This window comes from Maylandia zebra, linkage group LG7 (assembly GCF_041146795.1).
Source record: "Maylandia zebra isolate NMK-2024a linkage group LG7, Mzebra_GT3a, whole genome shotgun sequence".
Lineage (NCBI taxonomy): Eukaryota > Metazoa > Chordata > Actinopteri > Cichliformes > Cichlidae > Maylandia > Maylandia zebra.
Genome location: NC_135173.1, coordinates 50220409 through 50342930, shown reverse-complemented (window position 1 = coordinate 50342930; position 122522 = coordinate 50220409). Strand labels below are relative to the sequence as shown.

At 40.0% G+C, this 122522-nt stretch overlaps 4 protein-coding genes and 1 long non-coding RNA gene across 15 annotated transcripts; all 5 read left to right on the top strand.

Annotated features, from left to right (window-relative positions):
* The first annotated feature begins 17368 nt into the window (after positions 1 to 17368).
* LOC143419524 (uncharacterized) lies at positions 17369 to 27593 on the top strand. The gene is made up of 3 exons (XR_013099521.1): positions 17369 to 17436; positions 17537 to 17602; positions 27419 to 27593. It is a non-coding gene; the product is annotated as an uncharacterized LOC143419524 (long non-coding RNA).
* A 7801-nt stretch (positions 27594 to 35394) lies between these two features.
* ccbe1 (collagen and calcium binding EGF domains 1) lies at positions 35395 to 82847 on the top strand. Of its 5 annotated transcripts, XM_076886594.1 has the most exons (13): positions 35395 to 35465; positions 35557 to 35637; positions 35789 to 35916; positions 36018 to 36098; positions 62317 to 62369; positions 62545 to 62679; positions 62924 to 63061; positions 68990 to 69099; positions 70124 to 70229; positions 70803 to 70942; positions 79920 to 79955; positions 82033 to 82068; positions 82323 to 82847. In XM_076886594.1, the coding sequence occupies exons 3-13, from the start codon at positions 35813 to 35815 to the stop codon at positions 82581 to 82583; spliced, it is 1200 nt and encodes a 399-aa protein (XP_076742709.1). In that variant the 5' UTR covers positions 35395 to 35465; positions 35557 to 35637; positions 35789 to 35812; the 3' UTR covers positions 82584 to 82847. The 5 variants fall into 5 exon arrangements, with proteins under 5 accessions (XP_076742709.1, XP_004549720.2, XP_004549719.2 ...); XM_004549663.2 differs by having other exon boundaries at positions 35398 to 35637; positions 68993 to 69099; XM_004549662.2 differs by having other exon boundaries at positions 35399 to 35637.
* A 7654-nt stretch (positions 82848 to 90501) lies between these two features.
* lman1 (lectin, mannose-binding, 1) lies at positions 90502 to 104546 on the top strand. 2 transcript variants are annotated; one of them, XM_004549660.4, is made up of 13 exons: positions 90509 to 90778; positions 91808 to 91962; positions 94110 to 94217; positions 94544 to 94605; positions 94912 to 95011; positions 95144 to 95267; positions 96430 to 96488; positions 96672 to 96804; positions 97062 to 97249; positions 97540 to 97616; positions 103241 to 103403; positions 103491 to 103615; positions 103709 to 104546. In XM_004549660.4, exons 1-13 carry the CDS (start codon positions 90559 to 90561, stop codon positions 103743 to 103745), a joined length of 1551 nt encoding a protein of 516 aa, XP_004549717.1. In that variant the 5' UTR covers positions 90509 to 90558; the 3' UTR covers positions 103746 to 104546. The 2 variants fall into 2 exon arrangements, with proteins under 2 accessions (XP_076742712.1, XP_004549717.1); XM_076886597.1 differs by lacking the exons at positions 103241 to 103403; positions 103491 to 103615; positions 103709 to 104546 and adding an exon at positions 100222 to 100606 and having other exon boundaries at positions 90502 to 90778.
* A 2144-nt stretch (positions 104547 to 106690) lies between these two features.
* On the top strand, positions 106691 to 112135 carry cplx4a (complexin 4a). The gene is made up of 3 exons (XM_004549659.3): positions 106691 to 107041; positions 108931 to 109018; positions 111037 to 112135. The coding sequence occupies exons 1-3, from the start codon at positions 106878 to 106880 to the stop codon at positions 111262 to 111264; spliced, it is 480 nt and encodes a 159-aa protein (XP_004549716.1). The 5' UTR covers positions 106691 to 106877; the 3' UTR covers positions 111265 to 112135.
* A 99-nt stretch (positions 112136 to 112234) lies between these two features.
* Positions 112235 to 119587, top strand: LOC106674467 (uncharacterized). Of its 6 annotated transcripts, XM_076886590.1 has the most exons (11): positions 112235 to 113463; positions 114653 to 114754; positions 114850 to 114877; positions 115037 to 115177; positions 115284 to 115456; positions 115697 to 115833; positions 116378 to 116471; positions 116918 to 117246; positions 117340 to 117508; positions 117963 to 118087; positions 118423 to 119587. In XM_076886590.1, exons 2-8 carry the CDS (start codon positions 114722 to 114724, stop codon positions 117104 to 117106), a joined length of 795 nt encoding a protein of 264 aa, XP_076742705.1. In that variant the 5' UTR covers positions 112235 to 113463; positions 114653 to 114721; the 3' UTR covers positions 117107 to 117246; positions 117340 to 117508; positions 117963 to 118087; positions 118423 to 119587. The 6 variants fall into 6 exon arrangements, with proteins under 6 accessions (XP_076742705.1, XP_076742704.1, XP_076742706.1 ...); XM_076886589.1 differs by lacking the exon at positions 114850 to 114877; XM_076886591.1 differs by lacking the exons at positions 114653 to 114754; positions 114850 to 114877.
* The last annotated feature ends 2935 nt before the right edge of the window (positions 119588 to 122522 follow it).

Genomic DNA, 122522 nt, shown 5'->3' with positions numbered 1-122522 from the left:
AAGATACAATTCTAATTGAGCAGAATTGAGTTTAGCTTGTTTGGCTGCCGTCTACAACAGTCCCACACACAAGTTTAATTGAGCTGATTTGTTTAGTTCCAAATCACGACAGCTCCCTGAAGGCGCTTCTCATGTAATCTCCCAGACCACCACTGCTGCTGAAGTCAGTCATTGTCAGTATGCATGTTTAAATAGCTCGTGCTGTCACTGTGGACAAATGTGTAAACAGAACAATACCTGGGGCACTATCCAAGAACAGGTGGTATAAACTTATGATTATGGGAGCCGAGTTGTTGTCACTGTCAAACACAAAGAGACAAACAAGTGCGCACTCTCCGAACCACACCGTGGGCCAAATAACATGACATGACTTTTCAATTAAGAAATAAGAAGACTACACCCATGACGACAACACGTGTCCTATTTACATCAGACTCAATATGAGGACCAAATTCCATAACAATTTTCTTATTTATTTATTTGCCTTATAGGTTAGCTGCAGCACAAAGCAGGAAGATTAACATGAAGGGTGCAAATAAGTCAGGCATCAAACCAGGGACTGACTAGTTGATGGTATGGCGTGCCCCTCATCACTTACTCACAGGTCATGCTCTGAATCTCCTATCTGCAAACACTAGTCTCAGCATTGTTGTGTTTTGAAAGCGGCATGGGATTTGAGGAGTTGCTCAGAAGGATTCATGAATGACACGAGCTGCTTAATCCCACCCCTGAGGAGGAGAAGGGGGAAGAGAAGGAAACACAACAGGGCGAGTGACATCCATATAAATGACAGATGCCCGTAGTTTCAGCATTACACGGGGAGAACATGTGCCTTAACCTTGGTATGACCGTGACTTGATTGAATTTATTTACAGGGGAATTAAATATCAAAGTCTTTGGTTTAACCAATAGCAAGCGAGTCCACGGCCATGTCAGTTAAACTACATTATTAAACTCTACCAAGGGCACAACAGCATGAAGCACAGAGTGCTGTAGCGAACAGCCTGACTGAGTCCCCGACAGATATTAAGCTCAACCAGTGCTGTCCTGTTTTCATACAGAATATAATGCAAAGGAGCTGCATAATGCTTGGGGTCATTTAGAGATGCTTTTTAGATTACTTTGTATGCTGTCTGCATCACATCTATCGGAGTAGACGCTCACAACAGCTACAATGATGATGGTTTGGAGTTTGGAGCAGTTTGGAGTACGCTGCTGGAAATTTTAAAAACAATGACAATGACCCCATCATTTTCCACAATTCACTGCAAAATGACCCTCTGATTCCCGAAGTACACATGACTAAAAAAAAACAAAGTGACCCAATATTTATGGGAACGAAGTTAAGAAATGTCAGCTTTGACTCTGTATGATGTCGCTAGTCTCAACTTACGTACCTGTCAAGTACAAACTGTGGAGCTAGTCAGCATCTCAGTACATGTTTGTTTAAGTATGGCCATGCTGTGTCTTCTTATGTTGACATTCTGATTGCTATGTTTGCGCATGCCGCCATGCAAAGGTCAAATATGTGTTTTTGCCATCCAGGCGAATGCTGAGCATGCCTTCACAGAAGTCAGAATAAACAAACAAAAAAGAGGGGACAGCGCCGGTGAAGAGCGGTTCAAAGTCACCGCAGAACGGTCATCGCTGTCCTGTGGTCTACCCTTTCTTTCACATCTGATATTTCTCCTGTGTTCTGAGCGGGGCTCATTTCGCTCAGTCAGCCCGTGTATGTCTGTGTGTATGTTTGTGTTTACTCAGTATTTGTGCAAGCACTGATTAGATGCACAGTGTTCTGGACTGCTGGATGAAAGCTTCCTGGGAGCCAAAACAGTGGACACGATTGGAATGCAAGTGCTGCCCTGCTGCTGTTTTGTCTCTGTTTGCATCTGCTATTTAGCTACAGATTACACACACACACACACCAGATGGTCGCTTTATTTTAATTGTAATTGCTTTTATTTTTTTTCTTCTTATTATTTATAACCATGAATTTAAAGTAGTTGTGCAGCAAAACTACATGACCTGCATAATATTACGGGACCAATTTGGTGCCATATTCTCCAGCAAAACTGAGGAACTGGACTCACCACTCTGCTGTCCCGGTGTCCAGGTTTGACCTCAAATTCTGATTCTAGGTTATTACACAGAAACAATCATACATTTCCAGCTAATTATCACTCTTCTTAAAGATTGTTTTAGTAGCTTGTTTACATGGACCTAGATAGAAACAGCTATTTTATTATTTTATTCTATTTTGCATTTTTCAGCCCTGATTCAAGGTTATTACACAAAGACTACCACGTATGGCTCTAGGTAATAAGCCAAAACATTAGCCATGGTATTTGTTTCAATTGCTAGCCTGTTGTTAACTAGTTGCATATGTTTCATGTTACTCAGTTTTAACCACTTTTGATGCAAGTAATTACTTGGATTACTTTGTTAACTAAGTGGTAATAACTTTCCATATCATCACATTCTTGTTTCCATCCATTATTACCAAGCTGTAATAGAAATTACTACTGCTTTTGTTTTGGCCTCATAGAAAGAATCCACACAAACACACACACACTAATTTTCATATCTTAGTGATGGCATCTGATTGACATGAAGCTTACCCTAGTGGCTTACCCTGGGCCCTAACCATCAAAAATGAATGTATAGTCCTAACCCTCAGCCTAAACCTAACCATAACCTAATAGTAACTCTGACACTAAAGCCACATTTTAAGCCTTCAGACTCATGGGAACAGGCATTTTGTCCCCATGAGTGATGATGGTCAACACAAGTACAGGGAGTGCAGAATTATTAGGCAAATGAGTATTTTGTCCACATCATCCTCTTCATGCATGTTGTCTTACTCCAAGCTTTATAGGCTCGAAAGCCTACTACCAATTAAGCATATTAGGTGATGTGCATCTCTGTAATGAGAAGGGGTGTGGTCTAATGACATCAACACCCTATATCAGGTGTGCATAATTATTAGGCAACGTCCTTTCCTTTGGCAAAATGGGTCAAAAGAAGGACTTGACAGGCTCAGAAAAGTCAAAAATAGTGAGCTATCTTGCAGAGGGATGCAGCAGTCTCAAAATTGCAAAGCTTCTGAAGCGTGATCATCGAACAATCAAGCGTTTCATTCAAAATAGTCAACAGGGTCGCAAGAAGCGTGTGGAAAAACCAAGGCGCAAAATAACTGCCCATGAACTGAGAAAAGTCAAGCGTGCAGCTGCTAAGATGCCACTTGCCACCAGTTTGACCATATTTCAGAGCTGCAACATCACTGGAGTGCCCAAAAGCACAAGGTGTGCAATACTCAGAGACATGGCCAAGGTAAGAAAGGCTGAAAGACGACCACCACTGAACAAGACACACAAGCTGAAACGTCAAGACTGGGCCAAGAAATATCTCAAGACTGGTTTTTCTAAGGTTTTATGGACTGATGAAATGAGAGTGAGTCTTGATGGGCCAGATGGATGGGCCCGTGGCTGGATTGGTAAAGGGCAGAGAGCTCCAGTCCGACTCAGACGCCAGCAAGGTGGAGGTGGAGTACTGGTTTGGGCTGGTATCATCAAAGATGAGCTTGTGGGGCCTTTTCGGGTTGAGGATGGAGTCAAGTTCAACTCCCAGTCCTACTGCCAGTTTCTGGAAGACACCTTCTTCAAGCAGTGGTACAGGAAGAAGTCTGCATCCTTCAAGAAAAACATGATTTCCATGCAGGACAATGCTCCGTCACACGCGTCCAAGTACTCCACAGCGTGGCTGGCAAGAAAGGGTATAAAAGAAGAAAAACTAATGACATGGCCACCTTGTTCACCTGATCTGAACCCCATTGAGAACCTGTGGTCCATCATCAAATGTGAGATTTACAAGGAGGGAAAACAGTACACCTCTCTGAACAGTGTCTGGGAGGCTGTGGTTGCTGCTGCACGCAATGTTGATGGTGAACAGATCAAAACACTGACAGAATCCATGGATGGCAGGCTTTTGAGTGTCCTTGCAAAGAAAGGTGGCTATATTGGTCGCTGATTTGTTTTTGTTTTGTTTTTGAATGTCAGAAATGTATATTTGTGAATGTGGAGATGTTATATTGGTTTCACTGGTAAAAATAAATAATTGAAATGGGTATATATTTGTTTTTTGTTAAGTTGCCTAATAATTATGCACAGTAATAGTCACCTGCACACACAGATATCCCCCTAAAATAGCTAAAACTAAAAACAAACTAAAAACTACTTCCAAAAACATTCAGCTTTGATATTAATGAGTTTTTTGGGTTCATTGAGAACATGGTTGTTGTTCAATAATAAAATTATTCCTCAAAAACACAACTTGCCTAATAATTCTGCACTCCCTGTATAGTGGGATGCCGATTTTCTGTCCTCACAAAGATGTCTAAACATGTACACACACATTGCATTTTTCAGTTTTCTACCATCAAGCAAGAAAATGAATGCAAACGTTGAGATGTGCATGCGAAATTTATAGCGTGACAGTCGGCACAGTAAAAACTTAACAATATACCCTGAACAGCACTGCAGTCCCATTCCAACCTAATAAATAAATTTAAAAATAAAATTTCACCAAAGTACTGGGCGATGAATGATGCAGTTTACTTTGTTCATTTTTTGGATTTTTGCCTGAGCCTTTTAACTAAAAGAAAAATTATCCCAACTTTTTACATGTAATGTTATTAAAACAAGATTTGCAAGCCCTATTTGCTAGCACTGTGGCAAGCATGAGATTTTCAAGTGCTGAGTTCAACAAAAGCTAATATTTCAGAGGCTTGCTTTAAGTTTAAAGCCCGATCATTAACACTTCCATCCTTGTTTTATGTTCCATTGCTGATGCAAACGTCAGTATAAGGAAAAGGAGATAAAACATGAACGTTTTGCACAATTACAAAAAAGGGCACTGTTGCCTTACAGTAAAAAGGTTACTGTTCTGCCCCTGTCTCATTTTGTTCTTTGCTCTTTTCTGCTACATCACATCCAGAGTCAGTGTCAGAAACACCAGTTAATGTGCTGTGGACTGTGGGAGGAAATCAAAGTCACAGAGGGAGAACATGCAACCTCTAAAAGGGAAAGCAGGCAAGTTTCAAACCCCAAACCTGCTGTGAAGCACAGTGCTAACCACTGCACCACTGTGCTGTGATGATGCTCCACGTCTGTAGGCAAATAAATAAAATATGGAGATATGAAACTGGCTCAAAAAGGTTCAGATGAAGTTTAAAAGAAAAGAGCACTTGTCTAAATTTAGGGAAAAACATTTTGTTTCCTCTTATATAATCCAATATAGAGAAAATAAAAGTCGGTGGCTGTTGTTCACTAAAGTGGGAATTGAGTCATTATATTACGAATGTTTTTCAAAGACAATGCAGTGATTTGAAATCAACAATAAAGGATGTAGCAAAAGAAAAGCCAAACGGCCACAGTGTGGAGTCTGTCTGTGTTTCAAATGGGACAAAAAAGTCTTGGTGTGAGTTTGTGTAAAATGCTGAAATTGCAGACATATAATTAATGTTATACTAGACACCGTCTACTACAAGACAACATCATTGCCCTTCTGCAACTTAATGTGACAGCAGTAATCAGTGGTAAAACCACAATGTTAACCTCTGTTTATTTCCCCTCTCAGTTTATTTTATTCTGAGACCAGTGAGACTATAAGCACTTGTAATCTTACCTTGTTCCCAAAATCAGCTTTTATTCAGGGAAGGCTTTCCTAAGCTTGGCTTTTAGCTCTACCACTTGTTCAGGCTCCCTGCTTGACAGAAAAGCACACAATGGAACACTATCAGTCATGGATTGGCCTCCCCAGAGCTCAAACATCAACATTACTGAAACTGTGTAGGATCATCTTGTAAAGCAACAAGAAGTCTTGCCTAAGAGAGTTAAGGCTGTGCAGCTGTGAAGAATAAAGGGGCTTATACCCAATTTTGACTTTCAAGCTCATTAGATTTAACAAATACTGTACTTCCATGTATGTTTGCACGTTTCAATAAATCACTGCACTTATTTTCTAAGCAAAATATAAATGGGTGGCTCAAGACCTTTGTACAGTATTGTATAAACCGCTCTGTTTTACTTCTCTCTGGTACCCAGATGTGCTGTGAGTCACTTCAGCCTTTCACAAGAACCTTTGCTTCACATGCATTTAACCTCAAATCTGACTGCTGGACATTTGTGCTGACCTTAAGGTAGAGGTTAGAGGTTTCTTGTAAGTCACCCATGCACTCTTACACACGCACACACACACACACACACACACACACACACAAGCAGAAACAAACACACATATCCCGTTTCTCCCTGGATGGATCCCTTAATACGCAGCATTAGCGATTGAATGATGAATGACAGATAAAGCCTTTTGAATGCTCTCTTACCCACAAACTGATTCCTTAACAAAGACAGAAGAGAGAAATAAGAACGCAGGGGGAAGCCCTGTGGTAAAATTACCTCGGATTTATTTTTATGAAAGCTTTCTACGTTGCTGATGTTGCCTAGAATGTAGCACTCAAAGGCCTATTGATGAACTGTAAGCAGATGGTGTTTGCCATCTCCTTCACGCAACACATCTCTCCATCAGTTACACATGGAGAATTTTTTTCCTAAGCCAATTTCAGTGCAGCCTTGTTTTCCATTCTTGTCCTTGTAACACAGAGGAAAACTGAGGAAATATGCAAGCTTATGCAAAGTTAAGAAGTTGAGAAGTTTTACAGTCAGTGGGACTGAGTTATTCATTTATTTATGTGTTTGTTTATTTATTTTTCATTATGGAATTTACAGAAAAAAGTGGTAAAATTACAGTGGAGGTAGAAAAAAAGGACTTTTCCAGCCATTTTTATTATGCAACACCTACAGCAACATTCGAATTTCTAATACCAGCACAAATTGAACCATCAACATGTTCAATTGAAAAGACAAATACTTTGAAAGCTACTGAGCACATAGGCTTTTATAGTCTAACTGTGCTTCGCAAACTACACATATTAGTCTGCTGACTAATTGCATGGAAAATTGCTCCAAAAAATTAAAAGAACACTGCAATCATGCATCGAATCTTGATGAGCCAATTATTGCAGATGGATATCTTTACAGATATACTGTGTGATTTGTCAAGAAAAAAAAAGCTATAACAGCAATCAGTAAAAACAAAATTATCCAAAACTTTGAGGGCTGAAAATCACAAAGCGAAACTAAAAATTGAAATCATACATGGATTAAATTTTGTCTTATAATGATGCTCAGTAGTGTGTATGCCCCCATGTGACCATAAGCACCTCTGAAACAGGGGCATGCTTCCGATGAGATGGTGAATGAATGGCGTCCTGATGGATCTCCTCTCAGTCTGTGGCACCACTAGGGTGACGTGCATCAATAGTCACATATTACTGCTGGCTACCATTCAAACCTGCTCTGACCTATGAAAAGGACAGTGGATCTGCTGGTTCTGGTGTTCTCTGGAGAATACCATTCAACCTGTGAGCTGTGAGCACAGCACTCATGAAGCCTGGCAATGATGGTTTGGTCACTAACATGCGCATTACTATCCTACTTTTGTGAGGTTCTGTTACTCCTTGTGCGCATCGGCTGGCTTTTCCTCCACACTCTCAAGATTGTTGATTGCAAGACCCAACAAACCTATGAACGTGCCATCCTAAGCTGGGCTAACCCTGCAACCTAAATGCACTGCAGGTACCGTCTCGTGCTACCAGCGGTGATGAGGACGTTGACAAAAAGCAAAGGCAGAATCACATAGTAGGATAAAGAGAGAGCAATTGTCTGTGGCCAACATCTGCCAAACTGCTGCCTTTAGGGAGCTGTATCTTCTTATGGTCTGTCCGTGCACCTGTTGTCACTTTTGTTTGCTTTAAGTGTTGCCCTAATTTTTGAGTAATGTTGTGGCACCCTGAGTATTTTGAGCATTAAGAACAAGTCTCAGATGTGTCCCTTATGTGTTCGTGCCCACCCCCCCATCATCTTTTTTTGCTATTTGTTGTGACAATAGTTTGCATCATAACACAGAGCGAAAAGCTCATTTGCTCCCACCTGATGTGATGTTAGGGCGATATTTAGTTTCGCCAGTAGGTGGCAGTGGCGGCTCAGCCAAACGGGTAACTGGCAAAATAATCCTTCACAAAAGTAACGCAGGCCAGTTATTACAATGGAAGCCGCCAGTAACACTGAATTGTTTTGCTGTGTTTCAGGTGAGAGCAATATACGAGAACTACATACATTTATGTAAAGTCGATGCTTATTTAACATGTTTGGAGTGTAATTCTTGTTTATATGGTGTTTAATGTGAGCGAATAAGGGAGTTGTTTCACGTTATCTGTGGGTAATGCTAGTAACATTTGTGCGCTAGCTAAGTCGTGTTAGCCTCCTGCATTAATCTCTGTAACCGTGTTGTTCCATCAGTAAGGTGAAAGGAAACTGTTAGCTGGTTTTAGTTAAAGTTATAGGAAATAGACCAGCCAGTACATGTTATGTTGTCTATTGTTTACTGGTCATTTTCTCTGTGTGTTAAGGGCTGATTAATACATGGCCATTACACGTAATGCTACAAAAGTAACGCAGGCCAGTTATTACAATGGAAGCTGCCAGTAACACTGAATTGTTTTGCTGTGTTTCAGCGCAATAAATCTTCATGTGCACCTGAATGAACCCTGTCGTCCTTCAGTGTGTAACAATGTGTATCTGAGAAGTGACTTCCTTCCTGTGATCTTGCATCTTTTGTAGTAATCAATGTCTGACATTTTAATGAGAACTAACCATAGATCTTTATCCCAACACTGTCTTTTGGTTTAATTTATGATGCCAAATGCCTGTCATATTCTTTAGTCATCTCTCTGTAGTCACCTTTTGAGTCTTCTCTTAAGCACTCTCAATCAGATCATTATCTTACAATTGCTTCAAGGACAACATTCAATATCCCTTCACCAGACAGTAGGGCTGCCACGATTTGTCGACTAGTCACGATTACGTCGACTATCAAAATCGTCGACGACTGATTTAATAGTCGACGCGTCGTTTGAAGCTTTGTAAGATCCCAAAAGACGCAGGAATAAGTAGCAGGATTTAAGAGTGTAATAACGGACTGAAACAGAAGATGGCAGCACTGCATGTACAAGGATGCCAGCTACCGTTAAACCCCGAAGAAGAAGAAGAAGAAGAAGAAGCAGCTGTGTCCCAGAATTCATAGCGCGGCCCAGCGCAGTTTCCAACAATGGCGGCAGCTAGTTAGTTTTAATGTTACTCTTATTATTCTTTCTGGGTCACAAAATAAACGTTTAACATATTTTCAGGCGAGAATGTAGCTGTGTAAACCTCAAATATCTGCTCAGTTTATCAGGACACCACATATTTTCAAAAGCGCTCCGACGTTTTCGGAGACGTCTGTTACCCACTAGCTCGTTAGCGAGCCGGGGGCTAGGCTCACTAGCACCGTGAGAACACCGGACTCCCCGCAAATCGTTGTCAAACCCACCGCTGTCTTTCGCTACTCAGGTTAAATATATATGAGTCACTTAGATAACTTAAAATGTTATTGTTTGGCTTTTTTTTTTTAGTATTTTATTTGTTCCTGAGTAAATCAGTTTGTCTGAGATTAAAGTTATAGTTTTTGCACAGCTGAATAAACGTCAAGCAGACAGCTGATTATCAGAAGTGTGAGATGCTCCAGAATATACTCCAGTGTCCTGTTATATTTTAGATGGCAAGGAGTTTATTAAACTTCACCGAAACAATTGCAAATTTCATTAAAATTTAATAAACTATCATCTTGTCTTTATTTTTAGTTAGCACAGACCTTAAACACTTAAAGCTGTAAGCTAATGATAGTTATATAAGAGCAGATGCTGCTGGTGCAATAAGCTGTAGTTTTACGTCTAATGGATGATGATCTGATTAGTCGACTAATCACAAAAATAATCGGTGACTAGTCGACTATCAAAATAATCGTTTGTGGCAGCCCTACCAGACAGCAATAACCTGCAAAATGTATAAGCAAATGCAGACTCCCAGGCAGACAAACGTAAACAAAGAAACAAACCTTTAAAATGACGGGGTTCAGATTTACGAAGTCCATGAAATGAAACAGAAAAGTAAAACCACAAGAATCCATGAACAGCAGACAAGCACGCAAGGATGAACACTGAACACAGGAATGACAGAAATATACTCACACACTGAGAGCTAATGGTGATTACAAATGAGACACAGATCCACACAATTAAGACAATCACAGGTGAGGAAGTACAGCTGAATACAAGACATGGACGACAACTATGTAAAACTAAGTAAGCAACAATAACTAAACAGAAAATTGCATACACAAAGCTGACAAGAAAACTTATAATTACATGACAGTTTGGGCAATCAGAACCTTTAGACATTTATTTCTTACAGTTTAAAAAATATTGAGTTGTGCCATCAAATTTCATCTACTACAACATCATTTCTTTATTTTAGACAAATTGTACAGTTAAAATTCTTGACACAGACAGAAAGGAGAGTTTCACCAGTCAGGAATCTTGATGTCATCTGTAATTTTGAGGTATAATAAAGTCCCATTTAACTCTAGAGAGAATAAGTGTAGTGATTAATTTCGGTTGTTCGCATTAGAGTGAGTGAGTGGAGTACCACACACACACATTGAATTACTGACAATTTCAAAAGATGAACGGTTCTTATTGAATTGCAAAAGTGGTAATCAACTTTGGAAACCTAACATACTGCGTTTCTGGACTGTTTTACATTATACAGTTATTGAGCAGGCTTAGCTAATTAGAAAATAAGATCATGTGTGAAGACAGTCACACACACACAAACACACATACTTGCATGCAGTGATTTGGCCCTTCTTGCAATGAAAAGACCCATAGCATGACTTTTAGTAACACAGCAGACCAAGGTGAGCTTGAGTTTGAAAGCATGAAAATTGGGTTCATTTGTGAAATTAATTAAGTTTAAAACATGATGTCTGTCTGCAAAGCAGTTTCCTTGACTCTTGTTTTTTAATCCAGTGTCCACTAAAAACATGCTTCTTCAAAGCAGGTGGAACTGCTAAGTCATTTGTTGGAGGAGGCATGGAGTGTATCAGCAACAGCACACAGCTGATTCAGGCTGCCAAGATATAACTGAAATGAGTAAGAGTCCAGATGTGAGTGTGTCACTACAGTAAACAGAACTAATACTTGGCGGCTCAGCACTTACTATATACTCCAAAGGAATCTTCACTTTTTCTTGCTTTGCTGTCACTGCGGTAATAAAGGGGCTGTACTGTAAAGGATAGTCACAGTTAATGGCAGCTGTCCAAAACAACTTCGCAGTAGGGGTATAATAAGTTTGGGTTCAGTCTGGGTTTAATATGAAATGAAGTCAGCGAATGTGCTACTGAATACACATTCACATAAATGGGCATTCTTAAAGTCAGCAAAGAGGCACAGAAAAGAAGACCAGACACCAGCGAGGGAGGATAAGAAGGACAGACGCAACAACATTGCCATCCCCTATGTAGCCGGTGTATCAGAAAAACTCAGGAGAGTTTTCTCCAAGCATGACATCCCGGTGCATTTCAGACCCAGCAACACACTCAGACAAAAACTGGCTCACCCGAAAGACAAAACTCCAAAACACAGACTTAACAATGTGGTGTATGCTGTACAGTGCAGCGAGGAATGCCCAGACCTCTACATTGGAGAGACCAAACAGCCACTTCACAAGCGCATGGCACAACATAGAAGAGCCACCTCCACAGGACAAGACTCAGCAGTCCATCTGCATCTTAAGGATAAAGGACACTCTTTCGAGGATGCCAATGTTCACATTTTGGACAGAGAGGACAGATGGTTTGAAAGAGGAGTGAAAGAAGCCATCTATGTCCACTGTGAGCGACCATCTTTGAACAAAGGCGGTGGTTTACGACACCAACTCTCTGCCATCTATAATCCAGCTTTGAGTTCCCTCCCCAGACGCCTTAACGCCCACTCACATCCTTGGCCATCTGATCTCAGGAATTCGCATGATAAGGTGGGGCCAGGTTTCACAATGAGCTCACCCGAAACCCTGGCTGATTGGGACCCACACCCAGTTTCACACCTTGGCTCAGGCGATTAGAGGATCATCAGGGGGTCCTTTTGTCCCTCTGTGGGGGGTCCTCCCACTAGGTTTAAATCTGGGACTCCCCAGCATTTGACCTTAGAACTGAAGAAGCTTCTCGGATGAGAGGTGAAACGTCTTCAAGCAACTTAAAGAAGTCCAGACGCTTTTCTTTGCAAGCTCCTTTGAACACATTCACATACAGACACACACACACATATGGAAAGGCTCAGTTCACAGCACACTGAACATGCCAGAGGGATATTTTCTACAAAGATGCCATCGCACATCATCCATTAGCCGTTTAAGAAGGAGGGCCCTGTGGTCACTGAGGGTCACCATTGTGGTCACTGAGGGTCACCAAAATTTAAGATACTGCTGCTAGTGTAACTGCTGTATTGACTGTTTGCAAATTTAGTTCCTATCAGCTTCAAAATCATGCCTGCACTTCCTCTGGTTGCCAGCAATCCACAGCCTGAATTTGCAGACTGTATGAAAAGCTTTCTTTGGATAATTGGATACTTCATTGCTCAAAATGCAAACAGTCTGAAAGGTCTCAGGTCGCCTAAAGATTCAGATACTGTATAACTGCTTTAAAGGCCCTGCCTTACTCACATCTTTCCAAAATGGCGACTTTGAAACTAAACTGGTCCTTTGAGAAGAGTTTATATGACAATAGCAGTAAAAACTGCACTAAGCAGAAAATCAACCCCTTTGTTATTTTGTCACACCTGCTTGCACTCAATTATGTGTCAGTGACACATAATTGAGTGCGAGTTATTGTTGAATTTGTGATCGACACTAACACACAATCATTTAAGGATGTGGCATCAGTCACTGACTGATCAAACAAATCTAGTAACTGTTACATAATTACTGGATTTGTTTGCATCACACCCAGCAAATTAAACCGAACTGAATGTCCCTGATTAAACATTGAGTGTTTTTCAGAAGCAGTGATGCAAAACTGTTGTAGTGTGCTGTCATTTGAACAGGGCAGCATTGACAAGAGAAAAATCACTGCACTTCATCTGTCTTTTTCCTCCTTACATTTAAGTGCACTCTTCTGTGGCTTAACATGGCCAAACATAAGCGTCAGCACTAAAAGCTCCAGCTACTGATCCAGGCCGAGGTGATTGATCACCCTTTCTCTGTACTCACAGCAATACTGAACATTTTTTCTTGTCTTTAGGCCAACTATTAATCCAAACTGATGGAAATAAAGTTTTGTGAGGCTGAAGAATAAGAGAGAAAAGACTGTTGCTTATATTGTTATTGTTATTGTGCACTGGATGTTTCTTTAAGTGGCATGCATTTTTATGCATTTTCAAAGGCATGTGGAAGTAATATGTAAAAAAGACCCTCAGCTCAAAGTCTGTTAGAGAGTAGTAGATGTGGCTATATTGAAACAAAGTCTAAGCAGCCCACAGTTGTACTTGAATAAATGTAAGCCATAGACTCAGAATAGCAGCAGATCTCACACTTCATAAGATGGAAGCAAAGAAAGCTGGCAAAAGTTCTTAGTTTATAGAAATACCTATTGTGGTACTGTAGTATAGTACTCAAAATCTCTATTTGCTTGCCTATGAACAAACAATCAAGAGTCGAGGTACTGTAAATAAATACCATAAAGTGGCGTTAGTACTTTGAAAACATAGTACAGTACTTGGTCATTCTTTCATAAGAATACCAACCAACATAAATAAATAAATAAAGGTTTATCCATATGGTGTTTACCCAGGCAGTGTGTCATGTGATTATATTACATATGACTGCGTAACTACACCACGCACCATGACATTATGTGTTATATCACCAGTTTACATATGAACACAGCAGCCAGTAGGCAGTAGGCCTTTTTTTCAGAGAACTACTCATAACGATTAATAACTACAGCGCAATGCTGTTGGATTATATCTGATCTGAGGAAATTACGTCTGCATTGTGTTCAAGCATGAATGAACTGAATCTGGTCTTAAAATCTGGCACATGTGAGGGCATCCAATTTTAATACAGTGTACTGATGAAAGGTCATTTCAGTTTTTGCTCATTTGCAAAGTGAAAATATTTAGGGCTGCGTGTATGCTCATCAATCTTGCCACATGATCATCATTCACCCTCTTTCCTGGTGAAGCATTTGTCTGTCATGGCAGTTGTGTTGTGTCTAAAGCATTCTTCCAAATAAAAGGACTTTTCCATTCATCAACAAACAAAATGATGCTATTTTTTGAAATTGTCAGCATTTTGTACAAATGCATTATCTAAACATGGGTGCTTAGGTTTGCAGGAAAGTCGCATGTATGCATTTTCTTAGAAAGTGTACACAGATGAAGTCAAATCCCCGCTCATTCTGTATCAGTTATTCATCGCTGAAGCAAAATGTAATCTGGTCAGCTGGAGGGCACATGGATGTCAGAGGTTTCCCTCTGATATAGAGTCCTATCCATATACTCCGTGCAGACATGTGACACCTAAAGCCTCCTGCGTAACAGTAAATAATCCTACCATCGTTAAAGCCATCCAGATTAAAGAAAATCCCTCATGAATTGACTTTTTGTTGTAGTTTCCATAACCATACTAATGACGATATTGTGATTCTCCGCACGCTTTCTCATCAGGACAAGAATTCAAATAGACCACAAAATGTTGTGGTTGTTACACATAGAGCAGACTCAGCTGCACATCCATCACACTGTAGTAAAACTGCTATGGGCGATGTCAGCCTGAGTTCCAGCCATAAAAACAAATCCATAAAAAAATATGTATTTGTAATTTTGTGGATTAAGGAGCGAATGACCTCTGCAGCCTGTTAAGTCTAAGCTGTGGAATCCCGACCCATCTGTTAGACAACATAAGCTTTTATTTTATTTTTTTCCTCCCCATAATAAAAAATGAAAGGGATCAGATGTAATTCTATTATGGTCCTGCTACTACCGCTAGTTCCCCCGGTGGTGCTATTACTAGTGCACCCGACTCCGTTAATATGGTTAATATGGTGAAACTGCTGTAACTGAGACGATATGTTAATTGTAATGCAGTATTTTTTTTTTTTATAGTGATTTATTAGGTGTTTTCTTAAGTCCTTAGGTTTTAGTTCCCCCAGCTGTTTTTCTTTTTGGCACCATTTACTTTTCCAGCATTTTGCTGCCCTGATCCCAACTTTTTTGAAACATGATACTGACATCAAAGTCAAAATTACTTTATTTTTTCTTAAAATATTATCAGTTCGTCAATTTAAACATTTTTGAAATGTTTTTTAAATTTCCTATTGGGAATAAAATATTCGCTTATGGGATTTCCAAGAGTCCACAATCCAGTTTCAGTTAGTTCTCCTTTTTAATCTAGTTCTTATTTTATATGTTAGCTAAAAGAATCATTTAAACCAAGTTTAATTCCCATAAATACTTTGGTACTGACCCTGCAACAGTGGCAGGTGACATATGAGCAACACTGCTGATGAAAGGGATATACAAATAATATCATATAATATAATAATAAATTATTTTTTCCTTCTCAACTTTAATACCTCCTGATTCTGTTCATCTGGACGTAGCGTTTTCAGTGGGAGAAACATTTCGTCACTCATTCAAGTGACGTCTTCAGTCTCAGCTGACTGCAGGTTTCCCCAATCTTATAAACGATACATTTGCACAATGACTGAAACCAGCTCACTGAACTTTAAGTAACAAGTTTGAGTTTTTACTTTTTCCATGTGCTGCTTTTAAAACTCAGTTACGCTGACTTTACAATGTACATTAAAAATCATACACTGAAACAGTAATATGCATTTGTATATATTTATATATGTATTTATTATATTATTATAACTTTTTCTTCAAGAAGCAGGAAAGCTGGACAGTACTATCTTCATTCACTACCAAGCTATAGTATGCCAAACATACAAACACAATTCTAAACCTCTTCCTTTATTCTAAAGTCAACAGAATCATGTGACAGCCACGTACTTTGCATGACAGACGTGTGATGCAATCCTGATATAATGTGGCTTTAAGTTGGACCACTAGAGCCTTTTCTTTTTCAACTATTAATATCATCATTATCATTGTAAGAAGCACATCTTTGTGGCCTATTTTGCACACAAGCTCGGCAGGTTTTGAGAAGTGCTGTTGCAGTGCAGATTTGCATCCTTCCTCAGAGCCTATATTGAATTGCTGTCAGGGGCAATTAAGTGTTTACATTAAAGGGCCATACCATAGGTTTATGGATTCTTTTTCCTCATATGTGAATATTTTCACATGCAGTAAAGTACTGGGTCACATATTTGTAAATTTTAAAAAAGATAGAATAAATATTTTGTTTTGCAAAGTGATGCCGCACTCTGCTGCAATCTTGTTTACGTTCCAAAAAGCTTTATTTCTGTTTTCATAACATTTCTAAATATATATTTATCCAAATCAAACAGACTAAACTAAAGACGAGGGAAGAGTAAAGGAAAGCAACGTTGCACAGATAAAAGTATCTTGCCATTTTGTGCATAAATAAGTCTAAGATTTACTCGGGAACAGTAAGCTGAAAAGTTCAGAGAAAAATATCTGTTTGCCCTCATGATCCAAGGCCTGCCCTTCAGACTCTGTCAGAAGCCATGTGATAATCAGATGGTTTCCAGTCTCATTAGAGGAAAGTATTACATCACAGAATGAACCGACATGTACAGATGTACAGATTTAAATGTACTCAACCAGAAATTAAGGATCAAGAGTGCTCTACACACTGGATAGCCACGTGGCTTTTAAAGCCACATCAACAAAGGTGCTTTTCTTTGTGAAAACGAAAGCTAATAGCTTGACTAATGGTCTCTTTACTTTTTCTACATTGCAAAATGCAGTTCAGAGTTTTCAGTTCTTATGTTATTTATGAAAGTGCATAAGTATTGGGTCCTCAGTTCAGTTCTTGGGTTATTTTATTTTCGTTTCCCTTCCTTAAGAATGGCTTCTTGACAGCCACTCTTTTATTGAAACCATTTCTGATGAGGGTTCAGTGAACAGTAGATGAATCAACTGAACAGCCAGATGCTGTTCTCTGGTCCTGTGTCAGGTTTTTGCTGCATTTTTCCTATTTCTTAAGACATGACTTTCTGACTTTCTTTCCTCAAGACATGGTTCCCACTCTTGCCTCAGGCTAGCGCTCTTCAGCCATCACACATGTGCCTCATCTGCCTGTAGTCAAGAGGCAGCTCCTGCATGTAGTCTCCACCAAATTTTCTGTGTGGTATCACCCACCTGCTGCCCATCCTACCACTAAATTTCCTATGTTCCAGCACCTACCTCGAGAAAACCAGTGCCTCTCTCCAGAGCTTCTCCCTCGACACTCTAAAGTAAGCTGTTCCTCACTCACACTTACCAAACACTTCTGGAGCAGCACTGTGAAATTCCCTCTGACAGACTCACCTGGACTAATCTCCCTCTCCTCTCTAGGCATGAATTCACGCCCAATCTCCTGCATTGATTCCTGGAAATACTTCTTGTTGTGATCTTCCCTGTGTAAGTTATTCCTTTGTGTAAATAAATCTGTGATCTGTGAAAACTTCCTCTTTTAGGTCACGCTGTAGAGTCCACTAAACTTAGACATCTTTAAGACATGACAGATCAGGTACAAGGACTGGACTAAAACTGAGTGAAGAAACAGCCAACATACAAAGAAAAAACTCTGAAAGAACTACTGCTCAGGACTAGTTTAAACATTATAAGAAATCTGGCTCCTTGGAAGTCAGATCAGCGCTTCTCTTTCACAGTCCTCGAGAGCAAAATATGAAGAAATGAGGGGTGACCCAAGACTTTTTCACAGTACTGTATCTTTGCAGAATTTCATCTTCTGCATCCGCTTTTGAATGACATGCTGATATTTAGTATTGAAGTGCAGTAGTTCCTAAAGTTTAAAATAACTTTGTTTTCTTCCTAACATTTACTCTGGAGCCACCATCAGGTTTGCATTTAAGAGTAATGCTTGAACAGCTTTAGGGTAGACTTCCCTGAAATATGGTAAAAAAAAAAACATTTCCGGATAAAATTTAGTATCTGTCCGTAAACCATACTATTTTGTCAAAGCATTATCAGGCTTGGCTCCGTTTCGTTATGAAATGCTGGTATACAGGACTGTATCCATAAAATAGCTAGTGTAGTCATTACGTCCATGTTATAATAATGATGTTAGCGTTTCCTTCAAAGTGATTAGCACAGCTATAGAGTCCTTTGAAGTCAAGACTATGTTGCCTATGTTTCAGTGATGTTTTAGTCCAACAAAGAGCTCATGATTTTTATTAAATTTTCAATGTTTTTGCTAATAATCAGCCATCTCGGTGTATTTCAAATAGAAATTACATCACTAAAAGAGTAGATTAATTAGCACAGACTACTCCTTTGCAAGTGTATATCCTAAAGCCTTATTTCTATGTGTCACCATCTAATTCATGCTCTATTCATTCACTCGTGCCCTGATGATTCACGGAGGTGGCACGTGACAGTCATTAATCAGGTGTTTCCACGTGGCTGGGAGTGGTGATAAGACCAAGGCTTGTGATGAATGCTGGTGGGGATGAAAAAGCATTGTATTTCTTCCCTTTCACAGTACATTTGTCATATTGATTCAGTCAATTTACATAACAAAGAGGCCAGATGATCTCTCTCCCTCCCCTACTTTGAGGGTGGGTTGCGTGTTGTTCTGCAAAGTTTCTTCCTGTCAGCATCGTAGGAGGGAGCTATTTCTGGATCAGTGCTTTGTTGATTCTGATTTGGCGTCCCGGTGGTTTATTGACAGGAGGGAAACAGTTGGGCCACTTGACGTAAACTACTGGCCAAAGCTCCAATGACCTGAATGAGCGCAGAGGAGAGAAATCAATGTTTTTTAGTAGACAAGTCAAAGTTTCTTATGGATTCCAGAGCTTAATTTTATCTAGAGAACTTGGATTCATTCTGCTGTCTCACAAATACATACAAATACACGCATGTCCTTTTTGTGAACCATTTGTCTTTGCCTCTCTTAAACTCACCGCACTCTGTTGGTGGCTTACTTTGAAAACAATAGTTTATGGCTTTGATAGAGCCTTCTTTGCTTTCAGATCTGCTTTAATTCTGACTCTATCATCTAAATGCAACATTTTTATTCACTCCCTGTAAACCCTTGAAATGTCTGTGTGGGAAAATCCCAGTAGATTAGCATTTTTCTGAATTACTCAGGCCAGCCCATCTTGGGACTAACAACCATGCCACATTCCAAATCACCTTTCTTCTCCATTCTGATGCTCAGTTTTAATTTCAGCAAGCCGAAATACACTGAGTTCTTGCCGTTGTATTGGTTGATTACATCTAAGTGTTATATGAGCAGTTGAACACGTACACCTAATGAAGTGTTGAGAGGACAGAACTCTGTAGATACTCTGGTGAGGACAGAATTAAGTCAGACATTTGTAGTCTACAATAAAAAGGCACAAATGCATAAAAGGTAGAGCAAGATAAATGTAATTTTGGATGTTTTTGCTCTCTCGAGTGGCCTACAAAGATAAAAGGGTTGTTTCAGTTATCTAACCTTCTATTTGCCCTGTTGTCAAATTACAGCTGGTCTGTGGTCCCTGAATCCTGACAACTAGCTGAGTGGTGATCTGTCTCTTAAAAGCTTGCATTACCCCTGAGGTTAATGGCATTTCACAGAGGTTACTGAATCTGAATCCCTTGAGAGACATTTTCTCTGCTAGTAATGTCATAATCAGCTCCCTCCATGTTTCTCTGTTTGATGATCATAGTACACGGAGATTTGCTCAAAGTTCATGGTCATCTTTATGGTTGTGATGGACATCCTTCATCATGACACATCTATAAACACCAACTACAAATGAAATAGAAGCTGCTCGAGATCGTTTGGATGCATCGTTTTCCTGTAATGCTGAGTCCAGCGAGTCATCGGTCTTACATTTTCTACTGCAACACACACAATACAATTCAAAGCCTGTTCTGTCTGCCATTATTGCCTCGCTCAGCAAAGTATCCTCTTTCATCTACCGTATAGAATGATATCCATTTTTTTCTGTCATCTTAAAATCACACAGAATAGACAAGTGGCTATAGGAGAAAAAGGCCCTGGCATGTACCTCATGGCTTTTTTTTGTTTGTTTAGTTATTTATTTGCATGTCCTGAGGCATAAAATGAGAGACTGGATAGCGCTTTGGCCCTGGTTCTGGTTATATAGTGCCTCTTCCCTGTGAAATTCTAAAAATAAACCCATTTATCCTCTCGTTTAGTTTTTCTCATGGAGAGGAAATACACAATTGCAATTACAGAGATTGGGTTACTCTTTTCTATTATAACTTTTATTATTTGCCACACATATCAAAGTGAACAGAAGTTGCATTCACACCGGAAGTGACTTGCAACAACGTGGCAACCAGAACCAGAAGCCAATGATAAGCAGCGACTTCAAGCAACAACAGGTGAAAACTGGACTTGGGCAGGTCTGGAGATTTTTTTTTCAACTTCAAGGCCAGCAATTGAAGTGACTACCAATGAGAGCACAGGATACCAGTGATTGACATATGAGAGGTTGGTAAATACATTACAGGTTTGCCTAGGCACGCAGGTCAACACAGGAAGTGATTTGTAGCAACATGCTGAACAGAGACCATAGAAAGTGAATGAAATTTAGTATTTTCAAGCAATAACAGGCAAAGAAAACATTGATGACATGAAAAGGAGAGTTTTTTATATAAGATATTAACATGTGGAAGTCCCTTTAAGTTGTGTCTACACAGGGAATGAATCGCTTATTGTGCATTGCTGCCTTGTGATATGACAGTCACCAGCATCCTGGACTCCTTGGTAGTTTGATCTTAGGGTCTGCTCACCTCATGTTGGCAGCATTTTCTTCTCCATTAGTTGCTTGAAGTCACAAAATGCCATTGACTATGTATACTCACTGGTTCTTTTTTTTATTTTTTGCAGCTGAGAAGTTTTTCCTTGTATAAATGAAAGTGAAAACAGCTCCTAAGTGTCCATAAAACATCCTCAATTTCATACCATTTTAGCCCACTCACTAACTTTCTTGTCAGTATATTGAGTGGTGTATAAAGACTTGGTTGAACGAGACTGACTCACAGCATGACCTTACCCCCTTGGATGTTTAAAAAAGAAAAGATCACCAGATACAGACATATTGTGTTGTTTATTCCATGCAAGCTCTTTCCTTTTCAACACCTTCTCTAGATCAGCCCCCAATGTCCTTTAACCACGAGGAGTTGATCAGATATTCATTTAGCGTCAAGCAAAGGTGACAAGCGAGTCACAGAGATTTATTTGATACCACAAAGAAGTGCAGTAGATCTGAGAACAGACTCTGCTTGGGTTCTTCAAATAAATGTCAAGCTGGGAAATATTTTTACTTTCTGTGTCAAAACTTTTTTAATCACCTTATCCAAGCAAGATTTCTTCGTATCCTTTATTTATATATTAGCCAGAGTGAGTTTCTAAGTTAAGTTAGGGGAATCTTTTCTGCATACAGCAGACAGAGTTGTGGTCAGAAGACTTTATATTTTACAACATTTGTGGTCAAAAGTAACAAGTTTTGGCTTTTATTGGTTTCTTTGAGCTGTTCTTTTTCCAGGGTGGAAATTTTGCCCAGCATAACTCTTTGTGACTTAAAAAAAAGGAGAATTGGGTGCATAACTTTGAATTTGACTTCCTTAAAATCAATGAGCTTCCTAATATGGACCCAGCTTTTAAGCAGAGTCCAGACATTTTCAAAAGGGTTAAAGTCAGGACTTTATAAAAGCAATTCAAGAAGCTTAATGTTAGACCATCAAATGAAAAAAAAATGTTGATCTGTGATCATGATGTTACCACCACCATGCCTAACAGCTGGTCCAGTTTTCTTAGGTTTGAGAGCCTTATTTTCGCCTTTAGTACTCCAAACATACCTCTTGTCATTGTGGCCAAATAGCTCCATTTATGTCTCGTGCAACCATAAAACTTTTCTCCAGAAGGCATTTGGTCAACGTATCTGTATATTTGAGCCTGGATGTATATTTTTTTACTCTTCATGGATTAGAAAATAATCCTAAACTTAAGCTGTGTCCTGAACATTCATTCCACCCTGGAAAAAGAAATCATTGAAGACCCAAAATTACAGTGACATTCAGGGACATGAGTGTATGTAAACCTTTGACCATAACTATGCATTATATCATAACAGAGACATAGCAGACTTGGAAAACCTGAACTCAGCTGCCGAGGGATGCCTGTGCTTGTAAGCCCGGATAAATAGCATCCCGTGCACAACCTATTTGTTTTGATGAACAGATGAAAGGAGCGGTTTTTGTTCTGACCTGGTAAAAGTCATCCATCCATTTATCTTTTAGCAGCTGATTTAGTGCAGATTACCGTTCACGTGCTTGTACTTTGTCATGCAGCTAGACTTTGCAGCTAAAGTAATGGATATGGTACAGAAGCAAAATGCCTTCCATTCATTTATTCTATGTTTAATTGTGTTTTAAGAAAGGTTGTCAAGGACTAAAAAGAACACATTTCTCATTGTGTCATCTGTTAGTATGCATCCCTTCTCTCTCTTTCTCCTCTCTGTCTCTTTTTGCCTTGTTCTGAATTTCAAGCTTGTCCTTGAGTCTGGCTACTTTTGATAATTAAATTAGCCAGATGACATGTGCAGGTACTTAAACCAATTTATATATTTTTAAAAGTTAAAAGTTGACCGACACTATTTTCCAAATAGCTTTGTAAGCTTTTCTACCCTTTGCGACTACATGGAGAATGGTTAGAAACTCAGTGTGTGTCTCAGTTGTAATTTGACACTTCTGATGCATAGTGAAGGACAGAAAAGTCTTTACTGTTCCAAAATGTACTTAGGTCCATTTCCTGTTCCATCCCCCCTTTTTACAGCACATCATTTTAATTATCACTGTCCACATAGAGGAAACCAAATTATGTGAGTGAAAAAGGTAATAATAAGTGATAAACCAAAAGTGTCATTTCTATGCAATCATGTGTTACTTTGTTTTTGTGTGTGCGTTTGTGTATATGTGAAAATGTGCTTTGGTTTGTGAGAGGTGCTGAATGACTGAGATGATTATGTGGCTGAAGTGGGAGAGAGAGGGCAAAGTGGCCAAGACTCTAGTGACAAGGCTGTATGAGTCTTATCCATATTGATGCTGTATTTACCATCACCGCCTCCCAGCACTGACCTGAAAGCCACTGTTTAATGCATTATTAAAAAGGCTTGAGGGCTTCAAGTGTTCTGAACTGACTGCAGACTATCAGAAGAGTTATACTTTATATTTCTGCAGCAGTGAAGACATGTATATATTCACTGCTTAGTTAACTGTAGTTTTTTTTACAAGCCAACATGGTGCTTGTTTTTAGGATGTGTCTCTTTAGCCCCCCCCCCCCCCCCCCCCAAATTAACTCAGTATGTTTGACTTGATCAGTTGGGATGACGTAAGTAAAGCAGTCTTAGTTAATGACCAAGGGGAAAACTCTACAGCTGAAACATTAACCCAACAATGAGACCAAAACCTTCGATTTTGGTCTCATGTACATAGATGATTAATATCACATGCCCATACTTCTGTTCAATATAAAATGGGGGATGTGCACTAACTTGCTATAAGCCATGTTTGTCTTTGGTTATTAGTTTCTTACAGCAGGACAAAGTCACGCAAGACCCACAGCAGTCTCAAACTATAGCCAACAACTATGTAACAGCCTGTATTTATATAGCGCTTTACTAGTCCCTAAGGACCCCAAAGCGCTTTACACATCCCGTCATCCACCCATTCACACACACAGTCACACACTGGTGATGGCAAGCTACATTGTAGCCACAGCCACCCTGGGGCGCACTGACAGAGGCGAGGCTGCCGGACACTGGCGCCACCGGGCCCTCTGACCACCACCAGTAGGCAATGGGTGAAGTGTCTCGCCCAAGGACACAACGGACCAAGACTGTCCAAGCCGGGACTTCTGATTACAAGGCGAACTCCCAACACTTGAGCCACGATCGCCCATGTAGATAAAGTAACTTTGTTTAATTATTACAATCTTACTTACATTTCATTTCTCAAGCATGCCAAGAAAACTGCCAGGGCCTTGGTCGACTGTGGTCTATGACTGACAAGTTGGTCAGCTGGGGTCAGAAACAGAATTAGCCAATGCAGTCAGCAGGTCATCTCGCAGTACATCAGTTTGGACAGCATAGCAGTAATCTGCATGAGATATTGGACTGAAAAATGTTTCATTAGGACACATTTGAAAGAATACACAAGGCTGGATAGGTAGAAAAACACCAGATGAGGAAAAATGTAAATGAGTAGATGATGCAAAGTGCCAACCTGTCAAAAGGTTTTGGCTGTAATTATATTATCGGGTGTTTGTAAGTGTGAAAGCTGCCAGTCACTGTGCTGTAACTGTTAAGATTTCTGCAAGCTACAGTCTTTCTCTGCCAAAAAGTCCACTAAGGACCTTTTGCTTTACAGTAAATTTCTTTTGCGTACATTTGCTTACAAGACAAGTATAGGGAGAAAACCTTGTTTACATGTATATAGTGTTAATGGCCATTCTGCAAATCATTTCAGCATTTTAAGCCAAGTGGATCTCATGATTTAAGAAAAAAACAGACTAATTTGAAATTGCTTTTATTTTTTAAAAATGTAGAATAACAAATAAGTTGGCTAGCATCCAAATAACTAAGCCTGTGATTAATGTGTGCTGGGCGCAACTACCAGGCAAAGTTAGGTGTCATCTTACCCCAACATTAAACATTAACAGATCATCAGTGAGAAAGCAAAAGTAAGTCACGTATCAACTTGCTTAACATGGAGTATCTTAGACTTTGATAACAGGACTGCTTTCATTTCACAGTACTAATTCTTCATTCAGAGAGAATGGCACTTATTTTATTAGTATGTTTTCAGGTGCTTTGGAGAGTTGCTCCATATGTGAAAAAACAACTGGTAGTACTTTATCATAATGTCACACCATTAATAATTATTAAGGTAGTAGCGAGTGATTAATTCATCATTTATAGATCATTACTTCTCCTTAGTATGTCATTTAGAGATACAGATATGTTTATCCATCTGGTACTGTTACACCATGTATAGCTATCACTGCTACTACAGTATCACTTCTAGTAATAATCATAATGATCATGATAATAACAGGGCTGTAGAAGGGATGCAGAAGCTCTTCTTTGTAAAATAAGAGGTTTTTTTCACAGTTTATGTTTGTAAAATTGCATCTAAAGAAACTGGACTTGTGGAGTAATGTCCTACTGACACATTGCGAAGATGCTTGGTCCTAATACACAGTGCCATGTTGATAGAAAACCAAACAGAGCGTATCAGCACGAACACCTCCTACAAACTGCCCAGCACAGTTGTGCTTGAGGGTTGATGATTTTAGCTTTTTCTTTTTTTTCGCAGCCACGGGACCTGGGCCACTCACAGTCATAGAGATGTCCATGAACTCCTCTGTATACCAGACTTCTAACCCATCTGTTCGACCGTTAAAGTTCAGCCAACACAGGATAATGATCTCAAGCACAGCAAAAAAATCCAGAACAAAATGACTCTAAATGAAAAGAATCAATGTGTTGCAATGGCCCAGTCAAAGTCCAGACCTCAGCATGATTAAAATTAGTTTATGCACAGCTCTCTGTGCATGCCCACAAACCTCAGTGAGCTGAAGCAACGTTGTGACGAAGAGTGGGCAAAAGGTTCTCCACAGCAATGTGAGCGACTGAAAAGGTCATGCAGAAAACAAGTACTGTATTATTATACTTATTATTAGTTTTTGGCAGGACTGCATGGAGTCATGGTAAAAATGCATTTTAGCTAATTACAATGTCACATATGTCATTATTTGTCAAATAGGGTTGGAGACTTCAAGGTTTCAGACTAGCAGCTCAAGAGTAGTGTATTGTTGATAAACAGATTGCAACAAGAAAAAAAATGCATGAAAATATGTTTATTGTGCATTAGCTTTTTTTCAAATACATGTTTTTAAACTGACCATTAATGCTTTAGGCTTGCTTTCTGGTGTATATGCACATGCTGAGATTCCCTCCAGTAGAAAAGCATGTACTGTTAACATAGATTGCTTTTAACAGACATAGACCGGACAAGACATACAGGGAAGTAACGCCTCCTGAGGCAATACCCCCACATTTGTGCTTACACCTTGCCAAGAATGGTCACTGTGTTAGTGATAGCTGCACCTCTGCATTATATTTTTAGGTCGGTATTAAGGCTTTGGCTTTAGCCACAATATGGCACAGCAACTTCAGAACGCAACACCATGTTTATAAGGAAATGAAATCATTAACTAACAGCTACTGGAATGGAAAACTAGTGAGCGGTGTTACAGCTGCAAATAAATATAGTGCATGACCATGACAGGAAAAGAAATGGGTGTGATAATAGTTGGGGATGGGAGTATAATGGCTTGGAGAGGCAATGAAATGTGGCCATCTCAAGGATACTGCACTAAGGTTATATTTATTGATTACAGCTCTGTGATGAGGACACATGAACTGACATGTACAGTATTCCATGTATGTTTTCATCTCTCTATAAATGCTAGTGATGTTTTGACATCGGTTAAATTCTCGCAGCTTACTTGAGATTTTTATAGCTCTTACTGCTCGAGTCTGTCGAGTTCAGAAATGAGAGCAGGTTCACCCTGAGCTCATGTGACAGACACGAAAGAGAAACCGTAGAGAGCATTGTGCTGCCTGTTACGTCGTTCAGCGTGGCCAGTTTATCTGTGGGTCACTGATGGTCTTGTGAGGTATTTCATTGAGGGATGCACTGACCTCTACAGGCTCAGCAACGGGACCCTGACTGGCGTTAGGTATCAGGATGAAACGGTTGTCCCAGGACCCACTGTCAGACCTTACACTGGTGCAGTGGGTCCCAGGATCATGAAAGTGCCTGGCCTCATGTTCAACCAGTGTCAGGTGCATCATTTTTATCCTTTGATCTGCAGGGTGCAGGTCAAAGGGAGCAGCATGGTGATAAGGTAGCACTGTTGCCTTACAGCAAGAAGGGTTTAAATTTACTATCTGGCTGGGGTCATTTAGTGTGGTGTTTGCATGTTACATGTCACATGGGTACTCAGGTGTCTTCCCACAGTCCAATGACATGTAATTAGTAGGGTTAGATTAATCTGTGAGTTCAGATTGTCTGTGAATGATTGTCTTCTTCTCTATGATGATTGAGATCTGATGTCTTTTCAAAGAGTTTAATTTCTTTGAGCAGTACATTAAAACAGTGCTTTTCACAGTCTTTCTTTCTCCTCCTCAGTTCCATGCAGAGCCAAGGCTGTTTCTGTGTGGATGGGAAACTTCACAGCAACTGTAAAGCAAAGCACATCTCTTGCTATCCTTATGTGACTCAGCAGTGAACAGCTGGTGAAGAAAGAGAGAGGGAGAGGCAGAGCCACAGTGACATGTTCAGAAGCAAGTCACCATCACTGAGATGGCAGTAAGAAAACTCTACATTAACCTGCTGCCACAACAGTGGAGAGCACAGTGTTGAAGGTTGAGCTTCACCGGCTCGCCCGCCACATCCTTACATGGCATCTCATACAACACTTCCAAAAGGAAACGATGGACTTAAAAAGCTATTTTATATTTGGCATAAAAACAAATATACAATTTTTTGTGTCTTTTACTCTGTGTATGAATATGACTTGACATATGTTCAGTCAATTTTCAAGTCAGGCTTAACCTACACTGGAATTACAAGATTAAAAGATCTTTGTAGCTAATTTTTAAAATGAGTGTATAAATAGCCATTTTATTACAATATAGACACTTTCGGTTAACATAAGTGCATCATCCATCCCCTGGCCTATCGTGTTTGACGAATTATAGGAAAGAGTTCAAGAAAGAAATATTTTCGGTGTAACTGATTCTCACTTTTTCTCTGATTTTTCTAGAGAAACAACAATAGATCCTCTTCATTTTTACCTGTTCTACATTTATGATCTTTTCTTTAACTGAATTATGACTCAGTCTGTTTGCTCTTTGATTTTATCGCTCACCTATTATTGTTCCAACTACTATAACAAAAAGTAAAATAGAGGCTATCATCTTGCTAAGGGAAAAGGTAGACTAGAAGAGCAACATAATGTGCTAACATCAATATTTTCCTAGAAGGAAAGTCTGTCCATTAGAGTTGCTAAGCTACCGGATGGTTTGAGAAAGGAAAGGTTAGGAGAATATATATACTCAGAATAATAGCTACTATATGGCACATGCAATCTGAGACATTATTGAGATCCAGAGGGGTCGGATCATTAGCTCATACAGCACAGAATTACATGCATATAATGAGGGTTATATTCATCCTCAAGCTAAAGCGTATGTAATCATAAAAAAAGACTTGGTGTAATGATGACGGGAGGTAGAGTTGACCTTGACACCCAAAGACAACCCTCTTTGCTTCAGTGAATGTGCTCATGTCAACAGCACCTTGACCTTCCAAAAAAAGGGAACAAAAGGAAACAAAAGATACATATATATAAATATAATCTTACAGATTTAGAGATTTTTTCTCTGGATGCAAATACATCTTGCAGGACTACACAAATGTGTCTGTGATGCAGGCTGTTAGTATTTCTAGTGTGCTCAAAGTTGCTGTGGCACTCTCCCAGTCTGTCTGGGCATGTGCAGGAAAGCACTGCAGTGCTGCACTCTGGAGAGAGAAAAAGACAGAAGGAGAGGAGTTTTGACAGTAGGGTGCTCATTCCCTGCAACATACTCTTTTTTTATCCCATGTGTGAGGGAGCATTTAGAGGATAAAAGGCTATGGTCGGCTGCTGCATTATAATGCATCCATTAAGCAAGAAAAGGTTAATGTCATTGTCAGGAACCTACAAGGCACTGAACAACTTTTCATGGTACGTATTGTGATTTCATAGCTCATCAGTGCAGTGCAACATGTTCCTTTTCAGATCTTGCTCTTGCCAGCAAATAACAGAGTATATTTGATGCCGCATAATTTAAAGAAGCACATCCAAGATTAGCGATGTATTTTCTACCCTTTTTATGAACGCAGACAGTTTTAGCCAGGCAAGGACAGCTCCTTGATCAAGAGAAACAACCAAGTCCACTCACAGGCGGCTCTTCCTATTGGCCTTTGTTTGCTCCAATAGAAAATGCTTCCTTTCATCTCTTTTTTTAATGTGATTTTATTTTGTGTCTATACAGTATTTTTGTCTTCCCCATGCTTTTATTTGTTCCCCTTTCCAGGCAATAAACATCCCAAAAAGTGTCTGCTGAGAAAAAACAGGTGGTCTAAACAATCCTTTTAGATCAGAAAACCCCAGTTCTTCCCGAACAACACTGTAGTTGATCAGTGAGAATGGTTCCCATTAAAGGCCACATAGTGACTTCTAACGTGTCATTAATTTGGGAATTTGTTGTTTAAAATAACACAGGAGGAAAACAGGGATTAAAAGTACAAAAAGAAAAGAAAAAATGAAATCAGTAGTAAAGATAGAGGTAAGAAGAAACAGCCCCTATGCCCTATACACATAAATAGAGGTCATAAGGCAAAACACCTTTTTTAAAAAGGCAATAAAGTGCTACTTACAACTAATACATAAAGTAGAACAGAGAAAGGGTAAAACTCTTCTTCTGTTGTCATTTTTTTTCTCCTACAAATTAATTACATAAAGAATCACAGATAATGTTCTCTAAGGCAGGAGGTGCTGAGGTTATCAGCCCTGGAGCTTTGATACAGTATCAGGCTGCAGCATTAATTGGATACTTGTGCTGCTGCAGGCATGATCACTCTCTGGCTCTCGAGCTGCTGAGGCATCAAAACAGGTGGAACATAAATGGCACAGCATGTGCACCTCAGAGTCGTGACGCACCCTGGTATTGCTAAAAGCTGTCATCCATTTTGTGGGCAATGATGACGATAGTGGCGAAAGGGGGTGGGTGGGGGTGAGATCTCTGGGTTGAAAGGGCCATCAAGTGGCCGGGAACTGAACTGCACCGTCAGCTCAGTGCTGGAGCACCCAGGCTCTGCTGTAATGACTCCAAAAGACAGACAAGCGAAACAGTGCTTACCACTGAACTTGAAATGGTCACACTTGAGCAGTCCCATTTAGGCAAGCTGCAGGTGTAATTTTCTGCTAAGTGATATTGAAGGAGGTGTGACTGACAGGCTTCAGTTGGGAAAAAGAAGTTTCCCATGAATAGAAATTCAAATAATGTCCGGAATAAAGCTCAATCATACCTGACTGACCTCCCCAAAGGTACCACAGTTGCTGTAAGAGACACCGCAGTCCTCCTGTTTCACTGGGATATCCTTTACAGACGCCTCAGTGACTCCGCTATCCAACTCCCTGTAATGCCACACTGTGTTCCTGAGAAACTGAAGAACTCTTGAGCTTCGCAGGTGCTGGAGAGCGGCGTTTGTGCTTATATCAGGCCCGCTGTTGGAGGTTACAGCGAGGTCGAGGTCAATCAGAAGTGAAGTCAGCAGCAGCCTATTATTAGTGTAGGGTTTCTCCTCCGTCTTCGTAGATCACTTGACCCAAAGAATGAGCTAGATAGCGAGGTCACTTAGCAGAGCACGAGCGTCACAACTTGGTTCCAGGGAATCATTACATAGTTGATGGGATGGAGGCACACTGGGAATAGTTTTTCTTCTGTGTAATGATCTGTCAGGATGAGAGAGGCTGCTCTGCTCTCAGGAAAAAGACACACCTGTTAATGAGCGGTGTTTTAAATCCTAAGTCAGCTTTTTTTTTTTTAACATGATTTAATAAAGTAGAAATTGGACTGGTAGATCTGCAGCACTTCAGTTGATTTTTTTCTTCTAGATACTCAGTTATAATTCAGGATTTTTTAAACAAGTTCCTGGCTGGTAAAACTCTTTTGTACAAAAACATTATCTAAGACAGGAACTTTACACTTCTACATTCTCCAGTGAAAAAGCTGTCTGATTTCTGTATTCAGTGAGTTCCATTCAAAGTGACAGAAGCCACATGACTGAGGTGTGAGTCAGGTAGGCATACATCTAGGCACCTGGAGTCCCAGGCTTCTACCGTTCTACCTTTAAAAGCCGGAGAGCAGTCAAATGTTGGAAGTGGAAGATATGTATATTAGGTTGTTACCTAGGAATTCTGGAGGGAGGGGAGTGGGGGTGTGTGATTGAGGGGGTGGGGGAGCTGCTAAAAGCTGTGAACTTCCCTTTTGTGTTTCATCTTGATGCATTCTCAATCATCCAGGGAAATAAATCTCCAAAAGTCACCAACTTGGAGTGTTTCAGTTTGCCATCTTAGGGAGAAATCAACACACATGGGTGTATTTCCTTTGTTGCTGAGATTTATTGATAAAAACAGTACAAAAAACCAACCATTTGTACTGTACTGTACTGTATCTGAACCACGCTGTGCATGCTGCTTGACCTTCCCATTGCTCACAATTTGAATTTGTTCACACTGCAGATAAGGGGACTGCTTCTCCACCGAAAAAGAGAGCTTGTTTGGGGACTGAGACAGCGAAAGATGTCACAGTGTGGCGTGAAGAACAGGTGGGGACCTGTCTCCCTTTCACCCCAATAGAAGCGTACGCTGCAGATGGAGAGCCAACGGCTAAGGCCAGGAGAAGTATCTCGAGTCGCCTTCAGAGCTTCCTGTGTTTCATCACTCTTGACATGCTTCATAGCATTCAAGAATGGACTATTCAACATGCACAGCAAACGGAGCATGTTCATTGGTTCATGGACCTCCCTGAACTAATGGCATTTATTGCAATTGTCATCTTGCGGGGGGTTTACAGGGTTCCATCTGTAAATGACTGCTGGATGGATAATTGGAACCCACAGATAATTGGAACTATGGCACGAAACCGCTTCCAAGACATCATGCAACACCTACGCTTTGATGACAAGTCCACCCGCTGTGATCGAGCAAAGACTGACAAGTTCGCTGCAATTTCCAGTGTGTGGGGATCATTTGTCACCAACTGCATCACGTGCTACAACCCTGATCTACATATCACCGAACAGCTTTTCCCATCAAAGACTCGGTGCTGTTTCCTGCAGTATATTGCAAGTAAACCTGACAAGTTTGGGATCAAGTTTTGGGTGGCTTGCGACCTAAAATCCAAGTACATTTGCAATGTCTTCCCATATCTTGGCAAGGACCCCAATCATCCCACTCGGGAGAGACTTTCTGAAAATGTAGTAATGAGGCTGATGGAACCATTCCTAGACAAGGGCAGAAATGTTACCACGGACAATTTTTTCACATCGCTTTCACTTGCGCAAAAACTTCTTAGACGGAAAACCTTCTATTGGGGTGAAAGGGAGACAGGTCCCCACCTGTTCTTCACGCCACACTGTGCCATCTTTCGCTGTCTCAGTCCCCAAACAAGCTCTCTTTTTCGGTGGAGAAGCAGTCCCCTTATCTGCAGTGTGAACAAATTCAAATTGTGAGCAATGGGAAGGTCAAGCAGCATGCACAGCGTGGTTCAGATACAGTACAGTACAGTACAAATGGTTGGTTTTTTGTACTGTTTTTATCAATAAATCTCAGCAACAAAGCGTGGTTCAGACTGATAACACTACCAAAAGGAAGCCAAACACTGTCACCCTTTACAACAAAACAAAGTGTGGCGTGGATGTGATGGATGCCAGGATTGTGAGTGATTGCTGAAAATGTTGTAATGTACTCACTCGCTTTTTATTATTATTTGTAAATATGTGTACAAATGGTTGGTTTTTTGTACTGTTTTTATCAATAAATCTCAGCAACAAAGGACATACACCCATGTGTGTTGATTTCTCCCTAAGATGGCAAACTGTAACACTCCAAGTTGGTGACTTTTGGAGATTTATTTCCCTGGATGATTGAGAATGCATCAAGATGAAACACAAAAGGGAAGTTCACAGCTTTTAGCTCACACACCCCCACTCCCCTCCCTCCAGAATTCCTAGGTAACAACCTAATATACATATGAATGACTAGCCAATTTAGCTTCCACTTCCAGCATTTGACTGCTCTCCGGCTTTTAAAGGTGGAAACGCAAAATGATGGCTCCGCGGGGGTTTAAGTGCTAGGCAAATGCTACTGACTTGTTTGACTATCCATCCATCCATCCATCCATTCGCTTCCGCTTATCCTTTTCAGGGTCGTGGAGGGCGCTGGAGCCTATCCCAGCTGTCATAGGGTGAGCGGCGGGGTACACCCTGGACAGGTCGCCAGTCTGTCGCAGGGCCAACACATAGAGACAGACAACCAGTCGCACTCACATTCACTCCCGCATTCACACCTATGGGCAATTTAGATTGTTCAATTAACCTATCCCCCCATTGTGGGGATTGTTCGACTACTTAATGCATAATACAAACCTATATACGCTCAGTGGCCACTATATTAGTTACACATCTGTAAAACTGCCTGTTAATGTAAATATTTAATTAGCCAATCACATGGCATCAACTCAAAAGATTTAGACATGTACACATGGCCAGACCATGGATAGATAGGAAAGCATCAGTAACTCAAGAGTTGCAGAAGAGCATCTCTCCACAAAAAACATACTGAAGCTTGAAGCAGATGTGTTACTGTATGGCAGCAGAAGACCACACTGGTTCCCACTTCTGTCATTAAAGGACAGGAAACTGAGGCTACAGTTCACTCAGGCTCACCAAAATGGGAAGTTCAAGACAGGAAAAATGTTACGTGGCCTGGTGAGTTTTCATTTTTGCTGTGACATTCAGATGGTGGGGTCAGGATTTGGCATAAGCAACATAAAAACATTTCTGAAATTCATATTTATAGTGTTTACGACAAAAAGTCAGGGCTTGCATTTGTGGTCCAGGGGGCCCACCGTGATCCCCAAAATAAATAAATAAATACAAATCTTGAAATTCCTATGCATGATACATGCGATGAAAGGGGATTTTTTAAAAATAGCTGTCTGATTTCAGTTATAAGTCACCATCTACATTGTTGCCTACATTGTAGATGGTCACTTTACCTTCACACCTAAGCAATAAAACGAGTACAGTCAGGGGTTACAGTGGGATTCTGTGTAGCGGCTCAGCGTAGGGAAAAGAATCACAGCTCACAATAATTTCTAACATGAGCATCAATAGATTTTCTTAGTGTACAGGCTATGATCAGCTGACCTGCGGCTCTTTCTGGATTTACACAACTGAATTTAGCAAGATGTATACAGTTTCACAGCTATCTTGGCTGAAGTCCATCCTCTACACTGACAGTATACTGTTTATCCTGTCTTATACCTGACAGTATGCAGTTGGTATAAAGTTGGAATTCAGTTAATTAATCTAATCATCATCAGCTTAAATGGAGATTCATCTCTGCAACACTTCCTATAACCTAAACACAGCCACTGTATTATCAGTCCAACACAGTGCTTTACTGTGAATTCACCACAGTACTGTAAGCTAACCTGTTTATCCAGGACAAAGCTACCCAGGATTTTAAAGCAACATTTCAAAAACACAAAGTTAGTGTAGCTTTGTTTGTTTTGCAGCATTTTTCACAAAATGCCATTTCCAACAGGATAACACGGCATGTCACAACGCTCAAATCATCTCAAACTGGTTTCTTGAACGTGACAGCCAATAGTCTCGGTCCAACTCATCTATTTTTGAGATGTGGTGCAATGGGAAATTTGCATCACGGACACGCACTTTTCTTCAGATATTGAAGCTCATCTTCTGATAGACAGGACATTATTTACAGTTGGACCACCTTTTAGGCACACTAGGAGGTTGCTCAGGACAGGCTGCCCTGGGTTTCTTCCTGCTAAAAGGGAGTTCAACAGTCGAGGTTTTCTCTGTGTTATTTTAAGGTCTCTACCTTACAATAATGAAGCACCTTGAGGTGATTGTTGTTGTGATTTGGTGCTATATAAATAAAATGTAATTGATTATTCACTAAAAACATCTGCTGCAACTGTATGATGCTATCATTTCAACATGGATTACAATTTCTAGATTCTCAAGTAATTAAGACAAGTCTGAAGGCAAAATGGGGTGAAATAAAAGTTAAAAGTTAAAAGAAAAACAATATCACGAAGGTTTACAGTTAAAACTTTATAACATTAGGAGAACAGAGACATACTACATTAGGTGCACCTACCTAAAGTGACTGAACTGATGAACACTAATTAGGTGTTATTTTATTTACAGCCGCGTGGTGGCAGCAAAGCTCAAAACGCTCAGTAGCTCCGGAGCGCGTGTTTGCGCACGTGCATTTGCCTGCGCGCTCTAAAGTGTTGAATGAGTTTAGGGTTTTGCCAGTCAATGTTCAACATTTAACCGAGGAGACACTATTTACAAGAGGTTTACCTCGGTGCACAAACTACTTCTACTTTAATTAAAACACATTTTGGAGAATTAAAAGACTTTAAATTAGTCTTAAAACGTAACTTCTTTAATTATAGAAGCAGCGGAAGTTAAAGTGAGTTCAGGTCCTGCAGTGGCACATCAAGAATGAGCAGCGGTTATACACCGACAAGCGCTGGGTGAGTGGGTGGGTTTCTCTGCGCTCCACTGTGTGTTTGTGTGTTGGTGTGTATGTGTGTGTGTGTGTGTGTGTGTGTGTGTGGCGTGTGTGTGTGTGTGTGAAGTTGCGGCAGTGAGGAGATTACCCCTAAAAGTGCGGACTGTCAACAGACGCCAGGTGACCGGACCGAGGAGATGCTGCTAAAACACAACGGGAGTCTTCTTCTGCTCACCGTCACCTGCATGTGCTTCTCAGGAGGTTTGCTTTGGTCCTACCAAGAAGAGGATGCCACTGACGGGTAAAATTGTGTGTGTATGTGAACCCAAAATAACTTGAAAGGTCCTTGCAGTTTATGTGCAATGAAATTATGACTTTACTTTCGAAATGTTTCATCCGCAGTGAGAAATGCTCGGAAAATAATATTTCTACCACAAAGTACCCCTGCGTGAAGTCAACGGGAGAGGTTACGACGTGTTACAGGTACAGCAGAGACTGTCAGCGGAGTGATTTATACTTCTATGCAGTTGTGATTGTGGGAATGTTTGAGTGAAAGGGTTATAATTATAATCTGCGCCAATGCACGTAGCTCAGCATGATGTCAGATTCGGATTTGTTAATGTGACATATAAAAAGGTTTTGATTTGGTAGACAGTGGGTGCAGTTCTCTTTTTATGAAGTACTGAATGGTATGTGTAAATGAAGACTGCGTAAGCTGTCACTGCCTGGGGCTAATAATAATTAAACGTCTTCTTCATTTTATCTACTGTTTATAAAAGTTATCATATCTGCGCTTGTAGGCATGTATTTATGCTCTGAAGAGTTTTCCTGTGACAGATGTGGATTCTCCACCTTATCATCCTTTGTGAATTAAAGGGATCATAGGCATACACAAGCCTTTAGACTGGCCTTGTCTGTGCTCAGAGACTGCCTCTAATTATGACAGTTCACAGGCATAGTGGACACAGCTATGCCCCGCAGCAAAACTTCTGTCAGAGGCTTTGGGTTAAGTTAATCTGTCTTCACTGCGAGGGGTGCCTCACAGGCATAATAAAAAAAATACTCGTCACTACATACTTTAAAGAGATGGTCATATTAAAAATGTGTAAGAGACAGGGCAGATTTCATGTAAGCAGCCGAGTGTAATAAATGCCGTTAGTGTTCATCATGGGTGTGAGTAAGTTTTCCACAAAGCTGAATCATTTAATTAGCGGCAACTACAGACGTGCTACTGCACCGCCACCCACACAAACCTCCTTAGGGTGTTCCTTTAAGATATATGCTTGAGAATTTATTTAATTTTGGCTTGGACAGATACTAAATGCTCAAACACCACTTTGCTTGGTAATGCTCTATGTTTTGATTCGAGCTCACAATGTGGGTGTGCTGCAGCTTTGGAAGCAAAATCATACGACCTATTTAGGGAAGTAATTTCAAACATTTTGTCAGTGAGCTTGAGTTATAGAAGCCTCTATCGCTGTATGTGATTTTGGGAAAGAACATTGAGAAGTAAAGAAATGGCAGCCTTTTGGATGTCTCCTCCACATTTCACAGACTTTAGAGAGGTCCATTTTTGCATCACTTGACAAACTGCTGGCCGCGGTTCAAGCACACAGTAACATTCTGTTTGATCTCCAAATCTCAAACACACTCTTAACATAACGATGTTGGTTTACGGTTATTGGCTGCAGCCACAGTTGTTTCCCACAATGTTTACTTAAAGAAGAAAAGTTGTTTTAGCTAAGAGCCAAGATAATGCGTCCTGGGTGCATTTCAGGTCGCATGCACAGTGTGAGCTGATAACTGTCTGTCAGCCAAAAATGGTCAGATAGCAAAGTTCATTGTAGTCATCATAGGAAAGAGGATAGAATAGCTGAATGGGGATGTATAAACACAATCTCATGTTCAGTACATCCACACGAAGGAATTACTAACCACTCGCATCTCATTTGCTGAATAAGATGAGTTGCACTGTCCAAGGTTCTTGTTTAACATCATTAACAGACTACTTAATCCTGCTCAGTCTGCTTTCCCTGTCATGTCTGCTGATGACTGTGAAGAATTTATAAGTTTTCTTAGCTGGCAAGATTAGGGGCATCGGGTTTTAGCTCAAGTCTGGATTCTTTCAACCTGTCCCGTTGCCCAAGTTTAATCTGATTTCCACGACAGCTCACTGATATATTCTCACACATGTACAATTCGTCCTGCCCAGCTGACGTTATCATTTACATATTTATTCAAGAAGTCCAGTCTGCAGTAGCATGGTGGTGTGGTCGTTAGCAAGCAAGAAGGTCCTGGGTTTGAATTTAACCTTGGGTCTTTCTTTGTGGAGTCTGCATGTTTGACACAGGTCTGTGTGGGTTCCTCTGGGTACTCAAGGTTCCTCTCAAAGACATGCATAGGGTTGGGTTAATTGTTCAATCTAAATTGACTGGAGGCGTGACGGGTTGTCTGTCTTTGCGTGTTAGCCCTGTGACAGATTGATGACCTGTCCAGAGCGTACCCTGCCTCTTGTCAGCTGGGATATGCTCCAGCCCCTTCTGACCTTGAATTCGATAAGCGGAAGGAAATGGATGGATGGTTCTGCCTGTCATTTACTGCTGCCTTCTCTTTATTATAAATCAGACCCTTTCATCTCGCTGCACACCAGATTAGTTTAAAACACTCAGCATCTTCCCTCTGCTTAAAGAAACCTCCCTAGATCTCAGTGTTTTAGATAACATTTTACAAGCCCATTTATTAACTGCTAATCGTTTCTAGAAGGCTTGAGAATACTGTCGCTCATCAGCACCTTCAGCTGGTTAAAGGAAATGGTATCGTTGACAAATTCCAATCAAAACCACACTACTGAAACAGCTTTACTGGAAGTTGCTAATGATATTCTGATGCACTTGGATAAAGGTGGTGTCAGTTTTTGACACCACTGATCATCTCACTCCCAATAACATTACAAAGCTGGGTTGGCATCTCTGGCACTACTCTCAAACGGTTTTTATCATACTTACACAGACACTTCAGAGTTCATATTAATAACTGAAACTGTAGCTGCTGTCATCACTGCTCATAATATTAGGGTTATATGTGTTACCCCTAGATCATCTGCTTAACAGCTTCAGAAACATATCTAGCTATTTCTATGCTGATGATGCACAGCTGTACATTTCTGTTAAACCCAACAGCCTCAACAGATGCTCCTACCTCTGTGAATCACTGTCAGCTGAGGTTGTCAGGTTTGGCCCTGACAGCTTCTCTAAGGAGATCGGCCATTCCTTCTAAGCCCATCTTTAGCTGGTTGTGAATGCAGCAAGCTCGAGTGCTTATGAAAACAAACTGGCACTCACACATCGCCGCTTTTCTTGCTGCCCTTCACTGGTTTTCAGTGAAATTCAGAAATAAATTTTAAAAAAAAGTATTAATAACATATAAAGCCCTACATGGCTTGGCCCCTGTGTGTATATGAGCGCTACTGAGACCTTATTCCAGTAATTGGCCTCTCCAATCGCCTGACCAGTCTCTTAACTGTTCCACACTCTTATTTTAAAACCAGAGGTGATCATGCTTTTCAGGTTGTAGCTCCTGAACTTTGGAACAGCCTTCCTCAGCCTATCAGGTAGGCTAAATCAGTCGTGTGTTTGAAATGACTGCTGAAAACTAATTTGTATAGGTTAGCCTATCCTTACACTTTCTCCCATTACTTTAAACATGGTATACACCTAAGGAATATGGATGGAAGTATTTATGTTAAATGAATGTGTGACTGTAGCTGGAATATGTATGCTTATCTTTAATGTGTGGTTTTATTCAAACTGTGGAGCACTTTGTCACTGCGTCTTTTAAAAAATGCTAGAATATAATGCTAGAGAGTTATTATTATTAGGAAAAAAGACTAGAGTGATTGGCATTTGATAGCATGAACCTGCATGCTGCATTTTTCTCAAAATACAGTCGCAGAGTGCTATTATGCCTTGGCATGAATGAGACATTCTTCAAAGGGAACCAAGCACCATTTAAGTTGGCAGGATTCAGCTGCCAAAGGAAAATAAAGGCTTATGGCATTCATTACGCACTCTGTAGAGTATCAGTGTGTCTGCACATCTCGGAACATTTTGTTGGTTTGCTAAACACTGTTGAAAGAGCTGTTTATGTAAAAGGTGTTGCTAGATGGGCATCAGTACCACAGAAATTTACAGTCCACAAGGCTGTGAGCAGAGGTGTTGCAGAAGTTACAAAGAAGTAGTGTGTATGACTAGCTTTTAGTCAACGTGATATGCTTTCAATGAAGATTTTTTTCAGGGCAGTCATCACAATATATTTTTTGAAGCTATTGTATTACTTTAATTTGCATTTTACAGTGAATTTTTTACCAGAAAGAAAAATAGACCTATTTTTCCTCATGCAGTGGCACTGCATGCACAACACTGATGCACCACTGATCATACTGAGAAAACAGGACCAGAGGAGAATTGGTACCAGGGCTCATTTGTCTCTGCACATATATCTCTCAGTTTCGCTTCTGGTCTGATCTTCTCTCACTTTCTGTTTGAGTTGTTTCACATTAAGATTTCAATATTATGGGTTGTACTGAATTAGGATTCTGCATTTCTAGTCATAGCGTTTGATATGCTTGGCTCATACTAAAGCTAAGGCAGGAAAAGCTGTGTAGAGTTGCATTTGAATAAAAAAATACATAGGATTGCAACATAAAAGCCTTACAAAATAACAGACAAGGGTTTGATTAACATGATACATTGAGCTTTGTGTTTGTTTGGCAGCATCTTCTGCCTGTTGTGTTGTTACATTGTAACACCCAGAATTTATGTCATAATTGTTGCCAGTAGCAGGGTTTATGTTGACAAAGTTTTTTGTTTCTTTTAGCAGTGCTGTTTTCTGTTATACTGTATTTTTTATGAAACCACAGTTGTTGACGCTCAAACATCAATTCTCCTAAATTAGGTCATTTTTCTTTTTGTGGCTTAGCTTGAGCTGAGCTTGATTTCTGATTTATTGGAACACTGCATGGAGTATTATCAAGCAACGTGCTTTATTTGAATCAGTGTTACAAATTTAAAGGCCTTCCAGTTCTTGCTGAGCAGTTGAAAATAATGTCTTGTGAGACATAGTCATTGGAAAAATACACTCGATGGTCACGTTATTGTGTGCATCTGCTCAACTGCTTGTTAATGCATATATCTAATCAGCCAATCACATGGAAGCAACTCAGTGCATTTAGACCTGTAGTCACAGTTAAGACAACGTACTGTTTTCTCTAGAGTTTACAGAGAATGGTCTGAAATTATCCAAGGAGCAGCAGATCTGTGCAAAATACCTTAATGATGCCAGAGGTCAAAGGAGAATAGCCAGACTGCTTCGAGCTAACAGGAAGGCAACAATACCTCCAATAATCATGTCACAACACAGATATGCAGAAAAGCATCTCTGAAGCAGCAGCAGAAGACCACACTCCCATCAGTGTATGTCTTCTCTCAGAAAACTGAGGTCACAGTTCACACAGCCTCTCCAGAATTCAACAACAATTTCTGCAGCAACATTCAGATGGTAAGACCAGAATTTGGTATAAACAACATGAATGGATGGATCAATCCTACCTTGTGTCACCTGTTCAGGAACCTAGTTGTGTTGTTATAGTGCCGGGGATATTTTCTTGAGCATCATTTAAAGACCACAACATACTTGATAATTTCCTGATGACCATGTCCATCGCTTTATGACCACAGCATAACAATCTTCTGATGGCTGCTTGCCAACAGGATAACACACTATGTCACAAAGTGCAGATCATCTCAAACTGGTTTCTTGAACATGGCACTGAGTTTACTGTACTCAAATGCCCTACACAGTCACCAGATCTCAGTTTAACAGAGCAGCTTTGGAATGTTGCAAAATGGGAGAGTTGCATCATGGATGTGCAGCAACTATGAGGCTGGATCAATATTTCTGAGGGATGTTTTCAAAACTTATTGAATATGGACGATGAAGAATTAAAGCAGTTCTGAAGGCAAGTATCGGCAACACGTACTTAATAAGTGCCCAGTAGATGTATACTTTACAGAAGCTCTTAGTGAGTATAACTTTTGAGCTTGCACTATTTTAGGCCAATTCACAAACTACAAAGGCAGGTTGTTTGATTGTTTTTGTACCGTGTATTCATACGTTTATTCAGGTTGTAGATGTTTTTCCATACTGAAGTGTGAGTTCTCTGACAATCCAAGAAGAGAGCCAGGTCCAGTATGTAAAACATCATAGGATTGAGACACATTAATAATCTTTGTTTATAACTTTTCTTAGGGTGACAAGAAGGTACAAGAAACAGTTATAACATTGGCTTGATTTATTGTCTATATGATGTCAACCCTGCCTAGCCTGCAAAGGAAATGCTTCTCTGGAGAAGAAGCAGAACACAGGCAGTGCGATTTTAGTTCCACTATACAGCTGTAACAGTTACATATAATTGATGTGGGGCATGTGTAATTGTTGCTTTGTTATTTTTCCAAACAATTCTGGTGGTACTTAGCAGTTTGTGTTCCCTCTACCTTTTCTTCCTTTTTGTAGTCGTTAACTTTGGAAGTCCGGGGAAACTCTGCCTTACACAGCAATAAAACTGAGTCTAACCCCCCCCCAAGTGGGACATCATAGTCATGACATATGCACTTGGCTGATCCAAACAGCGCTGTTTGTGTCCTATAAATGTCCAGTCATTTATTTCCAGTTAACTTCTCTGGATTCTTTTGGTTGCATTTCCTGTAAGTATCAATTACTCCTTGTATTTTAGTGAATCCCGAAATGCACAAATGTGCCAACAGGAATGAGAAGCATTGTCTACTCACTACACCATAAATCAGTTCCTGATTTATGCTGTAATTCCAAGTCATATTCGGGCACAGCTGGGGGTGCTGCTCAGCTCCAGTGAAGTGATCACTTCAGCCTGATTATTCAGCTTGGCCAAAAGACCTTAAGTCTCCCTTGTTTCCTTTGGTTTTAAATCTGTTTTTCACATCATATTTAAATCTATTCTGCACCTTGGAATAATCTTCTCACTTGGACTTCTGTTCCGTCTCCCAATTCAAATAGCTTTCAACACAAGAAATACATTTTGCAGGGCATTGTTTCCATACTGTTGTCCCTCCAATGATCCATGAAGGATATATTGCAGCACAGTTTAGCAGACCCTAGTAAAATGATGTTTTGTTCTTCTGGGCTACTATGGTTCTTATGATGTTGTAAATGTTTTGGACTGAAAAACAGAATGAACCTAGATTTATAGACAACATATGTGTAGTGTCATTCAGGAAATTTCCATGATGGAAAAAAATGTGACTCAGAAAAGCCCCCGTGTTAGGATATTACTAAATGAAAGTCAACTGAGCCGCAGGCAAACATTCACTATTGTAAACTATTTGATTGGGTAGAGCCCTTTGGATATATGTCTTTACTTCAATTTTCCAACAGTTGAATGTCTTTGCATACCGGTCTTCTATCTGTAACAACACATTGATACAATATAATGAGGCATTAATTGCACAGTGATTATTCTGAGACTAAGGAATGAACATCCGGCGATGGAAAACTGATGAATAAGACAGAAAAAAAGTAGGCTAGCTGAGAATCATTACACCTAGTTTTGGGTTGTCTCTCTATTACCTACAAACCCATCCATCGTATACTATGTGGGACTAATCAAGTCTTCCTACTCGTTTATGGATACCAGAAACTAAAGAGAAGTCCAAGTAAAAGGATTTTGGAAGATAAATTCCAGAAACTGGAGAACTGTAGCACACAACCACATCTTGTTTTGTTGTTATTCTATTTTTTTTCTCCATTTGTTCCAAAAGAGGCGCGTTATAAATTATTAAAGCAGAAACACAAAACAGTTTTAGGTTTGGCGTAAATATTATATATTTAAGCCAAATATTTTTAGGCATGACAACATAATAAGCTATTTGTCTTTGAACAAAAACAAAAATGCATTACAATAAATTGAGTCGTATGAGGAAAGAGCATGAAACACGTCCAAGCTGTTTCTCATCAGCACTGGCAGTGAAACCAGTAGATGCAAAACTATAGATAAGATGGTTCAAAATGATTTCAATAATTTCAGATGCTTGAAATTATTTACCTTAACCAGCTCCATATTGTCATATTTTGATACTAAGGTAAGAGAAAAGAGGAAGTTAGAAGAACAACCTATATTAAGTCAGTGGGTAACACGTGATTTATTTAAGTTAACAAGCCAGATCAACCCAACAGATTTCAGTTTCACACAGTGCACAATCAGTGAAACTTTACTTGCATGTTTTCAATTAAATAATATCAGAAAGTTAGGGGAACAAGTTGTAATTTCAAGTTGATGAAAACTCTAAAAATATACCACCATCAATAAAGTGGAAAGCTGAGAGAGAATCATTTAAAACATTGTATTACCTCAACTACAACTCAAATACCCATTTTACAGTGTAAAATGGGTATTTGACCACAAGCTCTGGTATTAAAATGTCATAAACCCTTGCCCTTAAAAAGTACTGAATATATGATCTCTATGACTGACATAGTCATGAGAGTGTGGTTAGATATATTCCATAATAATAAACCAAATGCCTGAAATGATGCATAATGTCCTGTCAGAGAAAAAGATATCAACATCTGCTTTGTATCAGGAGCCAGAAAGTGGGTATGAAGCCTGTTAAGTGTAGCAGACTGCTTTAATGCACACTATGTTGTGAATTCTTGTTTGCTTTTTTTTGCTCTCCAGTGACAGCTCCCACACTGTTGAACATTAAAAAGATGTTAAGAGGAGGAGGAAGTCAGCTGCCCAGTTAAGCTCCTAGTCTATCTCATTTAAACCCTGCTTTATATTAAGTGAAATCAAATGAATGATTAGTAACTATAACTTTTTATTTATTTTTTTGTTTCTGGGGTCGACTGTTTGAATGCTAGATCTTTGTGAGCCAATAATTTGTTGTCTGATTCAGTGAGGCGGTAGAAATAAATTATCATTTATTTCCTAATTTATTTCAATCAAAGCTCCAAAAACCAACAAACTGTACTCCAGAATTAAGTATAAGCAGCTGAACTGGTACCTTTGCTAGCTATACAATAACTTCAAAAACTGAAACTGAAAATTTTTTATTCCAGCATAAACATGATTTACTTAGTGATGGTTAAGACTTTGTTTTGGTTTGAGTAGATCTGCAAAGGCAGAAGACCTTTATTTGAAATTGTTACACAATAACCACTTGGTTTAAGTCGGGGCTTGTTTGTGATTGTGGTTTGAATTTGTTTCTTGGTGGTTGTAGAGGGCATGGATATAAAAAACGAGTAAAAAATATTTTTGGTTTTTAGGTATGGTCACTTCGGGGGAAAAAATGTAATTGTAAAAATTAAAAAAATCTTAATTAAACTGATGTATTTTCAGATTTACTTAATGCACTTTAAAAACACAGTTGCAACTTTTATTAGATTAACAAGCTTGAAACGGAGCTTGCCAATGATAACAAAAAAAATAGCACAGTCATAACACTACAAGTTGTGGTAAACCCAACGCACTTTTGATTCCTGATACGGAACAGAAAATTAGGTCTTGGCTGGCGAAATAAATTGTGTTGTTGATGTATAAAATAAGTTCTAATTTATACCGGTAATTTGCTGGAAAAGTCTCTCTTTTCCAGCAAATTACCTTCTCACCAAGTCTGACAGCACATTCATGGCCCATGATTTCTTTTCTTGTAGGTTGCATGGAAGTCCTAGAAATGATCCAGAATATCCAATCTGTACATATTCCTTCATAGCCACTCTTATAAGCTGGTTGTCTGTTATTTAGACTCAACAACAGGAATCGTCAAAACGTGATGTTCCCTGTTACAAACACATTCTTTTATGATTTTATAACATTACAGCTTTCAAAGTTTACAATAGTGCCAGTTCTTCTTCTTTTCAGAATAAATAATTTCAATTTTGCCAGATGTTGTACAAAGTTAAAAGTGTACCCGGTAGGTTGTTGTGTGCATGGCTCTGTTGCCTGGTCTTTTTGCTCATCTACAGCTATGATGAATTATCTCCTTGTGTGCATGTCCCACTTTGGTAAATACATTACTCTTGAAAAGGAGGGATTAGGTGCACCTGCATGGACTTTTCTGTGCGTATAGACCTAATTGTAAATCCATCATTGTTTATTCAACTATGCTCATTACTTAGTTCTCTTTTGAACTGAAACAAATCTTTTTTTCTGTTGTGGGCCAGAAGAGCCAATGCTGCTAATCTTATTCAGTTTTAACATAATGATTTGAGTAGAGAAATATATCATATAACCTCCTCACACTGCTCACCATTATTTTTATCCAGCTGTGCGACCTGCGTCAGGTATAGAGAAGCGGTGTTAATGCACATTTGTACATCTATATAAGGTCATCACGAAACTACAACATTACATGAGGACAAGTTCATCATTCAGTCCTTCAGATGACAATGTCTGCAAAGTGAATATCCAGAACGCCTCTCTTCTCTTCAATTATAAATCATGGTTTCCACCCCTTGGAGGAACTGAAGCATAATGGTTAAAAAAACATAATGATTTGGGAAATCATAAAAGTAGGTTTTGGTGTAGACATCATCAAACTGACGTCATAAGAAGCTCATTGGTCATTTGTCAGAGATAAATTACCTTGATGTTTGTTGTTTTGAAGAAAGGCTTTTCCCTATTAAGAGTAATTTTCATTGAAATAATCCTCTTTTGGAAAAAGAGTTCTTTAAAATTCTTGGTTTGATATTAAAAATCAAAGCCAAAAAAATACATAAAAAAACCAATATTGTTCAGTTTCCCAGACATGGATTAAGGCTGGTTAGAGACTAAAAATGATTTTCAATCCATGTCTGAGAAACTGGCTAGATGTGTTGCGTGGGACTCTATGCCACTGATTTTAAGACACACTTTCACATGGGATACAGGATGATGTCAGACAAACTATATCCATATAGTTTAAACGAGATTTAAAAAATGTGCAGGCTAAGAAATCCTCTACACTAATAACCCCAACAGAGAATGTTTCTAACAGCAACATTCAGGTAATCGTACACTTTTCTCAGAAAAAATAAAAAATGCAACATATCAACAGCAATTAGTTCTGTGTCTCTAAAATTCAATATGATCTTGCTTTGGAGTTTATTCAAATCCATTTTATCTTTTATTTAGATAGTAAAGCTGAGAGTAAGAGCAGAGAGGATGAAACATGCAGTAAATGGCCTTGAGGCAGATTCAAACCCGGGCTTCTACAATAGCCTTACTGCACATAGTTTGCATGGTCAACCCAGTAACTTATACTTGTGCCCTGTTCACTCTCATTCACTCTGTTCACACATTGCCTGACTGAGCTGAGGCAGGTTTATAGTGGACGGCCGAATATTAAGAGTTTTTCACATATAGACAGTACCTGGGCAGGACACTCACATATATGAATGATCGTCCAAAATGCGTTAACATTTTTATTGGTGTCACCCCTCCAGTCCCAACCACAATCACTTTATTAGTGGAAAATCTCCTTATTGTGAAAGTTCAGTCACTGCTAATCAGCCAGCCCTGGTCTTTCCTGTTTCATGTTTTCGCTGCTGACTAACTTGGTGGCCTTGTTCCTGTTGTGGTGGTCCTTTTCATCATTCAGCAGCTTCCCAAGGAAGAATCTTGCACTGCGATTGTTATTCAATAATAATAATGGATTGGATTTATATAGCGCTTTTCAAGGCACCCAAAGCGCTTTACAATGCCACTATTCATTCACTCACTGGTGGAGGCAAGCTACGGTTGTAGCCACAGCTGCCCTGGGGCAGACTGACAGAAGCAAGGCTGCCATGTCGCGCCATCGGCCCCTCTGGCCAACACCAGTAGGGTAAAGTGTCTTGCCCAAGGACACAACGACCAGGACAGAGAGCCCGGGGATCGAACCGGCAACCTTCCGGTTACAGATACGCTTCCCAACCCCCTGAGCCACGGTCGCTCAGGGGGTTTCTTAGCTGCTTTCTTAGCCATGGATTATATTTTGTTGCAGACACAGACATTGCTGTTATACTTCTTTGAAGTCCTCTTCAAGTCCGTTGCCTGGGTACATACACAGTTGGTTAAATTCTAATGCTTACCATCCAATAACAAAATTTACGTCACTGGGACCCTAGTGGAAACGCGGAGACGTAAAGTATAGAAGTATGTTCAGCAAGTTGGAGGGCCACTCTAACCAGGACCTCCAGGGTACTTTTTTTTATGGAGAAGAAACTCGATTTAGAAGGACATGTAGGTGCGTGTGTCTACCTCAACCACAAAGTGGTAAAAAAGAAAGAAAGAAATCTGTAGCATGTCCTGCTTGCTTTGTGAGGTTTCCTCACTTTAACATTATTGGCGCATGTTTTTAGCATACGAACTAGAGGACAGGTCTTTTCACTCATGTCACCATAGTTATGTGCCTTGACTCGTACTGCTCCCATTGGACCCTGCATAACTTTATTGTTTGTAGATGACTCATGTTTAATCATCTGGTGTTTCAAAGTAGATAATGCTAGTGTGCTGTATCATCATTGCTGGGGATCATTGAATAAATCTGCCGTGGATAACCTGATATTCGTAGGTTGTATCCTGTCCCTCTTGTTGCTGATTCTATCACTGCATTTGCTTTGAACCTACTTCCCTATTCGTAGGGCCCCCTTGTGACCTACACAGCCTATCTGTTCTGTTGGCTTGTCCTCGTCATTCAAGGAATTTTAATACATATTTACTTAAATACAATTGTCTGAATGCTTATTTTCCAAAACCCAGTAAATGTATTTTGTGCATCAATTTTTTCCACCAATGTTATCATTACCTCTACTTTATTTTGTTTCTCTGTCCCATGCAAGTATTATAGATATGTATTTGTATTTAATAGCTCACCCTAGGGTAAGCAGCTTAGTGATGCGCCTTATACGGTAAAGGAAGTGTCCCGGTCCCGTTCCTTAGCGCTTAGGTAGATACAGTCATGTGTAAGTTATCATAGTGATTGCAGGGGAGGACATGTTAGTGTTAAGGAGCATTCTTTAGTGACAGATGTAAAGCACCAGCAATAACAAACATCCTTTCTCCTCTCCTTTGTCTTCAGCACATAACACCAAACTGTTATATCAGTATTATAGATTATGTGTTGATTCAGTTGCTGTTGATATAAAAAATGTCATGTGCTAAAGGTTCAAATCAGCATTCATGACACATGATCTTTAAATACACTTGGAATTAGGAGGCTCCCTTTATTAGTTCATTGCCTTTGTTCTCTTATTTTCTTTCTTTGAATAATTAGAAACATGCTTTCCCGATTCTGATCAGACTTATTTCAACATTTACAGCATTACTGGACAGATTGTAATTTGATTTGGTTCCTTACATGCATTTTACCATCTGTTTCCATTTGAAAGAAAACTGTAACACAAAACATGCCTCACCCGAAAGTTCAAATAATTTAAAATGTGTCCTTAAGCCTGTAGACTTTTTATTTTTATTTTATTTTGCTGAATAGTTCAACAACAGCATGTGGAGCATTTTCACTTCTTTTAAAGACTTAAACACTATAGCAGTTATTGGAGAGCGTGTCAAAGCATATGGAGGACACTTAAATTTGATTGCTCTCATCAGTATTTCTTATGTACTGGCTGATTATCTTTTTGAATATCTCCCTTTTTCTTGCTTGAATAAATCAGGTGTTAAAGAATGCATTTTGCACGGGTTTTTTCTAAATGATAATCCATTCTACCTGTCAGCTGATCTTTAAGACTTTTGTGTGTGGTCTGTTTTCACATTCAGCCTAATTTTGCAAATCACAGGCACTTTTTTCCTCCTCTAAAACACGTATCAGCCATTTTTTGCTCGACATTTTGGTTTCTTTAAAGCCTGCTCTTGTTTCTCTTGGCTGATGCTCATTCGTGCATCCGGCTCATTCCGCAGAGAACCGAAGTGTGGTCACGCTTTGGTCACGCTGTGGTTTTGCTTTGGTTAAGGGATGTGGTGATAAGTACACCTCATGCTGTGGCTTTTCTGCCCCATTTCTTGGCTCGAGTTTTACTCAGTATGTTATTTTAAAATACCCCGATGTTGTTTATAAAAATTACACTGTAGCACACTATACATTAAAACGATGTTTGTATACCTATTACAGTGAAACAGGAACTTCTTGACAAGCTCATCACATAATTAAAGTAGTTTGAATGTTTCACCTTGATGTCCTTTTTGATCATTTGTTATTTGTCGTTAGACCACTTGAAGCTGCAATTTCTTCTGCCATTAGTGGAAATAATATGCAACTAATTTGTCAGTCCTGAAGGACAGCAGCTCGACACCACCTCAGTAAAAACACACATCCATACCAGTCATTTTAAATTGTAAACAGCTGCAACGCGCGATGTTAATAACACATTTTGGAAGAGGGACCTCAGGTTTTGTGGTTTTCGACAGATGTTTCCCCTTCCGTTGAGAATTTTTTTCATTTGTTACTGAATTTCAATATTTGTAAGTCAGATGTCATTTATTTTAACGATAATCATCACTGCCGCCGCCGTCAGTGGCTCAGTCCCTTTCTGCAGACTTTATTACACTAGTTTTGGAGCTACATAATACCAGCCCGCCTAAATTTGCTGTCCTTTATCGTTGTCCTCATCTTACCTTCTTCTCCCCATAAATGTGCATTTTATTTGCACATTTACACGCAGCGCCCAGCAATAATCAGAACATGAGTAAGCCATTGTTGGCTAATTTCTATGTGCAGTCGCTGGAAGGAAAATTCCGTTTCACTGCAACATAAAAATAACACAAACACCAGAAAGCCTCGAGCGGGCTAACCTCACATTCCTCACATCTCCATTTGATTACTCTTTTCTTGTCATGAACATATGCTGAAAGCAGAAAAAAATACAGTAACTACTTAACACCTACACGTAATAGTCAGTAGCTGTTTTCACACTGCAGCGCTGTGGCTGAGGAGCACATGAGAAGAAACATCTGAGGAAGTTGGACCAGGCACGATTTTTAACGTTGATCGCTCCCTAGAACAACGTTTGCGTGATGACTGAGTGTGTTTTCCAGTGATATGAGACTAGCACAGGTACAGTAGTAATTCTTTTCGTGCTTTCTGGCTGCACTATCGAGGCAGCACCCTGGGAGAAAAGACAAGTTTGGATAGTCCCACTTCCCCCTAACTTTTTTCGGGAGTTTTTGAAAACGGGCAATAGTACAAGTTGTTCCAGGGCAAACGCTTGTAGTCCTGTGTTTGTATAAGAGCACGTGGCAAAAAACGCAAGACACCCAAAAAATGGATTACAGTTGTTAAAAAGCAAAACAAATTAAATAAATAATAATTTAATAATTTAGGTATAACAGTTTTTTGAAGTAATTGCTAATGTCATGATGTTTAGTAGTTATGTAGAACCATGTGATATATTGCTCTGGCTTCATATAATCAGTCACAGATCCATTGATTTAGATGTGTATTGTATTCATTTTTGAAGAACGTCATTCTAAAACCGACGCCGGAGTAATTTAATGGTGGCGTCAACACACAGTTTGTTTATCAGAGCAGCTTCTGCACTATGTTTACATGTTTATCAGCCCTATCTGCAGCACACTGTGCAGAGTTAGCATTACAGGGAAGACGATGTTGCTTCAGAGTCAAGTTATGTTTTCACGTTTGATCTTTTTTTCTGGTAATTTTTTACTGGGTTTCGATTTTAGTAAAACATCTAGAGTTTCCTAGCACCACAAACATCTTTCATCATCATTTGCGGACACTGTTGTTTATGTTCACTCAGTCCTACTCACTGCAAACTATCTTTCGAGTGCGGTCCAATTGAATTGACTTCAGCACATTAGCATCATTTGGAAGTGTAACCCAGCAGTGGTACAACATTTCATGGAACTATACAGAGTAATTGTGTTTTTCAGTGTAAACCAAAGTTTATTAGAGCTACACTAGAAGCATGACTGTAAATACATGTAAATATGTGCTGGAATTCAGCATTTATTTATTAGCCAAACTCATACAGCAATTCGGTACTTATCATCTGAAAGATCCATTCTACCCTTTTGAGTTTAGAGGAATGTATTTGTATTTCTATTAATAGTTTGTTGTTGTTTTTTTGTATGAGGTGAAGGTTCTGCAGTATTACTGAGAGAGACAGAGAAAATCTGCTTTATACATCACCATTTTTATCCAACTATATTAGCATTCAAAAGCAAAAATTCAGACACATTTTGATATCGGTTGACCTTTCAGGAGCTTAGTTCTTTAAAACAGTTTTTTCTTTAGATAAGTTTTTCATCTTGTTATGGCATCATTTACGTAGAATGGCTTTTTTGCAGTGCAGAGTTTGTTTTTCAGCAGATTTTTCCTCACAGTTAAAGTAATGAGCTGTTAAATCTGTGAATAATAGCATAGGAATTAAATGACTATCATTCCCCGCAAGATTCTTTTAGCATTTCCCTGAAGTGAAAGTTGCATGCTTCCACAGAAATATCTGTGTTTGAAGGGGATTCGTAATACCTGGCCTCTGTCCATCAGAATGGTTTGAGTTAGAAACACATGGAGGTGTAATCAGGTTTACTGTAACAGGCCGCAGATAGCCACGCTCGCTATAATTTCCTGAGGTGTCACTTTTACTAGCTCATGTAATTGAAATGTTTCTCAGCTCGATTTCATCGTGTTGTGTTTTGAATTATTTAAACATTTTTAAGATGTGATCACAGTTCAGTTTAATTTGTCTGAGAGAAAGACACCGCTTTGGAAAAGCTACAGAGAGAGTAAAGAGCTTGGGCTGACTCTGTTACAGCCAGCTGGTGGCTTAGCTGAGCTTAGTGTTTTGTTGCGTGAGTCTTGTTCAAAAAAAAGATGTTGGATTATTTTGCAGATGCCAGCACAGCGGGATGACTGTACGTAGTCGCTATAACTGTTGACAGCAGATAGATCCACAGAGAGAAGTTCTTATTTCAAGTGAACCTTTACAGCCAAACAAAAGCAGTCAATGAACAGCTGTATCTTACTCCTAGTATGGCTGCATGACAGGCAGAGCACTTGTTTATTGTTTGTCAATTCAGGATGTTATGCAGTTACTAAAAGAGACTCTTACAGAGGAGAAGAATACAATGAGTTGTTTTAATGTTATTCTAATGTTTAAGAAACATGCGTGTTTGCTTTGTAGCAGACAGTGAGATAAGAAGATCAGTACTACTCTAACAGATGCACTAAATGAAGTTGGAGCCAGGGGGCCGTTAGCTTACTCGGTTTAAAATCTGTTTGGAAATAGGGGAGAACAGCCTGGCTGTGTGTGACTGGGGGCTTTTTCTCTCTTGTATTTTTGCTAATTAAACATGCCAAACAAGTTTTTTTTTACATGTTTCCAGTCAGTGAAAACTAAGAGGCTGCTGGCTATAGCTTCATGTTCGTACAGACTTCAAAGATGTCTCACTCTTCATTTATTCGCACATAGATAAATAAGTGCACTTGTCAAAATGTTGAAAGTTTCCTCTAACCACAATGAAACACTTTCATGTAATTAAAAGCAACATATTCTGCTGCTACACAGAGCTCTGGAAGCAGATTTTCGCATTTTTCCTTCATTTACTAAGCCTCTCTGTTACCAGCGTGTCACAAGAGAGCATATGAAAACAAAAGGGCAAAAATTAAGCTGTTTGAAATAAGTGCCATGAAATTGAGCAATACATTTGCACAAATCCAATCCAGAGAGACCTTAGCTGTGTACCAGATCTGTGCGACTGTAACAGGCTGTGAGCAACGAGTTCAGACAGTTAACATACCATGCTAGTGATCAAATGAGGCATCATTTTTATTTGAGCAGATATACAGTATGTGCGAATACACTCAGTGGACACTTAATTCGTTAAACCTAGCAAGTACTGGGTTGAATTGGCTGGTGAGTCTAATCTAAACAGTTTTTATTTTCCCGGTTGAATTGATGTTCAGACCTGCTCTTACTTATCCTCCAAGTTTCAGCCTTCACAGTCTCTGTATGCGGCTTGCTCCCTTCTTTTCTGTAGCATTAGGATTTAGCTTCCCATAAAACAAGTGAAATTATTATTTCTGAGTCTTGGATATGCTTGAGGTTTTAATACCATTCCCTTTCAAGCTCTGGATTAGGCCGTTCCCAGTAAGCGCAGGACATCGCACTCAAGCTTACTTAATGCAGTGTTTTTATATGACATCATGCAATTTGCAGTGAAGATCCAAACATAGCGCTTCTTGTATAATACATAACACAGCTCTTTTGTGATACTTAAGCTCATATTTAGAGTTTTGCAGATTCCAGAGGGTTGATTGTGTGCCACATTGTTATAAAAAAGGTTTTAGCCAAAACACATAATTTGATGAAAAGCCAAGGCTGAGTGTCTGGGCGTCTGTTCGGATGCTCTTTTGCATTGCCCTGATACCTGCTCTTCCAGGTGAATCTTTAAACCCGAATTGTTAGGGAAATTTTAAAGTGAACTCTTTTGTTAGGCTATAGGTGTGTCAGCAGAAAACAGTGCAGTGGCCAATAATTTTCTGCACATCTGTCACCCTAGTATAGTCCAGACATGGTTAATTTATTTTTCTTGTAACCTTGAACAGCTGAGTTGTTCTTGGATGCCACAGTCTATGCAATGTCAACTTAGACTACACAGTGGGTTTAGAGGTTATCATGCTCCAACTGCTGTTGGTAATAACCTCCTTCTACCAGACATATATCAGCTAGTGGAAAAACACATTTTCCAAGCTCAGTTACCTTTTATGGTGTTTCCAAACAGTTGCCTTTAATTACATTATAATAAGTGATAATAATTGGAGATAGCTGAAGCTGAAGTAAGAGCAACAGACGCAAAGAAAGAATGTTAAGATCCCCTGCTCGCTGCTACAGAGAAAATTATGGTCTGCAACCATCTGATTATTTCATTCTGAGTGTATTATTTTTAGCAGAAAGAATGACCTTTCCAAGAGTCTTTTGTTTTCTCAGTGGGAGGTTTGGAAAACACAAAGGTATCCAGGCATTTGGAAGATGCACTCCGTAGTTTGTTTTTTATGTGTTCCTGTGAAATCATTTTCATCAGGGAGAATTTTCCCCCCTTTTTTGGATACAGCACTGGCAGACGGAACTGTCTCTCTTAATGTTCTTTAGTTTTGTCTGGCTGTAACGCGTTGGCTGAACCTTAGCCACTGTTTGTCTTGACAACTATTGCATGTTTGCAGAAATAAGACACATTGTGACATGCCGGAGTTTTATTTCTAAATGACATAATCTAAATGAAGCTCAGAAACACACATCCAAACCAGGAGGCCTTAAAAAACTGGTTTATATTACACCGTGATGTCCCTGAAGCTGCAGAGAGAGTCTTATGTCTTTATCTGTGCGCCTGTGTCTGCGTGGCTGAATTTGTCTGCATTTGTAACTATAATCTGTGATGACTACATGAAGGGAGCAGGCCTCGGTTGACCTGAGGTTTCACTTCATTTTGAGGCAATATCTGGTATTACTGTTGTTTTTTTCCTTGTTTCTTCATCAATGGAAGGGAATTTTTTTGGAATATTTTGAAGGGAGTGGCTGTTTTCGTTAAAATATTTGGAGGAAGCTAGATACACAGAGATTCCAGAGAATCCTAGACATAATAAAATGCTCCAACCTTCCCAGCAATATACAAATATGGAAAACATCCGCAAGAGTTTTTCAGGACCTACGTATATGCCATCTCTCTTTCTTCTAACTGTTCTGCGAAACTTAAATGAAAAACACACTGAATCGTGATATAACATCCAGGAAGTGTCTGCAGCACACAAGAGCCCAAACAGCTGCTAAGCTAAACCTTTGCCATAAAAATGAAGCTCGAGTGTAAAGGTCGAACATCTGAGCACACACATTGAATGTTTCTGGCTTAAAGAGGACTTTATCCCCTTGTCCTCTGTTTCCTTCCTCGAAGGACAGATATTTATACCAAGAGTTTGCTCATAAATGCACATAACAAAGCTCAAGTACTGTCAGCTTGATCCAAAGAAATGTGACCCATTACTGCTCCAGTTCTGACCCTCACACATTTCTTAGAGTTTACCTCAGTAACATTAATATTAACAAAAGATGTCATTCATAACATTCATGTCACTACCTCTGACTGCTAATTTGTGAGAATTATTACTCTTGTCATGTCACAATCATTCACTCAAGTCTGGTTTTCTTCAAGATAAGGGTTAAACACTTGGACAAGTTCCTCAGTTTGGTGTCTTTGCAGAACACTTCAACAACCCCTACACTTACTGTTAAATTAGTGCTCACTGGAAACTTCTTATTATAGCTTATTTTTAAAGCATCTGATAGCTGAGTGAGGGAGTGATGATATCGGCTAGAGCTTGAAAATTCTGCTAAACAGCAGAGGATCCTGCAGTAAAGGTGAAAGTGAGCTGTTAATGAACGGCATGGAATACTAAGCATGTAATATGTCTGCAGAACAGTTGCTTTGTGAACATTTCAGAGGTCTGTGTTTGGGATCTAGATTAGAAACTGGCGGCTGCAGGAGAATATTTCTGAAAGAACTGCAAGAGGAAGCTCTTGCGGTCCAAACATGAGACTGAAAGACTGAAAAAGAATTTGGGCAGAGGTACTGTTGATGAGGAAACGTCTGATTTAACCGATGGTTTTGTGCAACCACGCAAAGTCCTGTGTTGCAGGTTTTCCACAACAATCAGTTGACTAAAGCTCACACCAGATTCATTGCAGTATAAACAGGAGGTCCTGTTGTATTTACACTAGCATCTCACGACACATAGCACGTTCATGCAGACTGTGAGGCGAATAGACGGTGCTGATGGCGGTGATGTGGTGCAATGAAACAAGTAAAAAGTGAAGAGAATTCAAAGAAACTAGAAATTGAAAGGACTGTGCCAAAGTGCCAAAGAGTGAGGTAAAAGGAGAAAAAATGGAAAAATGTCTGCGATCCAGAGAGAATAAATAGTCTGAAGGTTCAGTTAGCGTGGCAAATTATCAGAGGCCTTTGAGACTGATCATCAGATACGGACTCAGCGGGCTGGGGAAAGTTATTGTCAGAATAACCAGCATATCAGCTATTCTTTGGCAGCCACTCACGTTCACTCCATTTAATTTTCCCTCTTTAGTTGTCTGGGACCATATACAAAAAACATTAATCTCCTAAGGAAAACGATGCATTGTACCAGATTTAACTTAATTTAACAGTCCCTGGGCAGGTCAAATAACAAATAGAAATACATGAAAACACAACATCGATGAACAAATTACACTAACCTATGTAGTTTACCTTACCTATGTACACTACCTTCACAGATGTCAAATTACACGTGTAAATAATATATACATATTCAACTGGTCAATGTGTGAAAGATCTGAAAAGAGTGGAAATATAAACAATCAATAAAGTCTGTTTTGTTTTGTGTTTCGTGTTGAGTTCAGACCTGAAATTCTGCCTTTTTTTAGATAATTTTAGTTTCTAATGTAGAAACTGTAGATCGGTGTTTTATCACCAAATGTTTTCAAAGTACAGAGAGTCTCTGGAAGGTCAGGGTGTAAGGTAACCTTACTCACAATCAGACTCACAACCCACATCCACAGTCATAATATTTTTATTCTACTCTGAAGCTTTGCCTAAAAATCTAAACTAATTAGGAAGAACCTCATAGAACAAACCATAGCTGCATCAGAAGTCCGTCAAATGGGGTAGATGATGAAATAAGTTTTGTTGTGGATGGTTATATGCATTTGTATATTAATGATATGTTTCTGTTAGCGTGTTCTTTTGTTTTTATGATTGTAGCCATCCTTTTATTTATTTATGAGTCATTTGTAAAAGCTCCACTATTGAAAATGTCATCAGTGTCTTCAGTTTGTTTGTTTTGTCTCTTCAAGCTACCGAGACTTTAATTAATATAAACACAAGTCCAAGAAAAACAGAAAATCCTGGTAGTCATTATATGGTCATAACGGTGGTTTCGTTTATGTCCCACTCTTTTTAGCACGATCAGGCTAATCTGAGTACAGAAGCTGCATCCTCTTCACTTTAAGAAACCTCTTCTCTTGTGAGGAATGCAGAATCACTGGCAGCAATGTTAGACAAATAAGCCTCCATGGAGCAGAGTGCATGTGTTGTCTCACAGCTGTGTGTTTGTGTGTGAGTGTGTTACCATTCAGTTTGCTATTTTTCCTTTTTTGTAAAGCGATGATCGATTTATTTTTCGAACTTCTTGCTGTATCCAAATGTTGACGTTGATGCTTCTGTGTGCTGTGGTGAATTAGTGTGTCACAAGGCACTGCCAGGCCAAGCTGGGTGCACCGTGTTGGTTCAGGGAAGGGCTTCTGTTTATAAGGTAATTAGAGTGCTTATGGTTCACCTCGGGTAACTGAGGTCAGACTAGTTTATGTCTAGATTTCAGGGGCCCCCCTGTAAGAAGATATGCATTACTAGCACATTTAAATAACCTTGTGGTGAAGAAAAAGGCACAGGTGACAAAACAAACAGGCTGTGTGTTGTCCTGATCACTCTGAATAAGTGCAGGTTTTCACAGTCTAGTGTGTGTGAAATCAAGTGTCAGTCACAACATGCGGGCATTGTGCGTGTGCAGGCCTGTGACTCCCTGATATTCTTGTAGAAAAGTGGCATGAATGCACCTGGGAAATCTTTCTCCCTTGTTCTTTCACTCATGAATATGAATGAAATCCACATGTGTTTCAAATTTGTTTGCCGATTTGCATGAAGCACATGAGCGAACGGCAGGCTTGCAGGGGAGAGAAGCTGTTGTTGCGAAAAGTGCCAAGGCTCTGTGCGTCAAAACTCGGCGGGGTTTTGTTTTGTGTGCTGAATCATAAAGTGCTTTGTGGTTAAGTGGCCGTGCACAAACTCCTTAATAGTTGTTGTTGGTAAGAGAGCAAAGAAGCATTCATGTCGTGATCCCTGACTCTCCCCAAGTGTGGAGCGTGATTAGGATAAGAGCATTTTCTGCTATTAAACAGTGTTAGAGGAGCAGAGGTAAATTGCTAAATAGTTTTTGGTGAATCAGGAGTTGTCTTGGTACATGCTGCATTTATAACAGTTAAGGTATCCGTCATCACACTTAATCCCAGCACTTCAGCGCTTCAGTGTTACACTTGTGTAGACTACAAACACTAGCTACAACCCTAACCACTACACAATGTAGGAATTTGACAGAAATGAGCAGTAATATCAACACAGTGCATTCGTTTTTGAGCATGTACTTCACTATATGGCATGTACATTTTTTGTTGTCATGTATTATCCATTTATCTCTGAGGACTTCCATTAAGGAGTTGTGGCAGATTTTTCACAATCAGGAAATAAATCATGTGGATAGTTTGAGGGTATTTTATAGCCTTAGTGCACCAACCTTAAACCCAAGCATCTATCATCCCATGTCTTTACAAAGCATGTTGTTTTAACTTTTAGACAGGTCATGTCTTTACCATCACCCTTTATCTCTTAGTTTTTGTGTCCACACATGTCAAAATACAAATGTTTAACCAAGTGGTGTCATAATAAATCAGTAATTTACATTTAGCCAATTTGTAAAAATGGAAAATGTCAGATAATACTTAGTTGTGTTTAAAGTGCTTTTTTATCAGCAAGGAAACCAAATACCAGTGCAATTACACATGTTTATTTAATAATATAATGAGAGACAGTACGGCGAGGTATAAAATGATAGAGATAATCAGCATTTCCCTGGATGCTAATTTAATAAAACAAAAGATGCAGCTCAGTAAAAATGAACTTGAACACAGCTTGGGATCCAGTTTCCATGGGATGCTGTTGCCTCTTTCGTGATCCTTTGGAGACGGACATAGATGTTTGTTTTCTCATGATTGTTCAGCTAACCCTGGTTATTTTGCTAAGCTGGTTATTTGCTATAAGTGCCTTCTGCCCTCAGGGGGATGTTATTACGACATGCGATATTGGGTCACGCAGGAAGCCATCCTCAGATCTACTCTCTCGGGGTGTCTAAATCCAAGCTTCTCCCAACATTCAGTATGCTGGGATGCAATCAACATAAATTGAAAGACAGATGTGCACAGATCTGCTGTATATGTTTTCTGTACAATAATTTCATACCTGCTTTACAAACTGATTTACAGTACAAATATGACAAGGAAAGATTAATAAGAGTAGCAGCTCTTGAAGTTGCCAGTTGTCTTAATCAGCGCTTCTGTGACAGCGTCCAGTGTGTGTGTGTGTGTGTGTGTGTGTGTGTGTGTGTGTGTGTGTGTGTGTGTGTGTGTGTGTGTGTGTGTGTGTGTGTGGTACATGCATAGATCTGTTCCTCAGTCAGTATGTTTCATACTATGCAGATCAACAATGGTGGTCATCTTGACTGATTTCAGGAACTGACCAGTACCTCATTTATGTGCTAAAACCCCTCTCTCTGATGTTCAGAATCACTGCACTCAATTCAACAACCCAGCAAATCATATGTACTCAGTGAAAAATACATCAGTGCACCATATTTGAATTTATACATAGATGCGTTACACATGGCCTGCTCTTTCCCCATTAAGAATCTCTTGAGTGGTGAGTGTTCCTTTTGTATGATAATCACTTGTGCATGAGTTAAAATGTTAAGTTTGAGGTAAGGGTTCAAATCTGGTTTTTGCGGGTTAATTTCCTCCTGTGGAAACCTGAAGAGTCACAAATGTTTTTTTAAAATAAAAAACTACCATAGTCAACTTACAGTCCTCTGAATTATGTTGAAATTCAAAGAAGTGTAATTAGACCTGAGCAAACATGCAGAAACAGACACAGCAACGAGATCTGCCTACAGCTGTTTGTGTGTGTGTGTGTGTGTGTGTGTGTGTGGTTATGTGTGTGTGGTTATGTGTGTGTGGTTATGTGTGCATGTGCGTGCATAACAAAATTAGTTTTAGATTTCTTCAAACACGTTCATATAAACAGCCTGAAATATTGGAACAGTTTAGTTTTTACTTTTCTTAAAAGCTTGAAAGTCAGTGTTTGGTATGACCACCTTCATTCTTCAACACAGCCTGAAGTCTCTTAGCGAGCTTTCTTCTAATTTCTTTAAGCAGTCTTCAGGAATAGTTCTCCCAGCTTCTTAAAGGACATTCAAATGTCTCCTTTGGATGTTGGCTGCCTTTTTGTTTCATTCTCTGTCAAGATGATCCCACATTGCTGTAATAAGTCTGAGGCCTGTGCTCTGAGGAGGCTAATCAATGACTGACAGTGCTCCTTGTGTGTGTTTTTTTCCAGGTATGCTTTTACTGCACTGGCAGTGTGTTTGGGATAATTTTGCTGAAAAATGAAGGTGTCGCCAATCAGATGCTTTTAAATAGTGTTGTCAACACGTTCCATCAGCATTCACAAGATCGCTGTTGCAGTCCTAAACATGACAGAGTGCCAAGCAGATGGCTATAGAAAATGACTGTTTTACCTCTTTCCTGATGTCTTCCATATATTTATGACCCAGAAATCTTACACTTGGATCCATCTTTCCATCAGACCTGTTACCGATGATTTTCAGTCTAGTTCTTGGGTAATTTGGCATACCTCAGCCTTTTCTCCCCATCTCCCTGGGGGAATGGGTTCTCAACAGCCACCCTTACACTGAGACCATTTCTAATGAGGCTTTAGTCAACAGTAGATGGATCAACTGAAGGACCTGACGTGTCTCTCAGGACCTGTGTCATGTGTTTTCTGGATTTTTTCCTATTTCTTAAGGACATGACTTTTAGATACTGTTCATCTGCTGTAGATCATTTTTAAGGCCTGCCACATCTTCCTTTGTTCTCCAGTTGTCCACTTTTTTAAGTCCACACTGTACATTATGCTACAATATGGCAGCGTTTCAGCTAATAGCTCTTTGGGAATCAACTTGATTGTGCAAAAAATACTATTGTATGTCTGTCAAACTGTGTTATCTTTGGGAGTTTCATGGATTCAATCAGCTAAAGAAATGGAAACAAATTATGTGTTCTTACAACAGACTAGTAACAAAGATACAATTTGAAATTGGCTCTTTGCTAAGTTTTCTGTTATGTGTAAAAACAACACTGGTTCATCCTGTAAGTTAAGAGCCTTTTTTATGTTTCAGTGATTCATAGGTCAGTGTTAAAGGGTCAATAAGCATTCCATTTAAGTAATTGTTTTATTGGTGCTGAAGTACTACAGTATTTTATACCCGTCAGACTGTGCTATCTTTGGCATTTGTTGTCGATTCAGCTAAGGAAAGGGACAAATTATATCTTTTGGGACAGGTTGCTAAAGTGCCCAAAGGTACAGTTTAAATGTTGTTCTTTGTTAATATTTTTGTTATCTGTAGAGAAAACATTGGTTCATCCCTGTATGTTAGGGGCCTTTTGTAATACTTTAATTATTCATAGGTCAGTGTTAGGCTTAACACACCGAAAACATTCCTCTGAAAATGTTCGGGTACAAGGAGTGGACTGAACATGAGCGGAAAAGCATTTTTCGACCTGAAGAAGTGTTGCTCAAGATCACTTAAAAGAATTGTAAGTCTGGTTCCTTGGAAGCAAAATACAAAGAGAAAAAGAGGAGCTCATTTCTGTATATTCTCACAGTACTGTATATTTTATGTAAATACACCTTTGGTATTAAAGTAGTGAATTTGTCTTCTTATGCACATGTTCCTTTGATATTTTACAGAAAGAAGTGTTGCAAGGGCTTTAAGTTTGTTCTGGGCCAGTGCATTCCTGAAGGTATGAAACTGGATATCTCTCCTGTGCTTCTCTGATTATTTTGGGAATTCTTCCCAAACCCATCCAGTCTTTAGTCTTATAATATGTAATAATAAAAACTTAATGGTAGATGGATCTGAGATGCTCAGTTTCTGTTTTCTTGCTCATACTGACAAAGCGCTTCATTTATGTCCAGACTATGACGTATGCGCCGGCGCCCCCTGTGAGCAGCAGTGTACCGATCATTTCGGCAGAGTGGTGTGTACCTGTTACCCCGGCTATCGCTATGACCGTGAGCGTCACAGAAGGCGAGAGAAGCCCTATTGTCTGGGTGGGTACACCACATACATATTAATCAGTGTCATCTTTTAAAATAATGTTTGATTATTTGATCTTAACGGTCATTTAAAAGAAGCCTGTGCTCCTTTTGTACAAAGACAAAATACCTTACGATGAATATTTTTTATATATATTTCTTTAAATTATCATGAGGTTGTGCTTGTCAGTAAAACCTAAGTGACCCGAAGTGACACTTTGTCTTTCTTTTATCTCCCTCTTGTCACCGCATGATGCAGACATCAATGAATGCGCAGACAAAAACATGACTGCATGCTCTCAGATCTGCATTAACTCTGTGGGGAGCTACAGGTGTGAGTGTGAGAAAGGCTACTTCCTGGAAGAAGATGGGAAAACATGCACCAAGGGGGAGAGAGGTGAGATTGACATTTTCTCTTCAGCCAAGGTCACCTCACAGTCAGACGTGCCCTTGAATAAAGAGACTGACATTTTGTCTTTATTCAAGGGCACCTCTGACTGTGACGTGAAGCTGACAGCTTGTTATTGGTGTATGTGAGCGAGAGAGGGAGGCGGAGGAAGAGGGGGGGTACTGCAAAACACAGACACCTGGGAGTCATTAGACATCTTCGACCCTTGTGCATGTCAGAATGGTTCTGTCTCCTCAACGTGCTGCTGCCCCTTTGACTCCTGATCTTTCCTGATTTGCTGGGTGTATTTGAAGAAAGCTCAAATGTTCTAGGCGATAAAAAAACATTTTTTTCTTATTTTGCCTCAGATTCAGTTGCAATGAAGCAGTAAAGTGCTAAAGATTTGTTACTTCCTCCCTTGTGTTCATCTTCCATTGCATACTATAGTTCAGCAAAAAGCTGGAGAATGAGAAACTGCGGTATACATCATGCTGCCACTTTATGTCCCGCTGTTTTGTAATATAGTGGGGGAAAATAATATCCAGACAGTTTCACCATTCAACCACAGGCTCGAGACCAAACTAGAAGAGCTACAGTGTGCTTTTTATGGGCTTTGTTTCCATAGGAATGTGAGGTATGTGCAAGTTTATTGATTAGATATTATCGTTTTATGTATTGCATATGAGAGCATGAGGGTGGGAATGGATGTCTGTATCTGTGTGTGCCTGTATGTCTGTGTCTATATGTCAGGTTGGGTATCAGACGCCACCTCTCTAGGGACATCCCAGGTCCTCCAAGGTATGGAGGCCTATCTCTCCCCACCACTCCCCCTGCCAGTGGCAGACGCCCTCAAACATCGGTGCGTTGGTGGTTCTTTGTGTCCGGGGGTGGGCGTCCAGGTACACACCGGCTCACTCCTGGTGGCTGCTTGTCGGGGCTTGGAGCCTGGGGCTCACTCGGGCCACTTCGGGGGTGGGGTGCCCCCGGCCTCTTGGCACTGCAACCCCCCCTGGCTTCTGCTCCGCGGCTGCTGAGTGACCCCTCATCTGGGGTTCTCCTCAGCTCTTTCTGGGATATCGTGCAGCTGCCCCTCTGTTGGTCTTCCTTGGTCTCTTGTGCTCTGAGGGCCTCTGGATGTCTGGAGTCTTGATCTCCTCCATACCTGCTTCATGCCCTGGAGGACGGGGCTGTGGCCCCCCCACACCCTCTAACAGATCTTTACATGAAGGAACCTTTTTATACAAGCGCGTCCATGCTCACAGGTGTACACACGGGAGCTCACACACACAAACTACACCCTTTTTGGCTCCTACCTCAAAGCACACTGTGCACTGTCGATCTTACGTGCTGCACAATAATGTTTAATATTTAGTATTTACTGTTATATTCACATACACTCAACAAAAATATAAACGCAACACCTTTGTTACTGCTCCCATTCCCCATGGGATGGACGTAGAGACCTAAAATTCATTCCAGATACACAATATAACCATCCCTCCCAAACAGTGGTCACAAATCAGTCCAAATGTGTGGTAGTGGGCACATCTGCTATATTGAGATAATCCATCCCACCTCACAGGTGTGCCACATCAGGATGCTGATCTGACATCATGAGTAGTGCACAGGTGTACCTCAGACTGCCCACAACAAAAGGCCACCCTGGAATGTGCAGTTTTGTCTCACAGCAAAATGCCACAGATGCCACAAGCAATGAGGGAGCGTGCAATTGGCATGCTGACAGCAGGAATGTCAACCAGATCTGTCGCCCGTGCATTGAATGTTCATTTCTCAACCATAAGCCGTCTCCACAGGCGTTTCAGAGAATATGGCAGCACATCCAACCGGCCTCACAACCGCAGACCTCGTGTAACCACACCAGCCCAGGACCTCCACATCCAGCAGGTTCACCTCCAAGATCGTCTGAGACCAGCCACCCAGACAGCTGCTGGAACAATTGGTTTGCACAACCAAACAATTTCTGCACAAACTGTCAGAAACCATCTCAGGGACGCTCAACTGCATGCCTGCCGTCCTCATCGGGGTCTTGACCTGACTCCAGCTCGTCGCCGTAACAGACTTGTGTGGGCAAATGCTCACATTCGATGGCGTCTGGCACGTTGGAGAGGTGTGCGCTTCACGGATGAATCATGGTTCACATTGTTCAGGGCAGATGGCAGCTGAGAATGTCCCAGTTCTTGCATGGCCAGCATACTCACCGGACATGTCACCCATTGAGCATGTTCGGGATGTGCTTGACCGGCGTATACGACAGCGTGTACCAGTTCCCACGAATATCCAACAACCTCGCACAGCCATTGAAGTGGAATGGACCAACATTCCACAGGCCACAATTGACAATCTGATAGACTCCATGCGACGATGTGTTGCACTGCATGAGGCAAATGGTGGTCACACCAGATACTGACCGGTTCTGGGTCCCCAGACCCCCAATAGCGCAAAAAACTGCACATTCCAGGGTGGCCTTTTGTTGTGGGCAGTCTGAGGTACACCTGTGCACTACTCATGATGTCAGATCAGCATCCTGATGTGGCACACCTGTGAGGTGGGATGGATTATCTCAATATAGCAGATGTGCCCACTACCACACATTTGGACTGATTTGTGACCACTGTTTGGGAGGGATGGTTATATTGTGTATCTGGAATGAATTTTAGGTCTCTACATCCATCCCATGGGGAATGGGAGAAGTAACAAAGGTGTTGCGTTTATATTTTTGTTGAGTGTAGATCATCATGATGTTGTTTATTATGTTTCTCTTTTTTTTCTTCTGCTTGTTTTCTTTTTTCTTTCTCAACAGGTGATCCAGGGGTCCGTTCTTCGTACCTCGCTTACTACATCCAAGATCAAATCATCGCGCTAACTTTGAGCTCGCTATTCCGGTTCTTCGAACACACCTGTTGTTGACGATTAGTATAGCTGGATGAAGTAATGTGAGATCACTGGGTGGCTTAACAGGGGCTATGCATCGATAGTAGAAACATTGATCGGCAACCCTCTGATTGGTCGGCGAAAATGTCGAAGGAGTGCGCTCAGTATTTTTCGGCAGCAGAGCAAGAACTCTTGAGTGAGGGATTTCAGGAGTTTCAGAGTTTAATTAAAACGCAAGGGAACACTGCAAAGGCTGCAAAAGCAAGGAGAGAGGGCTGGCAGAAAGTTGCTGACAAATTAAACTCGTAAGTAATTTAATAATAATAACAATAATAATGGATTGGATTGATATAGCGCTTTTCAAGGCACCCAAAGTGCTTTACAATGCCACTATTCATTCACTCTCACATTCACACACTGGTGGAGGCAGCTACGGTTGTAGCCACAGCTGCCCTGGGGCAGACTGACAGAAGCCAGGCTGCCATATCGCGCCATCGGCCCCTCTGGCCAACACCAGTAGGCGGTAGGGTAAATTTATTATATTATATTATATTATATCATATTATATTATATTACATTATATCCTCTTTCACATTAGAGCCACAACAGGACCCACTAGAACATAAGATAAGATAAGATAAGATAACCTTTATTAGTCCCACACGTGGGAAATTTGTTTTGTCACAGCAGGAAGTGGACAGTGCAAAAGTTATGAGGCAAAAATTAGAATACAATAAGAATAAATACAGTACACAACTGTACAGAATAGAATAAAATAAAATACTATATACAGTAGAATAAAATAAAATAAATATACAATAAGATAAAAATAGAATACAAATACAAATACTATATACAACTGAGTAAAAATACAACGATGACAGAAAGGATTATTGCACTTAGTATTATTGCATATGTATGGATGTGTGTGCTTGATCAGTGGGAACAAGTAAAAGTGAAATATAAGAATATTCTACAGAATGGTAATATTTATCACTTATATTGCTTTTAGTCTCTTGAAAAGAGACCCTGAAATAATCTGTTTGTTTATAACAGCAACCAAGAAAAGGGCAGAGCATAAAAAGACAGGTGGTGGTCCTGCACCCCCTCATCAACAAGTTGGTTAAGTAAATAATACCCTCACGGGAAAATCGATATCTCTCTATGAGCACACTGTCGCGCTGAGCTAAAGGATCCTGTCTATCCCGCAATATACGCTGAATTCTGAAAACTCTCCTTATCAATCTTGCACCTTCCGCAATGGGTGGCTCGCGTAAACGGACAGGATATGACTGCGACAGACTTCCCAAATCCACCTTCGCTTTTATAGCCGTGGTCTCCCATCTTGATTACACGAAGTAATTTCCAATTACTACTCTAAAATATGAATTACATCTGTAATAATCACATACATGTAATAAGATGATTAATAGTACATTTCCCTTTTTTTAGGAAATGACCTGTATGTATCTGTGTGAAATCAATAAATGGATCAAGTGCTGCATTATCTTTAGTTACATTGATAATATTTATTTATGGTAAAACAGTGGTGAAATATCGCTGTTGCTTTCGTATAAATGAAGCGGACATACCTGCGTGGCCGCGATCTAATCCTGTTTACATAAAGTAAACCTGCTCCCGAGCAGGTCTACGCTTACGGATCTGTTGCTATGACAGCAAGTCCCGGATGAGCTTCGGAGAACCGAACGATCCAAGATCACGCGAAATCGTCAACAATCAAATCCAGCTAACTTACTTAGCGAGGTACGAAGAACGGACCCGAGGTGATTGATATATGTATTTTTTGTCTGCTTATTTTGTTGGTTTTTGTTGTTTGCCCTTTATCACATTTCCTTTTCCCCACTGTTTTTCTTTCCCTCTTTCTTTCTCCCCTTTCTTTTCCCCAGTCAAATCTGTCCCGTATTCAGCAAGTGAAAATAAAATAAACAATAAAAAAAAAGGTGAATCAAATAGACCATTACGGCAAGGCTGGGATGGTCCATTTGGTAAAGTAAATCCGTTGGGCCTTTAGACAATAATTCTGATGGCAAAAGAGCCAAACGGGACAGGCAAAAAAAAGAAAAAGATATTATCGTTTAAATCTGGACGAACGAGCAAAAAGCTGAAAAAGTGGAAAGGAAAGTAAGAAAAAAAGACATGTAGTTATTTTCAGTTGTAACAATATGTTATTAAATCACATTGTTAACTCTGAACTCATTTTAATTCTGCACTTTCCAGCGACTGACTCATTTTTTACAGCCCCCTGCCAACTTTAGTTCAGTAAATCACCCACAATGGTTAATGTACCTTTTCGCTAGTGGATTTGCTTTTCCCCAGTTATTAAAAAAGAGAGTGTTTGCGAGAACAAAACTGCTCAATCTTATATTCATCACACAAAGAAAGCAGTCACTATCCGGTTGTACAAATCAGATCAGAATAAAGTCAGAACTGGTTCATGAATAGTTTCCTCATTTCAGGTTTTAATACCTGTTTCTGAAAAGACTAAAGCACAAACAGAACTATAAGACTAAATAACTGTTTTGCTGCTTTTGCCTTCAGAACATAAGCCACTCATCCCTCACTCTGCTCACACAGCTTATCAGAAACCCATCGAACAGTTACGAAGGCAGCACTGCTGAACATAACAACACTATTTAAATTATTAGACTGTTTTGGCGACAGATTTAATGTAACCTGACAGTAATAACAATTGTGGTTTCCCTTTATGTGGTCAATTTAACACAGCTCTGAATCATACGCTTTAGGTTAACTTTCCCAAAGCATAGCTTTTGGTTTACACTTTATGACAAGCAAGTGAAAGATACGTGGTTCGGTCCCAGGAAGAGACACAATTCCCTTTGGGGGCTACGTCAAGAAGAGAATCCAACATAAATATCTGCCAAATCAAAAATGTGGAGCTTCCCACTGTGGTGATCCTTGTTGAATAAGGGAGCAGCCAGATGTAGCTTCTTCAGTAAAGTCTGTTTTCCGGACAGTTTTCTAAGAAAAGCATTATGTTAACATAAACATTTTCCCATTTCCCAGCAGTACATCTCTTTGAGAAGTCTGATAATGTCATGAATACTGGAACCTGCTCAGCCACGTGTGATGATTTCTACCAAATTAAGATGTCTGTCCTACAGCTTAAACAGAAGGTAAAAAAGTGCGCATTGGATTGGTCCATTTCACCCACAAACTCAACAGAAATATCACAAATCTTGCAAACTGAGCTACACATGTGCATGACAGCAGTATGTTAGTTTTCATTGTGGAACTCAAAAAACTGTTTTTGTTTAATAAAATAAACATAAAAATGTAGATGTTCTTTAAAGTTTCAGAAAAAAGTAAGTAAAGATTTCATTTATTCATATCATGGAAAGGTTAGGAACCCTCAGTTTGAACACCTGTACCCAAGGTCACAGGCTAAAGTCTTGTATAATTTTTACTGATCAGCAGGTGAACCACAACCTTTCTGTGTGTGTGTGTGTGTGTGTGTGTGTGTGTGTGTGTGTGTGTGTGTGTGTGTGTGTGCGCGCGCGCGCCAGCATGGACAGATGCTTCTGCGTCTTGCATGAATTCTGATTTGTCAGCCCTGGCAGCATGGTGAGGTCTTTAAGGTATTACCCCCAGGGGTCACCAGCTCCACATGATGTTCTACTCAGATCAAAGATAACTTTTTCCTCAAGGATGCTACTTAGTATACAGGAGCAGGAAAGCTCCTGGTCATGCTGAATAATGCAGAGGGGTTGCCTGGCCTTCCATCTGGCTGGGTTACTGCTTATACTGTGGTGCAGATAGATGATCAACTTTAATCTTTGGCAGAGAATAAAATTTTAGCTTAATTTTAGTTTATGTTGGCCCTCCAGTGTGAAAGTTTCATTTCCTGTTTGACATTGCAGGCTTTTATGAGTCATTGTATGTAAAACTGTTTTTAAAACTAAATGCATAATTGTACAGTCAGATATTTGTATGTTTTATATACACTGTCCACTTCCTGCTGTGACAAAACAAATTTCCCACGTGTGGGACTAATAAAGGTTATCTTATCCTATCTTATCTTATAACTTCCAAATCAGCTTAAAAAAGGGCTTAATTAATTCAGCAATTTTTAGTTAACTTTCCATGGCATTTACAGTGTTATTCAACCATTTCTTCTTTTTCTTTCGTAACTCCTCTAAGATGGCTTTGCTGTCAAACAGTGCTGGCATCCCTGAGCAGATGACGAGTGAAAAACTCCTATCACCTATGTCTTTACCAGGGCCTCCAGGTTCCCCTGGACTCCCAGGTAAGACACAGCCTCAGTTTCTACGGGAGAACACCAGCCTCTATGAAGAAGTCATGACGTTAAGCAAAATGTTGGAAGTACTGATAGGCTAGATGCATTTAGGCACACCTTACATGAAAATATTACTGACAGCACTTATGCTATTAGTAGGTTTAAGCCCACACTGGGGTAATGCACTTTTTACAGCATGGTAAAAATGCATTAATCAATAATAATCAATAAAATACAAGAGTATTTAGTTTTCACAATTCAAAGCATTGGACAACTTTTAATTTTGACCTGTTAATAGAGAATTAATATTTGTACCATATTTAACTGCAAACTATAGGTAACCTCAAATTGTAAACCTCTGAAAAGCTAAAATCCAAACTTCAGGGTGTTTTTGTGGTCATCCCTCTTTTAAACAATGTTAGCACACAGTGCAGGTTTTCCTCATATAATATAGGCATTGTTGGCATCATCTTAACATTGAAATCTCTCTAGTACAGCTAAGAAGCATCTATTATGCAGAGTCTGTGTGTGTAATCTCTTCAGTTGTTTCCTACCCACTCATATCAGTGTGTAATACTTCAGGAGATCCAGGACCAGAAGGCCCTCCAGGAATTTCAGGACAGACGGGGCCCCCTGGACCACCTGGCACCAGAGGCTTAATGGGACCCATTGGACCAACACCCGACCTGTACCACATCAAACGAGGCCCTCGGGGACCTGTGGTCAGTTATTAAATCCCTGTTTTACAATTAAAAATTTACGCAGAATTTAACAAGAAAAACTAACGTTCGTCTTGGATGAAACAAACAGCCTCGCAGCATTTTATATCCAATTTGTCTTTGTTACGTCCCCCCCCCCACCACCACCACGGCGTAGGGTATAATTCTGAATAATCAGTGACCAACGCATAAGCCGCTGGTTGTGATTATACATCTTGGAGAGGAAAACTAAAGGGTTGTGATCTGTGAATACTTGGACTGACCTCTGACCTGACTCTGTATAGACTTCAGAATGTTGCAAGGCCCACAACAAAGCAAGGGTCTCCTTTTCAATGGTAGAATACCTGAGCTGGTGTTTGTCAAACTTCCGAGAGAAGTAACTTACAGGATGGTCAATGCCCTGGGTATCCTCCTGGAGAAGCACCGCTCCCGCCCCAACTGCGCTGGCATCTATTTCCAGTTTGAATGGTAAAGAGAAGTTAGGAGCAGACAAAACAGGGGTGCAACAAAGTAAGCCCTTAAGGCTTTCGAAAGCCTGCTGGCAACTCTCAGACCAAATAAACGGCTTTGAGGGGCTGGTTAAGTCAGTGAGGGGGGCAGCAACAGAAGAGAAATTCTTACAAAATCGTCGGTAATATCCTGTCATCCCAAGGAACCGCCGCAGTTCTCTCCTGGTGGTTGGTTGGGGGAACTCTCTAATCGCAGTGACTTTGGCATCTGCAGGGCGCACTTTTCCTAGACCAACTTGCTGGCCAAGGTAGAGGACACTGCCTCTGGCAAAATCACATTTGGCAAGGTTCAAAGTGAGAGATGCATTTTCTAGGCTAATGAAGACTTCTTTCAATGTAGCCATGTGGGTTGACCAGTCACTGCTATACACAACGATGTCATCCAAGTAGGCTCTGCAGTTGGGGATGTTTCCCAACACTTTATTAACCAGTCTCTGAAATGTTGCAGGGGCATTGCACATGCCAAAAGGCATAACCGTATACTGCAGAAAGTGGTCAGGAGTGACAAAAGCTGAAATGTCAGATGCTTGCTGTGTCAAAGGCACTTGCCAATACCCTTTTAACATATCGAGTTTAGTGATGTATTTTGCAGGCCCGATTTCATCAATGCAGTCATCGATAAGAGGTAAGGGATGTGCATCCGGTACAGTGACAGAGTTCACCTTTCGGAAGTCGGTACAGAATCTTGGGCTTCCATCTTTTTTTGTGTCTAAGAGACATGGTGAACTCCAAGAGCTGGAGCTTGGCACTGCAAATCCATTCTGAAGAAGATACTCAACTTCCTGTTTTATGATCTCCCTCTTTGCAGGACTAACCCGATAAGCGCGCTGTTTGATTGGTGTAGGGTTAGTCAGCACCACATCATGTTTTATGACAGAGGTTTGAGACGGGATATCACTGAACAGAGATGGGAATCCCGATATGAGTGTTATAATATCATTACTCTGTTCAGCAGGAAGGTGGGACAGGTATTGTGTTAGGGTCGACAATATCACAGAATTACCTAGTCGAGCACTTTGAGGCTCAGCACCCCGTAACACCAACCCATCTTCATCTGGAGTAATCTCCACCTTGGTCACCGAAGCCATCGGAAACGTAGCCACAGATGGCACAGCTGAAGGTTCACGAGAGTTGTACAGCTTCATCATGTTGACATGACACACCCGAGTGGGACGTCTGCGATCTGGGGTCTGAATAATGTAGTTAGTCTTGCTGAGTTTTCTCTCTACAACATAAGGACCAGAGAACCTAACGGAGAGAGAGGAGCCGGGCACCGGAAGGAGAAGGAGCACTCTGTCACCTGGCAGAAATGAACGGTCAACAGCCCGCTGATCAAAGTGTCTCTTCATTTTCGCTTGTGACGTGGCTAATACCTTCCTGGTTAAGGAATAAGCCCTCTTCAACCTGTCATTCAGTGTCTTGACGTACTCTGGAAGGCTTTTGGCGTTGTCAACTGGTGTAGCTAGCCTTTCTTTAAAAACCTTCAAAGGACCCCTCATCTCACGCCCAAACACAAGTTCACTGGGACTAAATCCCAGAGATTCTTGGGTTGCTTCCCGACAGGCAAATAAAACAAGTGGAACACTTTCATCCCAGTCCCGTTGGGAACTATAACAGTGTTTCCTTAACATAGACTTCAAAGTCTGATGAAACCTCTCTAGTGCCCCCTGACTTTCAGGATGGTAAGAACTCGAGGTTATGTGTTCAATGCCTAATGTTTTCAGGGCTTGGGCAAACACTCTAGACTTAAAGTTAGTGCCTTGGTCTGTTTGCACAACCTTAGGCAGACCAAAGGTTGAAAAGAATCTCAACAGTGCTTTGACAACAATCTGAGCTGTTATTCTCCGTAGTGGGATTGCCTCGGGAAACCTGGTTGAAACGCACATGACAGTCAAAAGAAACTGGTTTCCAGTTTTAGCTTTAGGTAGAGGCCCCACACAGTCAACAATCACTTTTTGAAATGGCTCCTCTACTACTGGGATAGGACAGAGAGGAGCTGGGGGGATTACTTGGTTTGGCTTGCCGGTCATTTGGCATACATGGCAAGTACGGCAGTATTGAACAACATCAGATTTCAGTCCGGGCCAGAAAAAATGTTTCAGAATTCTGGTGTATGTTTTATTAACCCCCAAATGTCCTGACCATGGATGGTCATGTGCTAAGGACAGTACCTGGGTACGATAAGCAGTAGGTACAACCACTTGATAAACTGCAGACCAGTCTGCATCTTCCGAGACCTCACTTGTCCATCTGCGCATCAGAAGACCTTCGTCAGAGAAGTAAGCCAGCTTTTTCCTTTTGGCATCCTGTTGACTGAGAGTGGAGGAATGACACTTGGACAGGGTTACATAATTTTTCTGTGCAATAATGAACTCCTCTCGGGAGACTGGCAAATCCAGAACTGGTTGTGTTTTGTCAGCAGGTGGAACTGTGGCCTGAACCTTAGATCCAGAGGTAAAGTTAATCACGTCACCAACGGGATCTGACCTCATGAAGGAATCGGCCAAGTCAGGACCATACTTTTTTGTCTGGGCCCTCGTAACTACACAAGCTGGAAAAATGGCAGGCTGGTCTTGGGCTGGGTCAGAATCCCGGCTCAGCTCGGGTCTGTCTAACACCTCAGGAATGGGTGTGACCTTACCTCCAGCAAGGTCATTACCTAGGATGAAGTCAATGCCTGGTATGGGCAACGCAGAACGAATAGCCACTTTAACAACTCCGCTGACTAATGTTGACTGAATGTGAATAGTGTGCAAAGGGGCAGATACAAATCCGAGTTCTACTCCCTGGACAATAACACTGGACTGGCAAAACGACGACTCAGAAAACGGTAAGACGTTTTCTCTAATGATGAACTGAGAGGCCCCTGTATCTCTCAGTATTTTTACTGGTTGTTGATCTTTTGGATTCCCAGTCAGCGAAACCACTCCCTCTAGAATGAATGGTTTGAAACAGGGGTCAGGGTGGTTAGTGTTCGGTTGAAATGCCCTCCCATTCTCTGTGGCTTTAATCAGTCCCACCCCTTTTGGTTGTGAGGATAGTTACTGTTTACGCTTTAATGCCTGACATTCTGCAATGAGATGACCCCTCTTGTGGCAATAAAAGCATTCACGCTCACCGTGGGGAGGCGAGGGCACCCTCACTGGCCTCGCAGCAGAGCAACTAGACTCAAGCCGTGCTGAGCGCAAGGTTGTGGGCCTATCTGGATGGGAAACAGGGGTAAAAATATTCTTATGAGTTAACACAAACTCATCGGCCAACACAGCTGCTTTGGACATTGACATCACCTTCTGTTCATTTAAGAACATTATGAGCCTCTCAGGTAATGAATTTTTAAAATCCTCCAGTAACATTAACTCACGCAGCGACTCATACTCATCCCCAACTCCGTTAGCAGCGCACCATTTATCAAAAAGAGCCCCTTTTTCATGTGCAAACTCCACATATGTTTGACTGCTGGACTTCTTATGGTTCCTAAATTTCTGCCTGTAGGCTTCAGGTACCAGTTCGTAGGCACGTACAATTGTTTCCTTCAACACGTCGTATTTCATGCTTTGCTCTAGCGAAAGTGAAGCTACTACCTCCTGAGCTTTGCCCACTAATTTACACTGAAGTAATATGGGCCACATGTCTCTTGGCCATTTCAGAGCAGTAGCCACCTTTTCAAAAGCGTTGAAGTACGAATCTACCTCAGTCTCACGAAAGGTAGGTACTAGGGCAATATGTTTGCTAACGTTAAAACTTTCCGGGGAGACTTTCGGGATTTCTTTAGTGGCATCTGTTTTCTGTCCTGATGACACCCACTGTCACGGTCCGGGGCAGCGGCCGTGTGAAGAGTGGAAAGGAGGACTCAGATGCAGCACTTACTCAGATGTGAAGGTGATTTATTGACAAACCTGAACATGAAGGGAGAACAGCAGGGAGAGCACGCAGGGGATTCACCGGGTATGAACACAGACGACGCGACGAGGAGCAGAGGAAATCACACACTATAAGTACACGAAGAGACACTGGGAAATCACACACAGGTGGGGGAAACAGCTGGACCTGATTAACCTGACGAGACAGGGGAACACTAACACCAGGGACCAACAGAGGGAGCACAAACCCAGAACCCAGTGTCTAAAATCCCAAACACAAACCATCCCAAAACAGCCATGAATAATAATGAAAGTAATAACAATAAAGAACATAAACATAAAGTCACTGAGTCATGGTCGCAGGACCATGACAGTACCCCCCCCTCAAGGGCTGGCCCCCGACAGCCACAGAAACACACCACCAGATCCGGGCGGGCGGCAGGGGGCCCAGGACGGAGGGACCAGCCGACGTGGCAGCCGGTGTGGCATGAGGCCGGACGGGCTCCTCGGGCCCCCCAGCCGACGTGGCAGTCAGTGTGGCATGAGGCCAGACGGGCTCCTCGGGCCCCCCAGCAGGCGAAGCAGGAGGCTGGACGGGCTCCTCGGGCCCCCCAGCAGGCGAAGCAGGAGGCTGGACGGGCTCCTCGGGCCCCCCAGCGAAAACAGCCGCAGAACCAGCGGGCACACACAAAACAAAACTAGGAGGCACGTGGGCCTCTGGCACACACGAAACAAAACTAGGAGGCACGTGGGCCTCTGGCACACATGAAACAAAACCAGTAGGCACGTGGGCCTCTGGCGCACGTACGGAGGGCTGCAGCTGCGCAGAGCACTGACCCTGCTCAGGCAGTGACAGCCCGGTACAGTTCACAGCTGGCATCTTGGCCTCCAGGGGTCCAGAGTAAGCTGAGGGCAGTAACCCAGCCTCTGGGGAAGCCCCGGAGTGAGCAACCGTCTCTAATGTTGCCAGCTTTTGAGGAACAGGTCCGTAGCGAAACAGTTTGTCTCCCTGCCCAGAAACAGCGGTGGAAAAACAGTGTGAAAATTGTGGCTCAGCCATTACCGGAACTGTGGGCTGTAGCGATGCTAGCGGTGGTGGTGGCTGAGTGGCTAACTGGAGCGGCGGCAGAACGGGTAATTGAGCCCTTAGGGAGGCTAACGGTTGAGCCACAGACCTGGGAGCTTGTGGCTGGACACAGAACTGAGCCGGAGAATGGTGATAAAGTCCTGGCTCAGAAGGAGCGGCAGAGAAACAGTCTCTCGGTTTTACAGAGGGTTTGTAGACGCCCACTTGCGAAGGATCCGTTACCACGAAGGTAGGTAAGCTATCTACACTGTCTCTCATCCCGCTCTGAATAGCCCCAGAAAACAGAGTCCCGGAATCTGGGGAAGCCAGAACATGTCGCTCGCTCACCGCCTCGGGCTGCTCGAAAGTAAAAGCAGACGGGGGGTGAAGTCCGAGGTCCAAAAGGAGGAACTCCCGCTCCCACGAACAAAGCGAGCCCAGAAGCCATGGGAGACCGGTCACCAGACGCTGTAGCCGCCTCTCTATAGCGCGCTGGGACGTGCCACCCGGGTTTTCCAGCCACCGGTCGATGAGCTCCTGTGTGGCATCGATGAGATTTTCCCGTAGCTCCCTGGACGGGTTAAGCGCTGCTGGGTCCATGTTGTGGTCGCGTCGTACTGTCACGGTCCGGGGCAGCGGCCGTGTGAAGAGTGGAAAGGAGGACTCAGATGCAGCACTTACTCAGATGTGAAGGTGATTTATTGACAAACCTGAACATGAAGGGAGAACAGCAGGGAGAGCACGCAGGGGATTCACCGGGTATGAACACAGATGACGCGACGAGGAGCAGAGGAAATCACACACTATAAGTACACGAAGAGACACTGGGAAATCACACACAGGTGGGGGAAACAGCTGGACCTGATTAACCTGACGAGACAGGGGAACACTAACACCAGGGACCAACAGAGGGAGCACAAACCCAGAACCCAGTGTCTAAAATCCCAAACACAAACCATCCCAAAACAGCCATGAATAATAATGAAAGTAATAACAATAAAGAACATAAACATAAAGTCACTGAGTCATGGTCGCAGGACCATGACACCCTCAGTGCTTCTACTTCAAGCTGCTTTAACCTGACTTCTTTTTCAGCTTCTATCTCCAGCCTACGGACCTCCAGCCGGAGATCATAATCTGCTTTACGCACCTTATCCTTCTCTTGTGCCTCTAGCTGTAAACGCAGTAAGCGAACCTTAAGCTTTGCATCACTGCTAGACGTTTGGGATTCTGGAGTGAAAGGCTTAAAGCGAGGCAGAGTTTGGGGAGCCGCATCCGAGTTAACTTGGGCACCCGGAGGTGTAGCAGGCAGCGCTTGCTCATCAGTTCTCTCTGGAGAAGCTGGATCAGCAGAGGCTCCAGGGGGAGCTAAAGGGTCCTGAGAAGGCACCCCAGCTGTAACAGGGCTGATTAAAATACCCAACTCGATTAATCCCTCCAACAAAGCCTGCTTAATCTCCTTCTTCACTCCATACTTTGGTACAGAAAGGTTATACTGGGCAGCAATACTCAACAGGTCGTCTTTGCGACATAAGTCAATCTTATCAACGCTAGGCTGACTAACAAAATCAAGCAGGTCAAAACTCATCTCCGGCTGATACTATGAAACGTAGACACCCTAAAATCACGGCACCCTCCTCATTAATATAGGTTGTCCACCGCATACAACGATCCCGGACGAGCCCCCATTTGTGTTACGTCCCCCCCCCACCACGGCGGGGGCAAAGGCAGGCAGGGGACAGCAACACTGGACAACCACAATCAATGAAGGAGGAAGACCACAGAGCAGTTAGGTATCAGGCAGAATTTAATGGTTGGACAGTCAATCTTAACAACAGAGAAGAGGTGGGGGGGAGGAGGACTGGGCGGTTGATCCAAATCAAAGAAAGTAATAAAACAAAAAGAGGTCAGTAGCTTCCAGGGCCTAGCCTAACTGAAAGAAAAGTGCAAAACAAAAGGCCTACCTAGCTACTCGATAAAAGTCAGTGAAAACCTACAAGGGTGGCATCAACCGCATAACCTAGTGTGACTAACAGAGTAAAATCTACAACCAATGTATAGGGTACCCCGGCTTACCTGTCCAGCCTCCCACCACACACAACATAAAGAAGCCTGTTCGCAAATGTTTGTCAAAGCAGAAGCCAGCAGCCCCAGCTGGCCAGGGAGCGGCTCATTTGTAGTGTTCCTTGGAGTGTGATTGGCCAACTGAGCCCAGACCAGCCAATAGACACCTGCCAATCAACTTCGAACTGGCCAATCAGAGGAGGCCTGACGCCTGAAAGATAAACAGAACACAAAACAGAGCACAAAAGCAAAGCCACACCCCTTGGCACGTAACAGTCTTATTCTTCATGTCAAATGGAGAATATAAAAATCAGAAAGTTTGTGTCCTGATTGTGACCTATGAATAAGTTGATGTATAGCACCACTCTTACACCAGTTACCTCTATTTATTATTATTTTTATCTTATAATTTTACTTTGTGACACATAGAAGAATGGCTGTTTTAATATGAAAAGCAATACAATCTTGAAAATCTCTTTTTTCATTTTAATGATTCACTAAATTATTATATTATCAGATAATTTAGTGTAACTGCATTGACAGGAAACCCCCCTGAGAAAGACACAAAATACATCCCGTCATGCACCCTTTTAAAGACCCTCATTCTTGCGAGGTGGATAAGGATAACACGTGGAAATGGCAGGACAACAGCTTCGGTTGCTTTCTTTGGCTTGCTGTTTTTGTGCCGTGCCAAGTCTTTCCTGCAAGTGTCAACCCTACATGTTAAAGTGTGGGACTGGAATCAAGAATGTGCAGGATGTGGCTATCAAGACATATTTTCTACTTTTTTAAAGCTCTTGTATTTATGCAATCTTCTCACTGATAAATCAGACTATCATCACCTACCATCAATCACATCACAAGCTGCTTAAAGCCAAAACAAGAGCTGTAGAGCAGTGTTTTTTAGAAGATGACCTGTTGCTTTGTGTTTGAGCGTGGATGCGTTTTTTTTAATCTTATTTATACATTTCATCAGTACACATGCTGATGATCTCCTACTGAAAGGATGTTGTCCTCTCATCGCACAACAACCTGGTTAAACTCTAGGTGCAGTTAGGTTTGGTTTGGTCACCAGGCCATGTGTGTTTGACTTCATGTCTGGATTTCAGAGGTGATGAATGCGTGACTCAGAAGGTTTTTAGTGATCTGAATATTGGCGCTACTCCCTATACAAAGATTATTATCCCATGAAAGAGATCAAAGCACTCTGTGTTGTCAGTTTGAAGTTACTCAGAAATGGCCTGGAGGCAGGAACAGAGTTAATCGTGGGTACTCTCACTTGATGTAGCATAATAAAGTAGTTTTGTATTTTGAGGGGCTTTGGGTAAACTGTTTCTGGGAATATACTGAATTCAACAAGCCGCCACAGAACAATACTTTAAAGCAGTAAATATAATTTCATACCTTTGGAGTTTGAAACAAAAGTGACTAAAATATGTTTAAAAATCAAATATATCTGAACTACTTTTTGTATTGAACAGGGGCCTCCAGGAGCACCAGGAAAAGACGGTCTAAAGGTGAGTTCAGATGCTATTTAGTCAACCAGAAATCTTCATTTTGGGGAATTTTAAAGTATAAATTTCCTCTACAAGGCAATTACTATAGACAAGAGTAGAATTGCCCATCACATTGATCCCTTAGGGAGCAGGAGGAGTCATCACCATTGACATATTGCATCCTATTTTAAAAAAGAAGTCGGTGCGGTGAGTGCAGAAAGCACCGGCTGTATAGATTTGCCAAAATCATATCAATCAAAGTAAATTTCTCAATAGCTAAATTGTTCCCCCCCTCTCCAGATTTGTTCAGGATGAAAAGCACAAGGCAGGTGCCAGAATACTTGTTAATCCTCACCTGGGTGCTGCGCGGGCACATGAGGGGATTACTTAACTGCAAGTTGCTACAAGTTTATAGGCAGTTTTCACAGTTTTGTGTACAACATGAACACAAGCTTTGGTCGATGCTTGAAACATGCGTTACATATTCTTACAGAGAGGGTCAGGATTTTGCTCACTTGGAAAGAAATTTCTCAAGTCAGACTTGAGCCCGTGACTTCAGCACAGAAATGTCATTGACCACCAATGTGAACACTATAGATACCTCTGGGCTGTTTTGGTTGTTTGGAATCACCTGGATTTATTCACATTGGCCAGCTGGAGATGTTATTTTAAAGGGCTAACAGGAATGCTTTTCTCTGCTTTGCGTTCTTCTGAAGCCTAAGACAAAGGGTTAAAAAAAGAAGGCTCTGACAGATGGTTAAGTCTGAGATTAAGTGGGCACAATGCAGATTTCATCCTAGTTACTGTGAGATTTATTTTGTGCATTTTTCACATCTTTGCATTAAACAATATGCCTCTTGCTCTTTTTTACAATATCTATAACCAGAAGCTCTTGCTCTGCCACTTTGCTGCACCGTGTTGTAGTTGAGTTTGACAGTGGTTCGCTCTCATTTAGATGATGATGGTTTTTATATGGCAAAATAATGTATGAACATCACTTGTGACTGTGGCAGTTGTTACTAAGATTAGCCTCAAAGAAAAAGCTTTTTAAAAATAGAACAGAGCTCTCTCTCTATCTTTGATTTGGCCCTAGCCTGTGATAAGTACAGCAGGTCGGTGGTGCAGTGAGTGAGTGAGGTAAGATTTTCTTTTTTAGTTTCACTGGGGACTTGATCCTGAACCTTCAGGATGTCAGAATGAATTTAGACTGAGAGCAGCCAGGTGAAGTAGTTAAAGGAGCTAATATGCAGAAACCTTGAAACATTATGAGACTTAACAGTGCCCGTGATTGGACACCAGGGTGGTTGTGTTTATTTAAAAGAAAAATAAATCACTTACAAGAGCAAGGTATGAAAGCTTCAGAGATTCTCATGTTAAATTGGACCTTGTAACTCTGTTTGCTTGGCTTGTAGATTGAACGCATGGAAAGACTTAGGTGCATCTGCCTTATTGACACAGTACCTTGGTGTTCTTTTCAGTGCAGCTGGGATGTTTGTGCGGATAGATTGGAGGGTTATGGTAATATGTCTCTCAGAGTAACAAATCCAAACCATCTGCCAAAACACTCCCAGCCCCCTTGTGACCCTGAGCATGGCTAACAGGGTAGTCAGCTTAATGTGTATGTGCTACTGTAAATCACCAGGCTGCCATGATAATTCACAGTCAAGCTGTAAAGGATCCAGCTTACTAAAGGGGCTAATTTTACTTTTTTGCTTAGAAATGTATTTGTTATCTAAAGCTAGAAAAGAAGATTTTACACTAAACTCTATGGAGAGCCACACTTTGTATTCTCACATTTTGAGCATGAGCTTTAGGGTGACATTTAGATAGTTTATGTTTCAAACTTTACACAGAGTTGATGAAAGCTGCATTGCTCTTTTAGCAAATATATACAGTATAACAACACAGTACATGCTTCTTTGATATAATGTGCTCCCATTTATTCCTTTTTTAATCCATGAAGCAATCGTGTTTACTTTCATCCTGAACTCAGTTTTCCAGTTTGTGAAAGTTCCCGTAGCAGAATATCATGAATTCCTCTCATGCATTTTCCTTCAGTGTAATTCATCTTAGCTAAATATTTGTTTTGTTTCCTCAGGGGGACAGAGGAGCTCCTGGGCCTGTTGGACCACCAGTAAGACTAAGGCTATCTATACCAAGGCCACATTACTGTAACTCGTTACTATCAAATAGAAAAGTGTAGTTAAACTACAGCATGGCTGGGAAATTAAATGGTATCTCATGGAAAGTATTCATTATCATCATGTCCAAGCATCCAGTGGCCTTGATGCAATAAACTCTTGTGTAATAATTATATTTATATCCACAAATAAGCTAAAAATCTAAATTTCTAAATCAGTTTTTCTGTATCTCTTTGGTCAAACCCAGGGCCCTCCAGGATCCTTTGATTTCCTGCTTCTGCTGATGGCAGACATCCGAAATGACATCGCAGACCTGCAGAGCAAGGTGTACGGTCGACCTATGCACTCTCTAGAGGAGGACTTTCCCACAGTCCCTGACAGCGGGAGACAAAACCAGGACCCTTTAGATATGGGCTCGGGTGAGGACTCTAAGGAAGCGCCGCCTCGAACAGGCGCAGGGCCGAAGAGGAACAGGAAGAGGAAACCAACACGAGAGAGAACAGAGTGAACAAAATGGAATGAATGAAAAAGTACAAAAAATACATTGTCTTTGGTGTGAATATTGAAATGATCTGCCTTCTTATTTAACTTCTTAAAAAAAGAACATATTTTATGCTGTTTGATTACAGATTGTCTATTTTTGTATGATATACAAAATTTCATCTATTTTTTAACAAAAATGAGTAGACTGTGCCAACGCATGCTTTTTTATTGCATATTTTCAGAAACCTACTGTTCCTTTATAGCACATTAAAGAAGTCTCTCATAAAAACAGGGGTTTTTTTTCTCTTTAACTGTAAACAATCGGCATGTGTTGCATCATTTTTGTGCTTGCAGGAAGAATTAAAGCAGCAAAATATAGAATTTTACTTTTTAACCTTAGTGCATTGAGTCTCATCTATTGCATGACCCATTGTCATTTTTAAAACTTTGTTTTACCAAAAGTAATGATTCAAAGAAAGTTTGGAAATACTGCTGTAGTACCAGCTGTGATCAGAGCTGCAACTGTGGATTATCGGTAAGTTTCAAATGTCGCTGAAATGACACCGCACCTTATCTAATACAGCGTTCCTACAGTTTTTGACTTCTGTCAAGGAGGTGCCATTTTTTCTGTGTAGTTTTGAATGAATTCTCATAAAACTTTGTTCTGATGAAGACGAAATGAATACATACCAAATATTCCCTTAAAAGTGAATACTGCCCAGAGAGTGAGCTGTCTTGGTGGAGGTTTGCGCTGTCACAGTGGTTCTTGTTTTGTAATGTTTTGCTACCTGTAAGAGCTCCAAGGTGAGAACAGTTTTGTTTTTTCATAATTTATTTCTAGTTTTTACAAAAACAAAAAACAGATGCATATTTGTTATCAGAGCTTCCTTTGATATACGCAGTGACGCTGCGCGCTGAGGTGTTAGTTGGAGGGCTGCGTTAGGCACCAGAGCTGCCTTCTGGTGCCTAACCATAGCCTGTAACTTGATAATTTTAAAGTAAACTTCTTAAAACTGAATTATATCTCCTGCCATGGACACCAGACTAGAGATGGCACGATACCACTTTTTTATGTCCGATACCGATATCATAAATTTGGATATCTGCCGATACCGATATGAATCCGATATAGTGTTTTTTAATCAACAAAACTGTTTTTTAAATATCTTGCTGCATTTTGTATAAGTTCATACTCAAGTTCAAAACAACAACTACACTAAAGCTATTCTGTTATACCTGTATGCAAAAAAAAAATATTTCATAGTTCAGCAATACTGATCAATCTAATAAACTTAAACCTACACCATCCTCCCTATTCTGGTATTTTAAAGAGTACTTAGCATAAATATTAAGCAACCTAACTAATAGGGTTCCAACTCCCAGCAACAACAAAAATAAAAAAATAGGGAACCACCCCTCACGCTCCACCTCATGATGCTTAATCGACGTAATCAACCTTAATTTGATGCAGTGTGAAAAAAAAATGCACAGAAATCAATTATTTTTCAAGAAATATTAAATAGATTCAACATCTTTCTTCAACAAAATTGCAGACTGCACAGATGGTACCTTCCCAAAGGAAAAAGTACTATAGCTTACTAGGGTATATTAGACTTAATAGTTACTATATACAGTAATTGACTTCTATTCATTTTACATCAAATTAAAACTTTGGGTGTCAGATAATTATTTATTAAAAGCTCGACATTTTAAATGAGAATAAGAAAGAAAAGTATGTCTTTGTGCCCCCTTTTCCCTGTTCATGCCCTATCGGCCCCCCTGGCTAAACTTTGCTAGATCCGCCCCTGCACAGTTACCAGCGTCAGCTACGTAGAAAAAGATCCTCGAGTAGAAACTAATATTAAATACATTCTAACAACAGCTGATCAAGCTTAAACGTGCTGCTGTTGTTCAGCCGCTGGTTTCCTCTTTCTGGTGCAAAGTGGGCCAAAAGCAAACTAGAGACACAGACTCGCGACAGAAAAGCCGATCAGCTGATCGTTAAGCAGTTTCATGATTGAAGTAGCAGCAAGAAGAGGCAGTCGCTTGTTAAGCTTAACGCAGGAATGCTTTACAAACATTCAGAGATGGACTTACACACTTGCTTTACTTCTCTCGGGATAACTTTGTCGGAGATGAAATGCCGGGTTGCTAGCGAAGCTCCAAATGCTATCCAGAGGTCCCGAGACAGGTCCCGCATGCCACAGCCGCTCTATCACGTGATGCATACTGCTCTGACGTGCTAACGTTCTGAGGTGAGTTACAGCGTGTTGCAAGTTTTGTGAGGTGCTTTCGTGATATTTAATGGATCGGATTACATTTTTTATTTTTCTCCGATATCCGATCCAGTAATTTAGGTCAGTATCGGACCGATACCGATACGTAATATCGGATCGGTCCATCTCTACACCAGACTAAAGTTTCTGTGCCTACAGCTCATTTGTGGCTTGTTTAAAACTCGGAATAAAAACCACTGCGCTTGTATATCTGATCTAATAATAAACCAACCAAAGTAAAGCCTTCTCTGCAAGCAGGCAACTTTCAGAGGGCAGTGTGAATGTCAGCTGACTGAATTTCTAAAATGTTTTAATTTTTTTCTCCACCAGAGGGAGACCTTCTCAAAGCAAGAGATCCAAAGCAGTCTGATGTTTAAAAAGAAATCCTATTTTTAACCGACCTGTTGATTTGTTGGCAGAAAATTTATAAAAAACTGTTCATCCTTGATGAACATCATGAGACTAATAATCACCAAAACGAGAATTTTATTTCCTGATCTTTGTGGATTTCGATATCAATTCTGTCTGATGATCAGGCATATAGGAAACAAAAAAAGAGAAAAGAAACGTCTGACTTGACTCATCTGTGCATGTTTGTTTGTTTGTTTTATTTATTTTATGGTATTTGGTGTTTGTTTGTTTTTTGCCATTATCCACAATAATCCCAGCCACATCCACACACTATGAACGATTTTGATAGCATACTCTTACATATTACCACCTAATATTACCATTATGTGGTGCCACTCACTCTCTGGTTGAGTTAACCTGATTTTATATGACATTATTATCCATTCCTTATTTAATAAAGAATAACCAGAAAAAAGGACAATACACTACTTAGTTGTGTTTTTACATCAAGCATTCCCTTATGAATCCACTAGATGGCAGTAATTTCTCAGTCCTGTACTGCGTGTACTGTTTGAGTTCAGCCCATTAAATGATGCACAGCACAGAGTGCTGACTGAACTCATTAGACTTTGGCGTGTAGTTCACAGGGATCCACACAGACGCAATCAAAACACTGTGATGAATAAAGCTGTGTGGGAATGCTCACTCAGCATGGGTAATGTGTACATGCTTGTTTATTTTGGGACTCTGTGACATTACCTTTTCTTCTCTCTCAAAGATTGACCTGCAGGCGTCAGAGTGATCATTTTGTTCCTGGAAGAACTTTTTTCCCCTCATTTAAATCATATTCACATTCGTTATCTTTTCTATTAGAAACATTTATGTCGTTCCCAAAAGACAAACGCAGATTTGTTCATTCTTTGACAACATCAAAACCGAAATCCATTCAGATAGTTGGAAGTTTTGGATTTTGGATGCCAGCCTCATTAGACACTACATCATTGTTAACACGTTGTGTATTTGTTTCACAATGAGCCCATTTTCCCACAACGCTGTATGTTATGATTTGCATTTGATTAAAGAGGGACCGATATTGAAGTGCTGGGCGATTCTTTTTAACAAGCTGGGCTCCTCTCGTATAGAAAGAGACAAAAACACGGGGAAATCTTGGCAATAAATTTCTCAAATATCTCTTCTGGAAGTAATTAATCACCACTGTACAAGGACAGGCCTTTAAAAGGATTTCAAATATTTGCTGAAGTGGCCCCTTGTTCCCAATTATATCTCTCTGCTTGCCCCCTTCATTATTTAGAACTGTCCACAAAAAATATGCAGCACTAAATGGGAACATGCACACACACACACACACACAAACCCCAAAGAAAATGTTTAGTAGCAAAAAGGATGAGTGAGTTACTATGTTGCTAAAAAGCCCTAATGAGGTAATTTTATTAGTAGCGGCTGCCCAGGACTGTTGGAAACAGATGGAGGAAACAAACAGAGAGGAGCAGCATAAAGAAAATTAGTGCTACCCAATTCATTAATTAATGCATTAGTGTGGGCAGCAAATTAACTGCCCCAAAAAATCTTCCATTCAGTAAAGATTATGATGGAAGAAAAAAAATACATTGTTGCCCTTCAGCGTAATTACAAGACAGTGCAAATTCAATTCTAATGAGGCGAAAGGCACCCCCTTAACATACATCCCCTATTCCCCCCTCTATAAAAGGGCTTGCTCTTGTTGAGGCCTAAGTTTAAGGAAGTATTGAGAGTGAAGGAGACAATGATGAGAGATCGGCCAGGGTCTAAGTGCTTTATGTGCTGCAAACAGGTAGAGAGGATTGAATGGCTCTCTTTCTGGGACTCCTGGGGGGCCTGTCTTCCCAGCACAACAACACTTGGCCCTGAGAAAAGGGCCCGCTGAGGGGCCTGGAGAGTGAATGGACCTGTGCCGTGGTGGGTCAGACTGAATGGCCACAAGTTCTCCACTGATTAAAAACGATGTTGTGCCGGTCCGGGCTTCAACACATGTACGCAAACACACACTTATGCGTGTAGACACAAAAAAACACACACAATCACACATGCACATACTGAGAGCCCTCACCCTTCCACCTCTCCCTCTCATTGAGTTATCTTTACTCGGGCTTTGTCTCCTCTAATTGGAGCTGATGAGTGACTAATTGGTAGCTTTTTTACAACACCCGGTACTTAAGCAATGGCAAACCGAGTGAGGCAGCATGAGCGGAGTTAATGAGAGGCTTTGCACAAATAAAGGCTTTAAAATGGGCCTGTTTCACAGAATGGGAGAAAAAGGAAAGTTGAGGATATCTTTTGTGTCCTCCACATCTTTCACTCATGTGCAGGTATCTAAAAAGGGAGCGGGAGTGGTGGAGGGCACACAGTGGCTGCTGAAACGTTGAGCACTTGTCTGCATAAAGGGATCTGTTCTGTATTGTTTGGGCCCCATCGTTTAGTGTGTCTGTTAATAATGAGAAAGGGCTGCTCCTCAAATGAATGTGGCAAAGTCCTTAGTGGACAATAAGTGCCCTCTCTTCTGCCCAGACCACACTGGACTGTGTCAAAGCAATCTGAAATGAAGGTTTAGCCCCTTTCTGCATTGTCCGGGGTGAGTGTGTGGCCTGTATGCACAGAGCCAAGCCTGCGAATAATACAGCGGCAGATCAAATCTATGCATTATTGGCTTAAATGATCATAAAACATTCAAAGCTTCTAGGCGTGATAAGCAAAGCTTCTGTGTCTCTTGTGCATCGGGTCAGCATCAGGCTCACTGGATCGTAATTAAAATCATAAGAACAGTGAGTGCCCTGGTCCTCAAAGGAGAGAAGCGATTTGCATCATGGTGGTAAAAGTAAGAGCCCAGTGGGACGTTTCCTTAGCATGCTGTCACCTCAGCGGATATTTAGTCTACGTGATAATGGATTGCTTTGTGCTTTTCCGGTATGAATAAACGCCATGAAGCAACAGGCTTCATTTAACTAAGCCATCGTTCACACCAGCCGTTGACAAGCCACTCTCCCTTTCCTCTTAATGCTTTAGATGCCCGGATCCCCCAAGAACAAATGGCCCCATGCACAACACAACAGGTATTTGTTTTGTCTGTTAAGGCCACTGGTTCCACAACACACAGAATGATAGGAGGACATCCAGCGGTCAAAACAAGGATAGAACATGCCCCTCAAAAAAGTGCCACCTCAAACCTCATGTGGCTCAACGGCAGAGGCTCGCTGTCATTTCCAAGATTATATTTAGTACAGTATTGTATAATTCGCTGGCCAAATATTTGTTCTGACTCATGCAATAGGCTATTCACAGTTTCACTGACCCATTAACAATCCACGGTTTCCTATTGTCCACTTCTAAATGGATCTATTAGCACCGCCTTTGTTATTCAAATCCTGCATTTCCCCACAAAGAGTGTGGTTTAACTCTCTAATGAGGACTTCCTCAGACAAAGGACAGATGTCTCTATTTTCTCTGCCCTTACAAATCCACTGGAAAGATGTCACGAGTGGTAAGAGCCTGCACCAGACATTTTCACAATCTCATATATTCTCCTTCGTGTGTGTTTTGTTTGGGAGAGCATTTTACAGATGTATTTTAATAGTATATTTTATAGTAGATAATAGATCAATCTAATAGAGTTTTCTTTCCACAGCCTCATGCCACATGACAGTTTTCTGCTATTTAAAGACATGCAAAACAGATCTGGTTTGGCAACACTTGTGCATACCTGTCATATAATGGATTTTATTGTTGTGTTGACACAGAGTTGAAAAACAATATTCACGTCTTTCACCTGCTCGAGGAGCTGATCTCCTATTAACCTTGTTTCCAAAAACACGATTAAAGCTTTAGCTCATCTGAATTTTTTTCATCTGCTTCACCAACTTTTCACATGTTGCTTGCAAAGGTAGCCAAATAATTCAGTGGCTCACTCACAGGAAGAAAAAGGCTCCAAACGGGCCCTTGTAGTGGTGCAGCACCCATAGAGGCAACTGGGGGAAAGTGGGGAAAATTTTGAAGTAAATCAAGGCCTCGGTATATGTTTTAATACTTTATATCATGTTCATCCTCTTCATATAATCACCTGCAAGACCTAATGGAGTGACAACTGCACATATTAAGGTCACATTGACCCAGTATGCTGCCCTGGGGTAAATATGTGCTATTATGCCCCAAAGTCTTAGTGGATTGTGTCAAGTTCCTAAGCATCGGTCAGACAGTGCAACATGATTTTATTATTTGCCCGCAATCAGCAGCAGTTACACACAGCAGGACTCTGCCTCTCTATGTGTGTACCTGTGTGTTTGTGAGTAGAGGTTTATTTAGTGAAATATCCAAACATGTAAGAAGAATAAAGTTTTCTAGTCTTACAGTTAGTATTAATAATAAATAAGCTGATCCGATTTAGTTAACATTACTACTAAAGTACAACGTTATCAGTTATATTGAAATACCCCTCTTTTTTGACAAGAAAGGCGGAGTCTTGAGATTCGGAGAGTCTTCTGCAAGAGTGTCCTGGGCTGTCATTAGTAGAATTAATCTATAAAAAAAAATAATAATAAAAAATAAATAAAAATGAAAAAATAAAAAGCCTGTGCATTCCCAAAGTGGCACCTGGGCAGTTTGTGGTTTCTTCCATGCAAACTATTTGCAACAGATGCAACTGGTACTTGCTACCAGCTCTGACCACTCCCTAGACCTTCAGAATAAGATTGTAGCAATGAATTTCAAAGCAACTGCCAACAACAACTTACCAAACAGCCAGTGAACGCACATTTTTGTCTAACGGTTGCTGGTCGGTTTATAGGCCTCTGTGACTTGAATCAGTGTTTTGTTTATTTATTTATTTATTACAAATATACTGCATGGTAAAATGTCAAAATATCTCACATGAAAAGGCATTCTAATCAAAAGCATGTTGGCGGAGTGAATCCACCCTTGACATGTAAATGCTATTTCACCATTTTTGTCAAATTTAAATTGAATTTGCATTACAGCTCTTTTTAAAAAAATTGCCAATTCCAGCCTATCACTAGCAAGGATGTGGCCATTTGAATTTCTGCTGTGGTATACTGCCTCTGTTCCTGGAAGCTTTATTGTAACTTTTTTCCGTTTATTTATTTGTTGTCTGATTATTTGGCTTTTTTTATTATTATTATTATTATATTCGCCGTTGATTATTCATGTTGTCGTTTACTTTTGTTGGTTGTGTTGAGATAGCGCAGAGAGGAAGGGGCGGGACGAAATAGGACCCAAACATCGTCCAATGAGAAAACGCCCTGTTGGCCCAACAGGCATCCCGTCATGCTCGCGGACTCAGCGCTACGTCAGCAGTGATACAGAAACATGGCGGTGCCCATAACGGAGAGCCCGGCTGTCGGCGCTCGTTTGTTGATAACAACTTTTGTCACGACGCTAATATTTCACAGCAGTGTGGCCGACATCGCCGTGGGAGCTTCGACGACAGAGGAGGCTCCACACCGCCGGTTTGAGTACAAATACAGCTTCAAAGGGCCGCACCTGTCTCAGAGTGACGGCGGTATCCCTTTCTGGATCCACACTGGAAGTAAGTTTGTGTCCAGCTGTCAGCATCACTGAACCGCTGCTCGTCAAATCTCTTCGACAGCCGTTTGTCCAGCTGGCACGAGCACGGCTGAGGCCATGTCCTGTTTGTGGTTTGTTTCGGCTCTGGGGTGTTCAGAGGCGACAGCGGCTTGTTTTGTTCATTCACAAGTGCACTAGGAAATGCTTTGATTTTAGCACTCGACTCCCAGTCTCATTTTCATTCAAATCAGTGCAGAGCTGAATAAGTCAGAGTTAAGTTCGAACTCCTGACTGGCGCTGGGGAGTGTGCAGACACAGGCCTCCTCATTGTTGAACTTTCCTCTTGCAAAAATAGGCCTTTGGAGTCTTGCATCACACTGTGAGTATTCCTGCTGATACAAGAAAGCTGCACCAGCTTACACTGCATTCTCTCTAAATAACACTGCATGAAGACCACCTTCATTAGCATTCTGCAGGTTATTTCCTCAGTGAACTGTTTATTGGTGGCTTCATTAAGTGTGTGAGTAGAGGTTGACAGGAAGCAAAGAGAGAGAAAACAGAGCACCCAACATATTGTGAATAAACTTTTTTTCTGTTGTCCCCCAACAGCTGCAAAGATTACTGTCACATTTGAATGCATATTAAATATGACCTTTTACACATTCCCAGAGCACAAGCTGATGCTCTTCTTTGCTCATTTTGTCTTACAAGAGCTCCAAAGCCATACTTCCTGTGATATAAAACTGCTAAAAATATTTATTCATTTATTTATTTATTTATTTATTGACCTGGTACAAAGTAGAAGCAGTGTAGCATTTGGAGAGGGGAAAAAAGCGTACAAACAAATCAGGTGCTAGGCAGTAAAGAGCTTATCAAGTAGGTACAACTTGATAATGCTGACGTGTAATAACAGTAATACACCTCTGCAGCAGTAGTGGGGGAAAAAACAACATTTATTGTGTCACTGAGTTCTTTTCCACAGATTTGTGATAGTAGAAAGTTTGTGATAAATTAGTAAGTAAACTCACTTTGCGTCCTCTCTCTGTTCTAGATGCCATTCCTAGCGCAGACCAGGTGCGCATTACGCCATCCCTCAGGAGTCAGAGGGGTTCTGTTTGGACGAAAAACAAAGTCAACTTTGAGCACTGGGAGGCCGAGGTGACATTCAGGGTATCTGGAAGAGGAAGAATGGGAGCTGACGGTTTGGTAAGAAGGGGAAAAACCTCAGTGTGGGCTGATTGTGCAGCTGCGAGGGTCTAGCTTAATTTTCCACCGTCTACTCCAGCATACTCCAAGCTAGCCTGTGCCAGTCTCTTCCTCATGATGAGCATAAACATAAAGAGAAATCTTTCTAAAGCCAATAGGAAACAATTTTTTTCAAAGATGATAAGAAAATGTGTGTTTGTTAGCTGACCTTAACCAGTCACATGAATGGCTGAGGAAAAACACTCTCAGTGATCCCACACTGATTATCACTGCTTCTGGCTCAGCTCAGCTTAAACCCCCTCCTCTATATTGGACATTTAACAACCACGTATGGTGGTAACTCCTTGAGGTGGATGGCTGTTGCTCGGGAAACTGGTTGCAGATCTTCTGCACCAAAATAGTAGTTTTTCACGTTTGTCTGCAGTTACTTGCTAACTTCTAGCTGAGTGATAGTAAAATGTCAAAAGGTCCAATGCAAATTAGAAATGAAAAAGGTTCACCTTCAAAATAAAGTTTTGGCTCAGTGCTGCAGCCAGCATTTTTCAAAAGGCACATCTTTTACTTTGAAGGCAAACCTTCTCCATTTCCACTTTTCACAGTTTCACTACTGCTCAGAGAGCAGCTGGGCAGTGTTTGTAGACAAGACCGCAACTTCCATTGAAACAAAGACTGTAGCAATATGGTAGCAACCAAAGCAGTCACAATGAGGGTTTATCTTACTGCTTGTGCAATACACATTTTCACTTAGCAACAAGGGTTGCCAGGGGGTCACTGACCAGTCCATAGGTCTGTGTGACTGGGACTTTAGCAATCATTTTCCCTGTAACTACCATCAACATCCAATAACTAGTTGAGGAATAATAATTTTTCCCTCATAGCCAGTATTGACTGTGTGGATGGAAGAAATCTCCCCGTTGCTGTACAACAGGCCAATATTTCTTTTGTGGATAATCTAATAGTAGATATTAAGAAACTTGCTTCAAAACCTGTTTCACCTACACACCCTGTTTCAGGTGTGTCATACCCATAGGGTTGTATGACAAACACTGCCTAACAAGTGTAATGTGAAGCATAAAGATATTGATTTTACTTGTAAAATAAAAGTAAAATTTTATTTGTATAGCACCTTTCAAGACAAAAATCACAAAGTGCTTCACAGAAAAACTAAAACATAAAAACAAGTTTAACCTTGTAAGAGGTTAAACTTCTCTGGGGAGCCTAAATGAAGCACTTCACCCAAATACACAATTGCATGCTACAAATATGTAAAATTGCAGATTTTTATATTGTCAATGATGTAGCAGTATTTCATGCAGTTTAGTTAGGTGCTGTTTCATGTATATAGCACCAAATCACAAATAATCTCAAGATGTTTTATATTGAAAGATTGAAAGAAAACCCCAACAATCAGAGATTAATAGTGACTAATGAGTAAATACAGAGTTGTGTGTAAACACGTCAAGAGTGAAAAGAGGTGAATAAAGAAGAAACACACAATGCATCACAATAGACCCAGTAACCTTGGCCTGTTACACCATATCGTCATCTGACACAAACTTTAAGCTTTATCAGAGGTTTTAAGGCTAATCTTAAATAAGTGCGCTTCCTTCTATTTTTAAATACTCTAGGAACCGCAAGTAAACCAGCACTCCGAGAACAAAGTGTTCTGACAAGGACACTATAGCTTATGAAATGAACTTACACTGTATCCGTTTAGGTCAGTTGTTAACAAGAAACTGGAGTAGAGAAATGGTGCACTGTGTAGTCAGTAAGTGGCATTTTAATCTTTATTAGATAGTGACAGTGCAGAGATAGAAAAAGGAGAGAGGAAATCAAAAAGAGAACAGATAAATGTATGACACTCAACTCAGCTGGGCACGCAGAAAAGGCTCTGATCTGATCTGATCACACTGTCTTAAAATAATATTGCCAAACCATCAAAATAAAAATTGCTTTCCAATAGAAAACAAATATATGTGTATGTTTGTATATATGTAATCACCCATATATCAAATTTCCTTTAAATATTAAATCAGATATTCTTTATTCAGCTCTAATCCCATGGATTCCAAACAAGTTCTTTTACATAAATGAGCTATTTATTGTTTTTTTATTTTTATTTACTGACTTATTTTTATGGCTGACAGGCCGTGTGGTTCACCAGCACACAAGGCCTTGAGGGTCCAGTGTACGGAGCTGCTGATCAGTGGAACGGAATTGGAGTCTTCTTTGATTCTTTTGACAATGACGGAAAGGTTGGTGTCAGCTATAGTTTTTAATAATGGTAAAACCTTAATGAGTAATAAGCGTAAAGTGTAAAGCACTATAGCTTTATTCACATTTGTTTCTGTTATTGTGTGGTGGGAGCAGTCGGTTGAGAGACTTTCTGCCTATATTATAACAAACAGCTTGATTTCTCAGTCAGGAATCATGTTAGCAATTAAGAACCCAGAGCTTTTTGTTTATGTGAAATTTAAATTTTACTTAGTTAAATAAGATTACCTAAACATCAAATCTATTTCTGTGCTTTAGATGACAAAAAGGATAAATTTTTTTCTTTGTTTTCTGGGAATCTTTCCAGAAAAATAACCCAGCTATTCTCGTCGTGGGAAACAATGGCAACCTTGTTTATGATCATCAAAAGTAAGTAAACATTTCTTGCGCTTTCCTCTGATGTCATCACCAACTCGAATTTTACCAACTTAAAGAAGATTAGGAAATATGATTATATTTGCTTGGAAAGTAAATAATCCTCTCTCCTTCCTAATCTCCCTTGGGCGAGTGAAAGCTTTAAATCATTTTTTTAAATCTTAAATTCTGTGCCTACTGTACCATAAAGTATATACGCAGGCATGAATGTTATTATCTAATAAACGTGAGTGTGTTTTCCTCAAAGTTTAACCGTAATTATGAGGTGCAAGTAATAGTTTTTTGTTTGTTTTCACGCAGCGATGGCTCCACGCAGGCCCTCGGTACATGTTTACGAGACTTCCGCAATAAACCCTACCCTGTCAGAGCCAAAATAACATACTACAAAAGGACACTGACGGTAGGAGAAAACATGAACCTTTTAGCATTAAGTGTGTATATATTCACAATGTGAAGTAAGAGAAAAACAATGGCACTTTTGAGACAGTAAAAATGTAGCTGTGTTTTTGTTTTTGCTGTTTTTCCTCTTCAGGTCTTGATCAACAACGGTTTCACTCCGGACAAAGAGGACTACGAGTTCTGCACAAAGGTGGACAACATGGTCATTCCATCTGACGGTTTCTTTGGCATTTCAGCTGCTACCGGTGGTTTAGCAGGTATTATTCTATTTGCTGTTAAAAGTCTTTACTGTCTACAAAATCAAAATTTCGTAAGCAACGGATTTCTCTGTAATAACTCATATTCGACCCAGCAGTCGCTCTTAGCTCACTTTCTAAACTGAGCCACGCTCACAGGCATTTTATCAGCCGCATATTTTTCCTCTTATTGACTTAGCTCCTCCTTTTACCTTCAAAACCATCCATATGAGGTGATAGCTTCACACCACAGCTGCAGATTTGTTGGCTGCACAGAAACGGTTTGAATCTTTTGTTCCACTATTTCCCAAACAGTGACTGTGGAGGTCATTTGAGTACAGTCCTTTTCTTAGCAGTGTGGTCTTCTGCTGCTGTAGCCCATCTGCTTCAAGGTTTGATGTCTTGTGCATTCTGAGATGCTTTTCTGCATTTCTTGGTTGTAAAAATGGTTAACTGTCATCTTCCTATCAACTTGAAGCAGTCTGGCTATTCACCTCAGACATTAACAAGGCATTTCACCAGTTTTTGGAACTGGAACTCACTAGATGTTCTCTCTTGTTCGGACCATTAAAACATAGAGATGTTTTTTTTGGAAAATTCCAGCAGATCAGCAGATTCTGAAATACTCAGATTAGACTGCGTGGGACCGACAACCATGCCAAAAATCACATTTTTTTCCTCATTCTGATGCTCTGTTTGAACTTAAACAGGCCCTCTTGACCATGTCTACACATCTAAATTCTTGCTGCGATTTAACTGGCTAATTAGATGTTTGTATTAATGAGCAGTGGCAGTAGTAGCACTAGAAATATTTCAGGTCTGCCTTCTATTAAAGACTTAATTTCATTTGTACTGTCTAGTAATTTTCTGTAGTTAAAACATTATTGAAACATTACCTCAGTCTTATGATGACGTCACTAGTTTTGCTGGTCTGGTCTTGACTAGTTAAATTGTTTCCATCTTAACATTATTGCCTATTAGTGCTACCTTTAGTCCTTGTTCCTAGTATCACTATTTGACTTACTGCTTATTGGTAATTGCTAATTACTAATATAGCATGATAGTATTACCTTATTGCAGTTGTTTCTGAGATATTATATTATAGTCTTAAAGTGTGGTAATTCAATAATTTTATTTCTGATGTTTGTGATTTTTCTCATTGAAATTTTCTTTTGTCCGTCAGATGACCACGATGTTTTATCCTTCTTGCTATTCAGACTCACAGAGCCTGGCCAGCAACCGGTAACTACATTTTTTTTTTTTTTTGTCTAGAACTCCGTTGTGTCTTTTACTCACTCTGTAGTTGTGTGTGTGTGCGTGTCTGTCTGTGTGTGTGGACGTGCATGTGTGCGTGCATATGCACTATACACCCAAGCAGAGCCTCTATTGAGTTCACAGAGGGGTTTTTTGTCTTTCCCATTGAAGCCCCCAGTTGAATCTGAGATTCCTAAAGAAGAGAAGGACAAGTACCAGGAGGAATTTCAGAACTTCCAGCAAGAGCTCGATAAAAAGAAAGAGGAATTTCAGAAGGAGCACCCGGACGTCCAAGGAGAACCAAGTTAGTTTTCTGAAGCATGATGGTCCAAACAGTTGTGTAAAATTACACAATGAATGAAAAATACACATTTGTTTTTATTTATATTCTATATTAATCTGTTACGTGTTACCTAAAAAAAAAAGTTAAATTATTTGAAAAATATGAATCAGAATACATTCAAGACAAATATGTCCAAATATTACTTTTGTAAATCTACATGAAAAGTTTACAAATTTCTTTTCTATAATTAGGTTTTAATCTGCAGTCTCTTTTTTCAGTCGATGATTTGTATGAGAGTGTGAATGACCGGGAGATTCGTCAGGTGTTTGAAGGCCAGAACCGGATCCATCTGGAAATCAAACAGCTCAACCGGCAGCTCGCTATGATCCTGGACGAACAGCGTCGATACGTCTCCGTCATCACGGATGAGGTCGCCAAAAAGGGGGCAAACACTGAGTCAGGACAGGTGGGCATGTCATCAAGAAGCAAACTTACGCAAGCTAAAGGTGTTCGCTGTAAAGCTGCAAGATAGATTTTTAGATTTTGTTACGAATGGAGAAGCATGTTTCTTTCTTCTTCTTTTTTTTGTTTCTTTTTACATTTTAAAAATGTGTGTCGGGACTTTGGACTGTCTTTCTATGAACTCCTACCTTATTAAACTTTTCATCTGAGCACTTATCAAAACATAGGAAACCCTTTATATGACAGCTGTAACAGTATGAACTTTGAGACCATTGTGCTTCATTTCTCTCTTAGCTGGATTCTGCTGGTCAGCAGCTGGGCTCCATCGTAGCCACGCAGCAGGAGGTTCTCAAAAGCCTGAACGAGTTGAAGTAAGTAACAACAGTGTTTGTTGTTGACAATCAGTTATTCTTAAAAAATAGCTGTTTTTTCAAAAAAACAACATAAAGACACATCCGTGATACTCCAGAAAAACAAGGGAAATCCTGCCGCTTAAATCCATCACATCACATTTAATCTTAGGAGAGGCTGGCTGCGACATCACAGGTGTCTGCTGTCCTGATAATCCAGCAGCTGTAACGGCTTCCTCCACAGTTGGTAACGCTCGATTTCTAGGCCCAGATTTACTGATGCATTGCGCCAGTGTAAACTGGGTTTTGGCACAGAGACAAGAGTGCCCAAATACCTAATACCAATTACCTAATAAAAAAAACTCATTTGCAATGAATCCGTTGCATGATAGAGAAATACCGCATGAGCGGGATAGTGTTGCAGTCGTTTGGACAGACTTTTTGACAGCTGATCAGGAAGCAGAGAAACCCAAAAGGTGGCTGATTAGGAATTCTGTCATACCACAATTACAGCTCAAAGTGCACACTGATATCCAGCTCTAATGTGCTTCTTTTAAAACCATAAAAATAGTCACCTGTGCTCAGATTTCATTTTTCGCAGAGAATGATTGATTCTGCTACTTAGAATAAGTGAGTCTGATTTGGTGTGTAGGTTCAATGTTATATTAGGTCAATAACATATCTTTGCTTATGTATTGTTTACCATAAGCTCTTTATGGACTATGTCATTGTGGGCATGCCAGCATTTTTAAATACACTCAACAAAAATATAAACGCAACACCTTTGTTACTGCTCCCATTCCCCATGGGATGGACGTAGAGACCTAAAATTCATTCCAGATACACAATATAACCATCCCTCCCAAACAGTGGTCACAAATCAGTCCAAATGTGTGGTAGTGGGTAGAGCAGGGCGATATGGCCAAAAATATTTATCACGATATATATTTGAAAATTTGCGATAACGATATAACCGACGATATAATTGATGCGAGACAAAATACAACTCCACAACATTACTAGTGCAAAAAGACAACCTTCCATTTATTTTCACTTAAACAAGAAGCTGGTTTTTATGTACATTAAAGCTTTATAAAAATGTAACAGTGCAAATGCAAATTCCTTGCTGAAAGTTTAACCAAAAGGCATTTCCAGTAGAAATGGGCTGACATATCCTGAGCATAACCATGTATAATATCCACTGAAGTTAAAAAGAGGTGCTTTGCAACATTAAACTGCAGTGTGCAGTACACATTTTTCGGACCATAAGGTGCACGGGATTATAAGGCACATTAAGCGAAACAAAGCAGTCAGATAAATCAAACTTTATTAAACTCATTCTTCTTGCTTCCTCCACTTCTGTAACATTGATTCATTAATGTTGAATTCTCTGCAGCTGCTCTTTTCCCATGTTGTTGCAGTATATTAATAACTAACCTCGTATTGTGGATGGATTATCTCAGTTGTTCTCCTGACTGAAGTTTGGTCCGTTTACAGCATCCTGCCATGCGATTGCATTTGTCTCTAACCATGAAGAACCTTCACATTAACTTTTATAAGTGGAAAAGTGTTAGTGTTCGTCCTCCAGCTTCACTGCTTATGTTATGCTAACATAGCTGTGTCGCTAGCGATTACGTAGCACATCATTATATACCAGCTAGCCCAACTTCAGTAACCCTACAAACGTCACTGCTGTTTAGTTTCCTGTCTTCATTTATGTTGGAAGTGATAGCAGAGCTGTACGTTTGATTTTTTTTCAGAAATCTCTCAGTCAGAACATGCTATATCATGCTTAGGTAACTAGCGAAACTAGCGAGCTAACTTCCGCTAGCTTCTTGCTAACTTCTAACTCCGTTAAATGTAATAACTTTTGTTTTCATGGATGCCTGGAAGTTAAACTTTATAGTTACACCTGGTAAAGCAGCAATGCTGATCGTTTTATTAAAGATGAAAGAATTTAGACAGTTTTTAACTCTAAGTGATGCTGCAGTGTTGTTTGACCTGAAATATACGGAGTTTAGGACCCAGATTACTCCCAGATTTAAGAGCATCTTAGTCCGACAAATACGACAATAACAACGGCCGCTTGCATGTTCTGCAAAAAAATGTGCTTTGTTGTGTATCTGACGGACAAACACCAAACCAGTTCCACATCACTGAAGTTGCACCATTTTTACAAACCAATTCTGGTTCATCTGTTTCACTCAACGACCGGCCATGTGCGTATGAAAACAAAGGCACTGCGCATGCGCGTTTTACTCCCATTCTATCGCGATATTTCATTTTCCTATCGTTGCCTAACATTATACCGGTATTATCGTGAACGGTATAATATGGCCCAGCCCTAGTAGTGGGCACATCTGCTATATTGAGATAATCCATCCCACCTCACAGGTGTGCCACATCAGGATGCTGATCTGACATCATGAGTAGTGCACAGGTGTACCTCAGACTGCCCACAACAAAAGGCCACCCTGGAATGTGCAGTTTTGTCTCACAGCAAAATGCCACAGATGCCACAAGCAATGAGGGAGCGTGCAATTGGCATGCTGACAGCAGGAATGTCAACCAGATCTGTCGCCCGTGCATTGAATGTTCATTTCTCAACCATAAGCCGTCTCCACAGGCGTTTCAGAGAATATGGCAGCACATCCAACCGGCCTCACAACCGCAGACCTCGTGTAACCACACCAGCCCAGGACCTCCACATCCAGCAGGTTCACCTCCAAGATCGTCTGAGACCAGCCACCCAGACAGCTGCTGGAACAATTGGTTTGCACAACCAAACAATTTCTGCACAAACTGTCAGAAACCGTCTCAGGGACGCTCAACTGCATGCCCGCCGTCCTCATCGGGGTCTTGACCTGACTCCAGCTCGTCGCCGTAACAGACTTGTGTGGGCAAATGCTCACATTCGATGGTGTCTGGCACGTTGGAGAGGTGTGCGCTTCACGGATGAATCATGGTTCACATTGTTCAGGGCAGATGGCAGCTGAGAATGTCCCAGTTCTTGCATGGCCAGCATACTCACCGGACATGTCACCCATTGAGCATGTTCGGGATGTGCTTGACCGGCGTATACGACAGCGTGTACCAGTTCCCACGAATATCCAACAACCTCGCACAGCCATTGAAGTGGAGTGGACCAACATTCCACAGGCCACAATTGACAATCTGATAGACTCCATGCGACGATGTGTTGCACTGCATGAGGCAAATGGTGGTCACACCAGATACTGACCGGTTCTGGGTCCCCAGACCCCCAATAGCGCAAAAAACTGCACATTCCAGGGTGGCCTTTTGTTGTGGGCAGTCTGAGGTACACCTGTGCACTACTCATGATGTCAGATCAGCATCCTGATGTGGCACACCTGTGAGGTGGGATGGATTATCTCAATATAGCAGATGTGCCCACTACCACACATTTGGACTGATTTGTGACCACTGTTTGGGAGGGATGGTTATATTGTGTATCTGGAATGAATTTTAGGTCTCTACGTCCATCCCATGGGGAATGGGAGCAGTAACAAAGGTGTTGCGTTTATATTTTTGTTGAGTGTATGTCTGCTGCTTGATGAGTGAGTCGTTATGACTGACTTATGAAACAGCTACGTAGTCTTACTCACTCTTTTGTCAGCCATTTAGCACAAATATTTATTTTCCTTTCAGGAAAACTTGATTGACAAGTTTGATTCAATCTGGGCGTTTTTAAAATCGAGCTGCACGAACAAAGAAACTGGATTTATTTATTTTTATTAATGCATATTTGTCTTGTGTTAATTTTAACACACCATCTGCATAAAGATTTAATCAGAATGACAAGATATTAAAGATTGTAGTTTATGTAACATTAATCTCTCATGTATCACAAAAAAGCAAGCTGTTTATATGCCCTAAATCCAACAGGACATTCATTCTCAGATGACTGCATACATGATTTTCTTTATCATATTGTTGACCCATAATTCCCGTGGCACTCGACTCTTGGTTACTCGTTTGCTAAATCTACCCAAGCACTCTCAGTTTTTGTTTTTTGCTTCTTCTTTTTTTTAATCCTGCAGTGAGTGGGAAGATGTAATAATTGAATATTAAGGGTGCTACACAGGAGTAAGCTGATTGGCACAGTAAATAAGTTTGCTGGCAAAAGGCTTCAGCAGCTTCTGCTAATGTGCTAATGTGAGCAACTGATCTGTATTACTTTATAGATTAAGTGCTCAGTTTATCCTGACCCGTCTTAAACACAGAGTTTATGATAGGACTTAGTCTCGCTCCAAACCTACATAGAGGGCTCTTTGCTCATAAATGGGTCACTTGGAGTAGACGAAGATTAGACGTAGGGTTTAATAAATGCTCACTTACTTCCTCAAGGGAGATTCCCCCCCCCCCCCCCCCCCCCCCACGTCCGTGAAACAAATTAGATTTTGTTTGTATGTCGTCCTTGTTTCAGACCTCGACCATGTGGCCGAGCAAGAAAAGGCCCCTTCTTAGCACCGTTCTGCCCTTATCAGCTTAGTAGTCTTTAAATACATCTGTCATATACAAGCAAAATACAGTGTCCCATCCTTTTGATTTCTTGTCACAATCTCCCTCAGGGCTGTCTTGCTTACACTAGTGGAATTCTGCTCATTTGTCTTTTTTCCCCTTCATAATCGCCTTAGACGTGTTTAAGATGATAGAGGGGAAACTAGTTGCTTCCTCCCTGTAAGTAATCAACTTTTAGAAATTACATTTTGTTGAGAAATGTGATCCTGGCTTAAAGTCTTTCTTCTCTTCTGGGAATGCTTTGCATTCAATGTAGTCTTCCTTTAGTGATTAATCTGAAAGTGAAGATGCAGATTTACAGATTTCACATTCAGTCCTTGGTGGGCCTCAGCACTAGCACCTCAGACTGGTTTATTCTGCTATCTGACGGGGTGAATGTGAGAAATGATTTGTACTAATTTCCATTGATAAATCAAGGGTGAATGGCAGCTTGACACAAATCTTCCAGACAGATGATGAAGTGACCAGGATAAACCAGTCTGAACTGGTCAGCATATGTTCTTTTGACCCTGACTGTTCAGTTAGTGGTGCACAGGAGTTATAGAAGAGTGTTTCTACCAGATATAAATGAGCAATTTAAAGATTGAGACGGTAAAATGCTTCCACGGGTGATCAATTACAGTTAGAAAGGCTCTCAATTTCACGCACATCCACATTAATGGGGACCAGCTATCAGATGCTTTGTTACATTTTCAGACAATTTTTTAATTTTGTCTTCAGCATGTTAGCCGTCCCTCTCATAGATGCATAATCCACGTGGTGTCCCCCTGTTTCTGAGCCATTTCTTATCCCTCTGTACTTGTAATCTGTTGTAAGAACATGTTTTTATAAGGGATTAATTTAGCAATCATGACCTCTTTTATCAGATGGCAATTTTCTGTTTTTTCAAAGTTTGAGAATATGTAGCCTCCAGTGAATAGGGATTAAAAGATTAATTTTTAGACAATTTATATGACTTTAAATAAGCAGCACCTCACAGCATGTTTACTGTTCAGCATGTTTCCCCACATGAATTCAATCAGCAGTGATTTATTTCAGTCCTTTTGAGGCTTCTTTAATGTTAATGTCCAGTCAGTAAGCATGATGTCTCTGTCCTTCTGCAGAAGCTCCTTTCACGAGTCGCTGAGACAGATTGGCTCTGTCCAGAATCAGGGTAATCAAGCCGCTATGGGGACATACGAGACCATGCAACATTTCAGCGACATCAAGGAACATCTGCACACCGTCAAAAGGGACGTGGAGCACCTGGTTCAGCGTAATGCTCAGGTATGGATTGGAGTCTGAACTCTTCTGATCTGTTTTACAACAAAAAAAGTGTTGACTGAACTCGCTGATCTGCATTGTGTTGTTTAGAATCCAGCTGACAAGGTCCTGAAGTGTCCCGAGTTGCCTCCCATGCCTTCCTGCTTATCCACTGTTCATTTTGCAATCTTTGTCGTGGTCCAGTCAGTCCTATTCTTCTGCTACGTCATGTACAAGTAAGATATCAGGTTGTAATTTGGGTTGCATCTGCCTGGAAATCTAACCACTCCTCTAATTTTTTTGCATCCTTTTCTTTATTTCTTTTGCAGAAGTCAACAAGAAGCAGCAGCTAAGAAGTTCTTTTGATGACCTACTTTCATAAAGCCAAAGTGTATACATGAGGGAATGTCCATTTCCATTTTTTTTTTTTTTTTTTGATGGGGTTTGATTATTTTCAGTGTAAGTTATTTTACTTAAAAAATTGGTTTTGCTGTAGATGTTTTTTTAATTCATTGCAGATTTGTAATTTGATCAGTGTAACACTTCTGGATTTCCAACATGATGCAACATGTTACTTACAGTATTCCTGGTTGGTCAGATCCTTAGATTCTTTTTTTTTAAAAAGAGAGAAATCTGCCACAGTCCCATTCCCTGAAACAGAACCTGTGTTTTGAAATGTGCAATTTTGTATAAAATACGGCAGAACTATTGATAATGTAAACCCAGACATTGGATTTCTGGGACTGTTTATCTGTTTCAGTTGAGTCAAACAAGTCAGAATCTGACATATCCTCTACCTGAACAATTTACATAAACGACTGTAAACAAATAACTGCACCATGCCTGGTTATTGTTCCACACTTCATACATGGTGCATCTATGCTCAATAATTTGTTTTCTGTTAATTTCTCATTATCACAATTTTCCCACCTATTGCAAAAGACTTCCTGGACGCTTTATTAGGTTAACCATGCTAATACTGGGTTGAATCCTCATTTGCCTTCAGAACTTCCTTAATTCTAAATGTCAGATTTAACAAGATGCTTAAAACATTCAACAGACATCTGCACATCCACGACTGGACTCGATTGGACTGTGATCGGGGGTCTAGAGGCCATTTTAGTAGAGTGAACTCACATTCATGTTTAATAAACTAATGTAAGATGATCTGTACTTTGTGACATGGTATCATGTGCTCGTGGAAGTATTCATCAGGGGATAGGTACACTGTGGTCATAAAAGGATGGACATGGTCTGCAACAATACAGTACTCAGATTATAGTGTTTAAATGACATTGACTAAGGGGCCCAAAGTGTGCGAAGAAAACATCTTTGACACCAGCAGCCGGAACCCTTCATAGGTATGCAGAAGAGCATCTCTTAATGCACAACACGTTGAAGCAGATCCGCTATAGCAGCAAGAGACCACATCAGGTGCAACCCCTATCAACTAAGAAAATGAAACAGGTGTGACAAATCCATGCTTTTGTTGTTCACACCAAATTCTGACCCTACCATCCAAATGTTGCAGCACAACTTGAGACTCATCAGATTTTCTCCTTTCCAGACCATTCTTTGTAAACTCTAGATATAGTTGTGCAAAATGTATTGACACAAAATGTAGTTGTTGTGGGCCTCGGATCAATTTCATGGCCATCCATAAATTGGATATTTATTTGACTAGTTTCAATACAGAGACTAGAATGGCAGCTGACCAGATGACTTTGTTAACTAGAGCAAAACTGGAAAACAAGCAAAACATTGTGTAAAAACAAACCAAAACAAATTGTATTAATTTTTATATTTTGGTATAAAAAGTGAAAGATTCAATTCTTTCGGAGGCAAGAAAGAGCAGATTTACCTCTCTGGGTTTTAAAAAAATGTAAAAACCGAGAAGAAAAAAACCTCATATTTGCCATCAACTTCTGAAAACAACTGTGAATAGTTACAGAAACCCCCCCATCTCTGGGCAGGTCATGCAGGATGAAATAAAGGTGAAGAAGGAAACTGTTCTCTGGTCCAACAAATTAAAAGCACTTTCAAAAATGATGGACACCATGAGGGGGAACATCCAGCTCATTACCAGCACACTCTTTATAAACATGGGATGGTGGTTGCTTCCTGAGCAGGTAAAGTGATTACAAGTGGGGTAATTATGACCCCATTATTTTTTAAATAGCAATAATTTCTCTTTATTTGTTTATCATACTGTTTCTTTCCTTTATGGTGTTCAATATATTTTGAAAAAATATATCAGCAGGATTGTACATCCCGTCACCGGTACTGGTACTTATAAAGCACTTCTCTGCTGCAACTGAGTAGAAAAGCATTCCATTCAAAGAACAAGTCTCATTCACCCAATCATACACGCATTCACACAAGTGGTTTTATTTTCCATATTCAGACTCTGATGAATGCAGGTTCATCTCCAGGTGCAGCATCTTGCCCAAGGATACCTCGATACGCAGACTGGAGGAGTACTCAAGGCTCAAAACTACAACTCAAAGAACTGTACGGATCCTCTGGTGCCAGACATCACAGGCCACCATGACAGGTCTCATATCCATCCTCCTATGGCTGAGAGCTGCTTTGAATCCAACATGAATGAGGCCTCCACAATCAGGCAGGTGGTTTAAATGTTGTGCAGGAGTTCTCTATGATGTTGTTTGATTGTATTAATGAAATTAAAAACAAAAAAATAAACTCTTACAATCTGCACTGTACTCTCTTTGGTAGTATGAGCACCACCGAGTTATTAAATCAGCAGAGCAGCTTTCCTAAAATGTTCAGCGTGCAATCATTCGTGTACAGGTTCCTCGCCAAACTTAAATTTTGATTGCGTGATAGTGAAATGAAATGAAAGGTCCCCACCCTTCCTGTCAATCATCCTCCCACGGAACAATAGCACTGCTTGAGGGATGGCTTCACAGGGATAAACAAGACTCTAATCCTGCTCCTCTCTCTCCACCCTGCTACTCTGCTCTTGGCAGTATGAGCTGCACACGGGCCAACCCGTACTTTACTAATATGATTAAGCAGCAGTGGGTGGAAGCCACATATGTGTGGTGATAAACTGAAGACGCCCCACTCCAAAATGATTTTTGACACGAGCGCGTCTCCAACTGTTGCCAAAGAATCCCCGCAGTGTCAGAGTTATTCGAAAAACATCCAGAAAGTCCCGCATGATTTAAAAATAGAGAGAAAACAGGCCATCTGCCTCTTAGTATAGTGAAGCAGGAAGGATTAAATCCAGATTATGGACGAGGCAAAACGTGTGTGCGTTTAAGTGTGTGCATGAGTGTGTGTGTGTGTGTGTTGTGTATGTTTCTGTTGCTTGTTGCCAGTGTGTCCTTGGGTCCATAGACAAGCAGCAGGTTAGCTAGAGAGCTACCACTGGATTTGACAGCTATAGGAAGCTGAAGCGAAGGGGAGCAGGATCATATTCATCAGCTCAAAATTCCTCGTAGCCGTAAAGGGTAAAGAGTCCCAGAACTGAAGATGGCTTTCTTGATCAAGAGCATGATTGGGAACCCCCTGTCAGGAATGGGTCTTGGCGGTGGAGGTGACAAAGAAGAGGAGGCCACCCCCTCAGATCCTGCCAAAGCCGCAGGGATGACACGCGAGGAGTATGAAGAGTACCAAAAACAGTTGGTGGAGGAAAAGTAAGTAGCAACATGGAGGGTACCCCCTGTTTTTTTCTTAACGGCTGTCACGGGCCCACCAAAAACAGTATGGCTGCTGACTGTGCAATCTGACCTTGACGAGCTGTGTTCTGTTTCATCTCATTCATTTCTTTCACAGTTTTCCCTTTTTAATCTTAATATATGACTTTAATCTTCACACGTTAGCCTCACTAAATCTTAATGCCAATGTGGATATTATTTCTTTTGAATTTACAATAAGCAAGGTGTGTTTCTGAGCAGTGGATCTGTCATTGAAGGTCACAGAAATCATACCACCACATTAAAAATGCTGTAACATTTAATCTTTTTTTTTTTTTAATTCATATTGTTCTACAATATAATCCGTCAGGGCTATATGTCATAATGGACCCAGCTCAGTGATCTTCTATAATCTGTCATCTGATTCTGCATCGAGAACAGTTATTGCTGACATTTTGAGTGACTTATTCAAATTTTGAATTTAAACAAATAATCAAGCAAAACCTACCGCGTGAAGAGCATTTTCTCACTTTTTTTCTTTTCACTTTCTTACTTGTCTTTAAAAATAAAGTAACATTAATAATTTTGCTACATTAAATATTGAAATAATGGCATAATGTGAGTTTACAAATAATTAAATTCAATTAGTTTTTTTTTTTTTAAATGCACAGATTCTGCAGCATGAAGCAGATCCATGCAGCCTGTATTATATAACAAGTTTAATCCTGCCTCTCTACTCCCATGTTTGGGTACTTAAATCCGTTTAATTTTGAAAGGCATCAGAAAATGTCTACATCTGTATTAACTGCACAATCCTACCATTGATCAAATTCTCCAAAATGATGATTCACACACAAACAGAATTTGTTAAAGAAAGAAAACGAAAGATAAAAAGCACCTCTTCAAAGCAAAAATAGGCCATCTGTAACTTGTACTGCTGTGAATAAAATTTCAATAAATGGGAGTTTGTTGGAAATCTTAACCTTAACCACCTTGGTTTTTTTCACTATAGTTTATATTGTGGTGTCTTGGCTGGATTTCAAACCTGCTTGACTCAGTCTAGCCCAATAATCCCATCTTTAATTGGCTGAGGGAAAGTACACAAGCTTTGTCTCAAAAATGCAGGAATATGCAGAGTCTGGCAATCACGATCATCACGTTTTTAACTTTTTTTAACTTATCACTGATAATCTGAAAATCATGATTCAAAGATCAAAGTATCATCATTCAGAAAAAAGTTTAAATGTTGTTTATAATGTTACAGTGTAATAATTTTTATATTAAATATGCAAATGTTCTTGCTGAGCAGCAGTCTCAGCATGTACTTCATCTTTTAAAGTTATAAGTGTTAAACTTGGGCAGCATACATTAAGAAATATTGTATAATTTTTATTATAAGAAATATTAATTTTACACATTTTACATATTTTTTAAAAGCTGCAAAATAAGAAAAAAAATTACATGTTAAATATTAAAAAAGAACAGCTATACCACATATGTCTACTAAACGTAACTTTATTAAAGCTGCTATTACATACAGCATGAGCGTTCCAAAAACAGCTAATAGGTAAACTAGCAGTAAGTAAAATGTTATTTTTTATATATTAAACTACATACTGAGAGCCTGTAGGTGGAATGAACCATGTTAGTACATAAAACTGAAATTAACTGGAGGATGTTAAAGGCACTGAGCATTGATGAACACCAAACAATAAAAAGCAGAATAAAATACTTTAAAGATTTTTTTTCTGTAGTTATGTCAGAATTTAAAAGAAAATCTAAAAGTAAACCAGATTTCTTGCACATTCGTGGTTCGGGAAAACTTTTAATTATGACTAATGGCCAACACTGAAGGATAGTTTACTAATAACATTTTTTTGTCCCGGAAGGATGGAGAGAGATGCAGATTTCTTGCATAAGAAGGCAGAGAGGGCAACACTGAGGGTGTGCCTCAGAGATAAATACAGACTCCCAAAGGTAAGTATACCCACATTTTTTTACTTTTACTTTGGGGACTTACTCAAATTTGATACAGATTCATTATATTAATTAAGGCTGTGTCAGGTTCCATGAAATCTGAATGATTTTTATTGCTTTTTGGTGATTTACACCATTGTCTACTAATATAGCAAATTACAGCTATTGGTTTACTTGAGTTAATAGATGCACTTTCAATACAAGAGTTCACTTTTGCAAGCATTTTATAAACATATTAACATTCAATATATTTTCATAGAAGCTAGCTATAAACAGAGGTAAGTACAATTAAAATTGCAAATATAAATATATTAATATACCTAATAGACCCTGGTGGTTTTGGTTTAAAAAACATTAAAACATGCTTATACTGTATCTGCTTACAATAAATGTGTTTTAAATTGTTTAAATGTAATTTTTTAATTAGATTACAGGTATGTATGAGGGATTTTTTTAAAGATTAGGGCAGGTAATAATAATTGACAACCCTTTATTAAGCTTTATAAAGAAAATTAGATGGCTGAGCTAAGTGCCCTGTCTGTAGGTAGAAATAGCTACTTCATGGTTAGTTTAGGCTATCTTACTCTAATAGTAGTGCTTGGCAACTCCAGCCTGGACAACAGGAGGTAGAAGTCATGCCAGTAGATTAGTGGAAAAAGATTCAGCCAGTGTCCCGGAGATGTTAGCCTATGTGTTGCGCACTGCGCCTTGAGTCGGACAAAGCCAATTGCCACTGAACAGGTGTCCCAGGCTCATCAGGAAGCACCAAAGTTATTCAGAGTGATCTGGCTTTAAGAAACAGCAGCATCTACTTTAGAGTGTTCAAAGTGAGCTATTCCAGGATTTCCAAGGACTCTGAAAAGAAAAAGAAACTGTAATGGAAGGAGAAAAAAAGGTATGGTAGATTTTTTTAACACCATTTAGAGCTAAAGACCAAAAGAGGGACCTTTAATTTGATAAACATGTGATTAACTATGTGTTCTTTGGTGGAAATGGCAAAATAAGTTTCTGTTACAGGTTTTCTAACATCGTGATTGTTATTTATCTAAATGAAGAAATGAAGTGATGACCTTGGCTACCGGAGGTGTTTCTAACAATCTCTTGCAGCAGGCATGTCATTGTTTGTGTTTGTGTTTCAAACGGCAAATGGATTTCTTAGCACTGTTTCTCTTCTAAATTGAAACCACATAATTATGATAAGGATAATGGCTGAAAGAAGTACGTGCAAATGTAATTATGCTTGGAGAATGATGGCTACATCGCTCATCACTCTTAAAGGGAACAAAGGTCAAAGTGTTTTTACTGGAGATTAGCATTTGAAATAGATTTTTCAGCAACAAGAAAAAAGCAAAAACATTCTTTGAATTATGTGAAGCAGACAATATGAATAAAAACATTGGTGTGGTAAGAAATAGGAATGAGGTCTCGTGCAAGGCTATAGAGGATATCTTTAGATTCTAATAGGAAAGGATAAAGCAGGTCTGCGATAATCCCTCAGATTGAACTTTAAAGTACCTGTAGTCACAGCACAGTGCCTACTGCATGACTATTCCAGATATTAAGTGATTAGATTTTATTTGTTGAAAAAAAAAAGGCTTTAAATTTAACATCTTTTCTGATGCAGTGACACATGAAGTGTGGCAGTGTGGATAATAACATCAGATGAGACTCATGCCTGCTTGATAAAAACACAGCCAGCCGGAATATCCTCGAGTGCAGTTACTTGAACGTGGATTAAGACAGATATCAGAGTCTATCTGTTTGTCTTCTGCCTTGTTTTTAACTTTGCTTGTTTACAATTTGATTTCAAACCCAGAAAAATGTGCCTAATTTGAAAATAAAGGGGTAAAAGGTAGATCTTTAAAAAGCCTGTTCAATTCTCTTTGTAAGAATTCAACATAAAATGTAGAAATGCAGTGATCATTATCCAGCTCGCTTTATAAATCAACTTTCACCTTAACGCACCGATGTTCCTGGATTCTGACCGTGCTCTCTGTTCTGATGTTGTCACTGTGCAGAGCGAGCAGGATGAGAACATGATCGAGATGGCCGGGGATGACGTGGACGTGCCCGAGGAGCTGCTCAAGATGGTGGATGAGGACGCTACAGAGGAGGAAGGCAAAGACTCCCTCCTGGGTCAAATTCAAAACTTGCAGAACATGGACATGGACCAGCTGAAGGAGAAGGCCTCGGCGACGGTCACCGAGCTGAAGACCAAAGCAGAAGAGAAGTGTTCCGTCATGTGAGCAGCCAGAGAGGGCGTGTGTGTTCACAAAGTCGGGAAGAAGAAGAAGAGAGAAGAGAGGAATGAATATCACCACTTCCTGGGGGAAAAAACACGTCTGGGATACAGTCAAAACGTAAAAATGCCTGCAAAGTATTCATTTTTCTTATAAGAATGAAAAGGCATTATCTTCACCAGGGTGTTATATCTTTACCACAACCAGTCTGCATCTATTTAAGAATATACATTAAAGGTTTCCATGTCAGCTGATTACTCGGTGGGTAATCGTTTCCAACTTTCCATAAAAACAAAATAATACTATTTGAAATCATGTGCTGAGTGCCCTATCCGCTCCCTCCCCCTCATCCCCGTTTAGACAAGAAATCTAGAAAAGTACATTTTCCTGATCCACTGCCACAGTTGATTTCTTTTCATAACTCCTTCATAAAGCTACAGGCCCTGATATATTTCGAAATTTGTAATTGTCATATAATATATTATATTTTTCTCTGTTTATCAAAAAATTTAAATGTTCAATCTCTAAAATTGTTTTGCGGTTCATTAAAATAACCAAGACTTATTAAACCAATCCTGTCTGCGTATTTCCACTTTCCTTTTGGTTTCATGGTGATTTTTCTTTTGTATATGGTGTTGAACTAATGAAATGTAGTCTTTTTTTCTGTCGGTCTTACTACAAAAGGTGATCTTTACAAGTTTTGACATTATAGTTGTAATAAAAACTGTTGTGTCTGACACATTTGCGGAGACGTTTGCAGATTTGCACAAACTATAATTTCAAAATCATTACAATAAAAGCAATGCTCATAAACGCTTAAAACACACATGGTGGCTACACTGAGAAAACTTCAAATAAAGACATGTGTGGAATACAAGTAATGTCTTGGTTTGCATTGTTAAGCTTGAAATATCTTCTCAAATATCTGACTTTTTTATGTGTCAGTTATGTGCAGCAATTTAAATGGAAACACCTTGTTATGAATGTACTGTGTATGGTAATGTGATTTTACAATCAGATTTAGTGGCTTTTAAACTGGTGAGCCAAGCAGAAATTCTGTTGTACAGACATCAAATATTTAAGATTAAGTAACTATAATCCCATCTACTGAATCAGGACTAATACAGTAAGTAAATAAATAGGTCTTAATTTAATTGGGCATTATCCAAACAGTTTGGAACTATAAGGCAGAAAAGGATGGGGGCTGGGGGGACAGGGAGTCACAACCTTAGGAGTTTCACATGAACCCAAGATGTGGATTTGTAAAGTCTGGAGATTACGTCTAATAGGATCAGCACAGCCAAGGTTGTCAGCCTGTGCCGTCCTCCTCTCTTTCTCTCCAGATGAGAGGACAAACTCAGGTTTTGAAAAACCAACTATCCAATTCTCCTTTTACAGAACAAGGAAGTACTAGCTTGGAATATTTCCATAACACCTCCATTCAGCCAACAAAACCTTTGCAGCATAAACATGCTTGCAGACATGCTTGTAAAGTGTGAAACAAATGGAGATTTAAGAATGAAAATATTTTCATTTCTAACTATTTAAACAGCTAGCAAAAAGTAATGGCTAAACAGTTTAAGCTAACATAGTTAGCTTAAAGCAAGCAATGCACTGTTAAAGTATACTTTTTCTTAAATTGAAAAATTTACTGTTGCTAAAAAAATAACCAGTTATAATGAAAAATTATATGATTACCCATGAGTATTGATATACATTGCTAAAGGTAAGAGTTAAAGCACTGAAATAATAATGGATAAATGCAAACAATAACACTAGTTAGCTACCGGTAATCATAATGGCTTAATACTTGAAATTGTTAGCTCCTTAAGGTGCTAAACAGAGAAACTGACTCACCAATGAGTGCAGCCAGTGCAGGTTTAACAAAATATTAACAGGAGCAGAAGTTCTGTTAGTTGCTTAAAACATTCTCCTGTATACTCGCAGCTTAATTAGAGTTACCTACACAGCAAAAATGCCAGTGTTGATTTTTCAGTGTTAGTAGATTTCAACAGAGTTCCGAGTTAGTTCAACACTTAATCGAGTTAAAATAACACATCGGGAGTTGATTCCTGAAAAGTGTAAGTGTGGATTTTAGTCGTTACTGCATTTTAACACTGTGGGTGTTAAATTAGACCACGCCTTCATTTCCTGTGGAGCTTCGCATTTCAGAATCTTCGGTCGCCATTTTTTCTTGCTGCTGCGGTAAGTTTTATTCGGTCAAATATTAAGTTTTAGATTGATGTTAGAACAAGTAACATGATAACTAGTAAAAACAATAGTATTTGTATCAAAATACATTATCTTTAAGTGTCATATTTGAATTTTAACTGTTTTTTGTTAAGCTGGGCTACTGCTAGCTAAAACTGCAAAGTACCAGTTACTTTCCTAGCATTCATTTAGCATAATCTGGCTGTTGGCAGACTATAACGAATATTACTTGTTAATATATGTCACAGTTTTTACTAAACGCCTTTTATTTATTTTCAAATTAAACTTGCTAAATCCTTAGTTCAGGGGTCTCAAACCCGCGGCCCCGTGTGGGACTCCCCCCTCCCTCTCTCCCTCCCGGTTTGAGTGCGAGGGAGGGAGAAAGTATGAGTTGCTACCCGCGAGAAACGGAAGATGAAAGCATGTAGATATAATAACCACTGCAGCCAAAAAGACTGGCTGACGAGCCCAGTTGTAAGTAAGCTGTTTATACTCGAGTGTACACTGTGTTCGCTGACAGTAAAGCTAGTTAGCGGCCACGAGCCCGACGCGGGACCCGACGTATTAGCCAGGTTTTTTTTTTTGTTTTTTTTTTTAACCACGGTTCAGAGCCGCGGAGCTAGGCTTCGGTTAGTTTGGAGTGAGAAAAATGCGTTCAAGTTTGCGGTTTTGCCTTCTTATACAATATTTGAAATTTTAAAAACTAACGAGGAACTGCATTTTGGGAAATATTTGTGGGTGGTTTCTTTGTATTTTTTTTTTGTACTACTTGAACACTAAAGTGGCCCTCCAATGAGATGGCAGTGGCCCATAGCTCATTGAAGTTTGAGACACTGGCTTAGGTGAACTAGGATGCTTAAGGCTACCCTGAGAGTATGTATAGATGGAAAGATTTTTACACTAGAGTATGTCCCCTACATCTTGTTAATTACGGTAATTTCATATGTTATGCATTTCTGTGACAATAAGGCATTTTTCTTTTTTTAGATTGTTTTTTTTTCATGGTAAAATAAGCATTTTTCTGCCTCTTTATATTAGGGTTTGTTAGAGTGCAGGGAGAGTTTTTATGGCTTAAAGTATATAAAAATAATAAAAAAGAAATATGGTTTCTACTAACCCCCGCGATTATCAAGAGACTACTGTATTGCAGTGCAGTTATGCAGTTTTGTTCTACTCTTGGAAGGTGGCGATATGCTGGTTCCTGTCGAGTTTAAGGGAATGAGCAAATGGGTCAGGGTACCAAAGACAGACGATGCCTACAATTACTCCGAATTTTTGCAAGGAGGTCATTTGAGTGTAGTGATTAAAAGTAACTAAGTAAATTTATTCATATACTATTCATGTAAGTATTGTTTTGATTTACTTGTACTTTACTCAAAGCCTTCACTGCAGATCAAGGGCAAATACTGTAAGTTTACTTCACTACATTGATTGCTAATTTAAATGAATAATTCTTTTAGTAATTGAATGAATAAAGAATTTATAAATATTGTCAAAGTAAAACTGTGATTCACGGATTTATGAATTATAAATTCATATAGAACTTTATTGATTGTTTCTTTTTTAGTGCTGGTGAAATTCAGTTTGCCAGGTTCTACCAATTTGGTCCTGATGGATTCTGCGGGAGTGGAAGTGGATTCGGACATATTTGATGAACTTTTGAAGTCATCTCAGGTGTCTTTCAGTGTCTTCACTGAAGAATGCAGTGGTAAGAAGTTTAAGCCGTATGTTTCATTTAAAAATGCGTTGTTAAATTTACTAATTTATAGTTGGTGTAATCATGTTTAAATCTATGAGGCTGTCTGTATTGTTAGACAACAGTGTTGCAGGGTCTTCTTCAGATCACACATCTTCATTAGAGTTGTCACCGTCACCTGCATCAGGAGGATCATCATCAGGTTCAGACACAACAATAATACTCGAATCTACCAAAGCTCGGAAAAGACAATTAATTGAAGGACCTCCTGACAGCAACACTGCAAGAAATGTAAGTAATCTTCAGGATATGATATGTTGTAACTTAAGATTGCCAATTACCTGTTCATTTGTACCAATACTCAATATCTTTAAAAATATTATTAAAAAAATTATAAAAACAAAACAATGGTCCCTCTCATGATTAAATAAGATGTAGTGATTAATGCAAAGGCTATAGCAGTTGATGCTGATAATTTTTATACCCACCTGGTAGGTGCTTTCTATGAATTTCTTGCAATTGTTATTTCAGATCATCAGAGCAGCCTTGTATTCAAAGCCAGATGGTGATCAAGTATTTAAGGAATATGAGAAAACAAACTGCCTCTCTGATACTACAAGAAGAAGGATGGTGAACATCCTTGTGGCAGACATGGTAGAGAGTCATGGGTAAGTGATGTAAACATTAAGAAAAATCTTTGTTTTTTTTTTGTTTTTTTTTGTCTGCAATTTTAGTTGTTTACCATTATTGCACCACTTAAATAGATTCTTCTATATGTCATGAAGTCATTGTTAAGTTAAATCAAATCAATCATAGTTTTCATTAGTTGCTAACCCCATATTGATAATGTTTCAAAAGAAAGTCACAATTTGTTATGGAGTGATGTTATTTTCCATTGTCATTATTGTAGTTTCTGAATATAGTGCTTCTTAACAGGGATGGTTGACAACAGCAAAACATTAGGAAAATGTCTGCATCAAATTGTCATAGTCCATGTGGAGCATAATCCAAGTCTTCATTTTCATTATTCTTAAAGACCTGTCACGTGTGTGATGTGGTCAGTCATGATTTACAGATGATAGGTAGTTTGGGTAGTTCAAATCATACACCTGGATACATGTTGTTCTTGTTGCTGACATTTTATAATTGAACTTGAATCTGTGTTGGGGTAAATAATTGATAGTTTTCGTGTTCTCTGTATCTGCCTTTTAGGAGGATCCCACCAGTAAGTGTCCGCATTATGTATGCACTTGGGATTACAACCTTGTTCCCAAACTTGAAGGACCCAGATTCAAAGAATGGTTATGTAAGTTATGATGCATACATGCTGTCAGTGTCATAGTCCTGGGTCTGTGACCCAGTTTTTATGCAATTAAGACTTTTTTGATTGTGGTTTACGTGATAAATGCCTACACCTGCAGATATGACAGTCAGTGGTCTGTGAAAGTATTTTGTTGTTGGCTTTTCTGATGGAGTGGTTAAAGAAATCATATGATAAGACTAATTCAGGTCAGTCTGTCATTCAGGCAGTTTATCAAGTTATTCCCTAATGGACCCAAAATAAATAAATGTAAAAAAATGTCATTGTGTAACAATTGATTTAAATAGACCTCTAATGCATGATGCCATAACTGGCTTTTTGACATGTAGCACTGAACAATCCCACCAGTCAGGAGTTTTCTTCACTTGCTACAAACAGAGTAGCAGGTAATCAATATTGAATAAATATCTCTCTTGCTCTTAATTCGGCAGGAACATTTCTATGATCACCAGAGTGGTTCTGGTTACCTGGCATGGAGATTGAAAACTGTGCAGCGCAACTCTACTGAAGAGATGAAGAAATCAAAGTCAGCTTTTCAAGACAGCCCAAGACTCTTCGCAACTTCGCAACAAATGCGAGACAGTTGTCGGGTGATGAATGCAAGGAAGCTATGTCAGTGATGAGGCACTCGACTGATATGAAAGTTGTCAAAGAGAAAATGAAGGTGACATTTCAACATAGGCAAAAAGTGATTCAAGATCCAGCCACAGCTTCTTCTGTCCTGGACCTTTTCCCAAGATTTCTGGATACACCTGGCTTGGTAAGGCATAAACTGATTGACTGACAGCTGTGTGGTTCCTTTGTTTGTTTGCTCGTTAATGCGTTCTTTCTATTGTCACATTTTGTGTTTCAGATTGACCAAGACTTCACAATGCTGTTTGGGGAGGAAGTGTCTGGTAAATTCCTTGCAAAGTGGCCAACATTCTTCAAGCCAAGAATCATCAAAGATTGCAAAAATCTGTCTCAGAGTACAGAATTGGATGACCTGCTTGTCTCTGCACAGGGGGACTCTGATGAGGGTGGTAAGTTGGAGATGGTAGACTTCACATGTCTTTACAGCATTTTCACAATTCCCACAGCACAATATATTAGGTGGACCATACTATTAAATCAAAACATGTTTTGGCACCTTTACAACAAATTGGAATACAGCTGTCGATTTTATAAATTACGTTGAGTTTCTGTTCATTTCAGTATGGTATGAAAAGGAATTTACAAACAAACTTTAATGGCATTTAAAGTTTGACAAAAAAAAGTTACTTAATGTTAGTATTGTTATGACTCAATATTTACGTCACTTGGTGGCCAGAAGATTTTAAGTGTCTTGAAATGAATTTTCATACCATACTGAAGACATTGGAAAACTGCTTTATTTGAAAAATTATCAGTTATCCAAAACTGAATAACATTGACAAAATGACTGCTGTGGACCTTAAAATGACAGTAATTGCGATTATCCTAATTCCTATTCTGTAGTTTGGGACTGCGAGTTGGCTGCCATTCTTTTGCTGCTTCACTTGTTACCTCCAACATCTAAGGGAAGGAAGTCTTCAAAGATTAGCACATCAGATGCTGCTCACCACCTAATGAAATTCATGAAGGTATGATTTTTTAGAAATGTGTTAAAGTAGCTTTCTCTTTTGATGAGAAAAGATTATCAGATGTTTTAAGAGGGCAAGGAGTTCCACTGTGCAGCAGATATATCTATGCCAGATAGGCTTGGTGTTGCAACGCCGGCACATTATTGTTACCATTAAACCTAAAATTACACATTGGAACAAAAATAACTGTGGGCCCGAAGTAAAACATTTTAATATTTATATAATAATATAATTAATATATTTAATATTGTCTTAATTTTAGGCAGCACTGCCACTCAACATCCGATTACCAATTTTGTTTAATGTGAATCATTTGGTTTCTTTCACTCCCTCAGGTGGGAGGTAGCATGGAGACTTTTCTTAAGGCTGGCCCCACTCAGCCATTCCTCCTGTGTGTTGGAGAAAGAAAGAACATCATCCAGACTTTCTACATTGTCCTAGATCAAAAGGTCATTCCCTGTGTGACGCAGACGGGAGTTGCAGCTTTTGACGAGCTTTTCAAGGCACATTTTGTATTTGCCGTGTCCTATGACGAAGCATTGCACAACTTCTACACATTCATCCAGACCACCGTGTATGGCATTGATGTTGGCAGCGTGAAGGAGAGTCCTCGGGTCAGGGAAATCAGAGCAAGAATTCTTCACAGTACAGTCTAAAGACATCGACTATACAGTACTTTGACTGTTCTTGTGTTACTTTTGCAAGATACACCACACAAGTTGCTCAGTGTTATTTAGACATGTCAAGTTCTAGCAACGTTTTTACTTTTGAGCTTTGGACAGCCTAGATATTAATTTATCTTTTACAAGCAACACCTCTTCAAAGCACGTGGAGACTTTGTTGACTCAGAGGTCATCAGTAATTTTTATTTTGAGCCTGCACCTTATGATAGAACCTTTGTTTCACAGCCTGTAAATGTGGCTCATCTTGTGACAGGACATGTATAGGACTGTTATTTCTCAACTACAATCCTCAGGAGTTCTGAAAGTACTGTGCAGTGTTTAGTTGGTTCATTGGAGGAAAGTGTTAATGACATGCGTCATTGCACATGCAAAACAATCTGTTGTTGAATGTTTGTCATCAAGAGAAACCTCGGAAAAGTTGAATGTTTTGATCAGCTTGAAAACCCATTCTCATATCTTAACAGAATCTAAAAGGATGAGACATTTTGAGCAAAAATGGAAAATAGTTGAACCTGTAGAGCATGTTTTCCTGTGTGTGTTTTGATGTACTTAAAGCTGCTTGTGCATGCTCTAAGTAATATGGAGACCGAAGAAATGATCAATGGTCACTTAAATGCATTTGTTATTGAGGATAAACTGGATGCTGTTGCACTGATCTGTGTAGATAATGTGGTGTATTATAGACCTTACAATGGGCTATTTTCAAATGACACTAATGACAAAATGTAGATTGTCCAATATTCTAGTTTTGTATATATTTATGCGCTGTTTATTTGTGGTGTATCTGCTGTTTGAATACAGAGTATTTTGAACACTGTCCTGTTGTTTCTTTTAATGGGTAGAGTGTCTGTAGCTGTGAATACATTTTAATTAATTGTAGCAGTAGAGATATCAGAGATTAATGGGAGTTTATTGTAATCTGGCTAGTATTGATGATTTGCCTGACACTAGTGTTAGTGTTAGACAATCAACACTATTCAGTGTTAAATTTTTAAACACCAGGGCTAGTGTAAAGTACTACCAACACTATTTGGTGTTACTTTTTAACACTTAACACCAGTGTAGAATATTGTTGACACTGGTCAGTGTTAGTCAGTGTTAATCTTTAACTCTGTACAGTGTTAGAATAACACTAGGTCATTGTTAAAAATATAACACTTTGAAAAGTGTTAATTTAACACTCAAAAGAGTGGACACATATAGACACTTTTCTAGTGTTAAATTTAACACTCACGGTGTCAATTTAACACTGGCGATTTTGCTGTGTACCAGCGCCATAATAGTTTAGTTATGCTCACTGATGCACTGTGGCAACAGAAACCCTTTATTAATAAGTCAAGGCTTTTAATTATTCCCCAGAAAGTCACAGCATTGGTCAGGATGAGCATAATGTAAATCTTTACTTTTCTACACATCAGATGGATGGAAGTCATCACAGTAAACCTATTGTTAAACCACTTGTTACACTGGACCTGCAGTGGAGCTCTTGGGACAGTTTTAATTTAATAAAGTGCATTTAGTGTAAAGTTAAAATCAGAAAAGCATCACTAAAAGTCAAACTCAAATTCACCAAAAACACAGACAAAATAATGGTAATGTTTATTATTAATTCATTATTCAAGATATTATTACCTTGTAGAACTTATGGTTTTCCCCTTACCCACTGTTGTATTTTTCTATCTAGAATAATGATTGATTGATTGATTGAATCTTTATTTTGAACATGTTGAAAAAGTATAAAAAAAATAGAATTAAAAGAGACAAATGAACAAAGCAAACAAAAGGAAAACGAGCAACCGCAACTCCAAATAACGTCCATGTTCAAAAAGGAGCAGGAAGAAGCATAAGCTTTTCAACTAAACTATTTAAATATTGTACTTTGTACCTATCCATTTGACTGTATCCCCAAGCCATGCTTAAACTTGGGAATTAATTTCCAACAAAGTAAAATCTAAATCATACACCATCTGGTTTTTCAGTATTGTTTTATTTCTTCACAGTACATAAATGGATTAATAAATGAAATGCTAAAGTACAATCCTACATGGGGTATCACATCATTTACACACATCAACAATGTGTGTTTTTCATACGGTTCTGTCCTTATCATGTAACAGTTATGTTTATTTTTAGCTTTTTGGGGCCTTTTTGCTTTTGTTTTTAATAGGAGAGTAAAGTAAGCAAGAAGGTAGAGGAGGAGAGTGAAGAGGGAAACAAGCAGGGGACACTCAAACCCAAGGTACTGTAGTGAGGATAATAGCCTTTGGTATACAGGGAGTGCAGAATTATTAGGCAAATGAGTATTTTGTCCACATCATCCTCTTCATGCATGTTGTCTTACTCCAAGCTTTATAGGCTCGAAAGCCTACTACCAATTAAGCATATTAGGTGATGTGCATCTCTGTAATGAGAAGGGGTGTGGTCTAATGACATCAACACCCTATATCAGGTGTGCATAATTATTAGGCAACGTCCTTTCCTTTGGCAAAATGGGTCAAAAGAAGGACTTGACAGGCTCAGAAAAGTCAAAAATAGTGAGATATCTTGCAGAGGGATGCAGCAGTCTCAAAATTGCAAAGCTTCTGAAGCGTGATCATCGAACAATCAAGCGTTTCATTCAAAATAGTCAACAGGGTCGCAAGAAGCGTGTGGAAAAACCAAGGCGCAAAATAACTGCCCATGAACTGAGAAAAGTCAAGCGTGCAGCTGCCAAGATGCCACTTGCCACCAGTTTGGCCATATTTCAGAGCTGCAACATCACTGGAGAGCCCAAAAGCACAAGGTGTGCAATACTCAGAGACATGGCCATGGTAAGAAAGGCTGAAAGACGACCACCACTGAACAAGACACACAAGCTGAAACGTCAAGACTGGGCCAAGAAATATCTCAAGACTGGTTTTTCTAAGGTTTTATGGACTGATGAAATGAGAGTGAGTCTTGATGGGCCAGATGGATGGGCCCGTGGCTGGATTGGTAAAGGGCAGAGAGCTCCAGTCCGACTCAGACGCCAGCAAGGTGGAGGTGGAGTACTGGTTTGGGCTGGTATCATCAAAGATGAGCTTGTGGGGCCTTTTCGGGTTGAGGATGGAGTCAAGCTCAACTCCCAGTCCTACTGCCAGTTTCTGGAAGACACCTTCTTCAAGCAGTGGTACAGGAAGAAGTCTGCATCCTTCAAGAAAAACATGATTTTAATGCAGGACAATGCTCCATCACACGCGTCCAAGTACTCCACAGCGTGGCTGGCAAGAAAGGGTATAAAAGAAGAAAAACTAATGACATGGCCACCTTGTTCACCTGATCTGAACCCCATTGAGAACCTGTGGTCCATCATCAAATGTGAGATTTATAAGGAGGGAAAACAGTACACCTCTCTGAACAGTGTCTGGGAGGCTGTGGTTGCTGCTGCACGCAATGTTGATGGTGAACAGATCACAACACTGACAGAATCCATGGATGGCAGGCTTTTGAGTGTCCTTGCAAAGAAAGGTGGCTATATTGGTCGCTGATTTGTTTTTGTTTTGTTTTTGAATGTCAGAAATGTATATTTGTGAATGTGGAGATGTTATATTGGTTTCACTGGTAAAAATAAATAATTGAAATGGGTATATATTTGTTTTTTGTTAAGTTGCCTAATAATTATGCACAGTAATAGTCACCTGCACACACAGATATCCCCCTAAAATAGCTAAAACTAAAAACAAACTAAAAACTACTTCCAAAAACATTCAGCTTTGATATTAATGAGTTTTTTG

What these genes read in the sequence shown, in the direction of transcription:
- cplx4a (XM_004549659.3), top strand. Translation starts at nt 106,878, where the DNA reads ATGGCTTTCTTGATCAAGAGCATGATTGGGAACCCCCTGTCAGGAATG. An exon ending in AAACAGTTGGTGGAGGAAAA is followed by an intron (nt 107,042 to 108,930) that starts GTAAGTAGCAAC and finishes TTGTCCCGGAAG; the next exon opens with GATGGAGAGAGATGCAGATT. An exon ending in ATAAATACAGACTCCCAAAG is followed by an intron (nt 109,019 to 111,036) that starts GTAAGTATACCC and finishes GTCACTGTGCAG; the next exon opens with AGCGAGCAGGATGAGAACAT.
- ccbe1 (XM_076886594.1), top strand. Translation starts at nt 35,813, where the DNA reads ATGCTGCTAAAACACAACGGGAGTCTTCTTCTGCTCACCGTCACCTGC. An exon ending in GAAGAGGATGCCACTGACGG is followed by an intron (nt 35,917 to 36,017) that starts GTAAAATTGTGT and finishes TTTCATCCGCAG; the next exon opens with TGAGAAATGCTCGGAAAATA. An exon ending in AGGTTCCCCTGGACTCCCAG is followed by an intron (nt 70,230 to 70,802) that starts GTAAGACACAGC and finishes GTAATACTTCAG; the next exon opens with GAGATCCAGGACCAGAAGGC.
- lman1 (XM_076886597.1), top strand. Translation starts at nt 90,559, where the DNA reads ATGGCGGTGCCCATAACGGAGAGCCCGGCTGTCGGCGCTCGTTTGTTG. An exon ending in CAGAGCCTGGCCAGCAACCG is followed by an intron (nt 96,489 to 96,671) that starts GTAACTACATTT and finishes TTCCCATTGAAG; the next exon opens with CCCCCAGTTGAATCTGAGAT. An exon ending in GGACGTCCAAGGAGAACCAA is followed by an intron (nt 96,805 to 97,061) that starts GTTAGTTTTCTG and finishes CTCTTTTTTCAG; the next exon opens with TCGATGATTTGTATGAGAGT.
- LOC106674467 (XM_076886589.1), top strand. Translation starts at nt 114,661, where the DNA reads ATGCTGGTTCCTGTCGAGTTTAAGGGAATGAGCAAATGGGTCAGGGTA. An exon ending in ACAGCAACACTGCAAGAAAT is followed by an intron (nt 115,457 to 115,696) that starts GTAAGTAATCTT and finishes TTGTTATTTCAG; the next exon opens with ATCATCAGAGCAGCCTTGTA. An exon ending in CAGATTCAAAGAATGGTTAT is followed by an intron (nt 116,472 to 116,917) that starts GTAAGTTATGAT and finishes TTAATTCGGCAG; the next exon opens with GAACATTTCTATGATCACCA.